At 43.0% G+C, this 144179-nt stretch overlaps 1 protein-coding gene and 1 pseudogene across 1 annotated transcript; both read right to left on the bottom strand.

Annotated features, from left to right (window-relative positions):
- Positions 1-45641: 45641 nt before the first annotated feature.
- On the bottom strand, positions 45642-119732 carry LPAR3 (lysophosphatidic acid receptor 3). The gene is made up of 3 exons (XM_045895395.3): positions 119544-119732; positions 94824-95580; positions 45642-47403 (listed from the first exon to the last, which is right to left on the bottom strand). The coding sequence occupies exons 2-3, from the start codon at positions 95557-95559 to the stop codon at positions 47078-47080; spliced, it is 1062 nt and encodes a 353-aa protein (XP_045751351.1). The 5' UTR covers positions 95560-95580; positions 119544-119732; the 3' UTR covers positions 45642-47077.
- LOC123860606 (U6 spliceosomal RNA) lies at positions 91107-91203 on the bottom strand (annotated as a pseudogene).
- Positions 119733-144179: the final 24447 nt, after the last annotated feature.

Below are 144179 nucleotides of genomic sequence, written 5' to 3'. Positions count from 1 at the left end.
TTTATAATTTTTTGGTCAATATAATATGTTCTTGGTTGTTAGGAGCCAGTTTCTCAGCTGTTGCCCTTCCAAATGACTTCATCTACATTTGACCCATAGATTCGTGGAGGCTTTTGCTTGTATAAAAGTTCCTATTATCCATAGCTCTGGCTAGATAATGAGAAAAGGATCTTAAAAACAAAATGCAGGTGGATTAAATACCTTCCATTGATATTTGGACTTACGAAGGCATTACTATTATTTGAAATCTTGGTTGTCAATGTTCTAAGCCTCAAAAGCTGCTGGTTAGCTACATAGGTAATCCTGCCTAATGCTGTCCTCCACATTCAATTAATAATGTGTTCTGGGGGCGGCTGGGTGGCTCAGTCATTGAGCGTCTGCCTTCAGCTCAGGTCATGGTCCCAGGGCCCTAGGATCGAGCCCCACATCAGGCTCCCTGCTCAGCAGGAAGCCTGCTTCTCCCTCTCCCACTCCCCCTGCTTGTGTTCCTGCTCTTGCTGTCTCTCTGTCAAACAAATAAATAAAATCTTAAAAAAAAAATGTGTTCTGGATGCTTAACAACAAAACACAGTCTGCTTTCCATCTAGCAATTCAGAGAGCAAGATGCTCTTGCCATAAACCAGATACACCTCTTCCCATCCTTATCTGATTGGGCGTCCACAGCAAGGGCGTTTGTGCCAGAAGCTGGAGAAAAGTCTCCTGGCTTTGTTCAGACGCCTTCTAATGAGGCGGCTAACCTGAGTCAGGCAGCCCACGCGGTGCCCTGTGATCACAGTCAACACAGGTAAAACAAGGAAAACCCCAGAATTAAGGCTGAAAGCAGATTTTATGCACCTTGGGTCTTTTTCTTTTTTTCCCCACTTTCTCCATAGGCTCTGAAAGTGATTATCTTCCCAAGCAGAGAAAACCACTGCAAAGGAATGTAATCCCAAGGGCACACAGCTTTCTCCAACCAGAAACAGGTCTCACAATACAGAGAGGCCACCTGGGATGTCTCCACTGCCAAGGGACAGGGAGGGAACCAGAACAGAGCCAGGATGCCAACACACTGCTGGAGGGGAGGCGGCTGCCATTTGAAGCGATGCTTTGAAAATCTCCTGCTGGGGAGAAACAAGGAAGTGCTAATGGATGTGATGAACCAAGACTCCCAGGAAGCTGGAAAGAGGGAGAGAGCGAGAGAGCGAGCAGTCCCATCAGCTGAATCGTTCAAAACTAGAGCAAGGAAAACACTTTGGATGAGAAACACACTGGGGCACTTCAGAATGACCCAGGAAATGGGCAGGAGCCCCCAAATCAAGGGCCTAGTCATCAGCCCTTTAGCTCGGGAGGAAGTTATTTTGTGTATTTCTAGCTCAGAGACTAGAGGTGGGTGCCTGGCTCCAAACACGAGTCTCCCACACGCTCTGGGAAAGGGTCTGGGATGCGGGGGGGGGCAGTTTACAAGTGTGGACGGCAGCGGAGGGGAACACAGAGGCCACAGGGCAGCCGAGGCTCTGTCCTCACACACCCACCCCCCCGTACTTTGACCATCCCATCCTTGTCTACAGGCATTCAGCTGGGCACCTGCATCCCCCTGCGCCCCTGGGTTGGTTTCCTACGCCTACTGTAACCAACTATACAAACCGAGTGGCTTAAAACAAAACACATTTGTGCTCTTACAGTTCTGGAGGTCAGAAGTCCCAAACAGTTCTTATGTGGCTAAAATCAAGGTATCGGCAAGGTTGTGTGTCTAAGGAAGAATCCATTTCCATGTCTTTCAGCTCCTAGAAGCTGCCTCCGTTCCTTGACTCATGGCCCCTTCATCCATCCTCAACTCTCTCTCAGAACCTCCTTCTACCCCACCCCACCCCTCTTTTTCCTTATAAGGACCCTGGTGTTTAATAATCCAAGCTAATCTGAATAATCCAAGCTAATCTCCCCATCTTTAGATCCTTAACTTAATCACATCTGCCAAGTCCTTTTGTCAGTAAGGTGGCATATTCACAGGTCCCTGGGGTTAGGACTGGGTATGTCTCGGGGGGCCATCCTTCTGTCTACCACATTCCCCTCCAGTGTCACCTCAGCAGTCAAGGTGGCCGAAGTGCCAGGGTGAAGGTGAGCCAGATGAGACCAGGGGGATGGCAGAGCTGGCCTTGTTTACCAGTTGGATTGTGTAGCTAGCAGCTCTTTATTCCAGCACATTCCCCACTGGTCCCATCTAGCTCACGGTCCCCCCGACTCCTGAGCTGCAGTTCCTGGAAAAGCCTGGCACTTCTGCCACGTTCCGGGTACAAAATCCACAAGGAGCTTGGACCCTCTGCCTACACCCTTGAGCCTGGACCTCCTGAGGCTCTTCCCTGTTAATGCCTCAATCTTGGCTCCTCACCTGGGGCTTGGCTGAGGGAGAGTTAATACGTTATTTTCCCTCACCCACTTGCTAGAAGACGCCCTTGAATCACGATGACCCCTACAGGGCATTTGAGTCCTGGCGTACCTTGTCGTAAATTAAAATGCATTTTCCAATGAAAACAGCATTAAAAATCATGGGGGTGGGGGGAAATGACTGAAATTGTACTGTGCGCAAGGTACATCACATGCTAAACCAGTTTGCTGGGGTCCAAGATCTGCCCTTCACCTTGAACTTCATTTCGGTGGCAAAACTTCTGCCAAACAGCAGGCGTTTATCAGCCATCCCTGCCTGCATGGTGGTTTTGCACCTGCTCTGCCTGGTCCACATGCATGCTTCCAGCATCGCTCTGCTCAGTTGCTCCCTTCCCGGGGTGTTTATTATTTCAACGGTCACTTCCTTCCATCACTATGCTGGTGAGACACTGCACATGCCTCTTGCCTTCTAGAAAGGATTTACAACATCAGACCTCAATGGAAGGCGAATGGGAAGAGCAGGGAAATACAATTAATGGGCAAAGCTGTTAAACTCGAGGCAGTCTGGGACAGCAGGTGAGGGAAGTATCCGGTGGCGACTGAGTCCGGGCGGCAGATCAGACCTTCCTGAATTTTAATCCCAATTCTGACACTTCCAACTGTGTGGCTGGGGCAAGTGTTAAGTGAAAACTCCCCACGTCTCTGCTTCCTGGCGCTAACCTCCAACGCCAGCACATACCCAGCCCCGTCCGTCTTCCTTGCCTCCCTCCCACCAGAAGCAGAGTGTAACAGATTCGTGTTTTCTCATCCCTCTTCGTAGTTGGAGTTGGCACAGTTCTGGCCAATGGACTGACGGTGGAAGTCTCTTGGGGAAATAGTTTTCTCTATAATCAAAGACATGGGAGAACAGTTCTTTCTCTTACTTTCCTCTTTTTCTGCTTTGGAAGCCGTCACAGGAGAACGTGATGTTTAGGGCTGCTGTAAGCATGTCACCAGGGAAGGCCAGGAGAACACTGAGATGCTCCCCCATCAGCCTGGCTCCATCAAGCTGCTCCACTACCCTGGAACGTCTCTCCTCTCCGCTCATGAGATGATTAAATGACTCTAAGATTTAGGCCGGTGAGAGCTGAGTATCTGCATTCTTATGACTTAAGACGTTCCAACTGATACAAATGTCTGTCTCAGGGGGATCACTGTAAGGATTAACTGAGATTGTGCATGTCAAGTGCCTGGCACAAAGCTATCACTCTATAAATAGTAACTTATAATAATTAATACATGCGGAAAATAAGGATCTACAGTTATTTACTTTTTTGTTTCCTACTTTTCAGTTATCACTAACTCACCAATTTATCCTTGTGCTGAGAAATAAAGTGAGGTCTCAAAGGCTCTACTACATTTGTTGAGTGGTTCATATTCTTATTTGGGCTCCTGGAATAGGAGCTCTTCAAGGTCAGGGGATGTGTCTTATTCATCAGTAAGCCCCATGCCTGCCACATAGGATGCTCATAAGCGGATGGTCTTGGGTGAATGGGTGAATGGGTGGATGGATGGATGGATAGACAGACGGACAAGTGGTAACCCCACACTCTTTGCAGAATACCTTCTTAACCATCATCAGGCCTGGTAGCCTTTTGTCTGTATAACACCAAAACCTGAGCATCAGAATCAGACTCTCATGGGAATCTGGCTTTTTTTTTTTTTTTTTTTTAATTTTAAAACCCTAACCAATAATGTTTTACAGTCTACCCAGGGAGGTTTCTACCTGAGTTAAGAATACAATGAGTATTCTCCCAGCCCAGCATGAGCCAACCTGTCTTTTGCTTTGATGGAACATCTAAATATGCTGTAAGGCCTTTATATAATATGGCTTTTTTTTTTTCCAAGAGGAAAGAGATGACTTGCTCAGAGGAGTTTTAAGAAAATTGCTTCCTGCAAATAAAAAAAATGATTTTTATAATACTCACAGGACTGGCAACCCCCCCCCCCCCCAAAAAAGCCTGTTTACAATAACCAATTTCTGTTGGGGCTTCTAGTAGCCAAGATAATCTGATGTCTAGGGCTGTAGTTATTGTCTCATTTGCTAAATAGATGGCTAAATTTGGGAATAGATGTTGAAGCAAGGATTGAGGAACAATGCAAGATACTCATACCACGCTTCTGATCATTAGCCCAGCAAATATCACTTGTTCTCCTGTATAGCCTGAAATCTCGCATCTAGGCAAATAGATCAGGATGTGTGTGTGTGTGTGTGTGTGTGTGTGTGTGTATGCGTGCGCTTTTAGTCCATTCTTACCTCCAAGCTTTCTTCCTTATGCACTGAAATTCTGCAGGGGAAGACCACCAGAGAGATTTCATTCTCTAACCATTACCTTGGAGTGGCCAGCACCAGTCACCACATTTTACTTGCTCCTGTCTTTCCATTACTCCCGTATGAGTTAGGAATTTCTACTGGCTGCTGATAACAGACTGGAAGTAACATTTAATAAATATGTTTTGGGGGGTAGGTGGTCCAGGCCTGGTTTGGTGGTTCTGCAGTGTCAGCAGGAACTGAAGCTCTTGTATCCTGTTTTAGCATGTGGTTTCCACTTTGAGGCTGCCTCGTATTTCAAGTTTCATCACAATGACTCCGGCCATTACGCCTGCCTTCCAAACAAGAAGCAGAAGGAAGAGAGGAAGAGAAAAAGCACATTTCAACTATTTTTCCTCTTTACGAAATCTTCCTGGAAGTTCCACCTAATAGCATCCATTTATATTTTATTGGCAGAAGGTAGTCATTTGGGTATAACGGTCTGCAAGGGAAGCTGGGAAGTAGTCTTTTGGCTGGTATGTTGCCACCATGCATGCACCTTGAGCTCATTACTAGGAAAGTAGGGGAGGATGTATGTAGAATAGAAACAGTCAGTATGTGTCTTACCCCATCTTTACTCTGCTTGTGCTCTTTCACTCCCAAGATCTATCTGAGTTCTGACCTCTGACCTGTTTTGCGTTATGGTCCTCCCTTAAATCAGTGTTTAGCTTTTAATGTTTATTACCTATTCCCTATATAGAGAGGCCACTTGTGGTGTTGTTAGTGATGTATTTCAACCAGAACAGACTGAGCTACTCCAGCCAGCCAGGTGGAATTCTCTCTTTAAACAAAAGCCTAATGCCTGGGGCGCCTGGGTGGCTCAGTTGTTAAGTGTCTGCCTTCGGCTCAGGTCATGATCCCAGGGTCCTGGGATTGAGCCCCGCATCGGGCTCCCTGCTCGGCGGGAAGCCTGCCTCTCCCCCTCCCACTCCCCCTGCTTGTGTTCCCTCTCTCACTGTCTCTCTCTGTCAAATAAATAAATAAAATCTTAAAAAAAAAAAAAGCCTAATGCCTCCGGGGTAACCTGTCATTATTGCCAACACCACCAAAGACACAGGTATAGAAAGAGGCAAGAAACCTACTAATTGAGCCTCTACCATGTCCCATTCAATCCTTCCAACGAACAGCCCTAAGAGGCAAGAGCAATTATTAATCTTCATTTTACAGATGAGGACATCAAAGATCAAAGAGGTTAAGTAAGTTATGCAAGATCACACAGCTGTGAGGAGAATTTAAACACAGATGTGTTTTATCCCAAAGCTTTTCCTGCTGTATATTTAAGTAACTATATTTAAGTAACTTCTGTACTGTCTCCCCAAAATGAGACTAGGCCCAAAGTAGAGCGCATAGGTGTGAGGGTTCTGCCCCAGAACACACCAGCCCCAGCTTGGTTGGGGTCACTGATTTCAGAGGCTGCTCTTGGCCCTTGGCCAATGTGCATGGTGGAAGCAGGAGGGGAGGGAAAATGTTCACCACTGTCTGGTCCTCAAACTCAGGGCTGCCAAAACTCCTTGCCAGAGTGGCACATGTAAAAAAATAATATTTTTATAGCACGGGGTAACAGAGGCTGATCCAAGCCCCCTCCGACCAGAGGTTGAGGGGTCCACATCTTGTCTGGCCCCATGGCCTTTTCTCTTGCTCTCCTCTCTGCCTGGAGCATGAATGTCCTTTTTCTGTTCAGGCTCTAATCCAAGATCCACATAGCATTGAGTTGGCCTGTCTCTTCAGGCTCCTCCTGTTTGTGACAGCTCTTCAGTCTTCCCTAGTCTCCCATGACCTTGATACTTGGGAGAGGACCGGTCAATTATTTTTGCAGGGTGTCTCTCACAGTGGGTTTGTTTGATGCTTTCTTATGATTAGTTTGAGGTTATGCATTTTTATCAAGAATGCTTTAGAAGTGATGTGTCCTCAGTCATTGTATCACGGGACACATGACGCTGGTGTGTTATCACTAGTGATGCTGACCATGATCCTTTGGTGAAGGTGATGTTGGCTGGATTTCCCCACTGTAAAGTCACTGTTTTCTCTTTGTAATGGGTAAGTGTCTTGGCAGAGATACTTGGAGACTATTCAAATAACGTTTCCCTTCAAACTTCTGCACATAATTTTAGCATCCATCTGTGGATCTTGCCAGTGGTGTTTTAAGGCGACGTTATATGTCCCTCATTCCCTCACTTATTAGTTGTAATTCTGCAAAGAAGATTTGTCCCTTTCCCATTTACTTATTTATTCATCTATTTATTTATATCCGTGTTGACTCATGGATAGTTATTTCATTCTATGAATTTAATCCAGTACTATCATTATTTATTTTGCTGCTCTAATTGTTCCTGCTCTGGCTATTGGAACCTCTTTCATGTTAGCTCCTATGCCCTTCTGACATGCTCTTGTCCTTTTGTGGGTTCTTCCTGACTTTCTGGCACACCAAAATGCTCCAGATTCATCCTGGATTTTCCCTACCTCAGTCCTACAATGAACCACTCTTCCAAAGGAGCCCTGGTTCCTTTTATTGGAGAATGGTTTTTAGAAGACGAGATCTGGATGCTAGGTGTCACTCTCTATCATTACAAGATAATTTAGAAGTGGGGCGCCTGGGTGGCTCAGTCATTAAGCATCTGCCTTCGGCTCAGGTCATGATCCCAGGGTCCTGGGATCGAGCCCCGCATCGGGCTCCCTGCTCAGTAGGAAGCCTGCTTCTCCCTCTCCCACTCCCCCTGCTTGTGTTCCCTCTCTCGCTGTGTCTCTCTCTGTCAAAAAAAAAAAAAAAAAAAGATAAGATAATTTAAAATCAAACTATGATTCCAAATCTAGAGATGAGAAGTATAGGGATTAGAGAAGTCATGTGATTCACAATGTGACACAGCCGGAAGTGGCAGGAAAGTTCAAACCAGGGCAGATCCTGCACTCCGAGCCTCTCCATGAGTGCAAATGCCTCATTTAGTATAAATATGAATCACTATTTAGAAGAAAAAGTACAGCTGTGCCAGATAAATGTGATTTCTGGAGGATGGAATGTCATATAAAATAGATTTCATATATAAAAACAAACTTGGCATCCAGTAAGTATTTTTGGATTGATTTTGTTGAATGAATCATCATTAACATCAAATATGTCTTGGCCTCTGTGAAATATCCTATTGTTCATTATGCTTAATACCTTTCTGGAACAAGGTGGCGCACATGTGAAGTAATAAAGAACATATGAAGAAAATACAACGGCAGCTTCACTTTCTGGATCCTCATAGTCTTGGATGGAAACCTGATGGTGGGGTTTACCCTCCCTTTGTCATGTTGCTCTAGTAAACCAGGAAACCAAGGCTTAGGAACAGTGCCCTGAGTCTGGCAAGTGGTGAGCAGAATGAAGAGAGAATTGAGGTCTCCAGGCTGGTTCCCACCTGCCTTCGACTCTCGTGATCTGACAGCATCCCCAGACAGTGAGCCTGCATGGGCAGGGCCACAGAAGGATTCTCCGTACCTTGTGACCCAGGCCTTTGGGGCATCTGAGAGGCCTGTCCACACCACTGGGAAGAGATCTAGCAACTCCACCTCCTTCCTGATCCTCCTGTGTTTAATCCCCAATACTGAAATGTCTTCCTACTTCAGTAGTGGCTAAAAATCCCAGACAACCTAAGTAGAGAAAGGAAAACATGGTGGTTTGACTGAATGAGATTGATGCAGAGGCAGGAGATCTGATTTCTAATCCCAGATTTGCACTAACTGGTTGTTTAAACCAAGCAAGGTATTTTATCTCTCTGAGCTCCTCTTACCTGGCCTTAAAATGATAGGGTCGGACTAGACGACCTCTAAGGCCCCATCCTGCTTTGAAATTCTTGGAAGCTATAAATTCCTTTCAGAATTTCACTAAAAGGGCCTTGGGCCATTCACAGTCTCATTGGTAGAACTCTTTCGCCATCTAGTGGCCAATCCGGAGGACTCTTTTTCCTTAGCCTTCTGCTCTCAGGTCTTGCCTCAATTCAAGCAAAAGAACAAAGCAGATTCAGCCCTTTGCAGGAGTGCGGCAAATTGCCAGACATGGGAGAAACACATATTTAAATCGTGTCCTAGGAAGATATTTTGTGCAAACACACTACTTCCTACGGCAAAGGCTTTGGTGTGGTGAGCATGTGGTTGCAAATCCAGGCTCCTGACGGGCCCTGATAAATGCAATCGGGAGGTGTGTTTGGGTGACTCCCTGTGTGCTAATCTGATACACGCTGGTCCTTATGCTTTCAGCTGCTCCCCAGTTAACACTCATTAAGCATGCATGTAGTGCTTCCATCCTGAGCCTTTGCCCGGCTGTCAGAGCCCTCCGCCAGACATCTGCAGCAGAAAGAGGAGGGAAGGACCCCTTGGGTCTCCTGCTGATCTGGAACAGTCCTTCATCAACAGTCCTTTGGTACACCTCTCTGGGTGTTCCCTTTTCCTGACACTCTCACCCAAATAAAGACTGCTTCTGAAGCCTGCCTGACCCCACTTGGAATCATCTGAGTCATCCTTGGGCTGTGCTGCATTTATCCCACACATCCTGGCATTTGCTAAATGTTGCCATCAATCACAGGATGACAGCCACTACCTGACTGCTCATCACTCCTCTCATGCCACCTGCTGCTTAACCGGATGTGCCACACCTTTTGCTTTTAGCCTCTCTAACCTGGTGAGGCGAACACAGGCAGCACGACTGGTGCCCATTGTACAGGCAAGAAAACCAAGGACGAAAATGGATGACTCTCCCCAGGTGTGCGAACAGGGAGTGGTGGAGTTACAATAAAACGAAGGAGATCTGACTTGCTGTTCAATTATGCAGTGTTTGGATATTTGTTTTTTATGGTCTCAATGAGGGGCCGTTGGTTCATTAATTTTCACCACAAACACTATTGAGAACCATTAATTGCCTGTACCTGAAATAGCTTTGTGTGTGTGTACGTGTGTGTATGTGTGTGTGTGTGTGCATTTCCCTTGCCACACAAGACAATGTAGTCAGTGGGTAGAGAGAGCATTGGGCTGGAAATCAGAAAAGCTGGGTTTTTGACATGGCCACTGCCAGGCTGGGGGGCCAGGGAAGTCACAACCACAGGCTTTCATTTCCTCAGCTGTGCAATAAAGAGGGGCATTTCTGATTTGGGGCGTGCGTCAATATCTTTAGCCCTGGGTCTACTCAGATAAAACAATTCAGTGAAATTATCTTTGCCTAGTAACTAAGTATCATTAATCTGGCCAGTCTAGATTGTTCAGGTAGATTTATTGCTCTATTGATAAGGTTGGGTTTTGTTTTGTTTGTTTTTTTCTGAGTGACCTAGCCTGTTGTTGGTGCAGAATTCCATTCCCAGGTTATAAATTCCATCAGCGCAGTGACGGCAAATCGGTTTCATCTCAAGTGCCCTTCAAATCAGTGAGCAATGGCTGTCGGGAGTTCTGTTAAGGTTTCTGAGCCTATGATCTAAGGTTCTGCGGGATGGTGATTGATTAGCCATGTCTGCAGTGGGCATGGGCTGGGGAAATGTGGAGGCTGAGGGCTGTATCTGCGATCGTAGTGAAGAATTTGAGAGGGCCAAGGGAAACCACGCCATGCTCACAGGCACAGAGGCACTTGGGAGCAGAGCTGGGATGGGAATGAAGGCCTCCTCCCTTCAACTACTTTCCACTGAAGTCTCCCTCCTTATTGGTTGTCATGGCAATCAGGGGCCTGGAAGATGCTTTTTGATGATGATGACTGATGATGATGATGATGATGATGAGATTAATGGTGCTGCGGCAGCAGGCTCTCTGCCTGAGCAGTTGTGTATACTCCATAGATGTGTTTCTTCCTTGCTGTAGACATAAGGCTTAACACTTGACAGGAGATTGGCCAGATGCCTTTAATAAATGCTCCAAAGCTTCATGTGCTCTTTCAAATACGCCTTTCTCCTCCTGGCCAGTCCCAAGAGAGACTCCTAAAGGATGTACCTTCGTAAGTGACAGGTAGCAGCCAGAGAGGACCCCAGGCTGCATGTGGGAGGACGGAGGGGAGCCGAGGGCAGGGGGACAATGGGGCCAGCCTTCTTGGCCTCACAGAGGGGCAGCTGAATGAACAGTGATGGCTTGTGGCCTTCCAAATGGCAAAGGCATGGTCCCAGAGAGGCTGGCTGTGCAGGAGCTCCCCACCCAGATGGACCTGCTGTACTGTGAAGGAACATTCTGTGTTTCTTGGCTGGCAGCAAGCGCGCAGCCTATCAGCCTCCCCTGACTGCACACCCAGGGCCCTGACGGCTTCCTCACGGGGCACCCTGGAGCTTCTGCCCCAAGCAGATGCCTGGGCTTTCTTTCCCACAGAGCAGCCTTGCCTGCGGCGCTCTGTCCATCCTTCTCAGCTGGGAGGCAGCGCTGTCATCCAGAGCTGTGCAGGGAGCCTCCCCACAGGGCCCAGGAGGGAGGATGACGCCTGGGTGGAGAAGGTGGCCTGGCTCTGGGCATAGGAGACTTGTGGGGCCCATCCAGGGCCCTGGAGCCTGAGTGCCCTTTTGTTTGCCAAGAAATCAATCTACCTTTTAAAAAAGCATCCATGTTGCCAAAATCCCAGGTAAAAAGAGTGCAGCTGACATGCTGCAAGGGAGGAATTCCCCAAGCTCTGTGGGCCATGAACTGTCTCCAGGGAAGGCCTGGGCCTGGCTCATACTATAGATGGGATTCCACCAACACAGAGCCCTCTCTTTGCAGGCACACAATCCCACAGTGAGGAATAAACAAATCCAAGTCTCAGAGCCGTTAGAGAAGGGGCTCTGGATCCTGGCTTCAGGTTTAGGCAAGGCCTGGGCTTTTTGGAGCATTATGCCTTGCAGTCAGTGCCTCTGGGCAAGGCCTTTCCTTCTCCTAGGATCCTCCTCGGTTCAAATGCAGGGCCTCTGATCTAACAACGGAATAGCCTTCACAAGCCCTGAGGCTGACTGGCCAAGAAGTCCAATGATAAAAGAAACCCAGTTGCTACTCCTGCTCTAAGGTACCTTGTCTTTCTTCTGCAAGACCATTCCTTTCTTTGCCACCTTTAGCATACATTCCTCAATCACGGAAGCCCCAGGAGGCCAGAAGCTTACAACACTTGCAAGGATCATCGCCACAGGCTTAGCAACCAACAGAATTTGGGTCCTGAGGGACTTTAAATCACCCTCAGAGGTGAACTTGTTATCAGTAGGCTAAGACGTGGAACTAAATTTCTGTCTCCAAGGGTTCCATGGAGGGCCTTGTAGGAGAGGAGCCAACACTCCATTGTTCAGGCTAAACTAAAGCCCAGCTACTTGAGCCATCCTTACCCTTGGGACTGGATAAGGAAATTTCTGTAAGGATTCCTGATCTAAGCTACCATGTCAGATTTTCAGATTTCTTTTTTTTTTTTTTAATTTTATTTATTTGACCAAAAGAGAGAGAGAGAGCACAGCTGGGGGAGGGGCAGGCAGAGGGAGAAGCAGGCTCCCCACCAAGCAGGGAGCCCTATGCGGGGCTCGATCCCAGGACCCTGGGATCATGACCTGAGCTGAAGGCAGAGACTTAACCGACTGAGCCACCCAGGCGCCCCTCATGTCAGATTTCCTCATACACCTGGCCTTCTATCACGCATTTCTCAGCATTTCACTGTAAGGCAGAGGCTATCCTTGCGTATATAAATACTCGCTGCCACCCTCAGGAGGAAGGAAGGGTCCTCAGACAAATAAGTGAACAACCTTTTATTGAATACCTTGTTCCAGGCACTGTGCCAGGCTCAGTGTACCCTGTGGGTCCTCATGAGGACTTTAGATGGGGTGGGGTGGAAATCAGTACAAAATGTTATGGCTGACATGTCAGAAGTAACTACTGGATTCAGTGGGGGGCACAAAGCAGGAGCCATTATTTCCTCTGTGGGGAAGGAGATGGAGGGAGGAGGGTGCAAAAGCTTCCCCCCACATGCAGTTGTTTTGGGAATGAAAGTTACAATGTGGAGCTCTTCCAGATATCTTACACCTGCTTGTCAGGCTTCTGTCCTCATGGTCACAGATGTTTGCCTGCCCAGTCTGCTGGGGACCAGCACCCGGGGCGTAAATCATGTTCTTCAAGCTCCAGGGAGATGGTTAGGACAATAGATTGCCAGTATCCTAGTTTTCCACAATTATCCTAATTTCTGCTATATTTGTCCATAAGAGTAGAGCTGTCTGAAGAAAGGCCATGCCTCTGGCACAGTCTTGCCCAGGAAACCCCAAATAGATGTTTTCTTCAATAAGAGCTACGTTTATTTAAGAAACACTCCAAGTTGGGGTTACAATATATAAGTAAAAGAAAAAGAAGAAGCAACCCATCCACAGCCAGAGACCTGCCCAGGAAATCCAGCTAGGTTTGTCCAGTGGGCCACAGACTTGTGATTTGACATGAAATGACTAGGGAAAAAGACTCGCACTGCACGCTGCTGGGCCTACCTCACATCATCACGACAGTTTGGGTTCTCTCTGCATGATTTGGGGTAATATAGTTTTCTTTTTTTTAATTTAATTTTAGAGAAAGAGAGAGAGAGAACAGGAGGGAGGAGCAGAGGGAGAGAGAGTCTCAAGCACACTCCGCACTGAGCGTGGAGCTCAATGCAAGGATTGATCCTACGACCCTGAGATCATGACCTGAGCTGAAATGACGAGTGGGACCATTAACAGACTACACCACCCAGGCACCCTGGGGTAATACAGTTCTTAATGATAGCATTCATTCATGTGCCCTATCCAGTAGTTACTGTATATAGTTACATTATATAGCATATATATTAACGTGGAAAAACAATGTCTAGGTACAGACAATAATTCACAGTTAAGGACCAAAGGCAACTTCTAGAATCCTTACCTTGCTAATCTCACTGCTCAGCGTGGATTCAGAGCAACTCAATTCTAACATGAAGTATCGGAATTGTAAGGTCAAGCTAGAGTTCATGGAGCAAGCTCTCCTTTTTGCTCTTTGTTATTTTATTTAACTTATTCTTCCCTCTAGTTTGATGTCTCTGCCCTATGCAGGCTTTGGGAAACACACATCTGCTTATTACCATCTCTGAAAGTGCTTAGAATTTACAAGCCTTGCACTTTAGAAAACCTCCGTGCCCTTTTGAGGAGGCTCTAAATCCGTCTCCACTAGTGGTTCTGATGTGCCTTATTAGGTTCAATGCACTGCCTACGTGGACCTTAATGGGAGGTGTGAAAGCTCGGTGAGGCAGTGCCGGAATGTTTAATGCTCGCTAACCCTCGGTTACTCTGGCCTTCTGCAGTTGGCAGCCGTAGGGAGGCAGCTCCTCGTCCACGAAGCCCCCACACCTCTCCCACCAGCTGCCAGCCACGGGGCCCTAACATCAGGAACACAGGTTGCTGCCCCTCAGCCGCAAGCTGGTAGAGCCGGGAGCAAAACCCACTTTTGCTTTTACTTATTGAAGATCACGGGATCTGAGCTACATGCTGCCATTAAAAAGAACCCGTGAGTTTAAAAGCAGCAAACTATCCATTGCCACAGGTTACTTTTAAGACTTGCTTTTTGTCCTTGAGGAAGTTGCACCACCCAGGAATGATTCCTGGAGGGAGGGCGGGAGGGAGAAGGACGGGGAGCCTGCCAGGGAGGGGAGCTCCCACGGCAGGCAATTCGCACTTCAGGCTATAACTTTCGGAGAAAGGAGAACAGGGCCGGCCGGTGGGTATGGCCTCCAGCCTGGCGCGGTGACTGGCTTTACACCTCAGGGCTGTAGGGTTCACTGGAGCACGGCTCAGCACCTCGGCGGGTCAGGCTTGTCCGGCACTCTGCGGGAGGCTGGTCCCAGATACACAACTGCTCCAGGGCCTGACACCCGGGTTTAGAGTGCACCATTGTATAGAATCGCAGTCGATTCAGAAGAGCTGAGTTGTACTCACCTGCCTTCACTGCGTATTTGCTTGGTCCCCTCCACGTGGCCGACGCTGCCCCCGGCACGGAGACTTCAGTAGTGAACCCACTTGCTGTCATCACGGGGCTAGTGTTCTGACGGAAGCAGACAGACAAGGAACAGACGAGAAACACATTAATGTAGAATACAGCATCTGGTCGCGATCTGTGCCAAAGAGAGCATAAAGCAAAGAGGGAGGATCTGAGCTGCTCTGGGTGGGGTGGCCAGGGAAGGTCTGCCGATGAGCTGCCCTTTGAACAAAGAGTCCTGAAGGGAGAGCGTGTCAGAGGGAACAGCAGGTGCTCCAGGGAAGGAGGAATCTGGCAAAGGGTGCTGTAGACATTAAAAACAGCTGATGTTGTGAAGTGCTTACTATGTGTGTAATCAAGCACTTTGCCTACCTTGTGTGCTTCTTTTATGTACCATCTCATTTAATTGTCACAAGAGTCCTATGACCCAGGTACAATGATTCTCCCGTTTTACAGATGATGAAACAGAGGCCGAAGGATGACCCAGTTTGCCTCAGCTCACATACTTAGGACATGGCAGCACTGAGGCTTGAGCTTGGTTCTAAACTCAGCCCAAACCCTCACGTTCCTAACCTGTAAGATCTCATGCTCCTTGCTACTGTATTGAAGGGCACTCCCAGACCCTCAGGGCTTAGAGTGGAGGCAAGAATACTTTTAAAGCTGTGTGTTGCCTGGAAGATGCTTTGCTCACCATGCAAACCACTTTCCTGTATGAATATTTTCTCTCTTAGAGATATTGTTCAGGGCACCTGGGTGTCTCAGTTGGTTAAGTGTCTGCCTCTGCTCAGGTCATGATCCTGGAGTCCTGGGATCGAGTCCCCGAATCGGGTTCCCTGCTCAGCGAGGAGTCTGCTTCTCCTTCTCCCTCTGCCCCCTGCCCCCCGCTTGTGCTCTATCTCTCTCTCACACTCTCTCTCTCTCTCTCAAATAAGTAAACAAAATCTTAAAAAAATATATTGTTCAATCAAAGTTGCTTTTTGGGTGGCCTCCTGAGTCTTTGCTGCTTCTCTGTGGTTGCTACCAGGATGCCCACGAATGCTACTCTGGCTTTCTTTCAGGGCTTCCTAGAGGTGCCAGAAAGTTGCACAGCTCTTTCAAGAACCTGACGTGTGGGACTCACATGTGTAAGGCTGCTTCATTCTTATGGTAGCCCTGAGATCAGGAGTGATTATAAAAGGATAGCCATCTCGGTGAATGGTTCATTCAGCAGAACCACATGGACAGAGCACAGTTTGGTAGAAAGAACAGCAATTTGGAATCAGTAGCGTTGCAATTTTACAGAGTCAGATGAAAAAAAACTCTGCATGATCCTGAGCAGATAAGTTAGTAATCCTCTTGGAGCCTCAGAGTCCTCATCTACAAAACGGGAATAATCATGCCAACTTCTTCCCAGCCTTTTCTGCATTGACAAGAGAATGTCCACAAGACAATATGCTTCTTGTAAAGACCTCCTTCATTCCTTCCCAGAAGAGAAGAGGAAACACATTAACAAACGAGGAGCCTGGGTGCAGAGCTCAATTCCTGTCTCCTAGATGTGAGAAGCCTGGATGCTATGAAATCACCCTGGAATTCATCCAGGCCCAAATGGAAGTTCTCTGTGTTGGCTCTTCTACTGTCTTAGGGAGACAAATCAAGGTCATTGAAGGATATCCCTTCAGGCAGAAGTAGCACAGAGAGCACTGAGTCATGATGAGTGGGAAACCATCTCAATATATACATTTTGGATTTAAATGATCCCAAATACAAATATACCTCTGGGTAGCTGTAGATGTGATTAGTGGTTAAGGGATGGATTTTGAGCCAATCCCTTTGAGTTCAGATCATGGTTCTGCTGCTTACTAGCTGTGTTACCTTAAGTGACTTAACTGCCATCTCGGTACCTTTAGTTCACCCTTTGTGAAAGATGTACATGTAAAGATGAAAGATGAAAAATGTAAGATGGATAACTGTAGCCCCTACCCCAGGATTATTGTGAAATTTAATAAGCAAATGTGTACACACACAGTCCCTGATATATTAAGCAACATTTAAGTGTTGGCTGTTAGTATAAGGAAGGGACCAGGGCCAGGGGGGGAATTCCAGGCCATGAGAAAGACGCTATCACTTAATTATCCAGGGAATGGCATTTCCTAGGAAAAGCAGTCCAAAATGTGCCAGGAAAGGCAGCTCCGCGACTGAAGATGCTTGGTGACTCTGGGTTGGGTGGGGATGAAGGTGACGCTCTGTGCCGTTCCAGTCACAGAGAGTAGGAGGGATGGTAAGTGTATGCTGCATTGTCGTTAATTAATTTCTCAAGGGCTGCAGTAATCAGGAGGCTCGTTAATGTGTTTCAGTCTGCCTTTCATTTAGAGAACCAACGAGTAGTAAATGTAAACGCGATGCACTTAGAAACCTTAGAAATCATTCAGCGCTGTAGTAGGAGGGGGGAAACCCTGCTAATGTCTCTAAGGAAAAAAAAAAGGAAAAGAAAAAAACCCACAAGGGCTTCTTTAATCACATGAAAGAGGAGCAATTCTAACTCAACAGCAGCAGAGGCTCCCTGTGGCTTTTCAAAATATTATCATTTGGACCTGGGTGTCCCTCTGCTCTTGTACAATGTTTAAAGATGCCATGCTCTATCCATATTGATACTCTTGCCCAGCAGGGTGCTTAATCCTGACAGGCAGATTCCAGGGGCCAGGGCTTGCTTGGCAAGGCCCCAGCAAAGGAGTTGCCCTGGGCTCGTGGGGATGTGCAGCAGAAAAAGCCCCCAAGCCCCCACCTACTGGAGGCTTGGCTGCTGGGTCAGGTTGGGGGCGCCGCTGGTGACTTCTCTAATTCTTCAAGGCCAACCTCAGGGTTACATGTGCCCCCTTCACTCTAATCTTGACCTACCCTGAGGAGGTGCTTGAAACGGTGCTGATTCCTGCTCTGAGAAGCGAGCAAGTTTCAGAGGACCTGGACCTAGTCTTCCCCGGCTCTTCCTGTTAAATAAATGAAGTGCTTAGACCAATGCCTGATAGTCAGCCCTCTATAAGTTTATTATTCTCATCGTGATTCTTATTAACTGCTGGCAGACAGAGGGCCACAGGTTTTCGGGGCTTCTGTCCCTCCAGTTTTCCACGCTGGGCTTCCTGACAATAATTGCTGTACAGGGGGTCCCAACCAGCCATAGCATCTTGCACTGTGACTCAGCCTCCATCCTTCTTCTTTCCCCATCCTCATGGTTGATCCACTTAGGTCAGTAACACCTACTCTCATTTTTACCCTCCCCCACTAGGGGAGAGGGCCAGGCCTGGGTCTACATGCCCCCTCTTGAGTAGGGCATGTCTCCAGTGGGCATGGAGGTTAGCCCACGGAAGGCAGAGGTGACCAAGTAATCTGTAACACACCACATGCCTCCCTGGGGAAAGCAAACATCCAGTCACTTGACACAGGTACAGTCCCACTCTACCTTATCCCCACCTCTCCCAGGGGACCTTGACTATAAAACCCTCAAATGGGACCCCAACCAACCTTTCCTGAACATCTGTTGAGCACCTACTATGTGTCAAGCTCTATGCCAAGCGCTAGGGTTACAAAATGAGTAAGATATGTCTCTATCCTTAGGGAACATAAAGTCTAGGGATTAAGTCACATCCAGAAACACAACTGCAATAAATGGAAGCACAGAGGAGGGCATGTAACTCAACCCCGACTTCCTGGAGGAGATGGGGCCTGACTTGATTGTTAAGGGCAAGATTCTGAAGCAAATGGGTGATGTGCTCAGTTTTACATCTTATTTGCTCCTTATTGTACTACCCCAGAGGAAGCCTCCTGAGAACACTAACAAGTCAAGCTATAAAGATCATAGTTTTATACTCTGATATTCCAAGGAAATGTTTGAGCCATATTAGATCCAAGCTGCTCCTTTGTTAAACTAATTTGATAATGGGGGGCACCTGGGTGGCTCAGTTGGTTAAGGGTCTGCCTTTGGCTCAGGTCATGGTCCCAGGGTCCTGGGATCAAGCCCCTGCTCAGCAGGAATCTGCTTCTGTCTCTCCCTCTGCCCCTACCCTCCCCCACTCTGTGCTCTCTCTCATGCTCTTTCTCTCTCAAATAAATTAAATCTTTAAAAAATGCTAATTTGATAATGGATATCTAATCTTGAGACACTGGGTTGAAAGTTTATAGGGTGAAATTTTCAATCTCTACCTTCGTTCCTAATCTGTAAATAGAGCTTTTGACTTCCCTTTGAAAGGCTTTCTCTTCATGAAGCTTTCTTATTAACAAGGGTTTGTTGCTGCCTCCTGCCCTTAGCCCCCTACAATGCAGTGTCACAAGTGGGAACATGCCCAGCACCCTGGAGTACATAGTCCTATTGTACACTTATGGGTCTATATCACAATTTGGCCTGGACTTGAATCAGCTTCTCAGATGCAACATGCATCATGTTATAAGATAAAGAAGAATCTTGGTTCCAGGCTTTGACACAAACTGGGCCAAGGCTGAAGTTCAAAGTGTTTATTGTAACATCTAGTTTTAAACCTGAATCATGTTTCACTCTTTAAGATTTTTGCTACATTTTAATGATTTTTCTAAAAGTGAAATAAAATAATGGGTAAAGTGCTTACAAATGCTCTGTCTACAGTAAGCCCTCAGTAATGTCGCCTATGTTCATTATTATTACCAGAGATAGTTCTGTTGAAGATTCAAGTCATTTACACCTCTGGAGGTGGATAGAAATTGACCTACTGTGAGAAATGAGTTTGGCATTTTCTTAATGTATATTACTTTGGTCTCTCTGGACCCCTGTATTGTTCTTTAATGTTTTGTGTTTACATCTGGGCCCCCTCATCAGCCTAAAAAGAGTTTGAGGGCCATGGATCTTCTTAGATTTCTATTTATTTCCCTCACAGCACTTAGCACCATTCCTTGTATATCACAGACGTTCAGTAAATATATCTAGATGCATTCATTGATTGGCTAGATGCATTCAAGGCTGTGTAAATGAGTATGAAAGTGTTAATTACCACAATAGTTGGCATCTTCTGCTCCATGGTCCTTTTCTTTGCCACTGCTCCTCAGTTCCGGAAAATGAGTAGGAGGAGGTTAATCCTGGGTGGGGTAACAAATCCAAAAATACTGTAAGGTATACCAGCTGACCAGTTCACAGACCTCAGCGTGTTATCTCTTCCTCATACTATGCGTTATCCCTGCAGAACTCCTGGTCATCTCTCACCTCCGGGCTCAAGGGCACCAGATGTGGCAGTGGTTTATTGTACTAAGGTGCAAATGACTTCTTCAAAGTTCAGGAGAAACACTGGAGAGGTGGCCTGCTTCCTAGGTCACCCACAGCAAGTTGGAGCAAACTGGGTTGGCTCCATTCTCCCTTTCAAATAATAGGCCATTCAGTCTGAGGGAGAGAAATGAATCAGCAACCCCAGGGCCATTGGAGCGGCCCAAACAGCTGCCAGCTGACTGGCCCATTTCAACCAGCCAATTAGTGTGAGCACCACCAGCAGATTTGAGCAAATCCAGGCAGTTCTCTGTGCAAACTCTAGAAGGGCCCACACGTCTGTGTGGAAAATGAAGTTGTTTCACCTTCCCTGGCATTGTTCCACTCCAAGGAACAAGCTTTATTTCTCTCAAAACTTGGCCTCCCTTGACTTGCCAGATGAAAAATGATGTGCAGTTATTGAAATCATCTGCTAAGGGAAATAAATCCAAGCTCAGTGATAGAGGTTTCACTGCTTTTTCAAAGCACATCAGTCAGCCTGTCTTATAAGCAAAATAGAATGTTGCTACCAGGTAAAGACAGTAATTATTTCAATTAGCAATTGTATTCGATGTAGAAGGTAATGAATAATAAGGATGCTGGACCCAGACCAACGATTCATTAGATATGCTTCTTTTTCCTATTCTAAGGTAGCAAATGAACAGAGGCTTCCCCTGGTGTGGACGGACTCATTATTCATCATTTGCTGCCTGATGAAGAGGCAGCACAACCCTGGAGAATACACAGACAAGAGATGCCAACGGTGCCCAGTCCACCCCCAACCTAACACCACCTTTGATGCACAGAGACCCTTGTGGACAATGGCAAGCCATGAGGTTGTGTGGTGGTTAGTGAAACAATAATTTTGCTGAAATTTTAACTCTATTGCTGAAATGAAATAAGGAAATCCCAAGGATCTAGAGTATTTTTATTCAACATCATCTTAGACCATTCTTTTGATTTTAAATAGATGAATTTCTAGAATGGAAGAAATGAAAAGAGGGGGCGGGAGACAGAGTGACAGCAGGACCACCTTGTTCCGGGAAGACTCTGACCAAACTGGGTTAATATGGCAGAAAAGACTGAGGCAGCTGTTAGTCTTTTTTGCAAATGTAGCACATTTGAAGTTTCTGCTTTGATTAGTGCCTCTCTGTGTTATCTGAAAAGTCTATCATGAAAGTAAGAACTGACAGTACTTCAAGGAGTAATTGACAATTCCTTGATTAGAGTGAGAGATTTAACACATATTTCTTAGTAACTGATAGATCAAACAGCCAAAAATATTCAGTAAAGTTATAAAGATTTTGAACAACATAATTAACAAGTTTGATGTAAAGGACTTATATAGAGCACTGCACTCAACCACTGGAGAATATGCTTTCTTTCCCAGATCACATATTACATTTATAAAAACTGATGATGAATTAGGACATAAAGCAAATATCAAATCTCAACAAATTTCAAAGAATCAGTATCATAAGATTGCATCACAATTAAGTTAGAAATCAGTAAAACTTATACCTTGAAAACATTATACATTTAGAAATTTAAAAGCACAATTAAAATCTGGAGACAGAAAGCAGATTGTGGTTGCCAGGGGCTGGGAGGAGAGGGGAGTGGGGAGTGACTACTTAATGAGTCTGGGGTTTTCTCTGGAGGTAATGAAAATGTGCTGGAACTAGACAGACGTGGTAGTTGTACAACATTGTGAGTGCACTTCAATCTGATTAACTTTATATGAATTGTACACTTCAAAATGGCTAACTTTATATGAACTTCCACCTCAATAAAAAAGAGCGCTCATTATATCTCTGTGTTTAAATCCTAATCTATGGATACATGGGTGTATACAGTTTGTGAAACTTTTTCAAGCTATACACTTATGACATGTGCATTTTTCTTTGTTTTACGTATATATGTTTACATTTTCTATATTATGCTTCAATAAAGAGCTTAAAAATTAAACACATCAACTAAAAGAAATCATATTATAAAGTATGAAAAATAAGAACTGCACTCAAAATTTACAGTATGTAGTGAACTCATTCAGATCAAGGGGAAATATGCTGCAACAGAAGATGATGATGAGTTGTCCAAAGTATACATAAAAGAAAATTTATAGCTTTAAATATTTCTTTGGAAAAGGAAGAAAAGTTTAAAATTAATAAGAGGGGCATCAAATGTAACAAGGGAGAAATAAAATAACAGAATATTCCCAAAGAAAGTAAAAAGAAGAAAATAATAACCTTAAAGAAACAGATATCAGAGACAATAATGATGATCATCAAAGCCAAAGTTTGGGTCTCCGAAGAGATGAATCCCTAGAAAGACTGAAAAAGGAAATTAAAAAAATAGAGAGAAGACACACATAATATTAGGAATAAAAAAGAAGAATACACAAAGATCACAAATATAATAGAAATACAAGATAGAAAAATCTTATGCCAATAAGTTTGAAGATGTACATTTTATTTATTTATTTATTTATTTATTTATTTATTTATTTATTTATTTTTAGTAAAGCAATAGAAGTTTATTAAGTGAAGATACAGAAAAAACTCTCAAGAGTGAGAGGGGTCCTGACTGGGTTGCCAACAAGGGCCTTTAGGGTTGGTCTTTTATAGAAAGCTAACCAGGGAACTTACATTTTAAATGGAAAAATTCCAGAAAAATATACTTACCAAAACTGACTAAAAAAGAAATAGAGAGCCTGCATAATCAGCAGTAAAAATCTCCCCATGAAAGAAATCCTATGCTTTGAGAGTTTTATTTACGAGTTCTAGGAGACATTTCAATTACAGCTTCAGATTATAACCAGTATGCTAAATAAGCAGGATTTATGGGATGTGATCAATAAAGTTACTACACTGCTGTCTCCTACTGTCCCTTTAAATCTTCTCAGTGGAGGTAATCCTTCCTCTGCCATTGGATGAAAACTCAGGCAAGTCCCTTCACTTTTAAGGTTATTATCAAGTAATAGAAATGCCTGTATTATCCTATAGACACAAACCCAGACTCAAATTAGTAACTTAAAATATCCAGTACAATATAAGATAGGCTTTCAATTTAAAAGTTAAGACTTCTCTTCCCCCAGGGCTGTGGCAGACTGACCACCTGTTTTGGGGGAAGGAAATGGAGTCAGTCTCTCCTCTTTTTCTCTCCCACCTTTCCAATCACACCCCAACCCCCACCCCACCACCACCACCACTGCCCCATCTATAAGTCAGGGTTCAATCAAGAAACTGAAATTATACCAGTGATTTGAGAACAAAATTAATGTAAAAAACTATTAACTAAATTGAAGTCACTAGCCAGATGACTAATGAGACAAGAAGAAAATTCTAAGGTATCGTAAGTATAGCAATTTCAAGCAGAAGCTACCATTCCCAGGGCTGAGCGAATAAAAGAAAGATGTTAAAATTCTTGAAACTTCAAACCACAGACTAAAGGACCCCACAGAGCTGAAACCCTGGATCTTGAGGAGGAAGTGATGCTTGGCTGGTGCTGCTGTGCCTGAGCTCAGAGGAAGGAGCTCATGAGGCTGGACCCAAACTCTGAAGAGGATGTAGTCCTGTCTCGGGATGAAGGGGTGGATGTGATGAGCCTGGTCTTACAAGTCTTGCTGAAACTGTAAATTGGACTGGCTGCAGCTATGGAAGGAATTGCCCCCGATGGGGTGAAGAAGCTGTGCTAGAGGGACACTCACAGGGACCAGACAGGAAGGAAGCAGGGAGGAGCATACCCCTTCCACTCCTCTGGCCTTCCAGTCCCCATCCAGCTCCTTGACTGCCAGAGCCCAACAGCTGGTAAAGCAGACACACAGTTTGCAGGAGGGTGACCCTAGCATCCCAGAGCAGAGGAAAAAACGGTGGACTTTTTTTTTTTTTAAGATTTTATTTATTTATTTGAGAGAGAGAGAATGAGAGAGCACAAGAGAAGAGGGAGGGTCAGAGGGAGAAGCAGGCTCCCCACTGAGCAGGGACCCCCGATGCGGGACTCGATCCCGGGACTCCAGGATCATGACCTGAGCTGAAGGCAGTCGCTTAACCAACTGAGCCACCCAGGCGCCCAAAAAGGGTGGACTTTTAACAAATTACACACTCCCATTCACTCACTGCTTTTCTGATCCTCTCCAGCTTGGGGAGATAGAAAAGGAAGGGAACAGAAAGCCCTTACTTAACTGGTACTGTTATTGGAATGCTTTGCTCTCTCTGGACCTGCTGGGTATTTGAAGCTGATTCTTTCTCATGGATGGCTTTCATGTGAACTTTGGCAAACCTATTTTCTTACCCCATCACTGCTGATTTCCTTTGATCTATGAATACACTGTATTCTGGGAGTTGCTTATTAACCTCCATTTAATGGCCAAATAAGCAGCATCCAGCTTCTCCTGTAAAGAAACGTGTTTACCTCTCCAAATGACCCAACTCTACTTGAGACAATATAAGATGACCCCATGCCAGCTCCTTTGTATGCATCTGGCTGTATTTGAGCCAAAGAAACACTCATGGATTCTTTGCCCAGGCAAATTGGGGAATGCAGACTGACTCAAGCCAAGGAGCACCTTTCTTTCACTCCATCACCAAAGCAGCTAGCCAGCCCTGCTATTGCCTTTTGTGTTTCAGATGAGAGCCAGACACAAGTCCACTAGACCTGCCTGTTGCAGGGGACTAAGGGGAACTACTGAATCCCTCTTCTCTGTCTCAGTTCAGAGCAGTCATGTTTGCCAAAGAAATCTACTTGCAAAATTCCCATCACACTCCCTCTACCAAGCCATTTACATGCTTGAAGGGATGAGGAGTTGTTAATGTCAAGGAACTAGTTCCTAGATATGTCTTTTGAAAAAACTATCTTGGCCTATCATCTCACTTTGGAAGTTTATATCTTGAATCATTGTACTTCACAGTTGAAACTTAATGGAGCATCCTCTTGTAGCAATCTTAAATTCCTCCAATTCATCTTAAGAGATTAGGCTAACACTGATCCTAAAATCAAAACAGAAGTAGAAAGGAAAATTACAGGTTAATTTTATTCATAAGCAAAAATGCAAAACAAAACAAACAAAAAAAACCAAACTATTCTAAACAATTACCAATCCAGCAGCAGAGTATGAAAAAAACAACCCATCATACTAAATTGGATTTATCCTGGGAATGCAATGTTCGGTTAACATTATCAAAATAATTCATTTAATTCATTACATTAACAGACCAGGTGAGGAAAACCATTTGATAATCTCAGTAGATGCAGAAAAAGCGTTTGAGTAAAAGCAACCTAATTTGTAATAGAAATTCTGAAGATTATAATTAAGAAGGTAATTTTTAACAAGATAAAAGCCAAAAACAAACACTTATGGCAAATATCATTCTTCCTAGTAAAACTTACAAGCCTTCCCTTTAAAATCAGGAAGAAGTTGAGGATGTCCAATGTCATTGTTGTATACAACATTATTCTAGTTGCATGAGCAAAATGTAAAAAAGAAATAAAAGGTATACAAATTGGAAAAGAAGGAATAAAATAATATTAGCAGATAGATACGATGCCCATAGAGAATAATCAAAAGAATCTATAGTCAAATTAGTAGAATTGAGGAGGTAATTTAGCAAAGTGGCTAAGTATACAAAACCAATGGCATTTCCATATGGCAGCCATAAAAATCATAGTAATAGAATTTTTTAAAGATACCTTATTACAATGGGGCGCCTGGGTGGCTCAGTCGTTAAGCGTCTGCCTTTGGCTCAGGTCATGATCCCGGGGTCCTGGGATCGAGCCCTGCATCGGGCTCCCTGCTCAGCGGGAAGCCTGCTTCTCCCTCTCCCACTCCCCCTGCTTGTGTTCCCTCTCTCGCTGTATCTCTCACTGTCAAATAAATAAAATCTTTAAAAAAAAAAAAGATACCATTACAATAGAAACAAAACTATAATAAAATAAAGGCAAGACCTTTATGGAGAAAAACTTTACTGAATAACATTAAAGAAGACCAAAACTAACACACAGATATACCATGTTCATAGGTAGAGAAACTCAATATAAATATGTCAGCTCTCCCCAAATTCAATGCAATTAACATCAGTATCTCAACAGTTTATCATAGGCCTTATTAACTGATTCCAAAATTTACACAGAAGAGCAAAGGCCCACAAATAGTCAAGACATTCAGATACTCTTGAGGAATAAGAACAAGGTGTGTGTGTGTGTGTGTAAGATGGGGTGGTCCTGCCAAATAGTAAGATTGATAAATCTATTTAAATAAGACAATGTGATGTTGGAACTGGGACAGACAAGTAGACCAAAGGAAAGAGTGGTGAGCCCAGAAACAGATCCATAACTACATCATGACTGATCTACTGGTACTCTAGAGCAGTCGGCAGACGTAGCGGAGCAGGGACAGCAGGAAATGAACTGTTCAATAGTGTGGGAACAAGAGTTTATCCGTATTGGATAAAAATGATACTGGATTCCTCCCTCACATCATATGTAAAATAAAGTCCAGGTGAAATGAAGATTTAAATGTGAAAAGAAGAACCTTAAAAATCTTATGTGTCAATATCGAAAAATATTTTTGACTTTTGGTAAGGAAGTATTTTCTAAACAAGACCCAGAAAATTCAAACCATAAAGGAAAAGATTGATAAATTAGAGAAATTCAAATTATAAATTTCTTTTTATCAAAAGACACTGTTAAGAGAGTAAAAAGACAAGCAAAAATTGAGAGGGCATATTTGTCATGCATATAATTAACTAAAAATTAGTATATAGAATCCATGAAGAACACCTAAAAATCAGTAAGAAAAACAAAAAGAACCCAACAGAAAATGGGCAATAGGAATGAAAAGCTTTTCACAGAAGAGGAAACGTGAATGGCCAATCAATATACAAAATGTACCTTAATTTCATTAGTAATCAGGAAAAACAAAATGAAATCACAATGAGAGACATTTATACACCTACCAATTGGTACAAATATAAAGTCTGACCATTTTAAGCAGCAGAATGAGGTCTCCTAAACACCTGCACTGGGTGATACAATGACTTTGGGAAACACTTCTGACACGTCTAGTATAGCTGAGACAGCACATCTCCTATGACTCCCAGGAATACGCCTATGAGCACCAGGCGCTCTGTCTGAGGTAGCACTGCTTCTATTAACAAAAAACTGGACACAACTCAACAGAAGAATAGACCAATCAATGGTGGTATATTCAGAAAATGGTTGTAACGGTAAAAATGAATCAACTATATAACTGAATTTCAGAAACAGAATGTTGAGAGGAAATGAATACATGAAATATGATATTTTAATAGACTTGGAAAGCAAGCAAAGCAGTATTTTGTTTAGGGATGCATATGTGTATATATATATATATATATATAATACATATATATATGTATTATATATATATATGGTAAACTATAAACTATAGCAAAGGGATGATAAAACCAAATTTAAAAGCAATGGTTTTCTGTAGGGGAGGCACCACAGGGCGGTGCTTGGCAAGACAGTGTTACCAGATAAAAATGCGGGTGGGGCGCCTGGGTGGCTCAGTTGGTTACGCGACTGCCTTCGGCTCAGGTCATGATCCCAGCGTCCTGGGATCGAGCCCCGCGTCGGGCTCCCTGCACGGCGGGAAGCCTGCTTCTCTCTCTCCCACTCCCCCTGCTTGTGTTCCCTCTCTCGCTGTGTCTCTCTCTGTCAAATAAATAAATAATCTTTTTTAAAAAATGGGGGGGTCAGGTAACTTTGAATTTAAATAATGAATAATGTTTTTAGTATAACTATATCCCAGATATTGCATGGGACGTACTCGTACTAAAAATTATTTATTGTTTATCTGAAATTTAAAATGAATAGGGTGTATTTTATTGTCGTTGCTTGTTTTTGACTAAATCTGGCAACCCTACTCACAGGGAGCTTTGATAATATTTATAACATACTATTTCTTAGGTTGTGCAGTAGGTCCTTAGGTTGTCTGCTCATTTTATTGTTTGGTTTTTTAAAAGCAGACAACAAACTTTAACACAAGTCTGCCCATTTATAATTCCATTTGGTGGATCCAAAGCTTTTTCTAAAAATCAGCAATAGCGAAACTGAGGTGTCAGGTGCTGGTCCTCCGTGATCACCTGAGGATGCGTCATATTTCTTGTGACTGGGCTTTCTCCTTACTGCTCTCCATGCTCCTATTGGTGATTACTTCACTCCATCCTACAACTAGAGCTGTTCGCCTCAGTTAGGTAGGGTATCCCACCATCTTCCTTCCATAATATCTGTAAGTGTGGGGTGTTTTGCAATGCATGACCCACTTTAAGCTCATGTTCCAAGCAATAAAGGATTTTTTAACCATCAAAGGGCCTTCTTATCTCCCCAGTTCCTCAGAGAAAACATCAGAAAAGAGATCACAAAGAACATCCAGATTAAAGAGGCTATTAGCTGTAAAATCACTTGCCTAGTCAAGTGCATACGTAAAGGGTAAAGACTGCAAAGAATACTAAGGACCCCCAAACAAGAGTAGAACATTCCAGCACAACACAAATAGCAAGGGCGGAGAGTGGGGGGGGTGGTTCTCAAGACATACAGAAGAGATTCCAACCAGATGTGACATTCATGAGCCCCAGGACTGTGAGCAGTTGTTTGGCTCACTGTTGTATTCCTGGTGCTTACCCCAAAGACTGGCACAGAGTTGTCCTCAATAAATGTTTGTGGGTGGAATACATGAATGCATAATGAATGAAAGAAGTAGCAAGGGGAGTATTAAAGATTATTATCAGATCCACAGAAAGGAGGAATTTAAAAAGTCGCAGCGGAATCTGCTGATTCTCCTATATTTCTTGTATAGGTACACCTCAGAGATATTGCAGGTTTGGTTCCAGACCCCAGCAAATAAAGCAAATATTGCAATAAAGCAAGTCAAATAGATTTTTTGGTTTTCCAGTGCATACAAAAGTTATGTTTACACTCTACTATAGTCTATTAAGTGTGCAACAGCATTATGTCTAAAAGAACAATGTGCATGTCTTAATTTAAAAATACTTCATTGCTAAAAAAATACTAACCATAATCTGAGCTTTCAGAGAGTCATCATCACTGATCACAGACCATCATAACAAAGAAAGTAATGATGAAAATGTTTGAAATATTGTGAGAAGCACCAAAATGTGACACTAAGTGCTCACAAGGTGAGCAAATGCTGTTGGAAAAATCGTGCTGGTAGACTTGCTCAACACAGGGTTGTCACAAACCTTCATTCAATTTGTAAACAACAACAAAAAAAACCCTACAGTATCTGTGAAGTGTAATAAAGCGAAGTACAATAAAATGAGGTGTGCCTGTATATGGGTAAGTAACCTGTTTATAGCTCTCAATACAAAGTGTGGATTCATAAAACTTGAATAAAAGAACTCCTGCTTGAAAGCCACATATCTATTCCAGTCAAGAAGCTGGTGTCCAGAGCAGGCAGAACCACAGAGCGGCTCCCAACAGATGCTACCTTACCTGGGCCTGCTCCTGCCCCGGTGTGCTTAGCCACCCTGACTCCACTGTCTAATACCTCTTCGGTTCCTGCCGACTGACCCTGAGGGATGACGGCCAAGCTTCTGGTACTTTGCCTATTGCCATAAAGCACTGATATCCTGGCCTTCTCCCTCAGCTCTTGCATCTAACCACTTATGTGCTAAACATTTATCAAGCATGCACCAGGTGCTGTACTAAGTCTTGGAGATTTAGATGTAGGATTTAGTGAGCACTCACTAAGGCAGGCACAGTGTTAAGAACATTGCTTGAATTATCTAACTTGCAGCCCTAAGTCGTAGGTATTATTGTTACCCTATTTTATTGATGGGGAAAGTGGGGAGTAAGACACGGTCTGTAGCTTCAAGAGGGAAGACAGCCATTTACGATCCACCGGTCTGAGGATTTTCCCAAGTGCCACGGGAACGGAGTGTGTATGTGTCCTGAGATGCTGTCTCTTGCTGCATGACCGTATCACCACCCAACCAGCAGCTTAAAACAACACACATTTCTTTTCTCCCAGCCGTGGAGTCAGGGTCCAGGCGTGGCGTAGCTAGCTCCTCCGCTTCTAGGTCACTCACCAGGCTGCAGTCGAGCCATCGGCTAGGGCGGGCCTCCCATCGGAAGACTCGCAAACTCCTGGAGTGGCCGACAGCCTTCGGCTCCCGTGGGCTGTCAGACTGAGGGCCTCAGGTTCTCACCGCCCGCCAGCCACTGGCTGCCCATGACTGCTTGCCAGCCGCCCCTTCCACCGGGAAGCTCGTGACACGCAGCTGGCTTCTTCAAAGCAAGCGAAGGAGAGGCACTCCTGGCAAGAGGGGGCACTAGTGTCTTCCGTAACAATCTAGAAAGGCCATCCTCTCACCTTTGCTGACTTACTGTGAGTTAAAGGGAAGCCACAGGTCTGGCCACACTCTGGGCGGAAGGGGTTACAGAAGGACGGGAATACAGGAGAAGGGAAGACAGGAACCACGGTAGAGTCTGTCTGCCTTCTGCTCTTTGCCATCAGCCCAGAGGAGCTGCCCCTGCTTTCTGCCTCCAGAGCAACCACAGCCGCCACGTGTGGCCGGACTGCCACATGGTAGGCACCCTGCCCCGCCTAGGGCTGTGCGGGACACAGTTTGCGTTATGATAACGCAGCAGCCCTGCCACTTGCAGTAGTGTTTGTAACCCTGCATTATGACTATCTGTTTATTGTCCTCTCTCTTCACTATACTCAAAGCTCCTTGAAGTCCGAGACTAAGACTTTTACAGCAAGTGCCAAACGAGGGTAAGTGGAGGAAAGATGGCAGCACCACTAGCTTACGTGGGGTAGCCAGCAGGGGGCATGGGGAAGACTTGGCAGAGAAGGCGCACGGGTGCCCTCCCTCATCACTCAGCTAGAGCTGGACACTGAACTTCTTTAAAGAGACCAGGAATAATTTCTAGTGAAATATAATAAAAATCTTGGTTTACTGTGCTTTGCTTTCCTCCTGAGTAATCCCCATGGAGATAAAAACAAAACAAAACAAAAAACACCCTGCTGATTCAATCCAGTACAAACCAGTGTTCTTGTTCTCATAATATGGTAGTGGGAGGTAGCAAGTGGAATGTTTCCTATTTTTCTGGAACTGGCAGGTAGAGCCAAGAGCAGAGAAAGGGTGCTAAGGTTTCTGCAGTCCAAGTCAGGCCAGAATCCAGCACTGGGGAATGCCTCTCTACAGGGCAATGCCAGCCACATGCCCCTCCCCACCACCCTGCTTCCCCCACTGTCCTCTACAAGCCCCTAGAGCACTCTAAGAGCTTGGAAATGAATATAAGATGGAAGAGGACAGAACTACGGACTCTTAAAACTGGTTATTCATTTAAGATCATTATAAAGTCTCCTTTCATTTTCTTCATATAGAAGCATTTCTGTTTCTTTACAGTTGCCATGTTACAGGTCTTCAGTCATCCACTGTGATGATTCTGACTACTGATAATAGTAACGTGAAAACCACACCCTGTATTCCAGGTCACGAAGGCACCTGCCCAGGGCTCTACCATTTGGACCTGACCAAAGGCCCAATGTGGAAGCAAATGGAAATTAGGACCAGCAGCCACATGTAAGGAAACCAACAATACGTGCAACAGTGAATGAGAATTTAAGTACTAAAACCAGAAATAGCTACCGTTTCAAAATGATCATTCTATGGTTTTCTCTGTGGGGGCAGAGTTGGTTCCTCAAATTAAACTAAGAACATCAAACGCCTGCCTGAACGCCACACTCACTGCACTGTCTTGGGGAGGAGAGGCAGGGATGAGCGGAGCTGAGCTTTGATGGAACTCACGTTATCTGTTCAGTCACTAGAGGCCTTTGGACCTGATGTTCCTCCGCGTGCCAAGGAACGCTTTGACTCAGAACAAAGGCACCCACCAGCGAAGTTCACGGCCTTCTGCTGTTCCCACCAGAGCACAGATCACCTTCACACTGTCCCGACACTGATTCACTCCTGCTGACTGCCTCCCTTGGCCTTGTTCCTGAAGGAGGACATAGTTAGAAAGTTTCTTTTATGTTGCTTCTATTAAATGTGAGCTTTTTGATGCCCTCGAGTGGTTCTGAAGCAATAAAAACGATTCAGAGGTTAACGTTGTTTTTAAAAATTAATATTCGGGGTGCCTGGGTGGCTCAGTCGTTAAGCATCTGCCTTCGGCTCAGGTCATGATCCCAGGGTCCTGGGATCGAGCCCCTCATCGGGCTCCCTGCTCAGCGGGGAGCCTGCTTCTCCCTCTCCCACTCCCCCTGCTTGTGTTCCTTCTCTCACTGTGTCTCTCTCTGTCAAATAAATAAAATCTTTAGAAAAAAAATTAATATTCAATTTATTAAAGTTACAGATTAAAAAAAAACTAATTTTTCCTGAAGCTTCTAAGTTCTGCATCAAATCTTACTGTTCTTTGTATATTATATATAGCCTGTCATATATTTTTAAACTATGTTAAAGGCCTTTGAATAATATGTGATCCTATTTCTAAGCAAATACCTTCAAGCATTTTAAATTGCATTTATAAATCAATGTATTCTATTTTTTTTACTACTTCAATGTTTTGATTGAACTAACATAACTTCCTGGATACTCAAATAACAAAGAACAGTAATAAGCCAAACTTACAAGGAGGGCTAACCTTTTAAATATTGCAATACTGTATATATAAACTTAGTAAAAGTATAACTTAAAAATCTAAAACAATTATTCATACATTATAAATTGGAGTTTAAATTCTGTTCATTTTAATATTAGGTCAAATTGTCTCAAACATTACAGGCACATGAAATACTAAATATATGCTTCTCCCTCATACAAAATATTAATATACAACAGGTTGACTTCCTTAAACACATCCGTACTTAAATCTAAACCAGCCTGGAGTTGAGTGATACTTAAGCACTGTACTGGTTCCCTAGGGCTGCTGTGACAAATGACCACAGACTGGGTGGCTTAAACAACAGAAGTTTATTCTCTCTCAGTCTGGAGGCTGAAAGTCTGAAATCAAGGTGCCAGCAGGGCCCTGCTCCCTCTGGAGGCTTGAGAGGAGAATCCCTCCTTGCCCCTTCCAGCCCGGGTGGCTCCAGGCATTCCATGTCTTCCCTGGCTTATGGAAGCCAAAGCACTCCAATCTCTGCCTCTATCCTCACATTACCTTCTCTGTGTGCCTCCTCTTCTGTCTCTTATAAGGACATTTGTCACTGGGCCACTGGGGGATGATCTTAGTACAAGATCTTTAATTTTATTACATCTGCAAAGATCCTTTTTCCAAAGAAGGGAGCACACACAGATTCCAGGGATTTGGACGTGGCGGGGGTGGGGGGCACCATTCAACCCACTCTCCCCACTAAGGGGCTTGTCATTCCAGTGAATCACGGTAACACCAAGAGGTGGCAGCTGAGTGCCTTTCCGGCAGCAACACTAATGGGACTTTCTACTTCTATTTACAGCACCGCTAGCAGTGCCTTTCAGATGAGCTTGTCTCATAGTTTATGGCTCTGAGTTCACATTCTGTCTTACTGGATTTCTTTATCTCTTCACAGCATTCTGCACTAACCTCCTTCCACCTGGACTACACATTTTACTTGATTAGGTTTTGCATTTATTGACTCTTAACGTATATAAATATATTGTATGGTTATCTCTAAAGACATTTGTACTTGACAGAATCCTGGATTCTTTTCATAGCCTTCCAATCTGTTAAAATCATTAATATCTAGGGTTATTAAAACAGTATCCAATTGAATTTCTGTATCTCTCTTATGGCTCTGCCTGGCTAGTCGGTCATACTTCTAAGGTCTTTCTATGGCCAGTTGCAAACAATTGGTTAGGAATTCTCTAAAGACTTTGAACAAACTATTGAAAAAATGAATCTCAATGAACTAATTCAACAGTAGGTCTTTACTTAAAGGAGGTGGCATTGTAGAGTGGTAAAGAAACTCTTCTACGTATAAGCTGGTAGCTTGGGAAAACTCCTAGTCTTTTTGAGCTGGTGTACCCCTGTATATAAAATGGTGGTAACATCATTCCAAGTCACTTCATTGGGTTGTGAGGACTAAAAGAGATGGTGCGCACAGAGTACTTCCCACAGTGCCCAGTTTATAACAACCACACAAAAAATGTTAGTGATTAGAACACTAGAATTTCAGAAGAGTGTTTCCATGTTTCCTTAGGGACTATTTGAACACAAATTTGGTATAGATAGAAATATTTCTTAACGGGAGGTTCCTTCCTGCATATTATATATTCATTCATTTTTATTTATATTCAAATATTTATTGAGCACCTACTATTTGCTGGGCACTATTCTAAGTGCTTGGGATGATGACTGAACAAAACAGGCAACGATCCCTGTTTCACGGAGCTTAAGTTCTAGTGGGGGGAGCCTTATAGAAAGTGAAAAGTACTATAGAAAGAATGGAGCAGGGGAAGGGGGCAGGGCAGTGCCAGGAGTGGGTCAGGTTGGAATCTAGATAGGATGGTCAGGGCGGATCTCATGGAGTAGGAAACACTGGAGTAAAGAGTTGAAGGAGGTGAGGGAGTAAGCCATATGCAGTTATATGGGAGACAGCACTTCAGGCAGAGGAAGCAATCTTTTGCTTTTCTGCAAAGACCTTGAGGTGGGATCATCTCTGACACGTTCAAGGACAAACAAGACAACAGTGTAACTAGAGTGCTGTGAGAGAGGGGAAGAGTAGAAGGGAAAAAGATAGGAGGCCATCACAAGGCCAAGAGCAGAGGGATGACATGATTTGGCTTCTATTTTAAAAGGAGCACTCTGGCTACAGTGTGACTAGATGGTAGGAGGGAAGGGTAGAAACAGGGAGACCAATCAGAGGGTATGTAGGAATCCAGACAAGAGACGAAAGTAGCTCATACCAGAACACAATACTGGAGGTGGTGAGAAGTGGTCAGATTTTGCTTTTATGTTGAAAAGCACTATTTGTTGATACATAGGATGTGGGGAGTGAGGAAGAGAGAGGTGAAGGAAGATGCTAAGATTTTTGACCTGAGCAACCTGAAGGACTGTATTGCCATCAACTGAGATGGGGAGGGCTGTGAGTAGAGCAAGTTTTGGGTGAGAGGAAATGACGACTAGACATTGAAGGGGAAATTTCTACACGAGTTTAGAATTTGAAAGAGACAGAAAGAGAGAGGTCCTGGGTATAGATATACATTTGGGAGTTGGCAGCATATAGACGGTATTCAGCGTTGTGTGACCTGATGATATCACCAAGAGTGAACACAAGACTTTGAACAAACTATTGTTTGTTTCCTTCTACCTTTGTGAAGGTAGAAGGAAAAGAGAGCGGGACCAGTGGTGGCCCCCACCAGGATTAAGACACCAGGGAGAAAAGTGAAACCAGCAAAAGAGACCGAGAAGGCACAATGAAGAGAATGTGTTCCTTGGAAACCAAGCAGCTGTGTCGTCCTCCATGGCACCAGAGTCTGCACTTAACTCTGGGGATGTCCTCTATGTGATGACAGTGAGCCCCTTTGGGTTACATCTGCTGTAGCCCTCCCAGTTTCCCCTGACTCTTCCTCTCTGGCAAAACATCTTTTGCTTTTCTGCATAGACTTCCATAAAGGATATAAATGGATTTTCATAATTAAAAAATAATAAAGGAAATAAAAATCATGAAATACACCTCAGGATAGCAATGATAATTTTTTAAAAGTATGCCTATAACTCATTTACATAATCTACATAAAATATACACATCACATGCAAATGCCCTTCCAGTCACTGGTTCTCAGGAAGCTTCCTGTTGATGCCATAGCAACAATGAATTTTATACCAACCCAGCAAGCTGTACAAAGGCAATCCAAACGGCACTCTGAATAGTCATAACTCTGGTCATACATTTTGGACAGTGGGGGCAACCTCTGAGTATTAGTCCCTTTCTTGTCCCATGAATATCTACTGGAAGAGCCTTAGTCACTAGTGTAAGCTGTTTTTGAACTCAGGGTCTATCTTACTTCCCCTGGCATTTTTCTCAATACCCAGAACACTGTCTGGCTCATGGGAGATACTCTATAATATAAAGTTTGCTCAGGGAATGAATGAATAGTGCCTGCCGCACTGATGAATGACTCGAACCAAATAGACTTTCTTGGTCGGAAACTTGAAACACAGGCAAGCATAGCATTTATACTTAGAAGTTGACTTTTTTGTTGAATTTATGGCATAGTTTTTGATTGGATCATTTATATTTCTTTTTTTCCCCCTGTAACGTAAAAAAACTCAAAAGTGTAGACTTTCTACCCCAGGACAGGGAAGACACCTTCCACCTTATTTGAACCACATATATTTCCAAAAAGAATAGTGGGCAGAAAGAGAGTAGATTCAGCTTTTTAATCAGCTGTACTGTTGAGGACAGATGCTATTCTATTTTTCATCTCTCTCCCTCTCTCTCTTTTGCTATCATTTCAGGAACTATGATTTTCTATATTCTCAAAGTAAAAAAAACATTGCTGACAGAAGGCAAGCAAACCAATGTCATCACTGAGTATACCACACAAGTGCATATGAGAAGCTGTATCACCGGCCAAAGGGGCATAAAATAGAGTTATTCTGCAAACCAATCAAAAGGATCATTTCCATGAACAGCCGCCTTATTAGATGCATAATCAACAGTCCACCTAGGGCCTCTTTCCATGGGAGAAGCCGGGGAGATTAAGATTCATTTTGTCAGCGTGTTCTAGTTTTTCATATGATTCTTTGCTGCCTCCAGAATTTTTTTTCAGCACTCAAACAGACAGCTATAAAATTGATTGGCTTGAAAGCCAAATAAAATAAAACACAGTAGCCTACTTTATCATTTACTACTAGCTATTTATTATGAGCAGTGCTGTGTTGGGATATCGACCCTGAGATTAAAGCTAGAGAAATAGAGATTCTGAGATTCTGTGGACACATAAAGCTCCCCAGCCATGGTGACAGATGATAATGAGATTATACTCAGAGGCCACCTTTTATCTCAATGGGCCCAACAACTATCATTTTTTAAAAATAATGAATTGTACAAACAATGCAGGGAACATTTGCTTAGCAGCTCTGCAGTGCAGCTTCCTTGGGCCCCCAGTACATTGGCAGGCTGTCCAGCTATCTGGCCACTGAGGACAGACGCTCCCCCAACTCCTTTATTTGCTGCGGTTGCATCATTTGTTCTTTTACTTACTTCAACCCACCTGGCCACAGGAGGCGACCTTCTCCCTGAATAATCCCTGTATTCATCATGTTCTTTCTTGCCTCCAGGTCTTTTTTCTGAGTATTCCTCCAGCTGAGAAGCCCTCTCACACATCCAAAATCAAAACCAACTTCCTCCTTGAACACACAGCTTTAGTCTCCTATCTTTCACGGAATCTTGAGCAAAAACTTTAGAGCAAATTGGTCCACAGCCAAATCCTGGCTTTACTACTTATTAGCAGGGTTGCTGAAGGGTTGCTGAAACTATCACCTGAGTTTCAGGTTCTTTACTCTAAAGGAGAGGTTGAAAATTCTTATCTCCAAGATTCTTACCTAATTCTTACCGTATGCAAGACTAAACGCGTGAGATGCACAGCACAATTTCTAACCCTAGTAGGCACTCACTCAAGGTTAGTTTCCCCTCTTGGGTTCCTTTTCTCAGTTAAATTTCCAGTCTACACTTAGGTAATTAAACAGACACTGAATTTTTCACAGCAGGATGTCCTGGATCTCAGGCTCTTCTGTGAACGTTCCCTTAACCTTCTTGCTTTAATCCAAGCAAGCCTGGTTGCACACGGCGAGCACTTCAGGTATACACCAGGGTTGGGCCCAAGCCCCAGAGATTCTGCTTTAATTGGTTGGGACAGAGCCCAGACATGACTTGACAGACAATTCCGTGCTCTGTCTATACCATGACTGCAGCCAAGCGGCTAGACAGGCTGAAGGGAAACACATGAACTTTCTGAATGGTCTTCCATCTGTGCCCACTAGCCTCACTAGGTGGGCCTTGGTGTGGCGACCCTACTGAGTTCCCTCGTCCACCCACTGTCCCACTCTCCTGGACGTGACTTCTCCCTTCCTCTTCTCCCCTTCAACCCTTCAAGTCCTCCTGCCTTATCATTACCCTCTACTAACGGCCCACAGCACTCACCAATAAGACAGGAGGAAAACCCTGAACACACCGCATCGGCACATCTCCCAACTCCCTGCACGTATACCCTGCTTCCTCTCCTCTGGCTGTGAATGGAATGTCCCTGCTGCTGTGACAGACCAGATCCTCCACTTAGACCCTGGAGCTCATTCCTTCCAGCAATCATCACCACAACTCTCCTGAATCATCACTTACTCCCTCTCTACTGGACCATTCCCACCAGTGACTACGTGCTGTAATAATTCCCGTCTTAAAATAAGCCCCCCATTACTGTACATGCCCCTCCAACTACTACCCCACCTTGCGGGTCCCTTTTTAGGAAAAGAAGACAATTTAAAATGAGCTAGTCCTCACTTATCTCCAGTCCTTTCCTCCCAGTGTCCCTTGAAGCCCCTGCAGTCAGGCCTTCATCTCCACCACTGCACTGAAACAGCTTTGTCAAGGCCACCAAAACCTCCAAGGCCAACTCAGCAGTCAATTCTCAAGCCTCCCATTGCAGCATTTTACACAGCTGATCACTCTGGGTCTTCACTGCCTCTCGGTTCTCTTCCTACATCACTGGCTGCCCCTTCTGTCTTTTTTTTTTTTTTTTTTTTAAGATTTTATTTATTTATTTGACAGAGAGAGACACAGAGGGAACACAAGCAGGGGGAGTAGGAGAGGGAGAAGCAGGCTTCCCGCTGAGCAGGGAGCCCGATGCGGGGCTCGATCCCAGGACCCTGGGATCATGACCTGAGCCGAAGGCAGACGCTTAACCATCTGAGCCACCCAGGCGCCCCCCTTCTGTCTTAACAGACTCTTCTCCGACCTCAAACATTGCAAATGCCCAGGAGTCAGTTCTCAGACCTTTTATTACCTCTATCTACACTCACTGTCCATGTGATTTAGTCCAACCCCATGGCTTTAAATGCCATTCATATACTGTGACTCCCAGATTAACCTCTCCAGCCTGGACACAGATTTTTTTATCCAGTTGCCTTCCCGACATCTCCACCTGGTTTCGTCTCTGCAACATCAAATGTCACACTACAACTCAATTCCTGATTCTCACCCACTCCCAAATCATCTGCTCTTACCGACTTCTCCATTTCAGAGAGAAGAAATTCTACTTTTGGAGGCTGTAGGTAGGTCCGCTCCTCGTGCCCCAGGCCCCCCGCGCACGGTTTCGCGGGTGGTGGCTGGGAGCTCAGCATTGGCTTTGGCCCCCTGTGGCTTTGTCCGTGGACCCAAGTGAGCCTCGCCACGCAGAACCGCCAATGACCTCAGCTCACTACCCACGTCGGTGCGGGAAGGTGAAAGCCAGACCCCCACACGCGCTGCTGCTCCGGGGCCCCACCGCGCGTGCGCGTGCTCTGGCCTCTGACCCCTGACCCGCGGTCTGCCCGCCGGATGCCCGGATGCCCGGATGCCCGGATGCCCAGACTCTGAGGCCCACGCCGCCCGCACCACGGGGGGAAGGGGAGCTCGGTTCTCAACGTTCAGTAAAGCTGTTAAAAAAAAGAAAGAAAGGAAAGAGAGAGAAAAAGAGAGAAAGAGGAAAGAAAGAAGAAAGAAAGAGAAAAATTCTGCTTTTGTAGTAGTTCAAACCCAAACCCTAAAGTCTCTTTAAGAAACATCTCTCATGACCATATCAAATCCGTCAGCAAATCCTCCATCGTACATGTTTTTCAATATTATTAGATTAACCTTGCCCTTAATTTAAAATTGCTGAACAGTATTCCATCCGTAACAATGAATACACATACAGAGTGCCCCAAAGCTGTGTTACATGCGTGACGTTACTTAATCTCCATAACTAGCCCATCGTAGGTGGAGCTGCCCAAAGAGGAACGAGCCCAGAGTCCCGTAGCTAGCAAGTGAAAAAGCTGAGATACCCAGGCAACAGGACTCCAGAGTCCATGTGCTTGCTACAGTGCTTTACACTTGTTCATCACGGTGCTGGAATAATTACATTGCTTAGAAGTTTCCAGCGCTGGAAACTTCTAAAACAAAGCCTTTTCCTAGTTTAAAACCATTCTCAGAAGTTGTATTGCTCAAAGAGCATAAGCATTCCTAATCCCTAAAATGGCTAACCTATTATTAATTAACATTGGCTTTTTGAAATCTGAAGTCATATACAGCTATTAGGGACTGTTTTCTGAATAGAGAAGAAAATCTAAAGAACTTTAAATAGCTAAGTTTGATCCTTGATTTAGTCACTGTGTACCTTACATACTCATTCAATCTTGTGGTCTTCGCTTTCCCCATTTGTAAATTCAAGATAATCCCAACATTACAACTTCCTCACAAAGATGCATTTATCGGGTCCTAATTTCTGTCAAAAGAAGAACCTTTAGTGTTACTTTCCCCCAAGCAAACCACAAACTCTGAAGCTTAGATCTATGACTGGTCTACTCAGGAAGGGGTTGATTCATTACATCTTTTAAGACTTCGAAACACTGAGTTCTGACTTTTAAATGACTTGGCAAATCTGAGTTTTACACCTACCTCGGCTCACTCCTTAAAAAAAAAAAAAAAAGATCCCCTTCTACTCACTATTTGAACCTGAAGGAAAGATTGAATGGAGCTGTGTTTGTCATGGTTGTATATCAACTGTGACACAAATATTTCTTTTTTTTTTTTTAAAGATTTTATTTATTTATTTGAGAGAGAGAGAATGAGAGAGAGCACACGAGAGGGGGGAGGGCCAGAGGGAGAAGCAGACTCCCCGCCGAGCAGGGAGCCCGATGCGGGACTCGATCCCGGGACTCCAGGATCATGACCTGAGCCGAAGGCAGTCGCTTAACCAACTGAGCCACCCAGGAGCCCCAAATATTTTATTTCTCATGTTCTAATCTTAACTTTGATATCACAGGCTTGGATAATGAATAGCCAATAATAAGTGAACTCTGCTTTTATGTTCTTTTTTGTCTTATTCCCATTCAGCCTTCAGAAGATCCATATGCTAAAATGTGGAACCCCTAAATTATATGTACCAACACTTTATTTTTTTAGAGAACTTTCACCCCTTATTCCAGAACCAACTGTGTCCTCTACTTTCAGTCAAGACGAACTAAAGGACACATATTTCAGAAAGGGGAAATTCTCAAAAGCCAAGAAGTCCCCCTTCCCTTCCTTTTTCCTTTCTCCTTGTGCTGGATTGGCTATTTGCAGTCAGCTGTAATGTTGATCTTTTCTATCTCCCCTAAATCTGAAAGACTGGGAAGCCTGGGAACCATATTTCCCAGAACACAAAGCCAGCAAATACCCCAATCTAGATGCTGCCAGGGCCAGACAGTTATGAGAGATGAGGAAGGCAGAAGGGAAGCTGAAGCCATATTCTGCCTCTAGCAGCAGATGTGAGATTTTGTGGTGGCCTCTGGGTGTCCTTTCACAAATCACCTGCCTCAGGAGGCAGTTTCCAAAAGTTCCTGAGCAGTGTGGCAATATATCCCAGAAAGTTAGCTGCAAACCTGAGAGCCAATTATGGGCTTCCCTTCCCTTTGTTCCTCTAGCCTTTCCAACTGTTTTGTAAGTGCCTAATTGCCTATTTAAAATACCTTCCTGCTTCAAGTACCCAGAATGGTTTCTGTTTTCCTAACTGAAGCCTGGTTGAGGTGTCCCATCACCCACTTTATATAAACCTGTGATTAGGCATTCACCTAAGAGAAACACAAGTCTAATTTAGATTACCAGTAACAGATCCCTAACCCATAAATTGTAAACTCATTTTAACCCGAAAAGTAGCCCCTTTATGTGATTTCTTTTTCTTCTACCTGGTCTTGGGTAATTCTGTATCAAGAATTATACACAGAGGCCAGATCTAAAAAATATAACACCAATGTCACCAATGTTCCAAAGTGATACCTTGAGGATGGCTACATCCATTCATGCCCCTCTTTAATATCTTCAGCTCCCTTTCACTATATTTCCCTTAGATTATTTGTATATATGTTTGATTTATGATTTTGTTAATTCTTTTAAGGGCAGGACTTTAAAAAAAAAGATTTTATTTATTCAGTATGAAAGATAGAGAGTGCACACGAGCAGGGGGTGGAAGGGCAGAGGGGGAGGGAGAGGGAGAGAGAATCTCAAGCAGACCCTGTGCTGAGTGTGGAGCCTAACACAGGGCTCGATCTCACAACCCTGAGATCATGACATGATCTGAAACCAAGAGTAGGATGCTCAACCACCTGAGCTACCCAGGCACCCCTAAGGGCAGGACTTTTTATTTGTTCCCTAGCACGTAGAGAATGTTCAAAGATTTGGGTTAAATGTAAAAATAAGTATGTGGGTTTCTATTTGCCTTGGAGTAAATAGCAGTTCACACATTTCACATTTAAGTTCACTTTAGCACACATAAGCAGGCCGTCAGGTCTCTTATGTTCTCCATTTTGATGAGCAATTCAATTTTATTCCAGAAATCCTTTCCCCTGTATTGATGATGGATTTATAACTACACATTTCACACGTACCTTAATCTCATAGATTTTATTTTTTTTTAAATATTTATTTTTTTGAGAGAGAGAGAGCACGTGCATGATGGGGGAAGCAGAGGGAAAGGGAGGGAAAGAATCCCAAGCCGACTGACTCCACATTGAGCAGGGAGCCAGATGTTGGACTCTATCCCATGACCCTGAGATCACAGTCTGAGTTAAAATCAAGAGTCAGACGCTTAACAGACTGGGCCACCCAGGCGCCCTGCATAGATTTTAGATGGTCTCCCTAGGTGATTCTAGCGTACACTAAAGCTTGAGAACCATTTTTTTTTTTCAAGATCTTATTTGAGAGAGCACAAATGGGGTTAGAGGCAGAGGGAGAGGGATAAGCAGGGAGCCTAACACGGGGCTCAGTCCCAGGACCCCGAGATCATGCTGAGCTGAAGGCAGACACCCAGGTTCCCCAAGCTTGAGAACCATTTTAATAAGCGACAACTGAGTTCCTTCTCTGAAATCCTCACACAAGGAGAGAAATCCAAAGAATCCAAAGACTTAGGGTAGGGTTCTTTCCATGATTCGTATGTGGGAGGTGATGTATGGAATCACAGAATTTTGGAGCTAAAAGGGTCTTTATAGATCATTTAAGCCCCTCATTTAGTAAGCCAGCAATCATATCTAGAGTTTCATTGACAGTTTAGGGCAGAACAAAAATTGGAACCCCGGGATTCTGAATTTCAATTTACTGATTCCTTTAAGATGGTTGTCACGTACATTTGTGTGAGTGGTGAGCTGAACAACTCTAAGTATGCCAGTCATACTGTGGACATGCAGATATATTAGTATAATTTTCTAATATGTAGTAGTAAAGTCCTGACAAAATTAGCATACCAGATGATTTTCCAATAGATGCAAGCTGAGTATCTTGAGGAAGGGCTAGCATTTTCTAATATGTACAAACATGTAACCTGGGCTTGTGACAGGCAGCCTCCCTCCTCCCCACTTTTTCAATATAACCATATGACTAATATAGAATGTGCAAGCTCTAATCTCAGTAACAAATACAACACAGATGGTTTATGGAAATTTGAATTGTTCAAACTTGAAGTTGCTGATATAGAAAAAATTCATAAAGTTTTGCTGTACAAAACTGCAACTCTCTAAAAAGCTGGCAAGCACTGTGCATTCCAAGACTGGTTGACCCAATGAATTACAAACCGTGTTTGTGGATTGGCATGCGAAGGTACTTCATTGTATCCCTAGCACAATGTGACCCACATTCTTACTGATGTCCGTTGGAACCTCCACATATGATTTTGGTGACCATTGTACTGTCATTTGCACTATAAACCTTTAGCTCAGAAGTTATAGATGATAAAACACTCCCAACTCTTAATCATTATCATTGATAGTTTACCATCTGTTAATTTTGGAGGGAGCACACTCTAAAAAGCACAGGAGAGAATGCTGTAAAAATAAAATACAGCATTAGGACCCCAAAAAACCCAACCCCCACAGCAACAGCATCTCCCATCCTAACATTCTTCTTCTGTGAAAACTGGTCTTAAATTATGAGTATTTTAAGTGATGTGTTCAAGAGAGCATCACTCACACAAAATGCAGCTTCCCTTACTTTAAAAATTTTTCATATCTTTAGGTGATTCTAACCCCTATGCCTATGCCTGAAAGACAATGTGTAAAACTGGAAGGAGCCCTAGGAGTTTCCAATTCAGTATCACATTTAGTAGTCCACCAAGGGGATAGAATTCTCTGGTAAGTATCCCAGAAGTCAGATCGGTGCTTGCAAGTTTTAAATTCTTTTTAGTACACAGTGAGATGGATCATCATGTAGAGTAACACTTTGGTTATTTTCACTCCAGGTTCTAATAAGATTGTCTCCAAGTCACCTTCATGGTGTCTTCACAGGCTTACCTTCATTATGGCTATTCAGTCAATTAAAAGAGGGCGAGCATTCTTCTCCCCCACCCCGAATGATTAAAGGACTAATGGGCTAATAAGCACAAAACACTTCCAACCTCATGAAATTAGTCTGCAGACCCAAGACATGGCACACCCTGTAGTATGTGGGGTGGCATCAGCAGCTGAACAGAGCTGTATCACTTGCTCCCATGTCTCCCCCACCGCCCGCCACCTGATACTGATGTTGCTGACTTCAGCCAGGCCTGGATCCTGGGTCATCCAACCATGGCCTGGGCATGTGCTCAGCATGCTCAGTAAAACGGGGGCAGTGAAATTTCTAAATTTTGATTGTTAGTATTTATAAAAAGCATCAAAGGGCCAGTTGTGAGGGCAATGAGAGCTTTGTTAGAGGCTTACGTTTATCCTATGGTTTAGTATTGTTTGTATTTGGAATTAGATAAATGGGGGCCAAAATTGTTTCAGTGCTTAGTGTTTCTCAAGATCACATTATGGCCCAAAGTCTACCATTCACTTTTTAAAAAAAATCACCAAAAATCTTCAATTTATTTCCAAAAATTCTTTCTTTCCAAGCAGGCAGTCCTCACAAAGAACCAAATTCCGTCACCAACACAGATATATGAGAACATCTTGGGCAGTGCTACAAATCTAAGAAAATTAAATCTTGTTTGGCTAGGGGTTAGTCCATGTTTTGAGTCAAGGGTTGGTTTCTGAAAATGTCTAGATCGAATTTTTAGAACCATCCTCTCAATGACTTGCAGGTAAGCTTGGGGTCCTAGGATTTGAGGAAAAATGTTCTTTCTTCATTTTTTCTCCAAGAGATGGCTTGCCATGCCCTGGGTGAACCTTGTGATGGTTGCCACTTGTCATTTCCAAATACACACAACTTCTCTACTCTTGCACCATCTCTGAGATATGTGTGTGCATATAAAAACAAAAGCTATATATTTCCATCACGAATTTCCACACTTGGATCCCCTCCAGACACTATTCTGAATATGACATTCTGCTGCAGGGTACTGAAAATGGTGCTTTCCTCAAAATAAAACCTTTAAAGATCCCTTAGTAGCTATTCAGGGACTGGAATTCAATTTCAATCCTCCACCCTTTGGCCAGCTGTAGATTCAAAATGCTTACATAAAACATCAAGAGAGTATGTACTTCATGGCAAATCTGATTTTTCTTCTGCAATAGAACTGTGTGTTATAGTTACTACAGACTATATTTTTACTTAGAAAATACACAAAGCAATAATGCACCTCAACAAGAGAGAACAAATTGTTTTATTTTATCGGTAGCTTTGATATAAGCTTCAGATAGACCCACTTACTACATGGAGTTTGTGAAATCTACACCTTCCAATCATAATACTCTCTATTTTAGGCCATTATATCTAAAAAGCATGACTTCTCAAATCCTTTTATTACAAGTAGTTCTCGCACATAAATGTTATATCACAATAGCAAAAAAATGTAAACTTCTTTTGCAAACTACATAAATACTATAATAACTGCCTTGAAGTTATTCTTATTTTAAAATCAGAATATATTCTAAATGCTTTACATAAAAAACTTTGGTCAGTAGCCTATGTGTATGACACTTTTTTTTTTTTTAATGACTTGCCTTTTATGTTGCTTACTTAGTTCTTTGAAGGAGAAAATTTTAAAATTGAACTCAGATCAAAATTCAGTCCAGAAGTAAGACAAGTACCAGAAATATGTCTCTAACTGTGGGCAAAATATGAAACGTGAAAATTATTCCACATACTAAGTCTGACAAGCCACCGGTGGTATGGAGGTAACTGAAAATAAGGACTCAAGTCAAGCTCATATTTGATCCTATGTGAAAGGAATTCAGCCAACTTATCAACATACCTTTTACTCTGCTGTATGTCTGTATGTCTGTTTGCAAATGAATCACCTCTTTCTCTTTTCTTTTAGAGCACAACAGGTCATTTCTACAGCTATAGTCCTAGACTGAACAGTCTAGATGGCCAGTGAATTTATTTCACCATCACTGTCCTTGAGGTCTTTAAATACAAACTAGAAATGTATAAACATACAGGTGTGTATACACATCCCATGCACACTTAGACGACCACATCAAGGCCTTTCTTTCTGCTTCAAGGGAAGTTTCTAACATTTACCTTTTTTTGTTATTAACTCAATCTTCTTCCTCAGAATGTTCTTTTAGTTTTAAAAATCAAGTCAAACCTAGAGCCCTTACTGATTTGTTATTCTGAGATTCCTATTGAACACCTAGCTACTGGCCACGGTTTCTTTGAGGAAAGAAATATCATAGCTGAAGCCATTTTCAAAATTTTAAATGCACGCAGAAAGAACTACACAGGCTTCCCAAGCAGCTATATCAAGTGGCTCAAGTAACATTATTATTTATCTTGGCCTACGCCCTTTATCAACAGCATCCTTTTAAAACACAAAGAATGGCTACCAGATGGCAGCAGGGCCCAGAATGGTGCTCTGAGCGGTTCCAAGGATGTCACTGAGGGTCCCACCGTGCTGTCTTCCCTCTTTTGTGCATTTTCTGCAAATGCCTTGTGTCCCCTCTTTACTGCCCATGCTGTGAAACTATGTAAAATAATTTTTTTAAAAATCCACCAGTGATTAATTTAGACCTGAAATAACACTGTAGGTGGGCGTTGTTGGAGACAGGTAGCCATTCTTAACAGCTCCTTTCCCAGAGGAGGCCCTGGTGGGCAGGGGGACACCCACAGCTTAGGAACTGCTCTTGTTGCAGACCGTGCCTTGGCTGATACCGTCTTCCTTATACTGGCTGCCCGTGTCGCTCCTGCTGAGGACGGTGGAGGGCATGCGGGAGGGACGTCTGTCTGGGTCCTTCTGAGAGGAACAGCAGATCATCTTCTTCATGGTGCTATACATGTCCTCGTCCTTGTAGGAGTAGATGATGGGGTTCATGACGGAGTTCAGCAGTGCCAGCAGCAGGAACCACCTTTTCACGCGCTGCACCCCACACTGTGTGCAGTTCAGGCCGTCGAGCAGCAGAACGACCAGGCCCGGGGTCCAGCACACGACGAAGGCCCCTGCGGGGAGACAAAAGGAAGCGGCTGCTTACTGAGGTTTCTTCTGGCCCAGCGTTCAGTCAGTGGCCTCAAAGGGCCTTAAGGGTTTGTTTTGACAACTGCAAGCAAACTTCCACCCTTCCTCTGAGCACTGGCGACCTGGGCTCGTTGGAGGCCAACAGCTGGGCACCCCCTTGACTGCTGACGGTGTTCTAGTTCAGCTCCTTGTCTGCTTCCCCGGGGCTCGTCATGAGGCGCTCACACTTACCTCCCGGTTGCTAAGCACTCCACACCCTTCTCTCCGCCAGCTCTCTAAAGCACACTAGGAGGCTGCTGTAGTCACCATCCACGCTTGGCCGATGAGAAAACCAAGACCAAACGCCAGGGGGACGTCCGGGAAGGCCTCAGCCTTTAGCCCGAGGCTCCACTGTTCTCTCCCTCAGATGTGCTAAATGCTCTCCTGACAAGAAGACACACTGCATCTATGGCTTTCTCCTAGTCTCTTAACTAAGTCACCTGCTCACAAATTTTATTCTCCATAAATCCATGTTGATGCTGAGTAAGCACTAGTATTCTTTTTGACATATTCATAGGCCATCTGCTTAATTCTCTGCTTTGGATTAAGTTTTTTGTTCTTGTCAGTTGTTGTCAGAAATAAATCTTCCTGTTTCATGATGAGATAGCGATGTGCTTGTAGCAGATTTATTTATTTAGCACGATTTTAGCACCAACTGCACGTGAAGGGTAGTGTCTTCTGAGTCACTAGACATCTGATCATACTTAGCTTACCACTAAAGCTTTCCGACATGTTGTTCCTAAAATATGAGGCGTAAGTTCAACATTCCCCTACTTTGTCACCATCACCTTGGATAACAGTGAGAGCTCACGTTTATACCATGCTTACTGTGAGCCAGGCACTGGTGTAAATGCTTTCCTTTATTAAGGAATAGAACCACACTATGAGGTAGGCATTGTTACCATCCCCAGGAAAGGGAGGTGCAAGGAAAAGTTAAGTAACTTTCTCACCATCAAACAGCTTGTAAGGGACATCTAATTTTGAATGTTGGCAGTCTTTCTCCATAGGCTGTGCTCTCGGCTACTATGGTATGTGACCTATTCTCCATACTGTGATATGGTTTCTTTCCCCCAAAGTCCTTATCATTTCTAAACGCCCTTGCTTATCCATTCAATAAACATTCCTTGTGAGCTTACTACACTAGACAGTAAATGAGGCAAAGACTATGCACTCCAAGAGCTAAAGTGCTAATGGGGAGACAGAATAAACAAGCAAGTCTGTAAATCACAGCACCAGATAGTTATTCTTACTGGTTAGAATTAGTCCTGGACGGTATTCCTCTTGTCACTTTATCTTTGTTCTGAGAGATACACTAATAAGCAAGTCAAGTCAAGAAGTATAAAAAAGCTGTGAGAGGCCATAAAATGCCATGAGCCTCGGGGTCAGACAGGTGTGCCCAGCTCCTCACTTTATGAGCTACAAAAATGAGGCAAATCATTGCACTTTTCTGAGCCCCCATTCCCTCATTATTATTATTTTTTTAATTTATTCATTTGAGAGAGAGAGAGAAAGAATGCATGAGCATGAGTGGGGGGGGAGGGGCAGAGGGAGAGGGAGAAGCAGATTCCCTGTAGAGCAGGGAGCCTGACAAGGGGCTCTATTCCAGGACCCTGAGATCAGGACCCGAGCCAAAGTCAGAAGCTCAACTGACTGACTGAGCCACCCAAGCACCCTCCCATTCCCTCATTTATAAAGTAAAGATAACAATTCCGACTGTGTGGCTGGTTGTGAGGGGTCAGAAGTAATGGAAAGTTGTGCCCAACACTGAGTTATGTTAATGGGGAAGAGGGAAAAATATTGATTAACTTCATACTTTGTTAAATATGCATGTCAAAATTTAATAGAGTATATAACTTCCAAACCAATGGAAGGGGAAGGATGGAACCAAAGGGAAGGAAAGCAAGATCTCAATATAAAAAAAGGAGGGGGAGAAAAGTCAAACATAGAAAAGTGGGACAAAGAAAGAACAAAAGGAGATGCTGGAAATGAATCCAAATATACTGACAATCAAACTCAGTGTTAATTGTGGTATTATTTTTTAAAAACAGGTGAATCTAAACAATTTGATGCCTAACATTACCTCCATATGTGGTAAAAAAACCATAAGGAAAAGCAAGATGATTGACATGAAATTTATGATACGGTTATTTCTCCATAAGAGAGGGTGGTCACTGGGGCAGGTCCACATAGGCGATGCTGAATATATTGGAAATGTTCTATTACATTGGATGGCAGGTACACAGGCATTTTTAAAGTTTTTTTTAATTCTTTTAAGTGTTATTCTTTATACTATACATATGTTGTTTATAATTTTGTCTGAATGATATTATTTCACACATACACATGTCAAAAAAGGATAAAAGTAAATTGCCAATATGCTTTCCTAAAAACTGTTTTTAAAATCATTTTTTTTAAATCATAAAAGCTTCCCCCCCCCACCCCGCCCAGAACAAAATTCTGGTTTAGATTAGTCAGGGGACCTAAACACTCTAAATAAAGTCTCCAAACTGATGTCTTGTTTTTCACAATGCAGTAATTCATGTATATTTTCCATTTGCATTGAATTACATACAATAATTCATTCAATCAACACTTGACAAACTTTTCATTGAGCAATGATTATATATGCCAGGCACTGTTCTAAGAATTTTATGTGAATTATCCATTTAATCTTCATGGTAGCCCCAGGAGTCTTATGAACACTACCTAATAAAATACCAATGCTACTCTCTTTTTAAACCTGAGGAAGCTGAAGCACAGAGAAGCGAGGTAATAGGCTCAAAGCCACAGAGCTGATAAATGAAAGAGCCAGGATTTGAACCCAGGCAGCCTGGCACCAGAGGCTGTACTCCGTCCACATGCTAGGCTGTTCAGCAATGGACAGAGAATCTTATTACTAAAATGAGTGATGGGGGAGGGAGAAGGGTACTCCTGGCTTTTAGAGTCCCATCTGTGGTATGTCATATCTGACTGTGAAGCTACATATATAACAATTAAGTCATGCTTTGGTTTCCTAGCATAAAGGTTTTCTGTCCGGGAGGAAGGGAGGGAGGGAGGAAGGGGGGGAGGAAGGAAGGGAGGGAGGGAGAAAGGGAGGGAGGAAGGGAGGGAGGGAGGGAGAAGGGGGGGAGGAAGGGAGAAAGAATTCCAAGAAAAATATAGGCTGGCTGTAGGAGTAAGAAAAAACAAAAATCTGCTGACCTTTCCTTTATACTGTTTCCAAGAACAACAGAAGGCAAGTCTTCTTTGACAGAACTGCCCAGACACCCTTCGCTGCCAGAGAGCCCGCTCCGGCATGCTGTCTGAGGTGATGGCCGCACTCGGGGCAGTAACCCCAGGGAAAGACACTGCTTCCGGACTCCTCCACCCAGCAGCCTCCTTCCCCCACCGAACACATCTCAGCAGAGATGCAAGGTTCATCTAACACTTCATTCTTTGCGGGGGGTGGGGCCTTACTGTATGTCGGCAGCTAGATATGAGGCCCCCAAATCTTCCACCATCTAGAAGGAGAAGAACATGTCGGGAATGTTTTTGGCCCTGGGAGTCTGTAATCTCGGAGAAATTCTTCGAGAATACAGGGGATGTCATAAACAAACAGATGGGCAACTGGCCTATTTCTTACAAAGGGGGCAGATGATGGATCCTGGGAAATATAGATCAGTCAGTCCCCTATCAAGTTCCAAGAAGTTTTGGAAGAAAAAACTAATGGAAATGTTTTTTGAGTGTTTAGACTCAATGCTAAGACCATGCCAGCTGGGAATAAGCAGAGGTTTCAAAGAGAGGTCATGACAAGTCCTAATCCCCCCCCCCCCTTTTTTTATCAGGCATTCACAAATAAGGGTGGATCCAAGGTGTCTATTTGGGAACCAGTGGAAAAAATCAAGTATGTTCCTCTTGGAGAAGAAAAGGCTTAAGAAAGACACCATGTGCTAACTGTCTCAAAAACCTGAAAGGCCATCAAATAGAGGACACACAGACTTGTCCCAGGCCATTCCAGAAGGTCACCCTGAAACAGAGGGAAAAGTACAAAGGGGCAAAAGTTGGATGTAAGAGTTCTTTCTAAGTAAATGAAGCTATTTAGGAGGGGAACTGGTTGTTGAGTGGGCAGAGAGCCTCTCATCAGCAGAACACCTCCTTTGCCTGGATCATCCTGAGATGTACAAAAGGAAGGCATTTTTCCTAAATGAGAGATAGGGTTAAGTGGTTTCTGAATTCTTTTCCAAGTAGAAAATTGCTACATTCTACAAAACTGTGAATTTCGACTCCCAATAAAATTCAAACAAATTTGACTTGTTTGTTTCCCGGACACAATTATCATACGGTATGTTTAAAAACTGATAGAGATGAATACTTTGAGCTAGCTGTTCCCAAACCTGCCTGGTCATCCAAATTACCAGGGGAGGTTTCATTAATGCAGATTCCCAGGGCGCCTGGGTGGCTCAGTCAGTTAAGCATCTGCCTTCCGCTAAAGTCATGGTCTCAGAGTCCTGGGATGGAGCCCCCATCCCACCTCAGGCTCCCCGCTCAGCAGGGGTGGTGGGGGGAGCCTGCTTCTCCCTCTCTTTCTCCCTCTGCCTCACCTCTCGCTCATGCGTATGCACTCTCTCTCTCTGATAAATAAATAAAATTTTAAAAAATAATGCAAATTCCCTGGACCCACATCAGACCCAAGAGTTAGAACCTCTGGGGTGGGATGTGGATATCTGTAGGATGAAAAAGTTCCCTGGTTGGTAATGATGCACAGCCAGTTCTGTACACCATTTCTCTACGCTGACTCAAAACGATTTACTCAAGCTGTCCTGTCAGCAAAACTGTAGACTCCATAGAGACTTAGCAAAAAGTCATGGAAAAGAGAGAGGGGGCAGAATTCTTTAAAATAAGCAAATAAACATCTCTAGAGGTCAATACCTTCAGCTTCTATTTGGAAAAATGTTTGCGCACATCATATACATAAATGAATGTATGAACACTAGCAGCACAACTAGACCACAGGCAAGGCATGCACGTCCTCCTCTGGCCTTCGTCTGCTCTCTGGTTTGCCCTGCCAGGAATGCCTTCCTGCCTCCTAATCTACGGTCTACTTTTCTTTCCAAGCTTAGCTCAAATTCTGCCTTCTCCACTGGACCTCTCCCATTGGCCAACCCACAGCGATCATTCCTTCCTCTCAACTCATGGGGCACTTTCCCCACCCAACAGCCACGTGGCACTGAGCACATCACCTGCTTGCTTCACTCTAACATCTCCCAAGAACTCTGCGCTCACGGCGATACAGGCAAGAGTCATTTAACACTCACAGCCCTGTGAGGCTGCCACTCTTACTGTTAGCCCAATCTTGCATATGGTGATTTAAAGTGTAGAAGTAGCTCAAGAGTTTGTCTTGGGTTCGGAAGCCAACAAATAGGAGAGTCATAATTCGAACGCAGGCCTGACTCCCCCATCAAACTCGTGGGCACTGGGCTCAACTGGAGGTAGTTTTTAATACATATATCCTCTTTCTCAGGCCTGTTAGAAGCTCCCTAAGGATGTGGGCTGTGACTCATCACCAGTCTGTATCCTCAGAACTAAATACGGAGCCCCACGCTCAGTAGCCAGGATGAGGCGGTTGAAGGTGAGTGAGATTCCCTAAGAGGCCTCACGCGGCCAGGTACCACAGCAGCTGCAGCATCTGCTGTTGGTATGGCGTCTGGTCCGAACCTGGATGCGACGTGTGACAGTTCTGACTATGGTCAAAGAAAGCCTCAGGTGAAGTGACAACCAGTTGAGCGAGCAGAGTGTTGACGGTTAAGACCAGCCACGCAGAGGTGAGACACAGCATGAGGCACTGGGGGAATTCCAAATAGTTCAGGATGGTTTTAACCCAGAGAGGGGATTGAGTAAGTACGGTGAAGTCTGAGACGACCTGGGCAGACCCATGTTGCCTATTCACGGTCACCTTCACACCACACCCCCCCGCCCCCATACACATATGCACACCCAAGCACCTCTGAGCAAGGGCCCTGCGCACAACACTCAGGAGTTTGGATTTATTGTAAAGATCAGACCCCATAGCCTTTGCCCTCAGGTATCCATTATATGTAATGAATTAACTTCTCTTTCAAGCATCTAGAATGGTGGGAGTCATACAGCAGCCTTAGGAAGATTAATAGTTCTATGTTCCATGGTTCATAAAAGAATCCCCTTGAGAAAGGCTAGATCAGAGGTTTTTTCAGACTCAATTGCAACTCATTAGTGAGCTGTGAAATCAATTTAGTGGGTTGCAACCAGCAATTTTCTAAAAGATGAAATAGAACAGAACAGAAAACATCAGAGTGGGGCGCCTGGGTGGCTCAGTTGGTTAAGCGACTGCCTTCGGCTCAGGTCATGATCCTGGAGTCCCGGGATCGAGTCCCGCATCGGGCTCCCTGCTCGGCAGGGAGTCTGCTTCTCCCTCTGACCCTCCCCCCTCTCATATGCTCTCTCTCATTCTCTCTCTCTCAAATAAATAAAATTTAAAAAAAAAGAAAGAAAGAAAGAAAACATCAGAATGCATCAAGTATAGCAAGGGTGCGTTCATGAAACATGTTTCACTTACCCACAAAACAGTGTGTGTGTACTGGGCCATGATACAGAGGTACACTATTTTTTTATTGTGAGTCCTGATTTAAAAAAAAAAAAAAGTATAAGCCACTTCTACAGATCAGTGGTTTTTCAAATCAGTTTTCTAAAAAGTAGAGAAACACTTCCCAAAGGAAATCTCTTGTTAAAGTTCAAAATCCAAGCTTCTCTGACTAAAGAAAGAGATGAGCAGGGGGTGAGGAGGAGTTGAGTAAAGCCCTTGACAGCAGAATCCACACTCCGCTTCATACTACAACTCCCCACTCCACACGTGTACACACACTGAGGCTCCCTTGGGAGCGCCACTGACCCCTGTTTGAAAACTACTATAAAATGGTAGTTCTTTGAAGGTTTTTAACTGGGCATTGGTAAGTCTTTCCTTTTCCTTTTTTAAAAAATTTTTTTATTTAAATTCAATTTAGTTAACATGTACTATATTGATTTCAGGGGTAGAATTTAGTGATTCATCAGTTGCATATAACACCCAGTGCTCATTACATCATGTGCCCTCCTTAATGCCCATCACCCAGTTACCCCATCCCCCCACCCACCTCCCCTCCAGCAATCCTCAGTTTGTTTCCTAGAGTTAAGAGTCTCTTATGGTTTGCCTCCTTCTCTGTTTTCATCTTATTTTCTTTTTCCCTCCCTTCCCCTATGTTCATCTGTTTTGTTTCTTAAATTCCACATATGAGGAAAATCATATGGTATTTATCTTTCTCTGACTTATTTTTTTAAGATTTTATTTATTTATTTGATGGAGAGAGACACAGCAAGAGAGGGAAGACAAGAAGGGGAAGTGGGAGAGGGAGAAGCAGGCTTCCCGCAGAGCAGGGAGCCCGATGTGGGGCTCGATCCCAGGACCCTGGGATCATGACCTGAGCTGAAGGCAGATGCTTAATGACTGAGCCACCCAGGCGCCCCACTCTGACTGACTTATTTCGCTTAGCATAATACACTCTAGTTCCATCCATGTCATTGCAAATGGCAAGATTTCATTCTTTTTGATAGCTGAGTAATATTCCAGTATCTCTCTCTGTCTCTCTCTCACACACACACACATCTTCTTTATCCATTCATCTGTTAATGGACATCTGGGCTCTTTCCATATTTTGGCTATTGCAGACATTGTTGCTATAAACATTGAGGTACTATATTTGTATCCTTTGGATAAATACCTAGTAGTGCAATTGCTGGGTCATAGGGTGGTCCTATTTTTAACTTTTTGAGGAACCTCCACACTGTTTTCCAGAGTGGCTGCACCAATTTACATTCCCACCAACAATGTAAGAGGGTTCCCCTTTTCTCCGCATCCTCGCCAACCTCTTTGTTTCCTAACTTGTTAATTTTAGCCATTCTGACCAGAGTGAGGTGGTATCTCATTGTGGTTTTGATTTGTATTTCCCTGATGCCGAGTGATGTTGAGCATGTTCTCATGTGTCTGTTAGCCATTGGTACATTGTCTTTGGAGAATATCTGTTCATGTCTTCTGCCCATTTCTTGACTAGATTTTGTGTTTTTTGGGTTTTGAATTTGATAAGTTCTTTATAGATTTTGGGTACTAGCCCTTTATCTGATATGTCATTTGCAAATATCTTCTCCCAGAAACATGACAGGGACGTCCACTCTCATCACTGTTGTTCAACATAGTACTGGAAGTCCTAGCCTCAGCAATCAAACAACAAAAAGAAATAAAAGGCATCCAAATTGGCAAAGAAATAAAACTTTCACTCTTTGCAGATGACATGATATTCCATAGAAAACCCAAAAGACTCCACAGGGGCACCTGGGTAGCTCAGTTGGTTAAGTGTCTGCCTTCGGCTCAGGTCATCATCCCGAGGTCCTGGGATCGAGCCCCACATCGGGCTCCCTGCTCAGCAGGGAGTCTGCTTCTCCCTCTCCCTCTGCTCCTCCCCACCTGCTCATGCTCACTCCCTCTCTCTCAAAAAAAAAAAAAAAAAAAAAAGACTCCACCAAAAAAATTGCTAGAACTGATACAGGAATTCAGCAAAGTCGCAGGATATAAAATCAATGCACAGAAGTCAGCTGCATTTCTATACACTAACAATGAAGCAGAAGAAAGAGAAATCAAGGAATCGATCCCATTTACAATTGCACCAAAAACCATGAGATACCTCGGAATAAACCTAACCAAAAGAGGTAAAGGATCTGTAATCTGAAAACTATAGAACACTTGCAAATCTTTTATTTTAGAGCAAAGCTTTCAGTACCCAGGATGGACTAGAGGTAAGGGAGCTCAAAGTCTACTCCCACCTGCATCAGAACCACCCAGGGTGGGGGGGGGGGGAGCTCTTTAAAATTCAGATTTCTGGGCCCCACCCAGACCTACCAAGTAAGAAACTGATGCAAGTAAGATCTAGGCATCTCCAGGTTGAGCTAGTTCCCTGGGGAATGCTTTTCGTATAGCAAAGCGTGAGAACCACTGGGCTAGACAGGGAGACTCACCTGAAGACTGGCTAAAATTCAGGTAAGAATGATAAGGATGGGAAGAGCAGTGCTGGCGGGGATGGACAGAAGCCGATGGTTACTAGCCCATAGTAAGGAGGAAGAAACTGGAGGACTTGATGAGAACTGGCTGTGGGAACTGAGGGAGAGGTGACTGGGTTGCACGTGGTCAACCAAGTTTGATAACCAAGCAGAGAGGCAGCAGAGGGACAGGTTTAGAAGGTGGAGACCATGTTCCGTTTTAGGCCTCGGGTAAGTGGAGTACCTGTGGCTCCTCAATCCAGAGACATGTAGAGGGCAGGCAGCTGGCACTCTGAGAGCTCCAAATTGAAATGCTGACTTGGGAGTCATCAGCAGTAGGTGGGCACTTTGGCCATATGTCTTTTCATTAATAAATATTTACTAAGCAATCACCTACTATGTGCCAGCTACTAAGAGGGAATATTTCCATGATGATTACATTTGGATAACGAATCTAATTTCCTTCTATTGCCAAGTGACAGGTCAGTTACATTGACAAGAAGCAATTAGGTTTTATTTTAATGAGGCACTATGTTCTTTCAGTACCTGTTTAAGAGACTCACTAATTGTCCAATTAGACTATAAATGAGCTTTCCTCTGGGTAATCAAATAAACTAGTTTCAGTGCTATACTCAAAAACCAGTACCACGAGTTTAGTGTTAATTTTTAAAGCACAGTGAATCATATACTAGAATGTGCAATTAGAGTGCTGAAATGATATTTAATGACTGCAATTTAAGGTAATCAGAAATATCAAATTAAGGAATGTCTAACACTTCAGAAGATAGAATTACAAATGAAAATATTGGTGACAAATGAAATCAAAGATCTTTCCAAGTCCCTAATCAATATCATGTTAGACAGTCTATAAAACCCTCCTCTCTTATTTGGAAGTTTTTAAAATAGCTCAAAAAAAATCCTTTGGTTAATACTTCATCTCCACAATATATAGGAAAACAGAAAAAACACCAGTCCATCTGGAAGAAGGGCCTCTCCCTAGAATGTAATTAAGATAGTTCAACATTCTTGGGGTTTTGGTGACAGGATGTACAGAAGATGAAGACCTCAAGGTGCATGAAACCTGTTCTTCAGGACTCATACTTTTTTTTTTTCCTGTTCCACTAGTCAGACTTGGATCCATAATTTCATCTGTTTAAAAATTCACACATGCAATTAAAAAAAAGTCCTGACATGTGGCACATAAATAAAACATCTGGAACAATAAAAGCAATCACTCACACAGAATAGTCACACTCTGGCACATGGACTACTCATTTCATCAAACAGGAGGATATATTTTAAATATGTTCACTCTGTTATTCTTTGTTTCTAGTCCAGGAAAAAGTGGCAGGGCCCAGGCAATAATGTTAACCTAGGAAGCCGCAGGGCTGTCTGATTTACTAAAATAGAAAATTACAACTCTACATAAAAATCAGGTTGTGAACCTCATCCAAGGGAAGCTCTCTTATTTGAAAAGAAATTTAATTTTAAAGTAAAATTTTAACGTAAAAGCTATCCTTGACCAGAATTGTTAAAATATGGAAGTCACACACTAACAGAATATTTAAATGGAGATGCTCTCAGGATAGCAAAGAATTTGTTCAATAATTTCAAAATAACACTTCCAGATGTGGTTTGCATTTAAATTCGTATTCGTTTACCCACAGTGTTTCAGAAATCCAATAATTCAGAAAATAGATTGTCACATATGTGAAAGGAATGAAAATATATACTTCTCATAAACCTGACTTATTTTTACTACAGAAAGCAAGAAAATACTGAGACACTTCGAATAGAAGATGAGCAGTTAAGCATTCCACAAATGATTCATTTAACACTATTGTCCCTTCTGTTGGGTCTTTTGACTCTTAACAGCTGGTTTTAGACACTTTTATGTTTGTGGCCAGCTTTGGGAAATTGAAAATCTCAGTGCCACGGGGTCACGAGATAAAATTTAAAGGAGAGCCATATAGCAGCTAGAACCTAATTCTAGTGTTTAACTCTGGGCCACAGCAGGAAATCATAAACTGAATAAGGAAGAGAACACCATCTCCACCTCCAAATGCCTCTTTAAGCATAATATGTATGGACCAACAATACCTCAGTACCTCATTAACTATTACATCAAGGGCTCTCCGGCATCTAAGAAAAGGTGTGAGGTCAGCTGCGTGTATTGGCAGAGTAACAGCTCTTTGCTGGGTATAATTTTAAAGATGGACAGATCCCAACTAGTCTGTCCAAGGATTTGAAATTCTTGCTGGAGTCACTCTTTTGGATTAGGGAGGTCTCTGCTGCACCCTACCTAAAAATGTAAATATACTAAACCAGAGGCATATAATATTTTATCACATAAATGGTCATTGGCACAGAGCAGGGTTCTGAGGGGATGTTCAAGGGGTATCTTCGATGCAGTTGGAAATTTTCAGAAGGGCTATAGTATGGGACACTGCACAGCAAAGTTAACTTGAATAGAATACAAGATTCTGGCCACCCAGATGACACAAAACACCATTCTGAGCTCAGAGGAAGGGAACAGGAATTAGTAGGAGCAGGACTTGACTTAGAGAAAGCTGGATCTGGAGGAGCAAAACATGTTATAGCTTAGGAACTACAATGTCTTGACACAAGAGCTATCCCCTCCCATCCCATGCCCCTGGCCGCCATTGTTAATCCACCACACTACCTCCGTCTGAATCCACACATGGCCTCGAATTCCTTCACAGCACAGCTCCAAGCAGCCTCTAGCAATCTGATGGAATTTGTCCTTGAGATGAAACCCACTTAACCATCCTTGTTATAGTAAAAAGAACATATGCTGGAGATCAAGCAGACACTGAGTTGATCATGGGCAAATCCATTCACCTTCTTGGGCCTCCCACCATTTTCTAAGCTATGGAATGAGCATGATGATACTGACCTGATAGGATTTTTGTGAGAATCTAATGAGATAATGCATGGAGTGTCCAACAGAGAAAATGTTAGTTCTGACTGCCGAGATAGTGTCGGTATCTCCGTATCTCCCCTGCTGTGCTTCCTAAGGCAATTCATAAACACATCCAGTAGGATGCTTCAGTTGCTGTTGTGTACCCAACCCACATGTGAATGCACGTGTGTGCACACACACACACACAATTTATTACACTTGGTCCTAATTCTGCATGCATTTGGCTGCCCTGCTAGGCTGATATCCTCAGGAAGACCCTTTTGTATCTTATTCAACTTGAGATACCCAGGGCTTAGCCAAGCACCATACACATAGTAGATACTTAATAGAAGCTTATTAAATGAAGGGATCTTAATTCAAATCCAGACCCTAGAGTGTGCTTTTTAAAAGGTCATTATATTTCTCTTCTCCCAATTTCTTCATCTGTCCATTAATGGGATTGGATTAGAATGACCTGCAAGGCTCCTTTTGGTTCTCACATTTGATGATTCTGGGTTTCACTCAGAGCTTCCTTCAGTCGTGGCCAATGAACAGTCCAAGTAACTAAGGAGAAAGGCAAACATGGATGCTCTCTATGGTGCCAAGTGAGAGGGAGAATTCTGTGGTAAACTTAAGATGCATGTCACAGGATTCTAGCAGAAACAGGTATCTGGGTAGGGACACCCAGAATGCTCTCAGATACCAATGTTCATTCAATTAATACACAGTGAGCATTTGTTAAGTGACACACATCATGTTAATCACTGGGAATTGCAAGTCAAAGGACACAGAGGAATAAATGATTACCATGCAGGGTATGCATGAGATATTGTAAGGGCATACTGCCTAATGGTCTTCACAAGAGTTGAAATTACCATTCTCTACAGTGTCACCATGGATTGAGTTTTTAAAAGGATAGAAATGTAGGGGTGCCTAGGTGGCTCAGTCTCTGACTCTTGGTTGAGCATCTGACTCTTGGTTTCGGCTCAGGTCATGATCTCTGGGTGTTGAGATTGAGCCCTGTGTTGGGCTCTGCACTCAGTGGAGAGTCGGCTTTAGATTCTCCCTTTCTCCTTCTCCCTCTGCCCTTCCCCCACTCATGTGTGTGCTCTAGCGCATTTTCTCTCTCTCTCTAAAATAAATAAATAAATCTTTAAAAAAAAGGATACAAATGTTAGGAATACCCTATGGCAGTATAGGTGTTTATTACATTGTTTTCAATATAAACAATATTTTTGATATATTAAAAACAATATTGTTGAAACACTGATAGTTGAAAACAATATTGATAGAAATAATAGTACTGAAAACAATATTGATGTAGAAGATGTTCATAATATATTGTTGAATTTATATAAAACACAGGTTACAAAACTGTGAATATAGTATTAATCCATTCTGATTAAAAAGAACAAGTTAAGGGGCACCTGGGTGCCTCAGTCGGTTCAGCGTCCGACTCTTGGTTTCGGCTCAGGTCATGATCTCAGGGTCGTAAGATTGAGCCCACGTCAGTCTCCATGCTCAGAGAGGAGACTGCTTGGGATTCTCTCTCTCCCTCTCCCTCTGCCCTTCCCCTTGCTTGTGTTTGCTCTCTCAAATAAATGAATCTTTAAAAAAAAAAAAAGAACAAGATGAATTTGTGTATATACATGTGTGCACTTAGAAAAGATCACAAAATATACAGTATATCCAAATACCCAAGCAAATATAATCTCTAGGCAACATGATCCAGGTGCTATTTACCTTCTTCCTTACCTCTCTCATTATTGTCTTTAATTTTTTGCTGGGAGCCTATCTTTTTTTTTTTTTTTTAATAATAAGCTCTCACCAAAGCTAGTTTTGTTTCTATTTTGGGAACAAATATATTTGCAAGCACTAGATTTCTACTGCAAAAAATGCCATAAGACTGATCCTATGCAGTTGAGAAACAAGAAGGTCAAGACTGCCTCTCCCAACAAATCTCTTAACGGGTGTTTCACTCTAGGTTACCTACGGGTAGTTTACTGAATAGGAAAATGCATAGTAAGAGTATGAGAAAGTCATTAAATGGTAAAACATGTCATAACCTTTGAAGTAGAACCAATAAAAACCAATTGTGTAAAATGTGAGGTTTGTTATCGCAGTGTTAATTAAAAAACATTTTCCATTAGTTGTAGATTAATCACAAGAGGGACAATGTAAAGAAAGGAAGACATACTATACTGTATGCTGGGCCAAAAGGTACCGAATGATCACTTCCCCCTCCTTCCAAGAGCATACATCAGCCAACAAAAATTTATTGAGCCCCAGGAGGAGCCGATGATAGCACAAATTAACCAGGACACAGAGGTAAACAAGATGGACAAAAGTTCTTTCCCAGTTTTTGACTTCACCAGCTCCTTCTCATAGTTTATGTCTCAGCTCCAAGAGTGCCCTTTGGAGAGGTCTTCCTTTGTGCCATATAAAGTAGTACCAGCCCAGCCATTCCTTAAAATATTATTCTGCTTGGTTTTCTTGTATCACTCTCTGTACTTATCTTGTTTATTAGTTGCCTGGTTGATTGACTGATTTACTAATTGTCCATCACCCCAGTTGGAAAGTAAACATGAAGGTGGGCCTTTGCCCATTTAATTTACCTACATACACCTTCCATGTATATGGTACTTTCTAGTTCCTTTCCAGAGGTTCTGATTCTAGGAGTCTGGAGTGGGGCCCAAGGATCTGAACGTTTAACAAATATTCCAAGGGATTCTCCTGCTCAGGGCAAATGTGCAAAGTGCTGGGTTTTATACAAACCCGGGTCTTAACTCTCACCCACCAATCCAAAAGTTTGATGACCATATCTGTTTCCATCTCTCTGAGAGAATGGTTTCTTGGGGATCCTTCTGCTGGAAAGGAAAAGTCTTCAATTCTGATATAGTCTGTAGACTTGTATAAAATGTAATTTGGTAATACTGAATGGCATAGGCCTATAGGAGCTTATGAAAAACCATTATTGGTCAGGCTTATACTCAAGAAAAAAAATTGTTGGTAAAGTACAACCTAACTAATTAAACTTACTATAATGGATCAACTATGCCATCAGAAAAAGAAAAAATAGTATTTGGTATCATATTTCTAGTTTGCACTGAGCAAATTTGCAGTTTGATCAAAGAAATATGAGGAAATGGATGGCTTATGTATATAGCAAAGTAAGGTTGGAGGACATAAATGATAACAATGGAAGGAAAGACAGACACCGTGAGACATACATGGAGATGCCATTAAGATATCCCATGAGAACCTGGAAATGGGAGAAAAAGCTTGCTCTTTGAGTTAAGCCCTAAACCCAAGTCACTTAAAGAGTTATTATGGTCCTCGGATCTGCAACAGCTTTACTGAAATCTGACTAACGGCAATAACATCTCAGAGAAAGAATGTCCCTGGAGCCAGGGATGTCTAGAAGTCCCTTATGCAACTCCCAGGGAGAAAAGTTCTCGGCCAAGGTCAGTCTGTTCTTGTGGCAGGGAGGTCTCTAATGTTCTGATTCAGCACAAAAGGCAACCTCTGATTGTAACTGGACTTGCCAGGTATTGAGCATCCGAACCCCTTGGTAATTAAAAGAAAGGGCAGGCCAAAGGGAGGAAGGAAGGAAGCAAGTGAGTAGTGACAACTATGCTTTGCTCACATTCTTGCCTCTGCCACCTTTACTGCCTGGTAACCTCCTCCTTATTCTCTCAAGTCCAGCTCATTTGTCACCTGCTCTCCATAGCTTTCCCCAGACACCACCCCCAGGCTGAGTCAGATGTTTCCCATTCCATGTTTCCATGGTACTCTCCAGATGCTCACTGCCAAATCAGACACCATGAGTGGCTTGCCCCTCCATGGTCAGCTAGACTGAGAGCACCTGAAGGGCAGAAAGGCTGCCACAGTCACCTTGGGTTACTGACACCCGCCTGGGACGGGATGCTTAGTAGAAAGCAAGCAAGGAAAGCTGGAATGTCACAGACACGAAACAGAGGTACCACAGGAGAAAATTAAATATTCTCTCTGCTGGATTTTCATTAGCATGACGCATCCCCATGTACTGGTTTCAGACAGAACATTTCTCAGGCAGTCAGCTCTGATCACGTTTCTGTGCCATCAAGGAAAGTGCAAGGCACCACAGGAGACCCACCTTATGAATGTACTCAATGGCCTGTTCCCACACTGAGCAAGTCGGTTGGTTGGAATTCAAAATAAACTTTGTCATGAGCACAACTGATATATGTGGTTTTCAGTTACTCAAAAGAGCCCATTTCACCCATGTCTTGTTGGTTACTTTATAGGCAGTTCTAGGCTAACTGCAAGTTGATTTACAATGGTGTTTCACTGATTCATTCTTGACCAGTTATACCCTTTTTACCCTTGCTAATGTGTGAAAGAATTTCCAACAGTCTCCACCCAAACCGTGAGCCTCGCCTGGCCTAAGGCCCTGACAGTTCCTGCAGAGAGCTTTACAGGTTCACCTCTCTTCCTTCTGGTTATTTCTTCAAGACCCCTCAGTCCTTTCCATATGCCTCTTACACCTCTGTATTTGAAAATAAACTAAATTAAACCTGAAAACATACAACTGCTTACTCTATTTACCCTGTATACAATGCAGGGACATATACATATGCATTTACATGCACACTTTAAATACATACACTTGCTTTATGTTATATACAAATATTTAATCCAGAGTTGATAAAATCAAGTATTGGTAAAAATCTCCTTTAGAGAAAGACTGAACATTCCAGGCCCTTGGGTGGGAACACAGTTCTCTTTTAAGACATTGTTTCTACAGAAAATTAGATGGAACTTAGTTCATATCACTTTATACTGGAAAGCGAGAAGCTAACTTCCGTGTGAGGACTGTTTGTGCTAACAGTGCAATATTACCTAACCAACCATCACATTCCCCTATGGGCAAGATGATCATGGTTCCAATCTGTGCTGCCAATCATTAATATGCTTCCTCGCCGCTGAAGAACTCCTATACAAAATGCCAATGTGCTTTTTCCTTTCGTGGTCCTCCGGTAATCATTAACACATTTATTAATCTCAGCAGTAAGTGTTGGGCAAATAAGATGGAGTTCCTGCCCTTAAAGTGTTGGCTCTCTAGTAGGGCAGAAAGGGCATGCACATAAAAGGAAAGTACCGTTAAGGCAGTAAATGACATAGCAAATGAACGGAACGCAGGGATAATATAGGAACTCAGAGAAGAAATTTCCACATCTTGGGGTGATTGAAGACCTGATGGAGAAAAGGGGGCTTGAGGGGGATCGGGAAGGAAACGCAGGAATTACTAGACAGGAAGAAGACTATCAATTTGTCCCCCAACCCACTGGCTAGATGCCTAGCATCTAGGATCAGGCACCATACCTTGCACTGTAATAAAAGAAAGCCGAGACAACTCCCAGTGCACATCTCACCCAATGGATCTGTAAACCATGTTATCACAGGTACCTGGGAAGCCAAGGACTCCTCTTCTGAATTGGGATGGTTTATTATAATCTAGAACAAAGAGTCTGTGGCTCTTCTTATAGTCCATGTTTTTCCACATTTGGGTTACTCAAACTCATATAAGCCACGTTACATCAATGTTTGAAAGAACCTTCTGTTTAAAAAGTTACTTTTACTATCCCGGTAATAAAATGAGATTAGTAAATCAGAATGTATAATCTGTAAATCTTAAATGAGTGAAGAAGAAACATCCAAATCACATAAACACAGATGCTAAGAAAGATCATTCAAAGTTTAAAGGACTCCTTGAATTAGACCATCTCTTTACAAACCAATCAAACACCCTACATTCAATAAAGGGCAAATAAAAAAGTCTGGGATGCGTCTTACTCAAACTGTGGAACAAAAGACATCATGATAGTCAAATAACAAAAGGCTCATCTTCTTATCCCTTTAACCATCCCCAGGAAAAACATTAAATTCTTCCTCTTTCAACATACACCTTTTTCTTTTCCTGAAACAAACGTGTTTATTATTGTGTACAATGACTACTTGGTATTTTTACCTAATGACCTATATATACTGAAGGATTTACTAGTTAGGTAAACTTGGATAGTTAAACTCTTAAGCCTTGCTTCCTCATCTGTAAAACAGAGGCAATAAAATCCCCGTCCCCGGGTTGGTGGGACCCAAGTGAAAGAAGGAACACAAGGCCTTTCACCGCAGCATTTAGCACAGAGTCATTGTCATGATCATCATCTCTTATGATGCTCCAGGAAAGACCTTTTGTGATCTCCTATCTGGAAAACCTACAATGGCATTGGTGAGAGGGGGAACATGGCATAGTGTTTTCACAGCTTGGCTTCGAGAGCCAGACTGCTGGGTTCAAATCCAAGACCCACCACTTGCTTTTGGGTCACCTTGGGCACTTTCTATGAAACCTATTTAACCCACCTGTACCTTACTTCGCTCCCTTACCCGTAACATAGAGACAATAAGAATACCCCCCCGCTGCCCCGGGGTTGTTGTAAGGGCCAAATAACTGATGATTCATAAAGTATACAGATCAGTGCTTGACACGGAAGATGACTTCATGTGTTAGCTATTCCTATGCTGACTCTGCTCTTCAGGTCTAAAGATGGTCAGAATCAACCTCAAGAGTGTCAAAAAGGGTGAAAAAATACTAAGGTACCTGAGTTATATGAGATGCAGGAATATCTTGTTGTTCCCTAAGGAATCTCGGAGGATTTTAAAATAAAGGGAGTGATTTAGAACATAGCTGTACAGAAGGAACCAAGTGAAAAAGACATGAATGGCAGGAGTAGCATGCTGAGCCCTATCTAGTCCACATATTTCTATTTTAGCACCAGCAATGCTGCAAATATTTGTTTTCATTTTCATGCTCATTTTCTCCACTAGACCAGCTAGACCTCAGGACTAGAACTATATTCAGCCAATTTACTTTTGTATCCCCAGCTTAGCATAGTCCTGACACAATGTTTATTAATGAGTGAATGGTCAGATAAGTGAATACAAAAATGGTCTAAAGACACATGTAGATATTTGTCCAAGTGCAAGAAGACCTTTTATTCTTTTAAATTTTTTGACTTGGGTATAGTTGACACAAAATGTTACATTAGTTTCATGTGTACAACATAGTCATTCTAAAATCAAAGACAAGAAGTGACGAGTGTTGGTGAGGATGTGGAGAGAAGAGAACCCTCATGCACACTGGTGGGAATGTAAATTGGTACAGCCACTGTAGGAAACACTGTGGGAAACCTGAACGTCCTCAGGAAGACTTTTTTTTTTTTTTCATATTTTATTTATTTGAGAGGTAGAGAGAGAGAGATGGAAAGCACAAGAGCAGGGGCGGGGAGAAGAAGACTCCCCGCTGAGCAGGGAGCCTGATTCAGGGCTCCATCCCAGGATCTGAGCCGAAGGCAGACGCTTAACTGACTGAGCCACTCAGGTGCCCCTCAAGATTTTTTAACACTAACAGAGCCAAATTTGGCTCTTGGGATCACTAGGACCCAGCCAACAGCAAGGAAGAAGATAAATGAACAGGAGTAACATTCCTATAACCTGGAACCTCAATTTCACAGTTCCTAGTTTTTACTGTATGGAGTTTTTATTATGAATCATCTTGTTTGCTTGCCAATTCTAATCAGCCCATCCTGAGCTAATGGATTGCACAGGGCCTTTGGCAAGATGGTTTTGTTCTTTGCAAATGATACACACCCATGCAATTAAAGTAGTTAATGCTTGTGCCTACTTCAAATGAGACCAAGTTATCTTCCCATACTTATGAAAAACTCTTATGAGTAGGTAAATCTAATAAAAAATTTTTGTAGAGTCACAGACCCTGAGACTTGCAAGAATTTTTAAAGTTTGTCTATCTATCCTATGCAGTGAAAGAATCCCTAGGTAACACTAGACATGAGGGACACCTAATACCTACGTAACACTTAAAACAAGCGGGATCTTGCCTCACTGCACTAGACAGCCAGCTCCATTGGAGAATAGCTTGAATCTTTATAAAATTCTTCTGATAATGAGTTCAAATATCCTCTCTGTAATTTTTACCCTTGACCCTAGTTTTAACTTCCAAGCCTCTGAAATATAATTTCTTTTGCAGGTAACAATTCTTAAAATGTTTTAAGAAAAATGTTATGTCCCCTCTCTTCTTTTTTTTAGTGACACTTCCCCAATTCCTTCATCTGTTCTGGATCCTTCGAAACCTCAGGTGCTGACTACACTGACAATACTCCTTTCCAAATGTGATGTCCATTATCGGCCTTACGGTGCCTCCATGGACTTAACTTGTATCCAGAGAAAACAGGACAATGTCTTCTCTAACTGGATTTTTCAAGTTCCATTAGTATGCCTAGGATCACATTCTTCTTTGGGCAGCCACACAGCATGATATCCTCTACACAACAGCACTTCTGGTCAGTAAAAACTCTTGGGTCTTTCTCTTCTTTTGCTCAAACATGCATTGTTTTTGAAGGAGGTCTACCTTACCTTTGTGGTTGTGTAGTTGCAACATGTGCATGGGTGTGTTTTATATAAACCTAATGACAGGTCTTCTTATAAAATGCTATTCTTGCTTGCTTTGGCATATCATTCTGCACTGTTGACAGCTGTTTAAGTCTGGAATCTCTTCCCTAACAGATTATTCTCACCTCTTTTGGCCATGTATGCAAGCAATGCTTTTTACATCTTCTCTAAGTCATTGCTATTTTGCTGCGGAAATACAGACCAAGTGCAAGAATCCTGGCAGTCCTTGAGATTCTTGCCAGGTTGATATCAATCCTGTCTTTTATCACCAGGCTTGAAATATAATTGTTTGGTTACTGGTGAATCACCCAACTGCTCTATCACCCTGCCCACAGTTCTTGATAACCAGAATATTATGTCCAATTACCAAGGGCCTTCTTGACAGCCACATACATACCATCCACAGCATTCCCATTATCTACTTACCTGGCAACTTTATCACAAAATGTAAATTAGGTTAACTTGTTATTTAATTTATGTGGCATCTTCTGAACACCATTTTTTTTTTTTACTTAAAAATCCATTCTACAATTTGCTGAGCATATGATTCTTCATCAAACATAAAAATAGTTTTGCAATATAAATTCATGACTTATTTTCTGACCTTATACAAAATTGTTCACATTTATAAAATATTTAAAAAAATCTCCAAACATGGTCCGAAAATGAAATTTAAAGTTCTAAAGTTCACAAATGTTGTATTTTTTTTTCCCACATATACATTGTATCCTGGGAAAGAATAATAACATTTCATTTTCAATCACCATAATAGCTTACGTGGTACTTCAGGAAATTAGAAAAAAACCTTAAAACCACACGTCTCAAAATCAGCCATTTCTGTGCTTTCTAATGGGCTCATTTTATTTATTTATTTTTTTAAAAATATTTTATTTATTTATTTGACAGAGAGTGAGCGAGAGAGAGCACAGCAGGGAGAGCGGCAGAGGGAGAGGGAGAAACAGGCTCCCCACTGAGCAGGGAGCTGGATGTGGGGCTCAATCCCAGGATGCTGGGATCATCATCTGAGCCAAAGGCAGCTGCTTAACCGATTGAGCCACCCAGGTGCCCCAAAGCAAAGTTTATTGAGCAATAGTAAAGGACAGTAGAAAGCTTTTGAAGAGGGAGGGGACCTGAGAGGGTTGCCCTAATGGCATCATTTTATAGATGAGAAAACTGAGACAGATAGGTTAAGTAAATCTTATTAGCAAATAATACAATTAAGACTGATCCACCCTGTGACTTAAAATACCTATATTCTTAAGAAAAAGGTAATCCCATCACTGAAAGAAAAACACTTACTCTGTCAGTTATTAATTCTAAAAACTCACTTTCTATGAACACAGCACTTCAGTTATTTAAAGATAGAAAACTCCCCTAGGCTGATTCCATAGAGTCAGCATCTGTGCTCCCTGCAGATTCTGAGTTAGTTTGGGGCCAGCAAAGAGAATCTGGGGTCCTTTCCCATTCTAGAAAAAAAACCAAAGTGACATTAACTCTGATGGAGTCAACAGAAGGGATATGAAATGCCAAACTAGGTACCCAGAAAAAAAAAAAAAAAAAGAAAGAAATGCCAAACTTAGGCAGGAGTTTCTCATCATAAAACATGGAAATATAGTCCATTAATAAAGTCTTTATTACATATATATTACACACACACACACACACACACACTACTCATATCAGTATATTGCCCCAGAAAAGGAAGGCTGAAATACTACCGGTGGTAATGAGATATGGAAACAGGAGGACAGCGAGGCTTTACAGGCCACTTCTTTGCTGAACCACAGTAAAATCAAAGGGTAGAAACTTACATTCTTATTTGCACAAGAACTAGGGTGAAAAGAATATTACTTGGAACTAGAAGAAAAATGATTCAGAAATGGTATCCTTACAATACATACAATTTGGTCCTATCATGTCTACTTGTGAAATACCACCCTGGAATGTTTGCACTGGATGGCCTCTAAGGTCCCGGCTGGCAGATGGACTTCTGGAAATCTCCCTAGAACACCAGAGCTCTGAAAAACACATATTTGGAGGCCTAAAGAGTACCAGGCCAACTCATGAAGAAACAAATTGCTACTCACTTCCCACGGCAGACCCTGGAGGCTAGGAGACAAGTTGGGGATCCTTGGAGAAAAGGTAACTGTGGATGGGGATCACTGTTGCCAGCAGACCTGTGCCAACAGTTGGGTTATGAGCCTCTCTGCCTGAATGCTAAGAAAGCCGTGCCACCCAGTGTTGATGCCGGATCCACCATGAATTCCTTCGTAGATCACCTTCTTTCGTTATAAACTCCACCATCTCTCATGGAGCCATTCTCCATAATTCCAAAATCTGCATTCATGTATATAGGTTATATGCTCTGAGTTACAGGTATCAGAATCTCTTTCCTCTCAGTTGTCCGGGCCAGAAATTTGGGTGTCATCCTTGATGTCCCCTTGATGGAACACTTGGCAACAGTCACCAAGTATTATCAATTCTACCTCATCAATGTCACTCTAATCCGTTCATTTCTTTCCATCCAGCCTATCCGTCCCTTACAACAGATCACCATCATCTCTAGCTTGGATTAATTTAATAGCCTTCCAAATGGCCTTCCTGCCTCCAGTCTTTACCTCCTTTAATTCATTCTCCAAAATGGGGTCAGCCATCTGTAGATAAAGAAAGTCTGATGAAGCTACCTCCCTGCTGAAGGACAAGCCCAAAGTCCACAGCCTGACAGACAGGTCCTTCATGACCTCACCCCGACTGACCCGCCAGCCTCCTTGTTCCTCTGCACTCTTATTTGCAATGCCCTGAGCTGGTCATAGTGTCCTTCATTTCTGGGTCTTTATCCTTGCAGCTTCCTCTGCCTTCAACATGCTCTACACAACCCAGTTCTTCACATGACTCCACAGCTCCCAGTGGTGGCTTAATAAAAGTCGTAGCTGACACTCAGTGTGAGGGGTTTCACTCTAAGCATTTTTATGCATTAAGTTATTTAATCCTCACATCAACCCCTTTGCAATAAGTATTATCATGTTGCCCTTTTATAGACAAGCTGGCATGATCTCTCAAAGCTGGGTTATGTGCTTCTAGGTGCTCCCAGAGCCCCCTGTGTTTATCATAAAATGTACTATTATACATTTTCCCAATTTTCTGTATCATAGACTACAGGTCCTAAAGGAAAAAGACATGTCTGATTTGTAGTGGTCTCCTAGATGAAGCTCACTCAATGTCTGCTGAACTAATAAATGATGACAATGCTCAACAATATGGGATACAGGTTGAGGGCACATTCTAGAACCCACTTGCTTGCATCCAAATTTCAGCTCTTCTGATTACTAACTGTGTGAACTTGAGCAAGTTATTTAACCCCTCTGCCTAGAATGGGGATAATAATAATATATACTTCATATAAGAGTTAAATAATATCTGTAGAGTGCTTCGAGGAGTTCCTGGTATATATAATGATTATATAAGTGTTTGCCATTATTAGCATTCATGTTAATGAAGGAACTAAAACCACTTGTGAAATGGAATAAATATCATTAGCTCAATTTTACAGGCAAGAGGAGCTAAGATCAAGTGATGATCCTCAAATATATGCTGGTTCTAAAATTAAATATTATCATCCAAAGATTTGTTACAATGCACCGGAGACATAGCTGAAGGATTCCTTACAAAATATCCCATCAGTAGACTTGTAAAAACTGGCAACAACAAGGACAACAGCAAAGTGGGCTCCTAACCAACTCCAAAGAAGAAATGATCCAGAAGTTTCAGAGCACACCACTTACTTGTATAAAGGATATATTGCTACACGTGAGGGCCAGATTTAGAAGAAAGTTACAAGGAAATGCTTCCTAAGACTAACAGGGCCATCTCTGATTTGTGGGAATATTTAGGACCAAAGCAGCTCCGTTTTATAGAGAAAATTCCCTGAACAAATAACTTACTGACAGTAAAAAAAACTTGCATCCTCAGACCTTGACAGGGGATTTAGTTGTTTGCTCTTAAAAGCAAAGCAGATAACTTTTCAAAATAAAAATTTTGTCTAAGAAAAGATATAACCAAAGGAGTAAACACTATGACAGGGTTTCGTGGCATTAATTAAGTACTGCATTCCTTGTTAGGCACATTGTCTTTGCTCAGAGGTTACTGAAATGAAGGCCCCATTGGCTGAAAACAGTGTCTAGTTTTCACCAAAGGAGACACAGAGAAAAGTTTTATTCAGAGCTGACACTTTGCTGAGCAATCCAAAGCCTTGGCCCTCACGTCTGTAACCCATTTAAATGCTCATGGGAATTTCCGGGTGAAAACCAGAACTTTTACTCTAATGTTATCCCTTGGTTCTCAGCAGTAATCCATCCTTTGGCAATGACTGACAGTGAAAATAATAAAGTATTCATTGAGGTTCATATCTTTACTTTCTAAATCACACATCAAAAATGAATTCCTGAAACTCCATTTCCCATTTTTGTGATAGAGATTAAGACCTACTTAAAAAACAGCAAAATCATGAAAATTTTTATTTGCCTGAGAGGTTTGCAAGAACAACCAACGGCACCTCATGACAAATAACATTTTACTCATTAATTTAATTTTTAATATTTTGAGACAAGACCCCATTATGACTAAAAATCTGAGAAGCCCTGGATTTTGTTGAAGAGGAATTTGTCCTTTTGTGGAAAAGAAAAATGGATGAAGCCACCGTGAGATTCTACAAAATTCTCAATTGTTCTGTCATTTTCCAAGCTTATAGCTCTACACTTTGATGTCATTTGGTGTGCATGGCTTTATGTTTTGGGATTAAAATGGACACCAACAAGTCAGATTCCCTCTTTTCTGGTGACTGCTTCTAGCTGCTATCGGCTGCCATGTTCTGTATAATAGAAACAGAAGTTAGTAGGGATCAGGGGGAAAAGGAGGAAGAAAAGAGTTTGCAGAGGGAGGTAAGAATAAAATAAGCACATAGGAGAAACTAAGATTAAAAAAATGAATAGGCTTTCCTGGATAGCACAGGGCTTTCCAACTTCTGGTTCCAGGTTGTTCCTTAGGTGTGGTGATCTATACACCCTTGGGTTCTATGACACCTTTGTTCTTCTTTTGCACCTAAGTGACAAGAGTTGGCTCCTGTTTTTATAATCAAAAGGACAGTTAATACATGAATAAAACTCCAAATTTAAGTACAGTGCCCTAAACTGAAATATATAGTTTCTTCTAGATATATCCTAGCTACCACTATCAGATCAATCTTTTGCTGTAATTTTAGAGTCATAGCCAAAAGAAGTTCAGTCCATGGTCAAAAGCCAAAAAGTTCCCAGAGAGTTTAAAGAAAGGAAAAAAAAAAAAAAAAAAAAAGCTATAATGTATGGGCTACACAAATGCTTTTATTTTCTTTTTTAATATTTTATTTATTTATTTGAGAGAGAGAGACACAGCGAGAAAGGGAATACAAGCAGGGGGAGTGGGAAAGGGAGAAGCAGGCTTCCCGCCTAGCAGAGAGCCCGATGTGGGGCTCGAACCCAGGACCCTGAAATCATGACCTGAGCCAAAGGCAGACGCTTAATGACTGAGCCACCCAAGGGCCCCTACACAAGTGCTTTTAATGATGTAAATGAATTAGTAGAAATCATCTTCCTTACATTTCCTTTAGCTTTGTTAAGTTAGAGCTTTGAAGAGATATATTAAAGAAATACACTTAAGTAGATTAGTTCTCATTTTGATAAAAGTATTCGTGCAGATTATAAACCTCATCAGCCTGTTTATTCATAGCCCCCTTAAAAATTGTCATTTAAAAAAAATGACCTGTTAAAGTACTTATGAGTCAGCACATTTTTTCTTTATGTAGGTAAATGAGGGTAGATTTGGGAGTTTCTTTTAGAAGAAGATAATAATAACAGTCCTATGTTTGAATTTCAAGTTCAGTATCACATTTGGCATGGATTTCAAAGTCTTCCAGGGGTGCTGTTTTGTTCACAAGGAGGTTTTTCTTGTTTGAGCCCTCTTGCATAAGACTCTTGGAGGAGAGCAAAGAAAAAAAGATTCCCTACGTGTTGAGACATGAAGAAATTAGTGTAAGACACCCAAGAAGCCATGCTTTAGCCTCTTTAAGCTGAACAGCAAAGCAATTTCATTCTTTCCATAAAAGATGAGGTAAAAAAAAAAAAGGGAACAAAGTGCTGAGAAGAAAGGAAACTCCCATGTTGGTCTTTACACTGTAGAAATCAAGTCAAGCCTGGTGGGTGACAGGGCTGAGCCCAAAGTTGTATGCCTATGGAGGAGGCTCCAGCCTGCAGAAAATTCTAACTCCTTTCTCCAACCTCACACTTAAAACTGCCTCCTTTCTCTCATCATGTCCTCTCTCCTCCCCGTAAACAGCTATTCCTCAAAGCCCTGGCCGCTGCCCTCAGCCGATGCTGGGGTGTCTGAGTTGGGAGGGAAGACGGGCGGTGATCCAGCCTCAGACACAGGAGTAACTTCCCAGGCCTGGTGAGTGGAAGCTTCTCTCTGTGACTACCTTCCAACAAACTTCGTTTTAAATTATGATTTTTTCCCCTTCAGTTGTGTTAGAACACATGTAATAGTGAACTGAGTTCTTAGGAAGCAAAGAAGTTGGAAGGACCCAATCATGAGTGTGTAGGCCTAACCTTCTCCACACTGGAGGGGCAGTGGGCCTGGTTCACATTTTTATGTTTCATATAGACGGTCTTCTTGCTAGGCGGAGGGGCTGTGGGCAGCTCCACATCTCCTGGCCATTGACAGAGGCTTCAAAGGCTTTCAGGGGTTAAATTCTCGTCAACACTAATAGCACCATCCTCCTCAAGAGATGTTAGCATTTCACCAGTTCATTCACTTGAACATGGCCTTTTACAAAGAAAGTAAGTAGCCTGATTATCTTCTTGTGGCAGATCAAAAGTCAGTGAGGCTTTGAGGCCAGGGGACCTGCCAAACCGCCCCTCTCTCAGGGCTTCTGCTCTTGCTGTTGCTGGGCCTGCTTCAATGGGACTGTCCCCCATCGTGAATGGGCTCAGCCCTCACTGCATTTGGGTGTCTAGGCAGTTGGCACGTCAGCAGAGAACCACCCAGCCTAAGGTAGCCTACCCTTGCCCTGTCTCTGCCCCGCCACTGTTTATCCCTTCCCTTGCTTTATTTTTCATCAGAGATCTTAACACTACTCGACACTGTATTGAGATTTATCTGTTTCCTGGCTCACCCACATGAGAATGTAAGCACATGAAGGCAGCAGCTTCATCTTGTTCATCACTCAATTCCCGGAACCTAAATAGGGCCTGGCCCATAACAGCCCTCAGTAAATGCTATTTGAATGAATAAATAGGAACGAAAGGCAAATATCTCAATTTCTAAATTAACATATCTCATCTCCCTGTCAGCTTTCATTTACTCCTCTATGCTTTCTGTGCGTGGTTTGCTGCCAAGGGTTGGTAGATGGAGAGCTCCACCCTCTCCAACGTCTTGTGCTAAAGCAAAAATGCTTCATGTAAAGGTGTGTGAGTTATAAAAACCTGGTATTGACAGAAAGCATAAGGAGAAAGACACCGCACTGTTTGTGAGAGTGTGGACTGAGACACCCGGGCATCCCAACAACACATTTCTACACAAAAATCATTATTATGTGTGTGTGAGGACACACACACACACACACATATTATCTGCAGGGAAAGGGTCTACAAGACGACACATCAAACTGTTAACAGTGGTTCCGACCTTTCTAAAGAGAGGACTGAGGGTGACTTCCACTTCCTAATCATAAATTTCTGTAATATGTATATGTTGGCAACCAGCAAGGACTGCATTCATAATAACAAAAATAATAAAAGCTTTAAACATATTTAAAATCTGGAGCCAAAGCACTTTCATATTTACAAAACTATTTACATTCTGAGCTCTAGTCTTGATGTCCAGATTCTCAAGTTTTGTCACCTCTCTAGGCTTTATTTATTCCTGAGCCGTAAAATGGGGCGAGGAATTTCTGTCCTGTCTGCTGCTTGGGGTTACTGGGTAGCTAAATCAAATTCACAGGGTGAGGTTTGAAAACATTTTGAAATTACTAAGTCAATTCAAGAAGCCACTAGGTATATTATTATATTCTTGTTGAAGTTTCTTGTTAGCATTAAATTTCATTTACTCCTAAGAATACACTCTAGGAGGGATTTGTGTTAGGACTTTTACAGGTGAGGAAACAGGTGGAGAAAAATGAAATTTCTCCTTCAGACATCAGAATTAGAATCCAAAGCCAACTTTAAATCTTCATTCTATTCCAGGTATTACCCAGAGAGAAGGGAGAGGAAAAGTCCCTTCAGAGCATGGCCCCTCCCAGATGAAGGGGACTGGTCACAGTCAGGAGCAGGAAAAGGCACTCTTAGGAGCATAAAATGAAATAAAACTGCAGTGAGAAAACTGTATGCTTCTTATCCTGCAAATGTGTTGGTCCAAGGCCAATTTACCCCTTTAATTATGCTCAAATAAATGCTTTTATGCACCCCAAACTGTAAGAGTTTAGGAAAACCTCTTCAGAATAAATAGGCAAGAATTTTAAAAAGAAGAAGAGAAAATGTAGGCTTTGCTAAAATAAACATGCCTTTACTTGGAGGAAAAATGTGACTTTTAGAAAAAAGCAGGAACAGTCATTTTACCAAACTGCAGAAAGGGATACTTCATCCACTGGGATATTTCCAAAGGTTTGCTTGTTACGGCAATGCTACCATTATATACAAACAAGAGGGCAGGATGACGTGTTCTACCAGTCCCACGCAGCCATGATCCTAAAGGTTATTGCTCTTGCCAAGGCTTCAAATAAGAGGGATCATTTCTAAGGAAGGTGGGTGGGCTCCACCGCCCTCAGCCTCTGGCAAGCAAGTTTTAGCTCAACATGACAGAGTTCTGTCAATTCCCTAGCACCAGCATGGGTCTAGTAATATAATAAACAAGTTCAAGATAGTAGGTTTACTGATCATCAAAGATCATCAAAAAGCATTCCAAGAATGGGTTAGCCCAGTGATGGGTATGAGAAACAAACAGGGTTTTAGAGGGGATGGGGAGGGAGGATTGGTTAGCCCGGTGATGGGTATTAAAGAGGGCACGTTCTGCATGGAGCATCAGGTGTTTTACACAAACAATGAATCATGGAACACTACATCAAAAACTAATGATGTAATGTATGGTGATTAACATAAAAATAAAAAATTTTATAAAAAAAAGCTTTCCAAGATAAATTTTCCAATTTTTTAAAAAAAGGCATTTTAAAGATATTTCAACCATGTAACCACTGATTACATTGCTCCTAGATATTATTTTTTAAATAATAATTATTTTCTCTTCCTGGAAGTATCATCCAGAGATGTTTCATAGCAATAAAAGACCGTCTTCTTGAAGACTTCTTTGCTTACTGCTTGAGTCCTACTATGTGCAGTGCTTTGTGCAAATAACAACAAATGAGATGCAGCAGTCCCTGCCCCAAAGAGGGTCACCTAACAGAGAGAATTAAGGTTCGAAAAGCTATGCCTAATTTGCACTTCTTTGAAAGTTCCAGTTCTATTAAAGAATCTCAAAGCACAATATGAACCCTATGCAATTTTTATTTTCAAGCTACTACTCCAACAGCTTCCTGTGCCCAGTTCCAACCCTGATATTGAAGACATGCTGCTCGAACTAGTCAACCTTGTCATCAGGTTAATGTTAGAAGTCCTGCCTCCCGTCTCCTTTATGGCTATTTCTCTGTCTTGGCCTTTCTTTCTTTCTCTCTCTCTCTCTCTCTTTTTTTTTTTAAGATTTTATTTATTTATTCATGAGAGACAGAGAGAGAGAGAGGCAGAGGGAGAAGCAGGGGAGCAGAGAGCCCGATGCAGGACTCGATCCCAGGACCCTGGGATCATGACCTCAGCCGAAGGCAGACGCTTAACCATCTGAGCCACCCAGGCGCCCGTCTCTCTTTCTTTCTTTCATGACTTTCTCACATTAAGCGCTCTCTAAAACATTTTGGGGCAAGATTTCATTCCATGCTTCCTCAGGAGTGCAATAATATTGGAAGCACAGTTTGCAGGTCATTGTGAGAGGTCAGCGAGCAGTCCCCTGGTGTTAATAGCTTGAGTAATATTGTTTTCTCCTTCAGACCACGCCATTAAATTGTTTTCATTACCCACAAAGGGATTGTTTGTGTCAGAGCAAATGAGATCTGATACAAATGCAAATGAGCTAATTTCAACCTAACAAAATAGTTTACTCCTGATAACTAAAAGAACAAGACAATGACAAAAATTTGTTAAGTCTCTTGATATACAGTCAGGAGAGAAGAAGTGTATTAAATAGATGGGCCCCCTCAGAGCGGGTAATGCGGCTTCGGTGTGCTACCTGGAGCTTTTGAGGGACTTTTCTGCTCCTCGAGACTGGGGTGAGGGGGTGGTTTCCAAACGTTTTAAAAATACGATGTTTTCTGTTCTCTAAGAATATCAGAGATTCTGCTTTGGGTCTATTTCATTGAACTTCTGTTCATAAAGCATTCTTCTGTTGTTCTTTCGGGCATCCAAATGCAAAGCTCTGAAGCGGGGTTCATCCTTTTGCTGCTCCCCTCGTGCATGATATGCCTGCCCTTCCTCAGGCAGCCGTCCTTTTAATGCCTTTTAAATCTATTTTTCCAGTTTTCTCACTGCCATCATAGTAACTCTTGCTTCTGTGAAGTGTTTCTGCATGGGGCCTGGGTAGTTTCTTCAAAACGTGCAGGTCAGGGCTCTACGAGCAGACCACTGAAGTAGAAAGTGGTGCGTGTGTGCAGGACAGGAGGGAGAGCTTGCACCTGTGTGATCCTGATCCAACGCACCATCCCCCCGTCCTGAAGCCTCACTTCTGTAACAGACTGTCTGGGCCCTCTTCCTGCAGCTCTGCCAACCAAGCCCTGGGAGCCGGTCAGAGCCCACCTCTCATCAGGAAGAATCTGAGGAGCCCCCAGCCTCCATTAGGCCACATTCCTGGTTTCTGCTTTATACTCTAGCCCCACTCATTATGTCTCCATGGTAACCTGACTGGTACGAGGTCTGCTGCGACTGGGCCTCTCCTTGACTCCTGCCAGTCTCTCGGGGACCTGCAGCCCTCCAGAGGAGGCATCCGCCCATCCTGATCCCCAGCTCGGCTCAGGTCAGTGACCAGATTCCCATTACCTGCAGTCAAGTTTCCCTGACTTCCAACGACTGATTTTGAGGTGGCTTCCTGTTCCAGGTGGTTGGCGGAAGTGACATCTGTTGTCCCCAGCTCTCCTGCCCGGACCCCAGCCCTTCCTTGCTAGCTCCTGGCATTATTCCAGGGCCCGTGCTACTGGGCTGGCCCCTAGGACCTGCCACTCTCCCCTGATCTGCCTGTGGTACTCCCTCAGCCCTGCCTCACTCAGCAGGCACGGGCCCTTGTGAGCTTGCCCAGATCCAGCCAGCTCCCGGCCCACTGCCTCCTCTCACAGCCCCGGCCCCGGCCCCGCAGCCATGCCCACCTTTCACCTGCCACAGAGCCTGGACAGTGGCAGCTTGAAGGGAACAAATGCTTTCCATCTAAATGTGGTAGCTCCCACCTGTACTACTTTCTGTCATCACATTGTGACCCGTTCCTGGTCTGGAGGTGCTGGAGAAGCTCCACCCAGGGGGCCAAGGGTCCAGCGGGCCAGTTGTCCCCTCAGGTCTCCAGGTGTCCATCTATTTCCCATGCCAAGTGAATGCCCAGAGAGCTCTCTAGAAAGCTCAAGAGGATCCCAGGGATGCTAGAAATCTTCATCTCCAATGAAGACATAAGTGCTATAAGAATGGCATCCAACCTTTTCCGTTCACTGGATGAAGGGTTGTCTCAGCCTACTGCCCCCTGACTGATAACTACAGAACATGCATTAATATACTCCAATATGTCTTCGAGGGACCGTAAGGGAAAGAGGTTAAGAACCCTCAGACCCTAGTATACTCTCTTTTCTACTGTCCAAGGCTGCCCCTGGCTCATGAGCCTGACGCCCCCTGGCTCGGTCGTGTTCTTTGAACATCTGATGCCTGGTCACACCAGTCTCTGAATGATCCAAGATAGCTGCTCTCCCCTGAAGCCTCTTGAGGGCCCCAGGTCCCCAGAGGCTAGCCCAAAGTGCTTCAGAGGGGCTGCAGAGCCAAGTCCCAGAGAACTCCTCAGAATAGAGAACCCACCTTTCTGTGTGGATCCTGAAGGCCACAGCCCCTCTACCCCACAATCACTGAGACTCCTCAGGCTGAGCCCAACTACCCAGTGAACTCTCCTATGTTACCTCCCCTCCCTAAACGCAAAGGAAGTCAAGAAAATCCTCAACTTAAGAACTTCCAGACTGCCCCTGCAGGATCCTCAGGTTAGCACTGTCCCCCTACCCCAAAGGACAGAAGTCCAGAATCCAGTGGCCGGTCCTTGGCATTATCCCTCTCTGACCACATCCAGAGAGACTCCTACAGTCAGAAGGGTCTACATGATCCCTTATTATACAGAGGCCAGCAAAGAAGAATCAGGAACCCTAAAGATTCTCCAGGCTCATGGCACTCTCTAAAGTGAAAGCTGTCTTAAAGCAAAGGAACATAATTTCCTTTCGAAGTTAGAGCAAATGGGAGAGAGTCCAGTATTAGCCCATGGATTAGCACAAACCTCTTATAGGGCCACTTGTTTGTCCTTCTGAGGGTCCATTCCATGCTACCGAAGAGACAGAATTTCAGAGTCTAAGCTACAGAGCCCACAAGCACTTGCGTCTGCTATGCCACCGCAGCATCCTGAGGATGAGCCCCGGCCGCTGTGGACAGCACCGAACTCTCCTCGGAGGACTTCACAAGTTGGCTGTGTGTCCCTGGAGGAGGAGCAGGACATCCAAGTGGCCATGTCAATCCCAGGAACTTTGCTACAGGTTTTCCAATCTAAGTAGACTCAGTATAACTCCTCCAGAGCCCAGAGCCTTCAAAAGAACATCAGGCCTAACTCCAAGGAGTCCCAGCACCCAGGAGCTTGGAACACATCCTGGGAAGGGTAACACTGATATTCCAAGAAGGAATTGTTTAAGTCACGCAAAAAGTTCTGACCTTTCATATGAGGCCCGTTTGTGGTGTTCTTTAGGTGAGCCCAGTCATGAGGGGGACTGTTCTGGATAGAGCACTGACAAGCCTTACCTTGGGCCCAGCTAGGAAGACCGAGAACAGACAAAGGGCAGGAACAGATGGGTCTTTGCCTCACTGGTGAAGTGCTGAAAGCCCAGTAACATATGAGCTGTACGTGGGAGCTCCGGGGACTGTCTCAGCCACACGGGCCCTGTGTACCCCCATCAGTGCTCGAGGCTGGTGATAAGGAGCCTTACCCTGAAGAAGACAAGGAAGCTTCTAAGAAAATACTTCTCACAGTGGAGGAGATGGATCATGAGACAACACACATGGCTGGCCCTTGTAATCCTGGGGGAGGATAAACTCAATGAGACGGGAGTCGCTGCATGTGGTCCTGGGCTAGTTACGGCTGGGAGGTTACACTCAGCAGCTAGAGCAGCCCGGCGGGCCTGTGGCCTGCATGGTCACACAGAGCCCACGCTCACCGGGCCCCTGAGCTCCGCTTCAAGATCGGCTGTCTCCATCCTGAAATCCTCAGTAAGTTTGCCTTTGAACTTACAGTTTGTAAGTCAAGTTTGGCGGGACAACAGGGCATGAGTGTGAGCGGAGATGTCCAGAAGAAAGGAGAGCTTTAGATCTTAGTGCCTTTAGCAGCACTTTTCTTCCTGCCTTTTTTCTTTTTTTATAAGGGGCCCGTGAATTGTGCAGCCAGTCCTGTCTGCAGCCCTGATATAACGGCCTCCCAAGTAACCAGCTAATGCTCGAAGGAGGGAATTGAAGACTATAATAACCATGTATTCTCTGGCAATTTCTCCACCTCTAATCCCATTCCTACCACAGGAATCTCCTTTTATGCCTTAGAGTCACTCACTTAAGGTTTATTTGGTACCCGCTTCAAACTCCCCCCAGCTCAAAAAGACCACTGGTAAGAGCCAGGACATCGGGGGCCGGCATTCCAGAAGGCAAATCATGTCATGATATCACAGGGTAAGGAGGATCCCGAGCAGCAGTAGGACCTTCCCTGTGATTATGACCAGGACAAGGACGGAGGTTGGAGCAGCTGCTCAGGGCCTGTGCCAGGACCCATCGGTTAATATGTTTGTTAGATCATTATAGAAACAATGAATGTTTATTGAGTAACTACTGTGTGCCAGGCACTACAGAAATGAAGACAGGCACAGTCCTGTCCTTGATGAGCTCAGTCTAGTCAGAGATACAGGCACTTAGCAAATAAATTATAATAAAATGGGCTAAATACTTTTATATATATAAATAGTATTCTATAGAAGCTCTGGATAATTAACTTTGGGAGAATCAGAAACTATAACAGAGAAGGATCTTAAAAGATAGATAGGGAGTTTGTCATGCTAAGAATACGCAAGAGGGGCACCTGGCTGGCCCAGCAGGTAGAGCATGCTACTCTTGATCCCAGGGTCATGGGTTTGAGCCCCTTGTTAAGTGTAGAAATTACTTTAAAAAAAATTTTTTTAAGAATTAAAAAAACAAACAAACAGGTGGTCTATCTCTAGTACCCATATTAAAAAAAAAAAAAAAAAAAAAAGGATTACTCAAGAGGAGCATCAAGCAGACCCTGCCCAGCAGCAGAATGGGGAGAAGCTTAGCCCCACAGAAGACTGGGCTGTGTGATAGGGGGGATGTTTAGAAAAGAAGGTTGGGACCAGAATTGTGAAAGTGGCCTCCTAATTCCAGCTCAGTAATTTGGGCTTTATCTAGAATACAAGAAGGGCCCAGAAAAGATTAGACACAGTTCATTGTGTTTTTAGGATGGTACCTTGGCTGGCGGTATGAAGGAAGGCCTGGGGCGGGAAAGCTGGGAGGAGGGAATCCAGCGATGATGGGAAGCAACAGAATGGTGAGGGTCAGCCTAAGGGGATTCGGTAGGATCTGAGACACCCCTCAAGCAGATCTGGTAACTAACTGGATATAGATGGTGAGAGAGATGGCCATACTAAGTGTTCCAGTTTGGAAGGCAAGGCAGATGGGACCTCCACTGTAGACGCACTATATGACCCACGGAGCTGGGCCTGCAGGGCATCTGGCTGCATGTGGGCAATCCACAGCTGGAAATAGAGATCTGGATCTTGTGAGAGAGGACGAGGATGGAGACACGGCTTTGAGCAGCATTCACAGAGAGGCACTGGTCCAAGCCACAAAGGAAGGTCATCTTAAGAGAACTTGGGCAGCCACAGGGGACAGGAACAAAGGGCATTTCCGGGATGACCAGAGATGGGAGGGACTGGACAAGAGACAGAGAAGGAACTGAAGAGGGAAGAAACCATCAAAGGGTGGCATGAGGCAGGCAACTGTGCAACAGGGAGCTCCAGTCAGATCACTAGAGCGGGCAGTTAGGAGGGCAATGGGGGCTTCATCAGCACAATCCTAATAGGGGCAGAGCTAGCTTACCATGGCTTGGGGTATTAAGAAAATGGGATAAGAAAGAAAGAACAGTAGTTAGAAAGGGGACGTAAGGTCAGGCACTGTATTTTTCAATGGTCAAATACACAGCCGAGCAAGAGTAATGAGAATAGGCTCCTGGGAAGGCTGGAAGTAATGGGCTCTTGTAGAAAGCTAGAACATAAAGATGAGGCCGTTGCAGATTAGCTAAAATGGTGCAGGGAGGGGTAATAAGAACATTCATGTCAGACATCTTCTATCTTCTTGGTTAGAAGGGTTAGAAGGAAGTAAGGAAGGTGAGGTCAGCTGGGGGTTGAGAAAGGGCAAAGCTCAAAGGCTTTCAGAAATCTTAGTTTCCAGGATGAATTCCCGCCCCTGAATCTCAGTTTCCAGGGTGGCTCTCTGCTTCCTGCTTCCAAGTTTCTCTGCCCTTGGCCTTCTGCTTATTTGATCTCTGTGTCTTGCCAGGTTTCTGCAAGTCCATGCCCCACTGGCCTGCTCCCCTTCTGCCCCCCTGCTGGGCTTCCCTGGCTGCTCGTCCTGGCCCACGTAGACTTGGTGCCTGCTGACAGCTGTACCTGCCTGCTCTGGAAGGGGCCAGCTCTGCCTTCTCTGGGGCATCTGAGCTACCTACCACCCACAGAGCTTTGGGCCAATTCCAGCAATCTCCTAAATGATCTCTCCCTCTTCAACCAGCCCCCATCTTCCTAAAATTCTACATTTAGCAGCTGCCACCTTCCTCTCAACCCATCAATGCCCTCAAGACCCCACAAGGGCTCTCCATTGCCAGTGAGGCAGTTTAGCTGTGGCCACAGACCTATATAATTCGGCCTATAGCATCTTTTAACCAAAGTTGAATCTGTCCAGGCAGCCACAGGTGCCACCCCTCCCTATTGCCTTATAAGTCCAAGGCCAACCCAGGCACCCATGTCATCAGCCCGGCCTCTGTAGACATTTGACAATGAACTCCACACCATCTTGGGATTCAAGGCCTTCCATTCTCTGACTCCAGTATGCCTCTCAAACCAGACTGTCATTACTCTGCAAACACCTTATTCCAGAAATGGGTCTACCCTGTCCCCCTTCCCACTCTTGGCCTCAGTATGGTCTCCCTGGATATGTGTATGCCTGTCTTCCATCCTGCCATCCCACGGGTCTACAAGGCTTTGCCCTCTCTTCTCCACCTGTTATACTGAGAGCTGGCTCATATCCTGCCTCTTCAAGGAAGCCTCCACAGACTATCCAAACCCACAGTGTTTTTTGCCTGGGCACCCTCACTTGGCCCTTCTGTATATTTATTTGTTCCTTCAGTTATCCTGGTAGTTATTTTTTTGGTAACCTTATTTTCTCAGATCAGCCTATAAACAGGGTTCCCTTTAAATCTTACGTACAAAAAGCCAACGGAGCAGATCTGCCTCTGTGTAATCTACCTCACATATGACCCAGCCATTGATTCATGAACCTTGGTCATCTCCTGACAACCATAAAACATCAGAACAAGCACAGATTTGTAGTGCCTTTAGGGCAGAGGTACCCAATACATGTTTATGATGAGAAAATGTAAAAACCAGAAATCTCTCCCTGTTCAGAAAACCAAAAGGATAAAACAGGCCCAGTGCTGGGCCATGAACTCTCTGATTTGATGAAAACAAACAACTCTTGGTATATATCATGGTCACTTAGCCATCCAAGGACAGGTATATTTCACCAAGGCAGAAGGGAGACCCATTAGAAAAGCAGGAACTTGGAAGTCCAGAGCTCCAGCCACAATACCAACAATGATTTACAAGGTGAACCTGGACAAACCTCTCAACAGATACTGATTCTTCAAGGTAACAGGGTCTTTCCTTCTCACATGCTGCTGTTATACCAACAGTCTGGTGGTGAAGGAGAGTGGGTAGCTGGAGTAGAGGGACAACTGTCAGAGCAGGGGGAAGGGCTGCTCACCTATGGTGTCCCCCAGCCAATACTTCTGGTTCACCTGCCCTCTATTCCAGCTTCTACGTTGATCCCTAGATGTGACCAGGCCATGATTCCAATCCCCCCACCCAACCTGTTGGCTTTAGCTACACACAATGCAGTGGCCCCCAGCTGAAAGTCTAAAAATACACACAATGTTAGCACGGACTTGATAAAATTCTACCATGGGTCAGCACAAACCATGCTATTCCAGGTATGAGCCCAGTAGTGTGACACCTGGATAACAGACAATAGCCACGTTCCCCTTTGGCAGAAATGGAGGCCCTGAGAGAAGGCATTACTGGAAATCTCAACCTTCTAGGAGGCTGGCTAGGTGCTGGCAGGAGCACTGGATGTAGCTGGGTAATGGAACATCTCTGCTAAGTGAAATAACCCAGAGAAAGACAAACACTGTGTGGTATCACTTATATGTGTATTCGTAAGGGGGATAAAAGGGAAGAAAAAGCCAATTTCATAGAAACAGAGAATAGAATGGTCGTTGCCAGGGGGAGGGGGAATGGGGAGATGTAGGTCAAAATGTACAAATATTTAGTAATAAGAATTGTAAGTTCTGAGAATCTAACATACAATGTGATGCCCATAGTTAATAACACAGTATTGTGTACTTGAAAGCTGCTGAGAATAGATCTTAAGCATTCTCACAGCAAAAGAGGAAGGAAGGAAGGAAGGGATGAATGTATAAATTATCTCGATCTTGGTAATTATTCTACAACGTATATGTATATCACGTCATCATGTCAGATACTTTAAACATACCCAGCTACATTTGTCAATTATTCTTCAAAAAGCTGGAGGGGAGGAAAACACAAAGGTAGAATTTGAGAAGCGTTTCTGTACCTCACACTTGGGAAATAGTCAATAATTGTTGAATTGCTGAATATCTTCCAGCTGAAGAGGAAGGCTTCAGGTTTCTTTAAAAAGAAAAAACCAATGATGGAATGTATGGTGATTAACATAACATTAAAAAAAAAAAGAAAGAAAGAAAAGAAAACCCGCCAGAAAAACCGTTCTGAAGGAGGAAGTGTGCTAGGGGAATAAAAGAAGCTGAGTCGTATTTGGTGTGACAGAACTGAAGGGGTGTGTAGAAGAAATGGAAGAAAGAAGGCAGGGCAGGGACTGTACTGGACATGAGAACAATGAGTTGGAAAAGTGACTTTAGACCTGACTGCAGAGGGAGGCATGTGAAGGAGTGAAGCAGGAGGGAAAGAAAGCACTGAGAGTCAGAGAGACCCAAACAGCCACCCAGGCAGAGGGGAGGCAGAGACTTCCAAACACGTCTGGGTGGACGGGCTGTGAAGAAGTGAAGGCAACTTGAAACGGTGGGATGGAGGGGCACACAACAGCGGGGTTGAACTTGAACCTGTCCTTGTGAGCAGACGGTGAGGTCTTCTCCATCACCATGTCGCCCCTGAGGACAGAAGGTGCACGTCAAACAGTATTGTGGGAGGCCACAACCCAGGGGGGCCATGTGAGCACTCACAGAATGGCTTGACTCTGAAAAGATTTAGTCATTCTCCGCCTGATAGGACTGCCCAGCAACAAGAGAACTCCTACGAGCCAACGATCTGATCATTTCAGCATTTCTTAAGGCAAAACTTTCACTTTTTTAAAAAATATTTTTTATTTATTTATTTTTTTAAATTTAATTTAATTCACTTTTTTTTTTTTTAAACAGATACTTGATAACTCAGGCATGCAAGGCAGCAAACACTGAAAGTAGGCTTCTGCCCTGCAGAAGCTACCACCAGGCTACTAAAGCTGAAAACAAATGTAGGATCTCCTGGCATTCTGTTAGCGTTTCTTGGTTCCTGGTTTCTCTGTGTGTGTTGTGTGTGTGTTTGTGTGTATGTATGTGCGGGTGTCCACTTTTTTTAAAATTTTTTAATGGAACAAGGACATGTCATTGATGAAACCTATAAATAATATCAAAAGGCCTAGGTTCTGGCCTCAGCTGTTTTCAGACAAAGAGCCAACTTCCCAACCCTGGGATAGGTGGTAACAGTACTCGACTAACAAGGCATCCTGGTAGGATTCATTAGCAAGACAGGACCGTTTCTTAGGAGGAATGTCTTCTAGATTACACACAAGATGGCGGTGCTGTATTACGGGATTCTTATTAAGCTAACACTTAATGGTCAGGGTCTCACTTATGTTTTATTCATAAATGTTGCAAAAGTGAAATGAATTATTAATGCAAAGATCATCTGTCAGAGACGGAAATCGTTAACAGCATTTCGTGGCTGGCGTTGGCGTTTACAGGGTCTAGTGATGCAAACTCGGAGCTTTTCAGTTCTGTGGTGCCCAGTGTCCAAGTGGGCCTGGGTCTCCAGGAACTGAGCTGGTGCCTTCACCAGCTGTCAGGCAGCCCACCCAGGCAACTTCTTCCTGACCATCTGTCCCCATTACAAAACCTGCCGCCATGATGGTACCGATGGTAGGCCCCTGGCCTCCCTCTTCACAGGACATGTGACGTTACTGGGAATAAAAGGGCACTCTGCTTAAATGTAGGGCAGGCCAGGCTCTTTAGAGTCAAACTAAGGCCTAAGAAGAGTAGCCATATTGACTTAGCACATACTATGTTCCAAGCACTATTCTAGGTACTTGTATGTGCATTGTCTCACTACATCCTCAAAGCCTTGCCATGCCAGAGGTACTGATATTATCCCCACGTCTATGAAAATAAGTCACAGATTGCTCAGGGTCACAGAACTTGGAAGTGGCAAAGCCAGGACTGAAATCTGGTTCCCTCCCTATTCCCAAGCACCTGTTCTTGCCGTCTACGTCTTGCATAAAGTTTCAAGAGGGGGCGGCTGTCATTCCCCCAAGAGATGTTGTCACATCGGTCACTATCACACGGCAGAAATCTTTATCACAAAGCAAGAGCAAACTCAATGTTGAGAGTTCAAGTGACTTCACAGAAATAACTAGAAATCAAGGGAGATACAAGTTATAAACCTCATTCCTGGGGTCGCTGTTGTTCTATCCCTATCACTTATGTGAAGCTGCTCGTTAACCTTGAAGAGTGGGGTCCTGGAGCCAATCTGCTTGGATTCAAATCTCAGCTCTGCTACTAATCTTAGGCAAGACACTAAAACTCTCCAGGCCTCAGTTTCCTCCTCTGGCAATAATAACAGAACCTCCCTCAAAAGAGCTGTCAAGGAGATTAAATGAACATGCCAAATGCCAGAACCATGTACAGCACAAAGTGAATGTTAACTGTTATTATTTTTGCTACTATGGGTCTATGGGCAAGACACTTAAGTCCACCCAAATTTCCTTATTCACAAAACAGATCTGCGTAGCATTATTATGAGGGCTAAGTGAACTGAAATCCCCCAAAGCATGTAACTTGCAGACTTCCTACTGGTAGGCGCTCAAAAAATGTTCATTTGTTTTCCTCTTCCCAAGACAGCACTACCAATCACCTTTCTAAGACCTCTGTTTGCCATATTATAAAATGGGAGACACATCATTCCTCAGTCACCATCTACCTCATAGGCCTATTACAGCCAGATCCTGCCAAAGGCCAGGCTGGATGTGAAGAAACCCGGTTTCTACTTTCAGATCCAGCTTTTGAAAAGCCACTTAACTTCCCTAAACCTCCATTTCCTCATTCATTCCCTCATTCTATTACAATCTCAACACATATGTTCCAGAGAGTGTGCTCCATGTTAGATATGCAAAGATAGATAAATAAGGTACCATCTCTGACTTCAAAGCACGCACACTCTAGTTCAAAATGAAGGCATGTAACAAGTAAGTGGATGGATTGAAGTATGAACGAAATAGAGAGGTGGCCCAAAGGACATCGTAAGCAGGTTTACCTAGGTAGGCAAGGAAAAATTCACAGAAGATAAACCCTTGAGTTGAGTCTTACGAGATGAATGGGAGTTTCCCAGACAGAACAAGGGGGAAGGTATTCCACTATGTGCAAGGCTTAGAGACGCCAAACAAAAAACCATTAACAATTATAGCTGAGTGGAGGGTGCATCTAAGGGAGCGTCAGGAAAATAGAATAATATCTTTCCCACTTATCTTGCAGGATTTCCCTAAACGGAATGAGAACACGTATTAAAACACTGAAAAGGACAGTGCTGCAGAAACAACGTGTACGCCTATTATTAGTACTCTAGCAAGGCTTGTGATGAACTTAATTTTCACCCATTTCTTTCCAGTGTGAGAACTCCCAGCACTGTTTCTTTATCACCACTTTTCCTCTTTCCTTTCTCCCCTGCGAGAAAGCAAGGAGGATTTAGCACTGACCTAAGTGGAGGGGTGGAGGGAGAATGACAAGAAAAACATCCAGCTCTTTGTTTCAGTTACCACAAACCTTTTCAAGGTCCCTTAACCATAATGCTTCTCGTAATTTAAAAGATTTCAGTCATTATTAGCCAGAAAAGAGACCTTGATCCTAAGACCATGGCTTTTCAAACATACTTGACCATAACCCGTGTTAAGAAATACATTTTATATTACAATCCTGTGCACACACAGAAAGTGTCAATTAGAATCTCCTAATTGATTTCATTACTTGCCAGTGGGTCACAACCTGAGGTTTGAAAAACACCATCCTGAAAGACAAGAAGGTTTATGGAAGATGTTTTTATGGAAGATTTCCAGAGTATGGCTCACAACTCCCCTCAGCCTACTTTTCTTTTACCTTTCAAGACTCTGCAAAAAAAGAAGAAAATCCAGGTCATTTCCCAGGAAACAGAACATCCCCATGTGCACAGTTCACGGCGTGGGTTGTCTGACAATAAATGAGAAGTTTTCCCATGGGGGGCTTCTTACTTGGTTGCTAAGGCCGATCAGGCTTGTTAACAAGTAGGATTTCAAAATACATGGCTCTCTCTTAGGCAGGGCCTTGGTGCCCTATAGAAAGCAGGATCATATGTGCCCAATGTCTTTTCCATGGGAACATTCAATAAGCAACTTCTCTCATGTAAAGGGCTCATCGTACATCATGACTCAGAAATGAGCCAGCTTTCTGCCTCAGGGCTGCTAAAATGGGAACACAACGCCTAAATGCCTTTCCACTCACATACAGATTCAAGATTCACACCACCATTGTCACTACCACCACCTCCCTCAACAAGGAAAAAAATCTGCCCCCTGTCCAGCTCTGTATGCTTTGTGTGCAGCCAAAATACTAATGCTGGAAAGAAACACAAAGGTCATCTGGTCTCCCTCTCTCCTTCCAAAGAGGATGGCCAACTAAACTTTCCTGGCTCACACTGAGCTATTTCCTTTTTTTTTTTTTTTTTAAGTTAAATTAATTCACCAATAGTGTATTATTAGTTTCAGAGGTAGAGGTCAGTGATTCACCAGTCATATAATACCCAGCACTCATTACATCATGATCCTTCCCCAGTGTCCAATCCCCGGTTACCCCATCCTCCTCCCCTCCAGCAACCCTCAGTTTGTTTCCTATGATTAAGAGTCTCTTATGGTTTGTCTCCCTCTTTGATTTCGTCTTGTTTTATTTTTCCCTCTCTTCCCCTATGATCTTCTGTTTTGTTTCTTAAATCCCACAAATGAGTGAGATCACATGATAATTGTCTTTCTCTGATTGACTTATTTCACTTAGCATAATACCTTCTAGTTCCATCCATGTCGTTGCAAATGGCAAGATTTCTTTCTTTCTTTCCTTTTTTTTTTTTTTTTTGATGGCTGAAAAAATACAGAACACTTCATGAATTTTCCTGTCATCCTTGTGCAGGGGCCATGCTAATCTTCTCTGTATCGTTCCAATTTTAGTCTATGTGATGCACAATTGAGCTATTTTCTGTTGTACCACAACATGCATCTGGCAAGGGCTTTCCTTATGGTACTATGCAAGTTTAGATGTTTCTACTGTCGCTTTTGATTTTGCCATTTCTCTGACTTAAAATATCTTTCCCTCCTGCCCATTCAAATCCCACCCATCCTTCCAGATCACATCCCAAGCCCTCCAAAAAGCCGTCCCCAAACTCCACCTGTCTATCCCATCTTCCTTCTCGGAAATGAGATTCAGCGCCCTGAATTCATGCAACTCTGCCTTTTAGGTGCTGTTTAAGAGACAGTTAATATATATTTATGGATTGGCTTTCTAATATTTAAAAGAAGGCATATTTATAAGAAACTTCCATCTTAACCTTTCCTACAACATATATATCAATGTAAGCAGAAAGGTTTAAATGATTAAATCAGATAATCATTACAGAAATAAATATTAAGCTATTAATTTACACATACTTAGAACCAGTAACTACAATGATGGTAAAGCCAGCATTGTTGATTTTTCAAAGATACTATCATTTGGGACACACTTGTGTTAGGCAACGGAACTTTTACACGCATCACAGTGAGCAACTGAGGGGCTTCCTCCCTAAGGAGATACTATGGTTGATGCTTTTATGGAAAAAGACTCTGTGCTTTGATACACAGTCAACACACTGAACTCTGTGTTGACTTTGGTTACTTATTGTTATAACAGGATCGTTGGATTTTACAACTTGGAAAGAATTTAAAGATTATCTATTCCACCTCAAATGGTGAAATTTAACCAGGAAAAGGTGAGCTAATAATGTACTTCAGATCACCCTTATAGGAAATGACAGATTTGAGACTAAAACCGTATCTTCTATTATCCAAAGAAATCAGGATCTAGAAGCCTAAAAACCTCACAACCCAGCTCTTCAGTTTCACTTCCTCTGTCCCCAGACTTCTCATCTTCTACCAGATCCTTCTGTCTCACCACTAAGGAACTTCCCCAGGTCCTCACCATCAAACTGTCTTCCCGCCATGAACCAATTCCTCCACATTGTTCCATGTCAGCACCACAACTTCTCACATCTTACTTAGCATTTTCACTCTTTATTCCGTTTTTTTTCCCCCTTATCCAACCACACCTGCCAAAACCACACTGTTCCTGCATTTTACCCTTCTGTAACCAGTCCAGGCTGAAGCTAGTGACCAAGACTGTCCTACGGAGCCTGTTCTCCCCACCTAAGATTACACCTTTTCCATCTCACACTGTATATGATTCATAATATGCTGAAAAAAAAGAGTTTTCTCTTTAATCAAGAAGGTCATTACCTTCTTGACACATGGCCTTCAAGACACATGGACAAACAATGATGCTTACAAGTTATTTTAAGCATCATGGACAATACCAATAAATACTGAATGTTAGTTACTCTTTGCCAAAAACATCAAAATCCTGTCTAGTTCAAGGGTGGAAAAACTGATTAATGTGACCCCCCTTCCCTTTCTTACTCTTAACCTACATTCTTGTCAAGGGGTTAAATGAAGAATGACGTGGTCAAAACAGAAGAGGAAACAAAGAGGAAACCAGGGAAACCAGTAAAAGTCCACATAAATCAAAAGTGGCTGCAGAGTATAGTGTTAAACACGTGGGCTCTGAAGGCCAACAGCACAGTGTGTGTTGGGGGCCCTATGCATCCATCACTGAGTGGCCCTGGGCAGGCTGCTCTGCTCAGTTTCTTCATCCGGGCAACGAGGGTAACAGGAGCCACCTACATCACAAGATTGGCATGAGGATGGAATAGATTACACTCCATAAAACAGTGAGGACAATGCCTGACACATAGTAAGGACTATATAAATACTTGTTAACTAACATAAATCCTCAGTTTGAAATCATTTTAACAGTCACGCTGTGTGTCTGCTGATTTCCATACCTTACTGGCAATTTCAGGACCTAGACACATCCCGCTGGCTGCCATCCCACACCACATATTCCCTGCGTCCTCTACTATGAATTGCTGCCCAAGAATTCCTTCACATCAGGACTTGACAGGAACATGCTCCGGGACCTCTCTCAGGAACAGTCCCCACTCTGGACTCTCTAACATAGAAGACAAGTCCTGTGAACCCACACAGCACCAATTCTACCTGTGACCTGGACTGGAATTGGGGGGCAGCCTACCAGAGAGAAAACAAAACAAAGGGAAAATTTTTTGCACCAATTACATCTTCTAGGGACAGGGCTGGCAGGGCAAAACAAAAGTCCTCAGAGCTGTTCACACATGCTGTCCTAAGGCCTCTCCTCTCTTTCTTCATTTTGTTCAGAACAGACTCTTGGCTATACCAAATGTGATCTCAAAGTCACCTAAAAACCACTTGTTTGTTAAACTAAGCCCGGTAAGACCTCATTTAACTCCACCTCCCAAGAGTATTAACATTGCTGATACTCCCTTTCCTTGATGGCTCTCTTCTCACAGCATCTAGGCCACCGTATTTCCCTGGGTTTTCCGGCTACTCCCTAGAGGGCTCTTCTGTTGGTTGTTCCGTGCCTACCCACCCTCCTCACACTGGAGTGCCCCAAGGCTTGTTCTTTGGTCCTCTTCTCCATGTTCACCATCCACATTCACCTCACCATGGTGAGCTTATGCAGCCTTGAGGTTTAAAATACCATTTCTTCCCCCAATGACTCTCAGTGAATCTCCAGTCCAGACTTAATTCCTGAACTCCTGATTCAATAACTCACTTGGATGCCAAATACAATTCTAAATTTAATTTGTCCAGAACCAAACTCCTGACCTTCCCCACAAACCTCTTCAGCCTCCTCATGTCGGTAGAATGACACACCCCACTCTCCCTCCTCCTCTCACTTTGCTTCATACTTACTCGTCAGCAAATCCTATCACCCTGACCTTTAAAAAACATCCAGAATCCAACCACACAGCACTACCTCCCAACTGCCCTCTGGTCCCAGTCCCTACCACCACTCTGAGTACTAAAATACCCTCTTCAGCAATTTTCTTGCCTTTGCCCTTGCTCCTCACAAAATGGCAGCCAAAAAGAGATACCATTAAAATGCAGGTCCAATCATGTTACTCCCTTATTCAAAACCTTCCCATGGCTTCTCTTCTCACTCGGAAAATCCAAAGTCCTTATGAGTAACTACACCACCCTACATGATCTGAGTGGCCCCAACACCTCCCATTAACCCTCCAACCTCATATGTTCCCACTCTCCCAGCTCGCTCTACTCCAGCCACACTGGCCTCCTTGCTGTTCTGGGCTCCTGTGCTTACTGCATCTCCTGCCTGGTGCCCTTCCCAAACACACACGGCTCACTTCCTCACCACCTTCACATCTGCTCCAAAGTCATCTTCTAGCTGAAGCTAGAATTGCAAACTAGACCTGTTTAGCCTCTTTATAAGTGTTATATTAAAATGTATCATAAAATTATTTTGTTTATCCCTATTAAAATACTTATGTTGTCTTCCCCTACTAGAGTATAAGCTCCAAGCAGGTTGGGGATTTATGACTGTTCTTGTTCACTACTGCATTTCTACTACCTAGTAAGCACCTTGCATACTCTGGACACTCAATAAACATTTGCTGAATGAATGGGGAAAATGGCTCACTTGGTTCCTCCTTACCTAAGACAGTCATCACCGTCTTCATCAGCTTCATGGGTGTCCTCCGGCGGCTGATGGACCCACTTGTATGTGGAGACAAAACGTTGGTTTTCCTCTTGACATACACGTAGATCCTCAGGTACACCACAACCATGATGAAGAAGGCTACAAGGTTGGACACAGTCCAGAAAATGAGGTAACTCCTGCTGTAAATGGGGGCCAGGGAAGAGCAGGCAGAGATATCACACAGGCAATTCCAGCCCAGTGTGGGGACGGCCCCCATAAAGATCGCGATGGCCCAGATAAACAAAATGAGCAGCGTCACCCTCTTTTTCGTCAGGTTGCTATGGATCCGCATCCTCATGATTGACATGTGCCTCTCCACAGCAATAACCAACAAATTGGTCAGCGAGGCGGTCAAGCTGGTGTCCAGGAGACCCTGGCGGAGAAACCAGCGGTTGACCGTCAAAGTTTTTGAAACGGGTCCAGTGTTAAACATCAGGAATACATAGGCAATTCCAGCAAAGAAATCCGCAGCAGCTAGGTTAGCCAACAGGTAGTAAAAGGGGAAATGAAACTTTCTGTTTTTGATCACTGCTGCGATGACTAGAGAATTCGAAAAAAAAATAAACAGGCAGAAAAATGTTCCAACACACAAAACAATCACAAGCTTCGTTCCTGTCCACTCATCGGCAGTGTCTGTGTTGCTCCTATTGTAAAAAAAGTCCATCCGCTTATCATAGTAACACTCATTCATTGTGGAGAAGGACTGAACATCCTAGAAAGAAATTTAAAGAAGAAACAAACATCACTCTTTGCAAATTCAGTCACTGAACCACCAATTGCCACTGCTAAGCCCCTGTTCTGGCCAACTTCTGTTAATCCTTCAGATCCCGATGTAAATGTCCCTTGCTCCAGGACTCTAGCCCCTGACCTCTTATTACAGCATTTATCTTGCATCAGTAATTGTTGTCTGTTTCCCAGGCTAGGTGCAAGTGTGAGGGAGGGTCTATGTCTCTTTTGATCACCAGTATAATCCCAAGACCCATCTGCCTGGGCTGCCTCATGACAGATATTTGCTGAATGGCTGGCTGGCTGACTGACTAATCATGGATCAGCAATAGATCAAATACTCTGAGTCCTGCAATATCCACTCTGCATCAGTAATAATTACAGCACAGTACATTAATGCTTTCTCCTGGTGGTTTCCAGCTCATTCATTATTTATGGGTTCTGTTCATTAGGCAAGGGCAAGTTGGTAATGCCAGGCACACTGTCACCAAGATAACTGAGTGTTGAGTTACTCTTCACATGATCAAATTGATTCCCCAAGAGATAATTTCCTACCACTTCTGATTCCACTCCTGATCCTCCTTCCACCATCTCTTGGTTTCAAGCTATAATGACAATGCACACTTATGAGGCATGTGATACAGGGCTGAAGACTGTGTTCTCAGTACTCCTCCTTCCTTTTTTGTTCACTTTTTCCTTATTGTCCTTATCCAAATTGTACCAGTGGTGAATGTGCTTACTTGATTTTCCAACTCAATCACTTTAAGTCAGGTTCCTTCCCTGGGCTTTCAACACAGCAGGTGGTGGAAGAGCAGGGTTCCATGGACAAGACGGAGCTCTGGAGTTTGGGCAGATGTCCAAGGATGTGACAACATACCTGCCAAGTGAGGGCAAGTCCTTGGGACACATGTCTGAAAGTAGACCCCAAACTGGGGTATCAGGCAGACAGAAGATGCTCATCTCATGACAAGATCTCTTGGACACCAAAACTAAGGGATTCCGGCCAAGGAGGGGTTGGGAGGAGCTCTTAGGATGCCTCTCCATCTACGCTTGGTGGAAAGACCAGGAGTTCTGCCTCACAGTGGTCTGAACAGCTATGAAAGTTTCCAATCAAAGGAGACCAGAGTTGAAAGCCAGAAATTTAGAGTGAGAATGTCTGTGGGCTCCCTGTCAAGGAACGAGGCTGCAAATTATTCACTGGAGAACCAGAGATCCAGTAGGCCCAGAAACTGAGCAGTCCACTGGTGGGAATGAAGTGGCTCCTACAGCAAAAGCTTAATAGAAATCCCCAGCTTTTAAGGTTCTCATAAATTCTGCAGTCCAATACCATACCCAGAATCAGGGGAAGCCGATCAGATATCAATTTGAAGTAGCACAAAATACAAATTTATCTTAGACAGTGTTCTTTTTAATTTATATTTTAATGGTGTAATGATACTTTTAAATGAATTAGATACATACTTCTCTGCCATAGCAAATGGAAGGTAAAATTTCATTTTATAAGCTTACAATAAAAAACTGGGAGTGGTCTCAAGAGACAAATGACTCTAGAGCCTTTCAATTACAAGGAAGGGGACTTGATTTTAATGACAAAACAAAAATTACTCTCTTTGGCAGACATTCACAAATGTTTAACTGCCAATAGAAGATAGCTCCATACAACAGGCCAGTAGACCTATGCTGTATCATGGTAATTTTCTCAAATATAGGTATATAATTTTAATAGCTTCATAATGTTCCAGCATATGATCATAACACACTTTACCTAACCCCTAAATGTTGGATATTTCAGTTGCCCCTAATATTTAGCCTCTATAAACAAGGCTGGGTTCTTGTGCATTAATCTTTACATACTCGGCCAATTATTTGCTTAAGATTAATCCATACATTTCAAGTTGTTGAAGTAAAGAATATAAATTTATTTAAAGACTTCTGATACAGACTGTCGAACTGCCCTTAAGACAGATGATATTTCTAATCCCACCAGCAGCATATGAGAATTGAACAGAAGACCCTAATCTAGTAAAATTCAATTTAAATATTCAAGGAGAAATTCAGGCTTTCAATAGTGTTGGAAGTATACAGAAATTCAAGACAAATAATCCAAAAGAAATTTTTCATGGTGCAATTATTATGTGTCCTTTCACTAATAAAAAATATTTCATGTATTTTATTTTGCTATATGCTCTGGATAGCTAAGAGAAACACATTTCTAATTTAAAAGTTATGTTATCCTTGACTAACTCATCAGCAATATCAATTAATATGTCAGAAAGATGTTGGTATGAAGATACTACCAATAAAACTTTAAATTTTCCTAATTTCCTTTTGAAGGGATCTTAACATTTTAGTTTTGGTTCACAAATTTGATGGAATTTGTAATTATATGATATCCTAAATCCTCAATGATTCTTACTTGAAAAATCTTCCAATTTAACTTTCTCCCCATCAAAACCCAAATGGCACATTCTTAGACATATTTTAACAAAAAATCATCCTGAGACTGAGAAGCAGTTTTATCTTCCAAAGTTGAGAAGTCACAGAAAAAAAAACATAATTAACCAGAATTCCTACCAAGCAGCTCCCTACCTCACAGCCTCAAATCCTACTTTTGGGTGAAACAAACAATGAGAGCAAATAAAGTTCAAGTGGGGAACCTGTGAAAAAGATTCCATAGGATGAATATTGTACAGCTACTGAAAATCATATTTACCATGAAGTTGTGGTAATGAGAAAAAGCACATGCTATTATTTTAATTATAAATAATTACATATGCACGCATGCATATACATACATATTTTATATATACAAAGACATATACACACACATATTTCTTGACTGTCTTTTAAAAATATAGAAAAAATAAGGAAAAAATCTTAAAAGTGTAAATACTTCATTAAGGATGGTAGAATTAGGGATCAATTGCTATATGCTCTGGATAGCTAAGAGAAACACATTTCTAATTTAAAAGTTATGTTATCCTTGACTAACTCATCAGCAATATCAATTAATATGTCAGAAAGATGTTGGTATAAAGATACTACCAATAAAACTTTAAATTTTCCTAATTTCAAAACAATTAATTTTAAAAACAATTCTTTCCAGTTTTTTCTCTTCCACATTTTCTGTAATAAATAGACTTTTAAATGCTAGTGTAATATTCTGTCTTCAGAACACACATTCTACTTAATGTATTCAACCTTTCTTTGACAAATACAGCTCTGAAAAATCAAAATTAATGTTCAAAGGAGAAGCTTCAAGGATTCACTATGTTCATTATTACTACTCTCACCAGCACAGCACACTTTAGAGTTTTTCAGTGATAATGAAAATAAAATGGTTTTCTACTTAAAATTTCATGTAGCTGTAAAACCTTACACATTGACAACTATAATCAAATTGTGACATCACTCTCCCCAACTCTCCTGTAAAACATTTCCTAATGCAATCACCCCAGAGCTCCAAAAATGAATAACTGGCAGTTCTGTGAATTAGTGCTTTTGATTTTTTTTCCTTCCCTGTCATATGCTGCCAAGCTTGTTGACAGTCCCCAGGACGTACTAATGACGGATCACCATATTTTCTTAGCTGCAAATTACCAAAACTTTAGGGAGCTTCTAACAAATGATCAATGTATCATCTCTTGAACTCTCTCAAACCTTAAAATATGATTCTGTGATCCCAGCCTCAACATCTCCTCCACAGAGATACCTTCTCCAACCAATCCAAAGTAACCCTAGAGGCCTGTTTATCTTCACCAGAGCACCTATCCTTTGTTACGTGTTTTCTCTTATTTTTATGCCCATTCCCCCACAGCTAGACTGTTCTGCTCCGGTACAGCAGGGACCATGCCTCATAAAATCACGTCTGTAGGGGCCCCTGGGTGGCTCAGTCAGTTAAGCTGTTAAGCGTCTGCCTTTGGCTCAGGTCATGATCCTGGAGTCCCAGGATCAAGCCCCACATCGGGCTCCTTGCTCAGAGGGGAGCCTGCTTCTCCCTCTGCCCCTCACCTCACTCGTGTTCTTACTCTCTCTCTCACTCTCTCTCAAATAAATAAAATCTTAAAAAAAAAAAGATCACGTCCATAGGATCAGCATTTGTGGAAGGGATGAATGAATCTCCATCCTATACTACCTCTTCCCCCACTAAAATGACAAGTTCAATTAAACATCTTTGCTGACTTACACATCACCCACTAAAAAGGTCAGTTAGAGAATAGCTTCACTTAACTGTGCTCTTGGGTTAGTTACTGAATATCTCCATATCATTATTACTATTCTTAATTGCTAGTGTTTGAGTGATGGCTTTGTGCCTAGTGAGTTATCTCATTTAATCCTCCCAACAGTGATGTAGATACTATTATCATACCCACTTTGCAGATGAGGAAACTGAAGTGCCCTTCCCAACAGTCATACAACCAGTAAGAGAAGACCCTGGGTTCTTTTGGGGAAGCTGTGCTCCCAGGACCCCATGCTTATGGACAACATTACACTTTCTCTCCCCAGGCAAACAAAACACCAGACAGACCAAGAACTATAGTCATACTTACAATAACTATAGAATCATCAAAATAGAATGATCCAATCAAAACACATTCAAAGACTGTCTTGTACTATAAAAAAAAAAAATGGGGGACATTATAAATAGCCTTTAGGGTTCCTTTTTAAAGATTTATTTATTTGAGAGAGAGAGAGATCAGGCACACAGACACGATATGGGGAGGGGCAGAGCAAGAGGGGGAGAGGGAGAGAGAGAGAGAGAATCTCAAGCAGACTCCACCCTGAGCACAGAGCCAAATGAGGGGCTTGAGCTGAAACCAAGAGTCTGATGCTTAACAGATTGAGCCACTCAGGTGCGCCTAGGGTTTCTTTGTTTTCTTTTAATAGCCCTGAGAAACACAGAAGAGGCACTTTTCTGAAAATATGTCTTCAAATTTTATGGTAAGTAGGCCCACAATATGGTCAATTTCAAGATTAATGTTCCTAACTTTAATTCCACCAAATCCCAAGCTGGGTTTTTTTTTCTTTTTTTTTCCTTTCTTTTCTTCTTTTTTTTTTTATACCAAAGGTTTAGAGGATTTGGCTAGTTGTGACCCAAAAACAAAAGATGTTAAACTTTGGAGCTATTACCACAACTTCAAACTTCAGTAATTTAAGACTTCATAAAATGATGGTTTAGAAAATCTATATGTGGAATCCAAATGAAAACTTCATGAGCAAAGCTCTCATTTAGACTCTCCCAAACCTGATTCTCTGAAAAAATGTTCAACCAGCCCATAATGTGGAAACAATTATGAAAATTAAGACATTTGAAAGCCACTCAAGCAGCTTTTATTTCTAGCTACATCTTACAGGACATGGGCTGTTGGCCTTTTAGCTCGCTTTCAATAACGCTTCCCTCTGTCTCCTAGGATGAAACTGGATGCATCCTGAATGAGGTCAGTGGGCGCTATGCATATTTTCATCTCCGAGGGCCTGCAAAGGTAGAACAGTTCTCTCCTCTCTGGAAACCCCAGCCAGAAGGGAGTTAGAGATTAGGTCAGCTGGTGTGCCAACGACCAGAGAAAAGAGACCGCTCCTGCATAAGCAATCACGTCTGCTCACTGAATTCTTTTCAGTAATTCACGTTAACGGCAAAATCAGGATAGCACGGGAGATTTAAATCCACATACGATCCCTGACGTTCATTTTAGCCATTAGTTTCAAAGCCTTTAGTCTTGCTATTCCCTCTGCCCAGACACTTCCTCCCCCAGATAGCCACAGGCTCATTGCCCCACTTCATTCCTGTTCAAATGTCACCACATCAGAGATCCCTCCTCTGCCATCCCCTAAAAGAGCACCTCACACCACCCTGCTGCGCTTCCACCCTCTATCCTTCTTGGTCCCTCTCTGCAGCATTTCTCACCACCTGAAACTACTGTGGTTATGGTCTGTTCCCATACGTTAGGAAGTCAGGGGCGCTGTGTCGTTAAGGTGCATCCCCAGTACCTGGAACAATGCCCAGCACATAGTAGGCACTCAGTAAACACTTGTTAGACATAGAACGAAATCAAGTCCTTGTGCACACATGCCTGTATGCCCCTGTTTATCCAAACTGAGCATTATTACTTTCTTCTTCAGCGTACTCTCTAATTTGGATCTCACAACTCTTTCATTTCCCTCCACAGACCTGGCGCCAAGCCCTGCAGCTGAGAGGTGTGAGGAATAGAGTTTGCCACCCTTGAACAGGGTGGTCTGAAGGGCAGTCTCACAGTAGAGACCTCTCCCTTGTGTGTAGGGACATCAGAAACTATGGCTCCTCTTTAAACATAACTTCAAAAGAGAGGGGGACCCAATGACCAAAGCTAAAACAATTTGAGAAGCAAAATAAAATAGCACTGGACTATAAACAAATGTATAAAATAAACACCCTTAATGCATACTGATGTGAGTAAATGACAGAATAAAATAACAAACAAGAAAGAGGAGATAAATCTCCCATGCAGAAGAATTCCAAATAAATTGCATAGACACTCTGCTCTAAAAGAAGGGAACATAATTTCTCCCAGAGGGCAGCAGGAAAAGGTAAGGGGTGGGGGTAGGGAGTCACTTTTCAGTGGAGAACTTGACAAATGATTTTAGCGAGGTGATCGAGGTCAACAACAGTGGTGATAAGTCATATTGCCAATCTGTAATCTTGATATATGTTAAGAATGGCACTTAACTCTGTGATCTTCCTTCCCCAAACCCACAACCACAGTCTCATCATGAGAAAAACCTCAGACAATTCCCAATTGGGTGACATTCTGCAAAATTCCTGACCAGGACTCCTCAAAAACTGTCAAGGTCATGAAAACCAAGGAGAACCTGAGAAACTGTCACAGCTAAGAGGAACCGACGGAGACATAACATCTAAATATAATGTGTATTCTGGATCCTAGAACAGAAAAGGGACATTAGACAAAAACTAGGAAAATCTGAATAAAATACGGACTTCAGCTAATAATACTGTCTCCATATCAGTTCACTAATTGTAATAAGTGTACCACACTGGTGAAGATATAAATAATTGGAGAAACTGTGTACAGGAGGGGATGTATAACACGGAAACTCTATACTATCTGCTCAATTTTTCTGTAAATATAAAACCGTTCTATAAATAAATACTAAAATAGATTTAAAAGAGAGAGGAGGGGATGTTATGAACTTCACTATACTTTAGTAATTTTAAGATAAATAGAGCTCGCGTGTTTCATGAACGGCCACTATCCTGGGTTAGAGTAAAACACACAGAGGAGAGGCAATTTGTTTGGGGTTCAATGTAAATGGAGGTTGTCTATAATAGAGTGCTGGAAGCCTCTGTTATCATTGGGTAAAGCTAATATGTTTACTTAGGGATGCCTGTTAAGTGTACAAATCTGACACCCTATCTTCGTACCCTAGATCATTTCTCTTAAGAACGCTAAACTCAACTTTGCTTACACTGCATGCCACTCCGTCTCTTAAGAAGGAATGGTAAAGTCAGGCGTACAAAATTGCTCTGATGGAGACCGTCTGTCCCCACAAGGCACCCAGTGCCTCTACGGGGAGTAAAGCTCCCAGGCAGCCGCCACACAGAGGAGGGGCAGGCACCCACGGAGTGCGTTTGGGCAATGACAAACATCCGTGCCTCCAGTCCTCCTCGGCCGCAGGTGGTGACCCGCGGGGGACCACGGCAGCTGGAGCTCCGCAGAATAAACAGGTCACTGTACCACTGCATGTGGATGAGCCCTGCAGGGACGGAGGACCACCCGCCACAAGTCAGCTGGCTCAGACACGGCTTTCTCGCTCTCCGTCGAGTGGGTGGATTTATAAGAGGCCATGGTATACACACTGCTTCTACCCTAGGGATTGTTTAATAAACAACTGCGAGCAAACGTATTGTTCCCCAGTTGTCCCTGATGACTGAAGTCTGTCTTAAACTTCTTGATTAAACAGGAAAGCAAACCGGAAAACATACAGACCTAAACCAAAGGAGACACAGGTTTTATATGATCAGCAGATTCCCTGACTTATCAGAATATAACGTAAATATTTAATTGTGTTTGCTTAATGTATTATACAATTTTAATCCCATCTACCTCATGAGATTAGAAAGATAACAGATACACTTTGTCCTTTGCCCCTCTCAAAAGTAAAGATGCTAATCACAATGCTTAGAATTAATATTTACAAAGAATATAACTACGTATGTTCTGTTGTATAGGAAATAAGCTTTGGATCATTATGCAATCACATGCTTTACTCTTTGAAGGAGGAAAGTGCCAAAATTTAAAGAGTGGACATTTATAGCTGAAAAAGATATTCTTCTTGTACGAAGAACTTGGTCACTGTGAAAATACATTTTGAGAAACTTCGAAGTTCCTGCTTACAGCAAAGACTTCCCACGAGAAGAAAATTAGGTGTCTTTAGATGTAAAATCCACAATAGACAAAATCTTGGTCCAAACCATTTGTCCTAACCTAACCATAGTACTGCATTCCCTTGCTCGTTCCATTTCATGACCCTGTCCCCTGCCTCCAGTCCTAAAAAGGATATTCAAGAGCCTCTTGCTGCTTGTTCCCAATAATCCCCCCACCGCTGTTACCAGCTATCGGTCAGTATTATGATCTGCAGTGACCCCCTCCGTGCTTCTAGAGACCACACCAGCCCAGGTTAGAGCCTGACTAAATCCTAAAACTCTGTAGGGAAAGGGAAATCATATTTTCAAAACACGTGGCTCTAATAGGAAGCAGTTGCTGTAATCAAAGCTTCCGAGGTTCTACAGGAGAGCATTGCTATGGCTAAACGAACAAGTCACAGGATCTCGGGCAGGAGTTCTAAGCCTTGGTCAGGAAGCAGCATTCATCACGAAAGTGGGCGGCTCACAGCCCTCCCCAGCCTGCCCCCCTCTCCCACCCTGTGCCTGCCTCGTGGTAAAAGAGCGTGCCTGTGTCAAGGTGGCCAGGTCGTGGAAATGTATATAAAAGACATCTGAGTGCTGCGCCTGACCTCATACATTGGCCCCTCCGACCCCCCCCCCACCCTTCTCCTTGTGCTCCGTACCCTGCAGGACTGCATCAGCAAGCCTTGCCCTCCAGCTCCTGTGGACAAGGGGGACAGCAAGAGATCTGGAGGAGGCAGGAGGCCGAGGCTGGGAGACTGATTTTCCTTGTCCCCTCCCCTCCTCCCTCCCCTTGGCTTTCAGGTTGAGGGGTGCTAACTGCTCTTTGCTGTTTCCAGCTCTTGGATGATACTGCGCCATCTCTTGTTGGCTTCCATAAACTCTGCCCTCCCCCAGTTACCAAGTTACCGTCCCCCTGCTCCAGCTACCAGTTTGACTGTATCATGTGTTTCTTGTGGAACACTGAGAATACAGACGCCCTTTCCAGTACACTGTAATACAACAAAAAGTGTTGTTTTAAAGTTTTAATATGTTATGGATTTTCTTAAATCTTTTAGTAATATTTAGTACACTTTAACATTTCTTGGTTGTGAATATAACAACTCCCAGAGAAGGAAAGAGGAATAAATCATATTCCTGAGGGCACGGACCAGTATCACAATTCTCTTGATGCCTTCAGTGCCCCTTTACCTGGACCAGAACCCTACTAAATTTCTCTACACATGGTAGGTGACTTAATCAATGGGTGATTTACCCATTGATAGGGGTTTTATAAAATACAGGTGACGGCACTGGATTCCACCAGATCCCTGCACACTGGAGTCTACGTCACTGATGTCCTTCCGTGTCATCCAGGATCGGTCCCAACTCCAACCGTGTTGCTGGTCTTAGATGCCACGGATTTAAGTGTTAGGTTGGGCTTAAGGATTAGCCAGGTTTGAAACCCGATGGTATGGCAAAGGAATCAGTAGTCTTTCCTTTATAATGCCTGGGGGGGGGGGGGGGGGTGTAGAGACAACTGTAGCCTTATGCGAGGCAAAACCAATGCAGACATGCCGCAAGGGCTACGTGTTGGAGGGCACGGCCGAGCCATCATCCGTGGCAGGGCCGGTGGCAGGGCCAGCTGGGAGCAGTCCTGCATCAGTGCTGCCCTCTCAGAAGAGCCGGAGCCCGCCGCCTTGCTGACCAGGCTACATGGCAGACAGTCTTGAGACTCTGGGGACATGAGCCTGACAGAGTCCCTGAATAGGCCAAGAAGCTGTGAGGCTCAAAGCATGCGGGGGGGCGGGGTTTCTCAGGAATAAACCCATCCCTATCCAAATAATAGCTTCCTCGTACCCTAGCATTCTTCACCTCTGCTCCTCCACCAGCCCCTCCAGTACGAATACAGACATGCTTGGGGGAGGTCCAAGGCCATCCCTGACTCTGGAACCTAGACAAATCTATACAACTGGAACTTTCCTACATGTACAACCTGATTTTCCTGAACTGACTTTTTATGCACTAGATTCAAACACTGTTTTAGGCACTGTTGGGGAGAACTCCAGGGAGGAGCACGGGAGGAGCATCCTCTACCCCAGAGTCAGCCTTTCCCACCAGACTGTGAGCTTCTCAAGGGCTAGAACGGTTTCTTTACTTACGCTTGTGCATTTGATGCCCGACAGAGGGGCATGGAGTAGATGCACAATAAATGTTTGGTTCATGTGCTGGTTAGTTTCAGTTAGCTGGTAGGGAGTCGAGGAGTTGGAAACTTGATCACATTATGTTGAATAACCAGGAGTGAGAAGAAAGCGTAGGCTATCCTCTCAAGAAATTTGGCGGAGAAATATTAGACACCTCTTCTATGGCATTGCACATGCTTTCCTGCATATTTGTGTTGTCCTGACATCACTTCCAAACCTGCTGGAAGCACAGCTGGCATCCTCTCGCCCTGTTCTTTGAAGCACAAACAAGTACTTGGTTGTAATCAGCACAAAATAAAAATGTGTTCCATTTCATTGAATAATTCTCAAATCCTCGGTTTCCAGCCCTCTTTTCCTTTGGTTCACTGTGGAGGTTGACAAATAGTTCTTCCCTCCTTGAAACTCCCCCACCTGAGCCTCTGGGGCTCTATCTTTTCCTGGTGTTTTCCCATTGTCCTCAATACCTCTGTCCCCTGTTCTCCCAGCAGCCCCACAATGTATACACTCCTAGACTTGTTCTCGGCCTCCTCTTCTCTTCCCTTTAAGCTTCCTTCCACCGTACTATTGCTTAAATTATTTTCTCTATATGGGTGACTCCTGAATAACCATCTCAAGCCCTGACACCTCTCACGCTCCCCCTCTCATGCTAAGCTCCCAGACTGCCTTCAAGATAAACAAGAAGAAAGTCACCCTAAAGATAGTATATATGTAGGTTGGAACTCTCAACTTCCCTCATTTCAGCTCTTGGAGATAATGAGACCACAATAAAAAATAAAGTTGCAGGTTTCAGGACACTTGGGTGGCTCAGTTGGTTAAGCGGCTGCCTTAGGCTCAGGTCATGATCCCGGAGTCCTGGGATCAGGTCCCGCATCAGGCCCCCTGCTCTGCGGGGAGCCTGCTTCTCTCTCTGCCTGCCATTCTCCCTGCCTGTGCTCTCTCTCTCTCTGTCAAATAAATAAATAAAATCTTTAAAAAAAATAAAGTTGCAGGTTTAAACACCAGTTTTTAATGTAGGGAGCTAGAATGATGGTGGTCTCAGGCCTCTCTCCTTGTTTGTAGTACAGCATTCAGAAGTTGGCAGAGAGGTTTGGAATGGGACAGGGTTTGTCCCACTCATACTGGCCAGGACCTTGGGTGTTTGGCTTAAGCTCAGGGTAGACTAGTAGAACCCCTTTCCCTGATGCCCCACTGGATCCTCACTACTATAATGTTCTGGGCTCTCAATCTGCTCTTGCTCCCGCCCTCTGGATATTGGGGATTCTAACTCAGCTCCAAACCTGAGTATATCCTTGCTGGGCTTCCCCCCGAGAATGGTTCTCAGCCTCTTCTCAAGTGAACTCCCCCTTGTTGACCTTACCACGCAGCAGGCCTCTGACCCTCAGGCTGCAAAGGACTAGCAGGACCTTTGACTCCATTTCTCAGAAGTCCTGTTCTGCCTGGTAGGACACCGAACTCATCCTGCTAACTCATTTGCTCATAATTGTATACTCCCCTGCCATTCCTCTCATGATTATTTTTTTTGTATCTAGATTTAGCTTTATGTTCTATGGCACAGACTGCCAAATTGTTTTCCAGTTGTAACGAACTCCATTCCCCAGCCTCCCTACAGCTAGGTTGGCCACAGAACTAAGTTTCTGGAATGGAATGTGAACATAAATGAAGTTCGCCACTTCTAGGTTAGCCCTAAAACACACCGTGTGTGCCCCTCCATGCTCTTCCTGCAAATTGTAGTACAGATGGGCCTGTGATTCTGCATTCAGCATTCAGACCAGGGCGAAGCTTGAGGAGGAGCTTGATTCCACATAGTTCACAGACAAGTTTCTATCAATGAGGAAATAAGTACCAAAATTGCAAATAAACACCTAGAAATGTTTACGGCACTTTGACATTACTGTGAAAGACAAAGTGCATGATCAGTGGAGTATAAACCACAGCTATTGCTCTTTACTGTACTGAAGATAAAGAAAACCAGTCTCTAAACAAAGCGAGTTTAAGAAGCACTGCCCTAGCACATGGTGGAAAAACAAGATGAAAGGGACCCTTCAAACCCGAACCACTCACCTTGGGACTGCGAGCAAGAGAGAGAAATAAGCTTCTGTCTTTTTCAAGCCACTGTGCTTTGGGAACTCTGCCCAAGAAGCCTGCAGCTGTAGGTGAAGGTGCTGGAAGGAAACAGAATGGGAACATGCATTGGCTGTTCCTTCCCTGCAGCTCTTAGCAAAGCATTACAAGAAAGAGATAAGCTCAGGCAAGAATTGTTGGTAAGTTTGTGAGCAACGGTGTAAAAGAACACACAGCATCTGGAGACTGGGAGATGAGAGACATTAACTGCCCTGGGACCGGGAAGAGCAGAAGATAGCATCACCACTCACAGCCTTTCTCGAAGGCCTCTCAAGCAGATGTTGCACGGAAGCAAAGGAAGACAGGCCTATAGTAAAGAGCAGAGTGAAGGTGTGCCTTCCTGCTCAAGTCCATGTTTTGGAGGCCCTCAAGGTAGAGATTGATGAAGATGGAAGACAGAGGTGGGCCAACCACAGAAGCTGGGAAGTCAAACAAGCTTAAGAACTTGGTCCAGAAAGCAATGTGAATGTGGTGACTGATGAGTGGGGGTGACTAGAAGCAAACAGACCGGAAAGACCAGAACTTCTTAAGGTTATTATGTTGCCACAGAAGCCACATCTGGGCCTGAAAAGGCCCCTGTTCACTCTCCCCGCAAGGAGCACACCCTCCCCCACATATCAGATATGGCCATAGAGGGGGATGGACAGGATGAACTTCACAGGAAACAAGGTCAAGGTCAGAGCCCTCGTGAGGCCTCTCCTGCAGAGCAGAAGCAGGGGCCAGCCACAGAATGATTCCACCGCTGGGGCAGGGAGGTTGTAATTCCTGCCCAGCAGGCTTCATTATTTCTAGGCGCCTGTGACTGCTGCAGGTCTCCTCTTCTTCTGAATGCGAGTTTGTTTTATTTGTTTTATTTATTTATGCGGTTTTCTCATTTCTCCTCCTCCATCATAAGTGGATGTTGGCCGGTCAGAATTAAGAGAGAAAGGAACACTTCAGCCTGGCATACAAAACAGAGGTTAGAGAGGAAAAGGCTACACCCGTGGAGTCTGGTAAACTAAACCCTCTCAAGGCAAGCACAGCAGGCCATGAAACAGGTGGGGCAGGGTAATCAGGGGCAAGGAGCAGAAGCTTGGGCATCAGCGGGACCTGAGGCAGATGGAGGCTCGTCACACTCAGCAGTGGCTCTGACCTGGCACACTGCTGATCCAGCCAGAGCCTTTCCCTTTCTCTATAAAAATGACACCATAACTGCAACAACTGTATGGGACTGTTGAAGGATTAAAGCAATGTTTACAAAGGGATTAGCAAGACACTTAGCACATAGGAGGTAATAAATGGCAGACAGTACTTCCCAAGAAAGTAGGTAACTCTCAATTTCTTTTAAAAAGTTCATGGAATATACAACTGGCATTCTGGAAGTTTAATTGTTCATGTTCTGACACCTTCATTTAACAAGGAGTGATGACAAAATCATCCCATATCTACCCTAAAATACCTACAGTCCAGGAACGAATTTCTCCCTGCCTGAGAAGGGGCCCAGGGCCACAGTGACTAAGCTGAAGGCACAGGCACTTCCTTCTGCTGCGGCTTGAAACAAAGCAGGGAGGCAGGAATGGAGAAGGGGGTGGAGGAGGGAGAGCAGAGACAATGTGTTGTGGTAGAAGAACACAGACCTCAGGTCTGGGTTCAAACACTAGCAGATAAGCAGGTGAGAAGAGTGATTAGAGAGCATGGCTCCCACAGCAAACACCAGACTCAGCAGTCAGAAACTAAGAGTTTCTCCTCCAGGATCAGGAACAAGGCAAAGATGCCCACTGTGGCCACTTCTATTCATCACAGGACTGCAAGTCCCAGCCAGGGTAACTGAGCAAGACAAAGATAGAAAAGGTATCCACGTGGAAAAAGGAGGAGTAAAATTGTGTCTGTTCACAGATGACATGATCTTATATAGAGAAAACCCTAAAGGCTGCACAAAAAACTAATAAATGAATGCAGTAAAGTTGCAGGATACAAAATAAACACACAAAAATCAGTTGCATTTCTATACACTAACAATGGAAAAGGAAGTTAAGAAAACAATCCTATTTATAATAGCATCAAAAAGAGTAAAACACTGAGAAATAAACTTAACGAAAGAGGCAAAGACTTACACACTGAAAACTATAAGACATCAATGAAAGAAATTAAAGGAGACACGAATAAATAGAAAGACATGCTATGTTAGTGGGTAGGAAGACTCAATTCTGTCAAAGTGTCCATCCTAGTCTGTGATTTAAAGATTCAGAACCAGCCCTATCAAAATCTCAATGGCACTTTTTAAAAAAATCCTAAAATGCATATAGAACACAAAGGATTCCAAATAGCCAAAACAATCTTGAGAAAGAAGAACAAATTTGGAGGCTACGTATTTCCTGATTTCAAAACATATTACAAAGCTACAGTAATTAAAACAGTATGGTACTGGCAAAAAGACATACTTTGAGACCAACAGAACAGAATAGAGAGCCCAGAAACAAATCCATGCGTATATGGTCAAGGGATCTTCAACAAGGGTGCCAAGAATACACAGTGGGGAAAAGACAGTCTCTTCCACAAATGGTCTTGGAGAAACTGGGCATCCACATGCAAAGGAGCATGGCCTCTAGAGCTACACGGCCTGAGTCTGAAGCCTTGCTTACCGACAAGTTAGTTAACCTCTCTATGCCTTAATTTCCTCATCTATAAAACAGGGATAATAACAGTATCTTCTTCCTAAGACAGTCAACAGAGTTAAATCTGACATTCCTTTAAAGTTATTGTCGATAGGGTCTTGGGAAAGTTACTTACCCTCTTTGAGTTTCAATTTCCTCTGTGGTAAAAGGGAGACAAAACTCTAACTTGTTGGGTTACTGGGTAAGGAGGACAAAATGAAGTAGCCAATGTAAAGACCTCAGCCCACTTCCAAGTCCAGAGGAGTCAGAAGAGCCCAGTAAACTTCAAGGAAAGTCTGTTTCCAACAGGTCGAGAAGTGGGGGGTCTCAACAGAGATTTCTGGGAAGGGGAGGCCAGAAGAGGGAACCCCTCCCTCAGAATGGGTGGGTTACCAGCATAACGACCCCAAAGCCAAGGCTTGCTCTCCTCTACCACCCTGTCCAGAGTCATGAACTGGTGTTTTTCACTACCACTGAAAATATTTAGATGAATATGTTGTAAGAGGAGTTTAGCCAGCTGGGTTGAAACACTCTAATTATGCAACCATGCTTGTTCTAGGCCACTCTGTCTGGATCTTAGAATAATCCATCAAAACACATTCATTGACATACCACTGAGCAGTGGTCAAAGTGAATTCCCATCTCTTTTCCCGTTTGATCCCACAGTGAGATGAGCAGAGTAGCATTCTCCACACTACAGAGAAGAAAACTACAACTGGGACAGCCTGATTCACTCTCACCAGCGCGCATCCTTCTGGCCCCGGACTCTTGGGCCACAGTGACCACTGGAACCTTTTTTCGGTGCTTAATTGTATGCCCTCATGAGAAATGAAATACACATATTTGTTCTCCATAATGACATTAATGCCTTTTGCAAGCATTTACTGATTCCAGAAGAAATATGATTACAGCAAGTGTCAATAAAATTTGTAAGTGTATCTCTACTTAGAAGTTTTGACAAAAGTTTATGGGAAAGAGTCCATATAATCCAATGAAAACAACAGAATAAAACTCTAAATCCGTAACAGAAAATAGCAATGATGACTCAGTTTGCCTGCTTCAGAGAAAATTCGGAAGAACAAGCAACCAGCTTTACCTCTAACGCACTGAACAATCTAACTGAAGAAAGGCCTTCTCCTAAAGCATTTTGCTTTCCCCATCAACACAATAGTCTACCAGCTGAACTAGACCACAGAATTCAATTACCTGACTTATAAGAAATTAGACTGGAAATTAACTAAGAAAGACTAGTAATGACTTAGCTGTGCTGACATCCCTTTTCTTTTCCCGCTGTTGGATATTCACGGAGTTTGCATACGTGATGAGTTCCAAGTATGTAATGGGTGAGTTCCACTGGTCCTGTCCTGGTGAATGCTACCCCACCATGGATTCCTCTCATCCTTGTCCAGTTAACATTTCCTCAGTGTTCATTCTATGCAGGAGAGAGACAGAGATGTGCAAACATTTTAAAGATGTGAAATCCCCCAGGAAGCTCATAATCTAGAGCAGTGGGTGCTCAAACTAATCCTCCATACATCCCTGCCCCAGGACATCTCACGATATCCGGAGACACATGTGGCAGACACGGCCGGGGGTGCTATTGGCATCCGGGGGATGGAGGCCAGGGGTGCTGCCACACGAGCTACCAGGCACAGGACAGCCCCCGCTGCCGAGAATGACACAGCCCGAAACGTCGGCGGTGCCAAGCTTGAGAAAGCCTGGTCTAACGGGTCAGATGACAACTCGGAGTGTCATACTGCTGTGAGGTGAATATGGTGTGAGCTATCAGAGAGACATCAGATGGTGACTGAAACTCTGTTGGTAAGAGTCTAGGGAAAATGGCATCTGCAGACCACATGGGTGAGAATGGAAAGTGACACAGCTTGTGGGGAGTGCCATGGGGCAGCATGCACCAAAGGCTTTAAAAACGTTTGTAAACTATTTCTATCTTTGCTTTCTTTCCATTCCCATCTTTCTCTCTCTTCCTTTGCCTTCTCGTTCCTGCCCTCCCCAGGACTGAGGGGTCAGCCCATGAGTGAGAAGGCAGTGCGGGGAGAGGCACCACCGAGGCCTGGGCTGTGGCCGGGGAGCCACAGAGACCGGAGGCTGCTAAGGAAGCTGCAGAGAGGCCTGGGGGAGCAGGCCTGGCAGCTGAGGACAAGGGGCAGTGCGACAGAGTCAGGCCCAGAGGAGGCAGGATGGCCTTTGTGGTTGGGAGACAGGCTAGCAAGACTGACACGGGGTAAAAATAAGTAAAATATTAGTAAAAATATTGAAGATAATGGGCTACAAGCTTCCTCCTGCCAGAGAAGATATGGACAAAGATATAAAGGGGTGAGAATAGAAAGATCCCTGAGGGTTGGGTTGGAGTGGAGATATTTGTTATGAATTCATGATTTTATAACACATGACCTAATGTAGAAAAATTTATGGACATATACGTGTGTATACATATATATGTCTATTTCCTACCTCTGTCCCCTGAGAGGTCTAAAGCAATGACACCCCAGAAACAATGGGCATATCAACCTTCCGTATCTTTATATCATTCTTCACCGAAAGGGAGAATGACTAGGTCAGGGAAAGTACAACATAAGCCTGGAATATCTTATGGTGCCAGAAAATTTTTAAATGCTCAATGAGGGGCGCCTGGGTGGCTCAATCAGTTAAGCATCTGCCTTCGGCTCAGGTCATGCTCCTGGGTCCTGGGATCGAGCCCCGCATTGGGCTCCCTGCTCAATGGGGAGTCTGCTTCTCCCTCTCCCTCTGCCATCCCCCATGCTTGTGCTCTCTCTCTCTAAGTATACAAAATTTAAAAAACATTTTAAATGCTCAATGAATAACGGGGATATCAAAAGGACACAGGAGCCAGCTTAGAGGGACTTCCACTGGCCAAATGAGGACAAGTTGAGCATCAAAATAAATAATAACAGTAATATTTCAACATTTTGAATACAAAAGGAATCCATGAATACGTGCTAATAGAAATGAATAAATACACGAGAGAGAAAGAAAGTTCTTCCTTAGAATATAATGCCAATGAGTAAACATAGAAGGAGTAATGGAAATAAAGAATCACCATGTGGCAACCTTCAGAGAGGTGGCTGATTCAGGCAGAAGTCATCAATGAATGGGAAAGGTGGTAGGTGGAGGTTTAAGGAGGAACAGGCTATTAACATAACCTCAGACTACTTCCCCACAAACACCAACAGATTTCAAAGGGAAAAATGGTGAATTTAATGTGAGAGGATCTGGCAGAAACCAACATAACCAGGCTCTCTAGGCCAATATTTCAGTGGTGGGACAGTCTGACATGGCGCACCTTCTAATGTGATGTGCCGAGAAGAGCAGGGGACCACCAAAGACACATGACCTGAGTCTGGTTCTGAAGAAACACCTGCTCGACCCAGATGGACCGCCTACAGACCTGTAACACCTGCAAGGACCTCAGGAACGGAATAAGTCGGAGGAACTATTCCAGAAGAGACATGACAAATTAATGTAGCTCGGATCCTAGATAAAGCAAGAAAAGAGACATCTGGGGGATAACTGATGAAATCGGAATGGTTTCTGTAGACTGGATCGTAGAGAGCTGGACCAATGTCAATTTCCTGATTTGGTGGTACAATGATTAATTTTGTGTGTCAACATAATTGGGTTAAGGGATGCACAAATAGCTGGTAAAATATTTTCTGGGTGTGTCCCTGAGGGTGCTTCTGGAAGAGATTAGCATTTGAACTGGTAAACTAAGTTAAGAAGATCACCCTCACCAATGTGACAGGGTGTCATCTTCCACTGAGAGCCTGAATAGAACAAAAAAAGTGGAAGAAGGTCGAATTTGCCCTCTTGCCTGAACTGGGACATACATCTTCTGCTGTCCTTGGACATCAGTGCTTCTGGTTCTCAGGCCTTCAGACTCAGACTGAATGACATGACCAGTTTTCCTGGTTCTCCAGCTTACAGATGGCACAGTATGGGACTTCCCAGCCTCCATGACCCTATAAGCCAATTCCTATAATAAGCATCCTCACACATATCTATATCTATGTTCTATTGGTTCTGTTTCTTTGGAGAACCCTGACTAATCCAAATGCCATGCGGATATAGAAAAAGGTCATACTTATTTTCAGTTTAGTCCAGGGAAAGGGCCCCCATTCAAAGGACTAACCTATTAAAAATCAACCAGGGCAGGAGGCAAATGAGTCAGTGAGTTCTCTATCTGAACTTTGGGTACCTGGTCTTCAACAACCAGTTACCCACAAGAGCTTAACTTTGGATTTCTTTAGCTCTCCTCGGGGGCGAATGCCTCTGACTGACTCTACTGCCCACCTTTGACTTATATGGTCTGAGTCTATCTGGGGGCAGCTCCAGAATTTTTTTTTAAGATTTTTATTCATTTATTTGAGATAGAGAGAGAGAAAGCAGGGGGGAGGGGCAGAGGGAGAGGGAGAAGCAGACTCCCCACTGAGCAGGGAGCCCTACGTGGGATTCGATTCCAGGACCCTGGGATCATGACCTGAGCTGAAGGCAGACACTTAACCGACTGAGCCACCCAGGCACCCCCAGCTGCAGAATTTCTGTAGAGGAAGGGCTTTGGGGCAGCCTGTTTGTAAGGGGAGACCAGGGAAACCTTAAAGCTTTATTTACAAAGCAAGCCCACTGCTTTTGTTTAGACTGCATGTTTATTTGGACCAACTGGTGGCATTTACGGAGGGGCTAAAGTGCCCTCCAACCCAGCCCTGCCACCTGCCAAGCCATCCCCGATGATACCACAGAATCTGCATGGGGCTAAGTAAAGGCCAGGGCTAGCAGCACCTCCAGCCTAATGTCCCAGAGAACAACAAAGACCCAGGACTAGTTGATGAGTAAGTAGGGGGGCTGACTAACATCCTTAGGAAGGGGTGGAGCAGGCTGTCCGGGGCAGGTTGTTTTTCAGAGTGACACCCAGTCTGGCCCAGCCTCAGGTGGATGATGATTCACATCTGAGGAGGGGAGGCAAGGTCCATGGGAACTGGGTGATGTCAGGGGTCAAGGCAAGGGAGGAGTTCAAGGCAAGAGGCAGACAGGTCGGGAGGACAGGGGTCAGGTACTGCAAAGGCAGGGTCAGCAGATAAAGAGGGAAGAGGAATAAGAAGGATGCCAGCCTGGGGAGCGAAGAGGGGTAGGTGCACCCCAGGAAATCAGAACCTCCCTCGCACTGGGCACTCCTCTCCTGGCTCACCAGGCTGGGCAGGTGGAGAGCAACACATCTTTCAGACTCAATTAAATAATTAGCTTAATTATTTGCAGCATGGAAATGCACTGAGTTGGGTTCGTGCTTCGCAGAGCGAACCTTAAAGACCCGAGTTAGCAAGAAGGCACAGGCCAGTGAGGATGGCATCAGGCAGCCCCATTCAATGTCCAGCAGCTGCATGACAATGCTCTTCTGACTCACTGGCTGGTTAGCCGGCTCTGTGTTTTTGTCCACCAAGCACTGCAGACAGTACAGGTGATTCTACGAGGGAATTACAGTTTCTTCGGAACTTTGCCCTGTGCCTCCGATCACACAGGGTTAGGTCATCTCAGTCCTGAAACTTCTGTTCCTTGTGTATTCCCCATACGGCAGTTGTGCAACCTTTGGCAGGATCTCCTCCCTGAAGTCCCCTCCAGCAGGAGAGAGGGTGTGGGGGGCCCGAAGCAGTGTGTGCTCAGCACACCCAGCACCTACACGGAGACCCCACCACCTCCATGCAGCCTGCCTGGGGTGTCCCACAACGTTTATGTAGTCCTCACTGGGTGCAAAGCTCTTTCACATAGACAACTTCATGGCACCCAATAACACATGCACGTAGGTAGAAAAGGAATTATCATCCCTGGTACATGAATGGGGAAATGGATTCAAGGACAACAAGCGATTTATTCAAGGTCACAAGAACTCACAAAGGTGGGGCTGGGACTAGAACCCAGACCCCTGTACTCCAACTGCCTCTCTAATCCAGCATTGTAAAAGCACAAAATCTCAGGGCTTCTGTGGACAGGGCCACACCCCTCACCTCCACCTTCCCCATCCCCGGCAGGACTAAGTTCCAGGGGACACCTCCATGTCCATGCAGAATCCAGGATGAGCAACAAAGGACCAGCAAGGCCAAAGGGGAGGAGGCTCAGTACCTGTAGGAGGAATGATGGAGGGAAGAGCAAAAGGACCAGGAGGGCGGGGAGAGCAAGCAAGGAAAGTATGGGGAACACCTCTAAGTCACTTACACCTTGGGGATCTACATTTGCACTCTGGCCAGAACAACGTACATTTGCACCCATGTTTACAGAAATTTCAATATTTTAGTGTTATCTTGGAGGAAAAGATGGCAACCAGCATTTAAGGAGTACTTCCTGTATATCAGAGACTCTGCTAAGTGCTTTCTCTTCTAATCTTGGGAGGTGGATATAATCTTCATTTTTATAGACAAGGAAGTTACAGCTTAGAGAAGTGAACAAGTATCCAAGGTCACAAAGGCTGGCCTGACTGCAAAGCCCTGCTCTTTTCCTTACACCACATTAATAATGCCTTGGGCCCCAGGCTCTGCCATTTAGAAGCTTGCAATCAGACTTAACCACTCTGTTGGGGATAATCACAGGCCAGAAAGCATTCTGAACTAATGTATCCTCCAAGGAGAATGGCTAATAGGTAATTTGAGTTATAGTAATTCCCATTCGAGTTACAACGATTCCCCTTGCCCCAGCCCAAAGAAATAAGAGGTTGGACTTAAGTTATGGTGCCTTCCTGCCCCTCATCAAAAAGATGGAGAACTTGGGGGAGAAGCAGCCCGCCTTGGGTATGTATGTATGACTTTGAGAGGGTGTGTCTTGGTTGCTGCTGGGCTACAATGCTGTGTGTGCACATGTCCCCCTAAGTGTGTGTGTTTTGGAAAAATGAGGGAAAGCATGAACATGTAGACTCTCAAACAGGCTCTGAGGAACGTACACAAAAAAACAATCACATGTCTGTTTTCATTTCAGTCTTCATTTATAGAAAACATAGGCAGATCCGTTCTATAAAACATCCTGTACAACCCCCAGATACCTAAAATAGATCTGATCTAATATAAAGAGGCTGGTAGTTGGTTTACACATTTAGAAGAGAGGACGTGTCATTTATAGTTAAATCAAAGCTAGGAAGTTTGGAATGCTAATGATAACAAAGAAAATTTTTAAAATGTGCCCAAATGATCTACTTTCCTAGTTATATGGCAGTGACGATCAATATCAGTTATGTCCAGATGGTTAAATGTCCAGATCTAACATGTCCTAGCACATGATACTAGGTCCATACAGTCTCAAGACACAAGAGACAACTCTGGAAGCTTATCTCAAGTACATAAACCTGTCAAGATTTGTTTGCTGCTCTTTTTAGAATGGTCTAGTTTGTTTAGACAAGCATGATGTTAACAGAGCCAAGGCTATGTGCTTCTAACTGTATGACTTCCAGCTGAAAAAAAGGAAAATTCTATTCCCTGTACTCAGACCACACAAAACTGGATCCAAAGTCTCAGGGGAAGCAGGGTTAGCAACGACTGATAGATAGTTCACTGGAAAATCCGACAACTCTGCTTAGCAACAGGAAAGTCCATGCATTAATGAAATGTCATGCAGTGTACGGACTGATAACCTATTGGTAAAGAAGGGTTCATCCATCTGTAACTGCCATTTACTTTACTCTCCGACTTATAAACAAACAAACAAACAAGTAGGAACCGTGAGAAGCTAAGTGGCTCTTAACTTCTAAAGTAACATTCCAAGACCAGGTAATACTCTGGACAGCAAAGGGGTGAGGAGGGAGAAATGCGTTGCAAGGACAATAACAAATTACCGGGACACATTTCGTGGAAATTACTCAGTTAAAAATTGCTTTTGAGGGCCGTTTTAATGACTACCTTAATAAGACTAAGTTGTTTCCAATATTCACCGTCACTACTCAAATTACAAGTTGAGAAACTTCTAAGCAATTTTGGGTAGTCGCAACTTGCTGCGGGAAAGCAATAAAGTAACACTGCTACAGAACAAAGCATTTTTGTCTGCCGTTGGTGAGGGGGATCGCGGGGACCTTCGCTTACTCACAAAGCACCACCCCCCACAGTGTCACCAGTTAGTTAATAATCACTATTTCCGGAATCTTTATGCCTTGCAGACTTCCAGCTTTTCCCTGACACACCATCGTACCGGGTGTAACTGGAGGTTGAAAAATCTGACATCCCTGGGCCCCGCCGGAGAATCTCAGTTCACGGTCGACGGCTGTACGGCCGAACTTGGAAAAGAAGCACCTGTGCGAAAGCAGAGCGGAGCCTGCGCCGCGCTGCCGGCGCCCGGCCCACCAGCCCACAGCACGCGCCATGCAACGCCGATTTTGCATCCCGGTGGCTTCCCACTCCGAGAAAAACAGTCGGGGCGGGCAAGAGGCGCCCCCCCCCAGACGGTCTTGTCCCAGGAGCTCCGAGTGGGTTTGGCGCCCGGCTGGCCGCCACGCAACCCAGAAGAGCCGCGGGCCCGGCCCGGCGGAGATGCGCCCCAGCCTCCCCCAAGCGCCTCCCGGCCGGCCCGGCCTCCGGGAACCCTCCCCGCGCCGGGCGCCTGCACTCACCGCTCACGCTCGCCCGCCGCCGAGCCCGGGAGCGGGGCCCCCTGTGGCTGCCGCATGCCCTCGGGGCCGAGCGCGACGAGGCGACCGGGGGCCGGGCTCCGGCCGGGCGCAGGGAGCAGTGGAGGACAAGGCGGGCGGGCGGGCGGCGGCGCACCTCCTCTCCAGCGGCCTCTGTGACACGCCCGGAGCCCCAGGAAAGTTTGGCGGAGCGAGGGGTGGTGCCGAGGGGGCGGAGGGGCCGCGTCCCCGCCCTGCCCCGCCCTGCCCCGCCCTGCCCCGCCCTGCCCCGCCCTGCCCCAGGCGTCCGACCGTTCCCACGGGAGAGCGCCCCCCATCGGCGAGGCACAGGATCGGGGCGCCGGGGCGCTCCTGCGGATGCTAGCCTGCCGGGGACTGGTCCCCAGGAGCGTGGCCGGCCTGGAGGACGAGATGGCACCCACTAAAGGACCGCGAGCCCCGCCGGGGCTCAGAGAGCCCTACCTCGGAGCGCGGTATTGGAGCGCTGTCCCTCTCTCCTCACTCTCCAGGGAGAGATTTGTTTGAAGTGGCTGCGGGTGAGTGCAGCCCACACTCACCCTCCCAGGGGAGGCAGGCTCACTGCCAGGCCAAATGCTTGCTCTAAAACTTGAACCCTAAAGCTACCCGAGGGTGCAGGCAGGCCCCAGAGGCCCAGGATGTTCACGTACTTCTGACCTGAGCCTTTCCTGGGCACCTTTTTGTCGAAACAGGAAATTTCAAAAACATTTCAAGTTCTTGAAAGAGGCATCTTAAGCTCCTGGGGTAAATAGCCCTGGATACTTTGTTTCTCAAAGCTGAAATATAAAGCCTCCACTGACCCACCTTTGGTAAAGAAAGATGCGAAGTGAAACAATGTGCTCAAAACTTTGTTCTCTCTGAACTCTGCGAAGCAAAATGAAGTCACAGACGTGCTAAAGGTGTGGGCCTTTCTGGTAACCTCACAGAGAGAAATACGGTGAGATGAATTCCTTCCTACTCATGCTTCAAAAGCTCGGGAAACGCTGAGAGCCTGTGACCAGAGGTCTGCCTGTAGCCCTTGGCTGTTCATTCGTTCATTGTTCATTCGACATTGATATTGGGACCTCCTGTATGTCAACTAGGAACCATATCCCAGGACACGGACTATATGGTAAACTGCCCCCTACCATCCAAGAAATGCTGCTTTCTCTGAAGATAATATTTTTTTAAAAAGATTTTATTTATTTTGACAGAGAGAGAGAGCGAGAGAGGGAATACAAGCAGGGGGAGTGGGAGAGGGAGAAGCAGGCTTCCTGCGGAGCAGGGAGCCTGATGTGGGGCTCGATCCCAGGACCCTGGGATCATGACCTGAGCCGAAGGCAGATGCTTAACGATTCAACGCTTAACACACCCAGGCGTCCCTGAAGATAATATTTTAATAATGTTTTATTCTTTATGTGATGGACCTCATCCCAGAGGGCATGACATTCTGCTACACCTCCAGCTTTCACAGGGATATGGCTAAATTTTGAATGACATGTGCAAATTATTGTTGCTTCACTTGGGTGTTCAGAAAATTCCTGTGGCGTCCTACAGATGAACAGTATAGGGAGGGCTACAACTTGCAGAGCTAGTGCTTAAGAAAGATCATGTTTACCGGAACAAGGAAAAACGTGGCAGATGATATATGAGAACAAGATCAGGGGAGTGAACAGCTCAACTCCAATAGCACAGGGCAACAACGGGGTGAACACAAAAATTCGCAACCAGCAGCACTTAGCAAATGCTAATGTGTAGTATGTTGAGTAAGTTGTTGTAACTGTAAATGGGCAACTGTTAACACCAGTTAAAGCCCTCTTTTGCTGGAAATTTTTTCCAGGTTCCAAACAACTTATTAGCAAAAGCACTGGGGAAACATATTGTGTTGTAACTTGGGAACTTCCTGAACTTGAGCATTGCAAAAGAGAACGGGGATTCGGTAAAGCCAAATGTGATTACCTTTAATATATGAGTCCTAAACAAAGGAGAAAGGACAAGGGAACATGGTGAGCTGGGTTGCAAAAGGAAACAGACATTCTAGCTAGATGATTTTTTTAACTAATGTGGGTCAGAAGTGAGGGGAAGGCAAGAAAGTGAGCCAGAAAAGAAATGCAGAGGGAAAGAGGCAGGGAGAACATCCAGCTTATAGACTTATGGGCAGGAAAGGACAAAAGTGACAAGAGGCCAAGCACAAGAAAAAAGAAAGATGTGGCCCTAAATTCTCATTTTTGAAAAGAAGCTTCTGGTGGGATTATCCACCAGAACCTTCTTTAAGTCCTTGTAGGGTCTCTGTGGTGTCTCACTTCTCTACCAAAATGTTTTTATTAGTAAAACTAAAGTTAACATGAAAAATGACGAACACCAAGGCTGAAGGTATACTTTGCCTTGAAGATCATCGGCTGGAAAGTCATTCAAAACTTTTTCAACAAACATTTGCTGATCAGCTTCTTATGTCCTGAGTGTTGTGTTTTGTGTTCCTGGAGATACAAAAATTTATAACATTGTTTCTATAAGGGGAAGAAAGGGGCATTCCACAGTGCTTGATGGAAAGGAATTATGATGGCTTAAGGAGCAATTATAGCCTTGGAGAAACTGCCCACCAATGTCTACTTAGCAGGGAATAAATGCTGCAAAATAAATATGTAAACAAATAAAACTAAAACCCAGCCTGCCACCTACTACAGTGAGAAGCAATACAGGACTCAGGCAAGACTTCTTTCCCTCTCAGGATTTATGGTAAGAGGTTCATGTTCCTCTGCCCCCTAATTGGTTTGGACCTCTGATCGCATGAGCAGAAATTCATAGACTTGTCATTCTCAACTTTGGGAAGTCTGAGCTGAATCTCTGTTAAATTTTTGCTCCTCTGGACTAATTGGCAATGAAGATGCCTACAGCAGATGAATAGTGTGAGAAAGTGGAAGGGCATGAGGGATGTAAGTGGTACCTGAAATAACAGTTAGCTAGAAGGTTCTGAGAAAGATTGAGCAGAAGGTTAACTCTGTAGAATGCAAAGGAAAAGAGAGATGGCATAAGTAAGGTGATGGCCCCGTAGAGTACCCCTCAATTGCATGTAACTCGAAGTGGAAAGCAACAGAAAGTCACAGAAATAGTCAATAAATACCAAAAAATAAAAAATCAGACTCAAGCTCATTTAAATTGAGCAAACCATCTCATATGATGTGTGTGAATCATTCAAAAATACTTCTTAGATACTCATCTTATCACTGCTTAATTTCTGTGTATTTTTATGCTTTAGAAAAGAGTAACCAATTTTGAAAACAAAAGTCATGATGAGAATCTTGCTGTGGCAAAAATGAAAATACATTATAAAAGCATCCCGACTTGGTGCCCCTAGACTCAGGTTTGAGCCTGTCATGCAGGCATAATTCACGTGCAAAAGCAGCCTAGTTCGGTTGGTTAGATTATATGGTGAATTTAATTAATAATTAAAACAATATGACACTGGTACAAAACTAGGAAGACAAAACATTAGACCAGAATAGCTATCCCATATACAAATCATAGTAAGTATAGAAGAAGCTGGCATCCTAAACCAGTAGGGAAGGGAAGGTCTATTCAGTCAGTTGCCTTGCTATAATTCATTGACCCTTCAGGGAGAAATAAGTTTAGACACTTATCAAAGTAATTCTCATATGCATGAAAGAGTTAGTTTGTTAAAAACGAGAAACAACCGTAAAACAATCAGAAGCAAATAAAGATTAATATTTATCTGATTTAAAGTTTGTAAAAAATAAAAAATGTTTTAGAAAAAATTTCCAGCAAAAAAATAAAGTTTGCGGTGAACTTTTTTAAACGTAAGAGCAAGGGAAGAAATCACAGAAGAAATTATTAACTAAACTGACTGCATGCAAATTAGATACTCCCACACATAATAAAAGCAGTCCTATAAATTTAAATTTAAAAATCAAACTAAAAACTAGGGGAAAAACCATTTGCAACATATGATAGATGAAAGATGAACACCCTTCCTACATTAGTTATTGAGAGGCATGTAGAAAACTAAAAGATTAACATCAAAACAAAAATAAGGCAAGTATATGGACAACTGAAAAAGAAATACAAAGGACCAAAAATATATGAAGATAAATTTCAACCGATCTAATAGTAAGAAGAGTATAAATGAAAATGGGAGACTACTTGTCACCTAAACCAATGGCAAAGGTTTTTGATTACAGAGATTCCCAGTGTGAGCTAAGGTGTAAGGAAAATGGGTGACTTCATGTGGTGTGGGTGGGAATACAAATCGGGAAAACTTTTCTGGTGGACAATTTGCAATAGAGTATCTTCCATTCATTCTCAGGAATACAGTTTTTTCACATTTTAATATCTCTAAATTGAGATGCGTTTTACCATTCCTGTTAGCCAGGCAGCACTTGTGATTTAGTTACCGCTGGCTGCCTATATGCACCAAGTTGTGAATACTGGATGTCAGCTCTTGGAAGAAATCCTGGAGCCAAGAGTGGAGCACATTTTTAATATACGCTGCATCCAAATGCTTCCGATGCTTTCAGGCCCAGGACCACAGAGAGTCAAAAAGTGACTCCAAAGAATGAGGAAGTTCAGGAATGAATACCTTAGCCAGCGTTTTTGCTTCTTCTTTCTGGATACACAAGAATAAAATATAAGCTGGGGCTCCTGGGTGGCTCAGTTGTTAAGCATCTGCCTTCAGCTCAGGTCATGATCCCAAGGTCCTGGGATCAAGTCCTACATCGGGCTCTTTGCTCAGCGGGGAGCCTGCTTCTCCCTCTCCCTCTGCCTGCCACTCGCCCTACTTGCGCGCTCTCTCTGTGTCAAATAAATAAATAAAATCTTAAAAAAAAAAAAAGAATAAAAATAAGGAAATTGTACTTTGAAATAAGTTCAGAAAACTCTTTCAATAATTATAAAATAAAAGGTATAGTGATAAGAAAGCACTGTGTTTAATTGGCATCATTTTCCTCATTTTCCTGGCATCACATAAAACAGTGGCGCACGTTACAATTTATGAGACCTTGGGTATGATGAACTATGATATATCAAGAACACATACCATTTGTTCATACCATTTGACCCAGCAAATTCATATCCAGAAAGTTATCCTAAAGACACCATTGGAGGCACGCAAAGATTTTAGTACAAATACAAACATTTCAGTATTATTTATACAACTGAAATGTTAAAAACAACCTAAAAGTCTAACCTGAAAGCCCAATAGGAAATTGACCAAATAAATTATCATAAGGGGCACCTGGGTGGCTCAGATGGTTAAGCGTCTGCCTTCGGCTCAGGTCATGATCCCAGGGTCTTGGGATCAAGCCCTATGTCAGGCTCCTGGCTCAGCAGGGAGCCTGCTTCTCCCTCTGCCTCTCCCCCTGCTCATGCTCTCTCTCTCTCTCTGTAACTCTGTGTCTCAATGAATTAATAAAAAATAAAAATAAAAAAATAAATTATCATATATCCATAGGACTGAATGGTATCCAGCCTTAATAATGGTATTCTCAAAGAATATATGACATAGGAAGATACTCATCATAATGCTGATTTTTTTCAATGTGTCTATTTTATTTGAATTTTCTTATTTTTGTTTTATTTAAGCAAAATTTGCATAACATGAAATGAAGCATTTTAAAGTGAATAAATAATTCAGTGGCATTTAGTACATTCACAATGCTTCTATGTCCCCAAACATTCCTGTCACCCCAAAAGGAATTACAATACCCATTGTATTTCATAAGGGTATTACAAAAGGAATTACAATACCCATTTACAAAAAAAAAGAATAAAAGTAAGTAAATTGTACTTTGAGATAAGTTCAGAAAACTCTTTCAATAATTATAAAAGGTATAGTGATAAGAAAGCATTGTGTTCAATTGGCATCATTTTCCTCATTTTCCTGGGATCACATAAAATAATCAATAATAAAAAAATTATTTTATAATTATTGAATATTTTGAAATACCCATTGTATTTCATATTAAATTTTTATAAAAAGTAGAATACAAAACTATTTAACTAAATCTGTTTTCTTTCTTTTGAAAATGTGTTTGCCTACATAAAAGAAAAACTACCACAAATAAATACCCCTATATGTTAACTGTAGATATTATGGGCAGGCCAGATTATGCACATTTTTATTTTTTATATACTTTATATTTTATATACTATATTTATATAGTATACATACTATATTATATACTATATTATATATTATATTTATATGCTATATTTTCAAAATTTTCTGCCATGAACATGTGTAACATTTGTAACCCAAATTTTCTAAAAATAATATTTTAAGTGTTAAATTCTTATAAATAAATAGTCATGTGGATCACATGCCTTTTCAAACATAAATAACTATGAATAAAAAAAAACATATCGTCAAATTGAGTTGTGAGGGTTTGTTCAATTTTACATAGTCCGAGAAACCAGATTCTAAGGGGGGAAAGATTAGCTTCTTTTACTCACTTTCTGCTTGACTCATTTTTGTGGGGACTCACTGGAATATTGATTTCTCACACCTGTGAGCTTGGCTAGTGAGCTACCACAAGCAAACACTGCACTTCTCGCTCTCTCTTTTTTTAAGATTTTATTTATTTCTTTGAGAGAGAGGGAAGGAGAGACAGTGAGAGAGCACAAACAGGGAGGAGAGGGAGAAGCGGGCTCCCTGCAGAGCAGGGAAAGTTCTCTGAGTTCTCTTTTCCCTAACCTGGCATCAGTGCTGTCCCATAGAGAGGCAGCTCCATCAGCCTGGATCCCAGAGGGAAGGGGGTGTGGAGCAGCACCATGGCTGACCTGAATGACACCCAAGGAAGAAGTAACCCTTTGTCCTTCTAAGCTGCTGAGATCCGGGGGTATTCGTCACTGCAGCATAACCTAGCCTATCCTGACCAGCACAAATACAGAGTCCTATGTCCTGCCGTCCATCTGAGACTTGTATAGGAACCATTCCTACATGTGAGCTCCACGCCACTGTGAGAGGGTAACAGGATACCAGAGTGGAGACATGGCATAGCCAAACACAGGACGAACTGAATCCACTCTCTCTTTCTGTGGGCCCCAGAGTGATGCAGAACAGCACCGAAGTCAGTTCCTTGCAGAAAAGTACCTAAAGGGAAATAAAGGCAGAAGATGCAGCAGGGACAGACGTCAGTATGATTAGGATGGGGGATCACTTCTCAAAAGGATGTAGTGAAGCAGGTTCTCATTATCCACCCGCTCCACCCCAACATCTGAACCCAGCGAAGTCCATTCAGAACTTAGAACCCACAACAGGGAAAGAAATGGGAGGGACTGAAGCCAAAGTATAAACTTCAAATGACCAAGGCCACTGAACTGGCCTGAGTTTACATGGAAAGTAACAGGATTCAATTCTCTGTCAATGACAGAAATAGGAGGTTCAAGATAGAATTTAGATTCACTTTTAGAAAAATAGTTTTATGTTTTCCTGCAAAGTTTGCAGCCTGAGAAATGTGTATACACTACACCGGGATATTTTAAGAGGGCATCATGGAGGTTGCATATATTCAACAACGTGGGGTGCTGAGAGTCCACTCAGACAAGGCTGAAGCCATGGACAATGATAACCCCTTGTATTGTAGGCTAACTTCTCTCAAACCTGGTGCTCAAGCTATCAACTAGGTATTTGCCTTGCCTGAGGCAGGCACCAAGAACTTGCTATTAGCAACACTTTCAGCTGCACAAATATTTATTCTGGTAAACCTGATAAAGAAAAAAGAAGTAGTTGTAAATAAATTCTGTTAGAATTTTCTGCACTCTATGCACTAAACTTGTTTCCTTGTTTTGCAAAAGAAAGCTGTAATGTGACATTAACATTCTCATATCCGGGATTGATCTTTTCAATTGGATTTGATAAATACTGGCCAGATTAATATTTAATGTTCTTGAATAATTTGAATGATAACGCATTTGACAAAGACATGAATGCACTATAAAAACAATTTGAGGGGCACCTGGGTGGCTCAGTCAGTTAAGCGTCTGCCTTCGGCTCAGGGCATGATCCTAGAGTCCCAGGACTGAGTTCTGCATCGGGCTCCCTGCTCAGTGGGGAGCCTGCTTCTCCCTTTCCCTCTGCCTGCTGCTCTGACTACTTGTGATTCCTCTCTTTCTCTGTGTCAAATAAATAAATAAAATCTTTAAAAAATAAAAAATAAAAAAATAAAAACAACTTGAGCTGTTAACCTTTAGTCCATTTAAAATAGAGGATTCATTTAAAATGGAAGATCAAGGGCTAAGAAGTTTTGAGTCTTCTTTTTAATGTGATTAAGTTTGAAACTAGAATATAACATAAAACACAATATAAAATAAAATATAGTATAAAATAAAATGGGATTTTGTAATTTTATGAAAGAAGCATTTTATAATAGTTGTATCAAGTAATTTTATACTTGGCTTTTCAATCATTACTAAATATTTTACTTACAAGCAAGAAGATGTCATGATAAATTATTTTGCTATAATAGAAGATATTTTAGGAGGCTCAAATCTTAATTTTTTTATTACTGGGGTATGATTTCCTTTCATTATATTGTATTGTGGTAGGACTGGATATAGTGGAGGCAAATAACTATGAGGGGGAATTATGACTATTAGTAAGGAGAATAATGACTCATGTATGTAGGAATAAACATCAATTAAAAAGTACTGAAAACCAAAAAAATAAAAATAAGACATGTTATAGAACTTTATCATAGAAGATTGTATTAATCAAAGTATCTATAACTTCTAAGACTTGCTGTCAAGTTCAAAAACTTTAGTATCTTCCACCATAGTTATTAGGTTACACAGTCCTGCCCAGTTTCACTCAGTCTCCACAGCTATAAGTGGAACAAAGTTACCTACCTCCAAATGTAGTGAGAATTAAAAAGAAATAGTATACTGGAGCAATTTTTAAGATGAGCTTATTATTAGAAAAAAAAAGTGTTATTTCATGATGATAAAGGAGTCATCACATAACAGACCTTCAAAATATATGAAATAAAAATTAATATAACTAAAAAGAATAGACAAATCCACATAGTTGGAGACTATACTGTACTGTTTCTTAGTATTTATAAAATATTTATAAAACATATAAAATATAAAAAATTAGGTTATAGATGATTTGAACAACACTATCAACCAACCTGACCTTGACTTAATTGGCATTTATAAAGCATTATTATGGGTTTATAAACCCATTATTATTATTTATAAACCCATATTATGGGTATAATGCTATAAAATAGCACTGTAAAATATATATGTTTTTAAGTACACATGTAACAGTCAGAAGATAGGCCATATTCTAGTCATAAAACAAGTTTCAGTAAATCTAAGAGGACTGAAATTATTCTCTGGCCAAAAGGGTAATAAATTAGAAGCCAAAAACAAAAAAATGTCTAGAAAATCCCCAAATATCTGAAAACTAAGCAACATACCTAAAAATAAACCTATGAGTTAAAGAAGAAATACAAGAGAATTCAGAAAATATTTTGAACTGAATGATAATGAAAACACTACATATCAAAATTTAGGGGCTACTGGCCAAAGCAGTACTTAAAGGGATGTTTATAACTTTTAATGCTTCTATTAGAAAGAAATGGAGTTTAAAAATTAACAATCTAAGAAGCTAGAAAAAGAAGAGCAAATTAAACCTAAAGTAGAGAAAGGAAATAATTTTTTAAAAATGGAAACAATGACATAGAAAACAAAAACAGAGAAAATCAAAGAAACTAAAAACTGAGCAGTTGAAAAGATTAATGTAACTGATAAGCCTACACTAGATTGGTCTAGGTAAGGAAGAAGAAAGCCACAAATTAACAATATCAAGAATGAGAGAGGGACATCACTATCAAGTGTACACATAACAAAAAGATAATAAAATAACACGAGAACTTTATGCTGACAAATTTGACAACTTATGATAAAAAGGACAAATCCCTTAGGAAACATGACTTACCAAACTGACAAAAAAGGTCATAGAAAATTGGTAGCCTTATGCCTAGCAAAGAATTTGAATATGTAATTAAAAACCTTCTCACAAACAAAACTGCAGGTTAAGATAGTTTCAATGGTCAATTCTATCAAATATTTAAGAAGAAAAGAGTGTTGATTTTATAGAAACTTCCTGAGAAAATAGAGGAGGAAGGAAAACTTCCTTACTTATTTTGTAAAGCCTGAATAGCTTTAACAGCAAAAACTGACAAGAAGACTACAAGAAAAGTGAAGGACCAAGGCCATTTATGAATATATAAAAGAAATCCTCAAAAATAATTAGCAAATCAAATCTAGCAGCATATCCAAATAATACAGTATGACCAAGTAAAATTTATCTCATGAATATAAGGTTGATTCAGCATTTGAAAAATCAAAGTAATTCCCCATATTAACAGAATAGAAAGAAAAAACATGATCATTTCAGTTAATGCAAAAAATGCACTTGACAAAATTTAACACCCATTTATGATAAAAAAATACTCTTAGCAAACTAGAAATAAAATAGAATTTTCCCACTCTAATAAAGGGCATCTACGAAAAACCTACTGCTGACATCATACTTAATGGCAATGAACACTTTGACCCTTAGATTGGGAACAAAGCAAGAATGTTCATTTTTACCACTTCTATTCAAAATACTGCAGGAAATTCTAGCTGTGCAAAAAAGCAATTAAACAAAATAAAAGGCCATCCAGATTGGAAATATATGGAGTGATATACCATGTTGATGGGTTAAGATTTTAATTTTCCCCAATTCAATCTCTATAATCAAAGTTATCTCAATTAAAATCCTACTAGGCTTTTTTGATAGACATTGAAAAGCTTATTCCTAATTTATATGAGAAAGCAAAGGACCTAAAATGGCCAAAACAATTTTTAAAAAGATCGAAGTTGGAGGACTTATACTATTTGATTTCAAGAGTATAAAATTACAGTAATCAAGATAGCATGATAGTGATGCAGGGTTAGATAAGTAGGTCAGTGGGACAGAATAGAGTTCAGAAGCAGGTCACCACACACATGGTGAACTGATTTTCAACAAGGTAAATCAGTGGAGAAAGCATAGTCTTTCAACAAATGGCCCCAGAACAGCTAGATATCTATGTGGAAAGAAAATGAACCTCAACCTCAATCTAATGTCAAAAATTATTTCAAAATGAATCATAGACCTATCCAAAAAAGCTAAAATTATAAAGCTTCTAGAAGAAACTATAGGAAACTATACTGATATAGGTAAACATTTATTAGCCAGGAAACAAAGAGCACTGACAGAAAATAAAAAAAATAACAAACTGGACTTCAAAATTAAACTTCTTTTCAAAAGATATCATTAAGAAAATGAAAATATAATCCATAGACTGGGAAAAAATATTTGTCCCACAAGAATTTGACAAAGGAATTGCATCTGAAATACACAAAGATCTCCTACAAATAAATAATAAAAAAAATACAATTTAAAAATGGGCACACTATTAGAACAGATACTCCACAAAAGAATATAAATGAAATGGCTAATAAGCACACGAAAAGGTAATCAAAAGTCAACAGCAAAACACAAATTAAAACTGTCAGGAGACACCACTGCACATACACAATGACTAATGTAAAAAGATTAAAAATACCAAATATTGGCAAAAAGTGAGCCAACTGGGAGTCTTGTATATTGCCAATAGGAGTATAAAATGGTATGGCCATTTTGAAAACCTACTTGACTGTTTCTTATATGTTTAAACATACACCTGCTCTATGACTCAGCAATTCCAATTGTAATTATTTACTCAAGAGAAGTAAGAACATATGCCCACAAAAAGACTTGTATAGTAGTACTCAAAGCAGTTTTATTTGTAATAGCTAAAAACTGGAAATAACACAAATGTCTATCAACAGTTAAATGAATACCTTTTTGTATAACTACACAATGGAATACTACTTGACAATAAAAATAATAATGAACTATTGACATAGCAACAACTGAGAAGAATATCAAAAGCATTAGGTTGCGTGAAAGATTCCAGACATGCTATATGATTCTAATTATACAAAGTTCTAAAACAAACAAAACCAAGGTATGGTGATAGAAATCAGAGTCAGAGGATTCATTGGAAAGGAGCCCAAGAGAACTTCTGGGGATAAAATGTTCTATATCCTGATTTCTCAAAAATCAGTGATCTTCACATTGAACATCTGTATTAAATTATGACTCTCTCTACATTTAGATATATTTTTAAATTTTCATAACATAAATTTTAAGTTAATAAAAAATGAAATGATTCTAATAAGTTGCTTTAGTAGCTTCCTCTCCTTATCAGATTTGACTGAAGCCCCAAATGCCCAGAACAGAATAGATAGCAGGACCTTGTAGTCTAAGATGACCTGCTAGACCGCAGTTGCACAACATATAAATGACTGTACAACTGTTTCTTCCAACACAGGCAGTCTGTCCCCCACAACCTACAAGAGGGTAAAAGTGGAAGAGGTCAAGCAAGGGGATTTCTTTGGAAAATGTTACTGAGCTACGGAGATGTTTTCTCTCCCTTGACCTCAGGTAAAGGACCAAGGTGCTTCCTCCTCGTCTCAAGCAAATGAGAACACCATTCAGTGAACTTGACATATATGCCCTAGACCCTCAAACTGTGGTCCACAGATCAGCAGCATGGACATCACCTGGGAGCTTGTGAGAAATGCAGAATCTCAATCCCAACTCAGACTCACTGAACCAGACTTTGCATTTTAACAGTATTCCCCAGGGGACTGGTATGTGCATTAAATGTTGAGAGACACTATCCTAGATTTGGGGGGAACATCTGGACTGGAATGAGGAACTGTGTTCAAGTCACCCTGCGGGTAGCACAGAGGAGGAAAGAGGGCTACACTGGGAGCCCAATGCACTTTCACCCAAGGCAGCACAGAGTTGTGTTTCCGTGAATCAAACAAGATCCACACAATGTGCCATCAGTCTGAGACTAGTTTGAAGGGGATTTTGCTTGAGAGCAAAGTAGTCCATGGGGGTGCACGATGAGGGCTCCAGGGCCAAGACTGGGAAAGTAAGCACTTGGCTACGAATAAGGCTTTGCCCACTCATGGAAATTGCAGCTATCTTTTTCTAAAGGTTTTGGGAGGCAGGGGTTTTGGGGAAGTGAGTGATCTCTGAGAAACCCAGAAAAGTCCTGTGAGAGAAAGAAACAACTATTGAATATTTACTATCCAGAGAGTACCAAAGCCAGACAAGATAGCACCAGCCATATAAGAATGTCCCCTTACTTGTATTCCTCCTGGCTAGATCCCGAGAGGTTAGAAACTAAGACAATTGAGTAGAGGGACACAGAAAGGAAAAAGAAAAACAGAGACCACCAGGTTTCCCTCTCCTACTTCAGGCTTTCCATCTGGAAAAACACAAGCCTTAGAAGGAGAGAAATTTTAACTTTAAATGAAATTCAGAAATTTAACTATTATACCAGGTAGGACATTACAATTACTGCAATAAGGCTGTTCTTGTTTCTAAAAGTAATCACAAGATGCCTGATTATCTAATATTAACTAGAACATTTATGAGACTTGCCTAAGATTTCACCCAAAAGGCAAGAAAAAGTCCAGATTATATATTGGGTTTAAATGGGTAGTTGGGGAAAGATTAAATTTATGTTCTGTTCATATCTTACTGAGTCCAGCTCACACAAGAAATTGAAAATATAGGAGCACCTGGGTGGCTCAGTCAGTTAAGCATCTGCCTTCAGCTCAGGTCATGATCCTGAGGCCCTGGGATGGAGCCCCATGTTGGGCTCCCTGCAGAGTGGGGAGTCTGCTTCTCCCTCTCCCTCTGCTCCTCCCCCCTGCTCATGTTCTCGCTCTCTCTCTCTCCCTCTCAAATAAATAAATAAATCTTTTAAAAAAAGAAAAGAAAACCAAAAGGAACTTCTAGAAATGAAAAAAAGTCATTGTAAAAAAAAAAAAAAAAAAACCCTCACTGAATTAAATGTCCATGATAGGCAAATATATAAAGACAGAAAGTAAAGTGGTTGTCTATAGGGCTGATGGGGAAAGGGAAGCAGACAATGGGGAGTACATAAACTGAAAGTTGGTGTCCCCCCACCTCCCAAATTCATATATTGAAACCTAATTTCCAATGTGATGATATTTGGAGGTGGGGCTTTTAAGAGGTGATCAGGTCATGAGAGTGGAGCCCTGTTAACAGAGGCTCCAGTGGACTTCCTTGACTCTTTCATCAAGTAAGGTTATAACGAGAAGATGGCTGTCTATGAATCAGGAAGTGGGCCCTTACCAGACACTGAAGCTGCCAGCACCTTGATCTTGGACTTCCCAGCCTCCAGAATTACGAGAAATAAATTTGTGTTGCTTATATGCCGAAAACAAAACAAAACAAATAGCCCTCATGAACCAATTAAATAAAAACTTAAAAGCAGCTAAAGAGAGAATTAATGAACTGAAAGATATATCTAAAGAAACTCATTAGACTATAACAGAAAGAGAAAGGGGATTGAAAATATGAAGGAGAGATTAAGAGATGAAGGAATGAGAAGGAGGAGAAAATGAGAAGGTTCAACGTGTTTCTTTCTTTTCTTTTTTAAAGATTCTATTTTTTAAAGTAATCTGTACACTCAATGTGGGGCTCAAACTTACAACCCCAAGATCAAGAATTGTGTGCTCCACCAAATGAACCAGCCAGGGGCCTCTTAACATGTTTCTAATCAGAGCATCAGAAAGCATGATGAGGGGGAATGGGCAGAAGGAAACAATATTTTTAAAAAAACAAAAACAAAAACTAATGACTCAGTAGTTTTCAGAACTGAGGAAAGACATGAATTTTTTTATTCAAAAACCACAAGTGCCTCAAACAATTAAATTTTAAAACACACACACAAATACACACAATGAAGTATTAAAGATGAATAAATCTTAAAAGCAACCCATGAGAAAAGACAGATTACTTGGACTGATAACACTTCTCAACAACAATAAAGACCAGGAGACAATGGAATTCCATTACCAAAGTGTTGAGGGAAAAGAGGGGTAACCTAGGATTTAATGTCCAGCTAAAGAATTATTGAAAACCGGGCGCCTGGGTGGCTCAGATGGTTAAGCGTCTGCCTTCGGCTCAGGTCATGATCTCAGGGTCCTGGGATCGAGTCCCACACCGGGTTCCCTGCTCAGTGCAGAGCCTGCTTCTCCCTCTCCCTCTGCCACTCCCTCTGCTTGTGCTCTTCTGTCTATCTCTCTGTCAAATAAATAAATAAAATCTTTAAAAAAAAAAAAGAATTATTGAAAACCAAGGGTGAAATAAAAATGTTTTTCAGATGAAGACTGAGCCTCAATAAACAAAAAAAAACTATTAAAGAAAGAAGGAAATTGGACTCAGAAAGAAGAAGTGGACTGCAGAAAGCATTTTTATTACTGTAAGTGGTAAAAACATGAGTGAATCTGAGGAAATATTGTCTGTACCAGACAGTAAGTAAAAATAACAATTAATGAGGGAAGAAAAATGGAAAAAGGAACTAACATACTAGACAAGAAAAACATGTAAGACAAAGTAAATAGAGAATGAAGGTGATCTGGGGGAAAAGACCAAAGGTTCTTATATTATTGAAGAGTAGCGGAGATATTTTGATTAGCTTTAGAGTTTTCTAAGTCAGTTAAGAAGGTGACAAGTTAAGAGTACATACTAAAAGAAAAGAAGTGGAGCTAAATCAAGGAAAGCTCCATTAATCCAACAGAAGGAAAGATGGGGGGGGAGGGCGGTGAAGGGGAGAAACAAGAAAGAAAAGAGTATAATTTATGGAAAACACAAATTAGGATTATAGAAATAAGTCCAAATATATCCATTATCATAACAATGTAAGCAAAACAAACAACTTAATTGATATAGAGAGATTGTAATGGAACCAATAAATCCAGCTACATGCTGTGTGAATGAGATCTATTTAATTGGTAAGGACAGGAAATATAGAGTTAGGAAATACTAACCAAAAGAAAGCCTGTGTAACTATTAATATCAAACAAAAGAAACCTTAAGGCAAAAAGTGTTATTTGGGATAAAGAGAATCACCACCTATATAAAAGTAATAATTCTCCAAGGAGCTACTTTGCTAAAAAGCAAAGTTTTCTCCATAAAACTGTGTTCTCACCATTTCCATTGCAACTTTTATAGAAGTATTCCTACCGGGAAAAAATAATAACACCTTCCTATCTAACTTCCCAAATAAATCAGATCTAAATGACTGAGTTTGGTTCTTTTCTCTCTCCTTTTTAATTAACCCCATGGCAATCTAAAAGGTTTAAAGTCACTTAAATTTTTCAGCAATGTCAAAGGAAAAGGATTCATGTTGAGCGCTCCTATTACTTTATTAAATCCTTATTGCAAAGAGCAGCAAAAAGAATTATAGATTTACGTGAGGGTTCCCTGCAGGTTGGAAACACTGACTCCAGTGTATTAGCAATTACATTAAATATTATAAAAGAAATGAAAGTTTCTAGGCAAAACAGTGGGTAATTTCAAAAACGGAGTTCCTCTTATGCCAGGTTTCAGATACATTTCCCATAATGCATGGGCATTTCAATTAATTTTCTTCATTCAGTTTTTCTGTTTGTGAAAGAATACAATTTCCCCATACACACACTAGGGATAATAAAACTTGCTTTACCTGGTACAGTGTTACTGTGAAGATGAAACTAAATAATACATGGGAAAGCCCTCTGCAAACCTTTTAGCATTATGTAATGTAAGAGATCATTATGAATCCGTGGTCCTGGGATGGAGTGCAAGTATTAAAATGCCTTACCTACCCTTTCTTGAACATTCCTGTAAAAAAATCTCAATTTTCTGTTATTGGGTTTTGTCTGATCTTGAAGAGTAAAGCTACTCCCATTTATATGTTTACACAAATATTAGCAAACCATGGCCCAGTAAAACAGCCGCTCACCTTTCTCTTGCTGCGCACACACCCCACACAGCTACATGGACACCCGAAGACAAGGAAACCTTGCTTCAGTATTTAGTGTGAAGAAATGTTTTTTCTTAATAACGGGTTCTGAAGCTCTTGTAAGCAGGGCTAGACTATCTTGCTATGCCTTCTTATGATTTGATTCACTACTCTTATGTAGGTAACACTGAATTCTTGAAGTAAATAATGTGAGTCTGGTAAGAAAAAAAATTTCAGTCAAATTGTAGTGAAGAGGGGATGAGGCAGAATAGACAGTAGATATGAGATAGCAGTGTTCCCTTCCGAAGGCCATGGCCTTCTTCTCCTTCCGTAGAATCCGTACAGAGGCATCTGCAGAAAGAGTTAAGTGCTGTGGAGGCAGGCAGACCTGTCAGAAATCTGGGTGAAGAAAGGTGAGTTACATCATCTCTTCAAGCCTCCATTTTAAAATAGGGGCAAGGAAGTCTACTGATATATAATGTAGGGGTGAGGAAATCTACCGACATATAAAGTAGGGGTGAGGAAGTCTACCGACATACAGAGAAGGGGTGAGGAAGCCTGCCAACATACAGGGTAGGGCTGAGGAAGCCTGCCGACATACAGGGTAGGGCTGAGGAAGTCTCCTAAACAGGGTGCTCGGTCTGCTGCCCAGCCTGTGTGCTCTTACACCGCGGGGGATCAGGGCCTCTATGTAGGCTTCCACCAAGACCTCCGCTCTCCCACTTGGCCTTAACTACTTGATCGCAGCCCCCAGTTTCTCATCCATCTGCAGAGTGTCAATCAACTTAGCAGTGATGAGACAACTCTACTGTCTTTGTAAGCATCCCTTTCGCCATGTCTTCTAAATGCCGGAATCATCCCGAATCATCGCAGCTGTGACAGCAGTCCCCACCACCAGGACACTTTCCCAGGTCACCACCAGGGAAAGCCTCGGCAATTGGGCCACTGCCTTGTATCAGGGACTCTCTGTGCCCCACCTATTGCTCAAGACAGTATCCTCTTCACCCACTAGGGATGAGTAAATTAGGCCCAAATCTCCATCTTACCACGTCATTCAACCATGGTTTTCAGTACCATGTGTCACTTCTGACCCTCCAAGAGGCAGATTGCCAAGACAGGACTAGAAATGCAAGAGAATTTGTGGGACAGCTCCTATAAGGGAAAAAGGGGAGTGGGCCAGTCGCAGCCAGGAGGGCTGAGAGGCTGCAGTGCAGGTCTGACCCCGTGACAGAGAGAGGGAAAGGGGGAGGGCCAGGGAGGAGAGTCTTAGATGCAGCTCAGTTCTGGGAGGGATTCAGCCGAGCTGATGGGGAGTCCACCAGAGGGTCCCCTGTGTAGCAGAAATGAGCCTGCTTTAGGACCACTGTTGCATCCCCTCACTGGCCAAGCCATCCATGGAAAGCTCATGTCCAGGCAGGTGCAGACAGATTCTGAGCAGAGCCCAGCAGCAGAGGCAGCCTCCAGGAGGCTCCTCACAGCAGGAGAGCCAGGCCTCACATGTTTGTGGCCACCACAAGGATGGAGGGACCTGAGAACACCTCACTGGGCAATCAAAATGAATATCACCCACGAGGGGCAGACTGGTATCATGTGCCTCTGGACATGATACCTGGAGGAGGACACAGCAATGCTTCTGTGATATGTCCACCAAACATGCATAGCCTGAATCTAATCACGAGGAAGCAGCAACAAATCCACATTAAGGGGCTACCTGCAAATAACGACCAGTAGTTCTCAAAAATCTCAGTGCCGTGGAAGACAAAGAAAGGCTGAGGAGCTTTTCCAGATGAAAGGAAACTAAGGCGGTATGAGAGCTAAACTCAGTAGTGACCCTGGATTGGATCCTGTACCTGAGGGGAAAGAGGGGCAGCAAGAAGACTATTGGGACAATTGATGCAATTGGATTATGCGCTGCAAGATTTAATAAAATCATTGTATCAATGTTAAATTTCCTGAGTTTGATCATTGTACTGTGATTTTGTAAGAGGCTGTTCTTGATAGGAAATACATACTAATGTATTAAGGTATAAGGAAACATAATATACGCAACCTTTTCTCAAATGGTTCAGAAAAATAAGTTCTATAAATTAGAGATACAGAGAATATGAAGGACATTTCTGAAAGGTACACAGACTAGTCACATGTACGACTGCTGACTTCATCAATGGTCAAATACTGCACCGAGACATGAAAAGTACATGAGTGATATTAAAACACGGTATTAACACCCGCTCTCCTGGCTTCTGGCCAGTGAAATGAAAGACATGCTGAGTCAAAGTTTTATGGGGTGGCTTTCATTATTCAATCACAACTATGTGGTGAATCATTATTGCACTTGCCAGAAACTCCACCCCACTGTCTGCGATTATCTGTTTTATTTTCATTTTCTTTCTTTTTTTTTTTTTTTAAAGGAGCCGGGTGTTAGGGGCGCCCAGGTGGCTCAGCTGGTTAAGCATCTGCCTTCGGCTCAGGTCATGATCCCGGAGTTCTGGGATTGAGACCCACATTGGGCTCCCTGCTCAGCAGGGAACCTGCTTCTCCCTCTCCTCCCCACTTATGCTCTCTCCCTCAAATAAATAAAATCTTAAAAAAAAAGGAGTCTGTCAGATAAGATTCTAAATGTGGGCATATTGACTTTGATCCATTAGTCAGTATTACCACACTGGTTTATGTAAAGGGGGTGTGAGGGAGGGGACGCCCAGCCCACCAGCATACATTTTCAGCTATGTCAATTGAAAGACAGATAGTGGGGCGCCTGGGTGGCTCAGTTAAGCATCTGCCTTCGGCTCAGGTCATGATCCCAGGGTCCTGGGATCGAGCCCTGCATTGGGCTCCCTGCTCAGCAGGGAGTCTGCTTCTCCCTCTCCCTCTGCTGGTCCCCCTGCTCATGCTCACTCTCTCCTCTCTCACTCTCTGTCAAATAAATAAATAAAATCTTTTAAAAAAAAAAAATGAAAGACAGATAGTAGGTCAAGAAGGACATACCCAGACATTTGCAATGTCCCTACCAAGCTTTGATTTTCATAATTCTTAAACACACACACACACACACACAGGCTTATAACCTTAAGTTTTACCTCCACTCACCATTGCGTCCAGTTTATCCTTTTTAAAGCTCCTTATGTCCATTATCTCCTAGACAAGACATCTACCTTGTAAACAATCCAGCTCTAAAGATGTGCTCCCTCGATCTGTGTCCCAGCTCCAGTGTTTACTGTCGTGTGACGTTGGACAAGTTACTTTACCTCCTGGTATTCTCGATTTTATTATCCCTGCATTACAGATAAGGACTCTGAGGCTTGGAGCAGCTCAGCAAGTTATCTAAATCACTTGGCAATTCCCTGTTAGAGCTGGGAACTTCTATGGAGCTTTCAACGCCCCTACAAAGATACAGATTTGTTTTCCATTAGCACCAGCATTGTGTGAGTTCAAGGAATGTTTCCTTGACAAGGTGTTGTTCAAAAATAAAAGTCACATTTCTCATTAAGCAGGTGACAATTTTCTACCATTCAATTCTATTCAGCATGCAATATTTAGAAGGCAGGCAGCAGGGGGAGATGGGAGAGGTTTCTGGGGCCAGAAGCTTCGGATTTGAGCCAGGCTACTGCCACCTACTCTGTGCTCAGTTTTCTCTTTGGTAAAATGGAAATTCGGATGTTGGGTTGAGTAGCAATACTACATGCACATAGTAGGCATTCAACCAAAAGAGCTTTTTAAATATATACTAATTTTTGAGCTCTTGCTGCTTGCCAGGGACCCTGCTATGCACAGGAAACATGGAGACACAGAAGATGTAGTCCCTGCTGTCAGGGGCTCACCCTCCAGGAATTTGTAACACTTCCTCATCTAGCAAGGATAGTAAGCCAGTTGTATACGCTGTAGTTATTTTCTTCCGGGTATGCTTTTTAAATTTTGTTTACATTCTTTTTTTAAGATTTATTTATGTATTTTAGAGAGGGGTAGGGGAGGGGCAGAAGAAGTGAAAGCTCAAGCAGACTCCCTGAGGGGGATCTCGACCTCGAAACCCTGACATGACCTGAGCCCTCAGCCAAAACCAAGGGTCAGACTCTCAACTGACTGAGCCACCCAGGCTCCCCTTTTGTTTACATTCTTAATTCTCTGACGTTTTTCATTTTTGTGGAGTAAATCTAAACAATTTTTCTTTTATGGTTTCCTGATAGCCTTAAACCCAGAAAGCCCTTCTCTACTTCTTGTATCAGATCAATGTTCATCTGTATTTGTTTCTAGTTCTGTTACAGACTGTTCTTCACATTTGAATCTTTAATCCACTTGGAATTTGTTTGGCTACATGGTGGTAAGGTGCTGAAGAGTCATCTTTTTAAGACACATTCCTGATAACACTGGTTGATGATACTGGTAACTCATATGATGTGTACCCAGTTCTGGCTCAATAACTTCCCCTCTGAGCCGCCTGCCGTGAATGTGAATTGCCACTCATTGAAAAGGCCAAAGGAGAAAAATGTATATCGATGGGTTTTATCCCATTTAGTTGCTTCATTTTTAAGGCAGAACAATAAATGTCAGTTCTTTTGTCTCAATCATATAAATGTGGAAACTTAAATGGAATATTTTGTACAAGGGTTAAAGGTCAGAGGCACACTAAGCCCAGAGAAACGTGTAAGAGAGGTTAAGTCATGTCATCACCGAATGAGCCACAGACACTCACATTAAAGCTTCTCTCATCTGCCTGTCATCTTATGGTCATCTTTTCCAGATGGACTATGGAATCATTTATGCCAGCGAAAGAAAATTCTAGTAGAATCGTACCCCTTTCTCAGTCTGTTACTTTGGTTCTTTAAAAGCCGTTCCAGGAACATGACCTACTCAAGAAAGGATATGGGAAGCAATCTCCATGTTAGTCTGGCTGGCAGTTCAAACGCACCTTCTCCAGAGATCAGACTTGGGCTGGGTGGCCTCACTGTCCAAGAATGAGTATGGACATGGCAGTTTCCCCACAGAGTGTCTCACTGCTCGGCCAGGGTCACAGTGCTGGTGTGGATCCCCTTAAGGCCATGGTTTGGTCCTCTGAGCGTGCAGCCCGTGCCAACTGCCCACGGCGCCCCTCAGGGCACATATCGGCTCCCTGCTCCATGGTCAGCCCGCAGAGCTTCGAGAGTTCTCCCTCGCCACCGAAGCCCAACCGGGCTCCTCTGACCTCCTGCTTTGGGAGGTGCAGAAGCTCCTACTGGGGTTTCCTACTACCCTGCCGCCCCACACATTCCACATGTTAAGGGAGTGTTAAGAGTTTACCACCCACAATACTCACGGAGTTGTTTTACTGGAGTCAGGTAGAGCGTGCAAAGAGGTATCACTGGGGTTGGTCTTGGCACAAACCGCTGCCCTTCTCCGCAAGGCTCTGGAAGGAAATAGGCAGATCAGCTCCACGTGCACTCAGGCATTTGGACAACTCCATGTTTTCTTCATTTGTGAGGTGGGGGCCACACCACCCTCTTTGCCCTGCCCCCTCCCCCTGGCCACCAGGTGCAGGAATACTCCTCTAACATGACCTCATTCACTACCACCCCCCAAATCAAGGCAGTGGGGGTGAGCACAACATAATCCTCTCTCTGAGTCCCTCAGTCAGTTCGTCTCCCCAACTCCTAATCCTCAACCTCCCCACATGCTGCCCCTGCCTAAGGGAGGCATAAAGGCAAAGCACCTCCTAGTACTTACCTGGAACACCCCCCTTTCTCAGGGAGCCCCACTTAGTTCTGAACCTTTGTGATTCCACACCCAAATCTTCATGGCGGTCATGGGGGACGGGGGGTAAGGAGGATGGACTCTTCATAGAGTCTCTGTGCAATCTGTAAGCTTCAGAATATAGATAGCAGGCTGGCTTTGTTGGCAGTTACACCCACACGTATTGCTGCCTTTATAGACACAAACTGTGGCTGGCCTTAAGGTCCTAGTACTTCAGAGTGCATGCACGTGTGTGCGCATGGGCGTGTGCGAGGGAGAAGGGGGTAGGAGGGGCCAGACGATGCAGAAACAGAAAGTCTTGGATAAGCTTCTTCTAAATATGTGGGAAGGAGAAATGCCCATGTGATAGAAACATGCATTCAAGCCATTCATCCTAATAAGTGTATTTCTCCATAACAGGAGTTATGAAAACAGGCCCTCTTCTCTAAATGCATAGTCCAAAAGCATGAACTCCCAAGAAAATGACAGAGTATTTAGCAGAAAAGTCTTTTGAGAAAGAAAAAATATGTATACAGATAGATAAAACATATACATGAGAGCTAGTATATTCCCTAGAGATAGTTTTCAGGCAAATTTCTCCTTGTGTTTGTTATTGGGTGTAATTACAGGGAAATAGCATCACTGTTTTGTTGTTTTAATTGGGATGATAGGAGCAGCTTTGTAACTAATTCCCCTGCTCATCTCACCCAACCCCAATCCGTCCTTCATGGTTCTGCCTTTTAGGGTCGTGTAGCTCCCCTGGTGTTCACAGTCCCTGTGGCCTTGCCTGTCACTTCTCTGGTCTTGTCTTCCGTGACTTTCCTCAATACATAACCTACATTCTAACCACCCCAAAACAGCTTTTGTAACTGGCTGGGTTCTCTCTCAGATGTCCATGCCTTTGGCCTACCATTGCTTTTCTTCAGAAAGCTCTATGCTGACCCCACACCATGGCCATCTGGTCAAGCACAATGTATTATTCAAGTCTCAGTTCTAACATTGTCTAGTTCTCCTTAAGAGAGACTAGACTAGACTTAATTTATACTTCAGACAGGCAGGAGCTATGGCCATTCTGCTCTCATATAGCACTTGGGGTGACCCTGTCTTATCCTTGCTTTGTACATTGTTGTCTTTCCCACTAGACTCCAAACTTCTTGGGGCCAGAGGTCGTGGCATTCATTCCTTACGTCCTTAGTACCTAGCACAGTATTGGAAATCAACAAATATGCATTGAATTAATGGTGTTTAATAGCATCTCCATTTTCCATCTACACGTCATGTTGTTACCTAGTGTTTCCCCAAATTAGTGGTGCTTATCACTTCCCTTGCCTAACTTGTCATTTAGGAAACTTTCACACTTATTAGCCAAGTCTACCTCTCAAACCCCCCCAGCTGGAGAAAATTAAATATTGATAACAGCTCCCTGATTTCCCCCCAAAGGCAACCAAGAGTTAAGACCAATTCATTGTCTGGCTATCATGGATAACACATGCAGGCTGGCACAACCACGGTGCTCAGTCCAAATGGTGCTATTAATACTCTCTCCTCTGGTAGGCCCAGCATGGCAGGCTCACAAGAGAGGATGTCAATTCACTTTGTCAAAGCAAACATTCCTCTTGGGGGACATCTGCTCAACCTCGAGGAGAGAATAATGACCACAGCCCACAGCAGCGGGGGATGAGTAATTTACTGCTGCTAGGCAATTAGTGTTGCGAGAAAAAAAAATTGCTTTCATTTAAAATTCTCTTTAAACCATGTGTATCATGGCTCATGGGATAATTTATGTATCATTAGAAACTAAGAAACATACATCACCCTAATAAATTGTCTCTCCCATTCACCACAACCAATAGCTCCCAGGGGTCTTTAAGAAGTCAGAGTTTTGCTGTCCTTGTTATACAAGATGGTGTGGAAATGTTGTATGTGACTCATTCAGCTTCTCATTCACTCCCCGGTTCTCTGGCAAAGACAGATGGCAGGAGAGACACTT

The sequence above is a fragment of the Mirounga angustirostris genome, unplaced genomic scaffold (genome assembly GCF_029215605.1).
Source record: "Mirounga angustirostris isolate CCGP_5_RB_7025 unplaced genomic scaffold, mMirAng1.0.hap1 SCAF_4, whole genome shotgun sequence".
In the NCBI taxonomy this organism is placed as follows: Eukaryota; Metazoa; Chordata; class Mammalia; order Carnivora; family Phocidae; genus Mirounga; species Mirounga angustirostris.
This window is presented reverse-complemented; position numbering and strand designations above follow the sequence as displayed.

What these genes read in the sequence shown, in the direction of transcription:
- LPAR3 (XM_045895395.3), bottom strand. Translation starts at nt 95,559, where the DNA reads ATGAATGAGTGTTACTATGATAAGCGGATGGACTTTTTTTACAATAGG. An exon ending in GACGGTGATGACTGTCTTAG is followed by an intron (nt 47,404 to 94,823) that starts GTAAGGAGGAAC and finishes GTCTCCCCGCAG; the next exon opens with GGGCCTTCGTCGTGTGCTGG.